At 46.5% G+C, this 121,896-nt stretch overlaps 2 protein-coding genes across 3 annotated transcripts in view; both read left to right on the forward strand.

The window, feature by feature from the left end:
• SIAE (sialic acid acetylesterase) overlaps positions 1–26,207 on the forward strand; it is a 177,596-nt gene extending 151,389 nt beyond the window's left edge. For both annotated transcript variants that reach the window (XM_068240293.1, XM_068240292.1), the window contains exons 6-10: positions 3,700–3,809; positions 6,410–6,543; positions 11,122–11,276; positions 22,302–22,497; positions 23,579–26,207. In XM_068240293.1, coding sequence (XP_068096394.1) covers positions 3,700–3,809; positions 6,410–6,543; positions 11,122–11,276; positions 22,302–22,497; positions 23,579–23,860 — 877 coding nt within the window. In that variant the 3' untranslated portion in view covers positions 23,861–26,207. The remainder of the gene's footprint in view (positions 1–3,699; positions 3,810–6,409; positions 6,544–11,121; positions 11,277–22,301; positions 22,498–23,578) is intronic.
• An 11,349-nt stretch (positions 26,208–37,556) lies between these two features.
• Positions 37,557–121,394, forward strand: PANX3 (pannexin 3). Its single transcript, XM_068242703.1, has 5 exons — positions 37,557–37,789; positions 56,518–56,660; positions 74,954–75,168; positions 107,016–107,689; positions 120,396–121,394. The coding sequence occupies exons 1-5, from the start codon at positions 37,612–37,614 to the stop codon at positions 120,446–120,448; spliced, it is 1,263 nt and encodes a 420-aa protein (XP_068098804.1). The 5' UTR covers positions 37,557–37,611; the 3' UTR covers positions 120,449–121,394.
• The last annotated feature ends 502 nt before the right edge of the window (positions 121,395–121,896 follow it).

The following is a 121,896-nucleotide window of genomic DNA, read 5'->3' on the forward strand; positions in this document are numbered from 1 at the left end:
GAAAGCGTGAACTAGGGTTCGAAGATCCTCTGGAGGAATGAGATGTTTACGTTTTGCAATGTTCTTCAGATGAAAGTAGGAACATTTGAGTACAGCTGAGATTTGGTTTCTGAAGCTCATTTCCCCATCGATTAGCACACCAAGGCTGTGCACAAGGTCTGTGTGGCTTGTCTGAATTCCCAATCCTGATTGGTGTAGATTTAGGATAGAGCGGTTTTGATAGGCAAGTTATAGACAATATAATAAAGCCTGGTACACACATCTAATTTTTATTGGCCAATTTTACCACTTCCATGTAGTATGAGAGATCTGCACAATATGTTCATCATTTTCAAACTTTTTTTTTTTTTGCTCCTCATACTAAAAGAGTGGTAACATTGGCCAGTGATTGGCCAGTGATTGGCCAATCAACAGTGGGTGTGTGTATGCACCTTACAGTGAGAATTGTATGGTGATTAATAAAATGTTGTGTGTTTTGTTAATCACCATACAAGACACAAAACTGGCTTCAGTCCTCACCCTCTTATCAGCTTTCTCTGAACCCAGAGGGGGAAGAAGCAAGCTAATATCTGTTCTGAAATGACTCCTCCTGCATTAAACTACGCCCTGAATTGGGAAAAAAAGTACTGACTAAATCCCACAGTGGGCTAGATTAGTGTGTCTAGATGCGGCTTCCTGTCATCAATATCACTTTTGTTCCTCTGAGCAGTGCAGAATGATTCTGAACTGCGTAGGCATGAGTTCTGAACTGTATAAGCGCAGTGAAAAAGAGCACTTGTGGATGTGGGCTTACTTTCTCTGTGCATGCATGGTTCAGAACTCTCACCTGTGTAGTTTTGAATTGAATGGTGCCTGTCACAGACCGCAAGGTCGGTCTGCGGGCGGGTCAATCGATTAGAGTTAGAAATCCTCTCACACTGTCATTTTGTCCATCACGAAGCGTAAACCTGACTTCACAGTTTGATGAACTGACTAATGGAGGGAATGTTCGGACGCCAAAGGATTCACCACACACCTACAATTCAAAAATCTGCCACCAAGCGGGTTACACAGCCCGCTACTGTAATTATGCTAATACTTGGAGAACTCTGTTAACCCTTTGCAGTATGCAGGAATCTGGGTCAGATCTGAACAGCTGAACTGGATTCACGCATACGGGTTATAAATGTACACTTAAACACAGGGTAGCGGTTTCAGGAGAATGAGTACGATTGTGTATGTTCAGCAACAGGTCATAACCGCTAAATGTTTTTTAAACCGTTTAATAGCAAAATGCATTACATACAATTATATACACCAATTAACATATACACACAGAGTTTAAAAATAAAAAAGGAATAAAATCGGAAAGTTCTTATTTAGTTATGGCTGAGCAGTCCATTTTAAATGAGCTTTAAGAGTCCTTGGGAAACTGCATGCGTCGCTCCTTCTGTGGAACGCATGCTCCAGGCTTTTCTTTAGCAGATGAAATGAGGAAAGACAAGGGCGGGCTCTGCTGGCCCCATATTTATAGTCTTAGAATTGGGGCTGGGTTACCTCCAAACTAGGTGGAGGGAAGGCGGGGTTATCTCCTGGCAGCAAGGTTGCCACCCCCAGACTCAGAGCAAGAAAATGTACCAATTATTAATAATCTGTGTGACTCTGCCCCAGATTGGCGCATCGCAAATCCGAGGCTATATTCGTAAGCGGCCTGTGACCCTGTATCAATTGAGGCACATGCCTATTCTATCACATTCGTTCTACACAGGCCGGATAAAGCAGTTTCCCTACTGATTCCTGACAGTTAGAAAATTCAGGTGAATGATATAACTGCTTTATGGGTATCAGAAAATGTATATTTTGACTTTCTGTGGCAAGCCTATTTTGAATTACAAATACATTAAAGTTTCCTTTTGAGTGTAAGGTTTTGGAGGGAGCTCTTATCTGGCCAGTTCGATATCTGGCTTTTGGGAGAGGGGGCTGTGGCAGGAAGTAGTCCTCGGCAGGAGGTCGGACTACGTGTGAAATTCCTTGCTAACCTGACACAGGATATGGGGAAATGGGTGAGGGGTTTTTGCTTTCAGTGAGAAGAGAGCAAAAGGAAAGGTATTTGTTTTAATCTACACAGGACAAGTCGTTGACGATTGCGCACGACTTTCCGTAATGTTCGTCAGTGCCACTTGGGGGAACATCCAGAAAAGTATACAACTAAAGGATCCCATTGTATTCACAAAGGGATTGGGAATGGCAGGGACTCTAAGGACAATGAGCAGATTCTCGACAGAGCGGATATAATGTAGCCCAACATGGGCTTCATTTCTTCCCCCCGATTAAGAGATACTTTAAAGTGTCATGACTAGGAGACAACCCCCTACAGTTTGTCACCTTCCCACCACTAAGGTGAGATGTGATGACATTTACCCTTTTTTTTTTTTTTTTTTTTCTCTCTCTCTTTTCATATTGAGAAAAGAAGAAAGTTCTTCCGGCTACCGGGCTGTGTCGTTTTTTACCTGATTCAATAAAATTGGAACTACTTTTTGCTACAGACATTATGTGAAACTTTCTTCTTAACTTGCTATCCTGGGTTCACCTGGTTCTAGCACTGTCCTAGTGGCAGAGGTTGAGCGAAAAGTCCCCTAACTCTTACGTTTTTGTAATGGGTAGATTTTCCATAGTTTTGTGTCTCAATCACAATTGTGAGATTTTCCTTGAACCGGAGCGTCTTTATCATATTTCCTACAGTAACACAGTGGTGAGATACTTCCTCGGTAGTTTGTGTCTCCATCTCTCATACAAGCAACATTTACCTGCAGTTGTTTGTTTCATGAGGTGAAATACAAAGGCTTATAGCAGTTCTGTAGTGCTGCAGAATGATTGATTACTAGTGATATCTTTTGGCACAATCTTCCATCTATGGTTACTGCATTATGCTCTTTTGTGTAAAGGTACGTACACACGTCTGATTTTATGCCCGATTGTTGTTCACGCCAGACGTTTGAACGACTTGTCATTCAAACAAAAAGTCGTTCAGACTCCTTGTATACTCAGACGACAAAATGTTTGAAATGCTAATTTAAATGTCATTTGACTGGTCGATGGACTGAATAGAACAATGGACCAGATCAAAAGGCTGATCAAACATGTTGTTTGAATGCCTTTTAGTGTCAAAGTAATAGACTTTCAAGCAACAAGTCATTTGTACACATGTACGGACCTAACTGTCGTTTGAACGACAGTTAAGGTCCGTACACACACCTGACTGCAGGCAACGACTGGTCCGTCGTCGCCTCCCGCTGGGCGGGCGTTCCAGCGACAGTCCGGCGTGTGTACAGTCTGTCTGCAGACTGATACGGCTGTTTCTGAGCGATCCGTGTGGCGGATCGCTCAGAAACAGCCTCATCAGTCCGCCGACAGACTGTACACATGCTGGACTGTCTGCTGAAAACCCGCCCAGCGGGAAGTGACGACAGTCAGGCGTGTGTACAGACCTTTAGTCCACGCATCCGCCTAGCGGATCATTCAAAACTGCTATCAATCTAACGAACGAACATACACACGTCCAACTGTTGTTTATACGACCGGTTTGAACTAGACATTCAGAAATATCAGACGTGTGTACGTACCTTAACATTCACATTGTGTAAATCTGACATTACATGAAATGTAACTTTTTTTTTTTTCCTCCCCCCCCCCCCCCCCCCCCCCCCCCCAAAAAAAAAGAAGTGAATACTACATCATTCTTGCCGGCCCATGTGACTACTCTGTCCTGTGGAATGCCATGGTCCATCCCCTCCTGAACATGACCATTAAAGGAGCAATATGGTATCAAGGTAAACCTGTTGCTTTTCATAATATTTTTTTTCTTTTTATTACTTCTACAGTGCAACACTTTTTTTTTTTTTTTTCAAGTGTACGGAAAGGGTGATTGAGCTACATGCATAGCGTCTGAATGTAAATTGAGGCATTACTGTTCTCATTGTGATTGCACTGTCGTCAAGGGTTCTATAAATACACAACAAATATACATGGTACAGGGATTTTGATTGTGGAAGATCAAACTAAAGGGGAGATATTAAATTCAGGCTTTTCTCTCACTAGCTTAATCCAGCAACATGTGCAGGCATGTCTAAATAAGATACATCATTCACCTGGCACACACAGAATCCATCCCCAAGTATTAGTTATTATTTATAGGCCTTTTAATCGTATTTTCTGTTACTGTTTCAAGTGGTTTAGTTCCATATGACTGATGTGTATCTGAATTATTGCCCCCCCCCCCCCCCCCACACCCTGCCCCTCCCCAATAATTTAAGAAGTAAAAAAAGGGAGGATGGGAAACTACATACCTGTAAACAATAGACATCAGTTTTGAGTAAACCATTTGATGGTATCCTAAGGGATGCTATACCAAATTAAATGGCACATAATACTCTTATTTCAGAACATCAACATACAGTAGTAGTAGCAGCTGCAGCAGCAGCAGCAGCCAGAACATTTGTATAGCGCTTTTCTCCTGTTGGACTCAAAGCTCACAGCTATACAGCCACTGGGACGTGCTCAAATGGCCACCCTGCAGTGTTAGGGAGTCTTGCCTTGAACTCCTTACTGAATAGGTACTGACCCTACCCAGGATTCGACACTACTCTAGGTTCACTAAAGATAAATATTGTCTAATCAACATGATCAGCTTTTATGAAGTTGTAACTGCACATCTTAGGAAAGGACAAGACCTAATGTGCTTCAATTTAGTAAATGATTTAACACTGTTTCATACAAGCTTTTAATACAGGAACTAAGGATACATGGACCAAGGCAAAATGTGTACATGGATAGAGAATGATGGAAGGACAAAAAAAGAGTAGTACTCAGAATACAAAAGTGTTAGCAACAGGGTCAGTACTGTACTTGGTCTACTCAGTTTTTTTCAGTTTATTAATGATCAAGGTAGATGGAATACAAAGGAATGGGGCAATCTTCACAGATAAAATAAATTATGTACAAATATCAGCATTCTGCTGGCTAGTAACAACAAGTTACAAATGGATCTTGGTGTTATGAGCTGTCTGTTGCGGTGCTGAGGAGGACAGAGGCAGTGTGGAGAGAATGCAGCCTGACAGCAGACACTGATACATGCAAACCCATAATTGCAATCAGTTCCAGCATCAGCCACACAACACACATAAGAACAAGCACTGACTACTCAGAATGCACAGAAACATACTCCTCCTTCTGCACTGTTGCAAAAGCATTCCCTCCTGAAACGGGGCACCCACCTGACATTATAGGTAGCTGTGTCCCCTGGCATATGCAGAGCAGTGAACAGCGAAGCATGTTCTCACTGGTTCTCGCCACCTTCAGCTTGTCTATTCTCGTCTCATCTCTATGACCCCCCTGCAGTCAAGCACACATAGGGCTTGATTCACTAAACCGTGATAACTCATATCACGGCCGTTTTCGTGCGCATTTTTGCGTTTGCGCACGATCACAAAATTACACGCAATCCTTAATTTCCATGTGAAAACGATGTCGATATCTGAAAATTCGTGATGGCGCATGATAATTTGTGATCGCGCACAAACATGAAAATGCACGCGAAAACGGCAGTGATATGAGTTATTACGGTTTAGTGAATCAAGCCCATAATGTGAAGCGCCACTAAGGGGGCATTATAGAAATGAGACTGACTGACAAGCTGAAGGTGAATGGTGGCAGGAACCAGTGAGTAAAGGCTCTTCAAGACTGCATATTCCGGGGAATACAGCTACATACTGTAGCTTTAATGGGAACAACTTTCACTGGCAACATAACTTCAAAACACTGACTTCTGAAATGCTAAGATATTCAGCACTACATTGCTAAATATAAGCAACATTGAAGCCTTATTTAAAATAACCAATAAAATGGCTGCTGTTAAAGGATACCGGAAGTGACATGTAACATGAGATAGACATGGGTATGTACAGTGCCTAGCACACAAATAACTATGCTGTGTTGCTTTTTTTCTTTCTCTGCCTGAAAGCGTTAAATATCAGGTATGTAAGTGGCTGACTCAGTCCTGACTCAGACAGGAAGTGACTACAGGGTGACACTCACTGATAAGAAATTCCAACTATAAAGCACTTTCCTAGTACAATATGGCTTCTGAGAGCAGGAAAGAGATAAAAAGGGGAATTTCTTATCAGTGAGGGTCATACTGTAGTCACTTCCTGTCTGAGTCAGGACTGAGTCAGCCACTTACATACCTTATATTTAACTCTTTCAGACAGAGGAAGAAAAAAAAGGAACACAGCATATGTATTTGTGTGCTAGGCACTGTGCATACCCATGTCTATCTCATCATGTCACATGTCACTTCGGGTATCCTTTAATCACTGCAAAATAGCGAACATCAAGTTGTATTGCAACTTATATAATTATGTACTTTTTACAGGGGAGCAGAATACAGGAATGAACCCAAATCTGTATAATTGCACCTTTCCCGCCCTCATTCAGGACTGGAGACGAGCCTTTCATGAGGGCTCCCTTGGCCAGACAGACCCAAGCTTTCCTTTTGGCTTTGTTCAGGTAGGAAGGTCCTTTTTCAGGAGTAAAGACAAATTATAATTTTTTTTATTATGATTATTTTAGTATTTATATAGCAGATATTTACAGAGTATATAGTCTTGCCACACTTTTTTATAGAATATTCCTGCATGCAAATTCTCCACACTCCTGTGATAATAGGGCTTAACCACTTAACGACCACGGTCAGCCAACCAGCGGACCTAGGTGTTAAGTGGGTTTCCCTGTCGATTTCAGTTCACGGAGGGTGTCCCCGTGAACGGTCTGCGAGCCGCCGATCGCGGCTCGCAGGCGAAGTGTAAACATGCGGGGAAGAAATCCCCGCTGTTTACATCGTACGGCGCTGCAGCAGCGGTGTAAAGCAGATTGGCGATCCCCGGCCTCTAATTGACCGGGGATCGCCGGCATCTGATAGGCTGAAGCCTATCCTAGGCGGTGCAGGACGGCCCTCTGTCCTGCGCCGCCCATAGCGAGAGGGAGGGAAGGGCAGAGAGGGCGGAAATCGCTGTGGAGGGGGGCTTTGATGAGCCCCCCCGCAGCACGCAGATAGCTGGCGGTGATCAGACCCCCCCAGCAGGACATCCCCCTAGTGGGGAAAAAAGGGGGGGGGGGAAGTCTGATCGCCCTGCAGCAATCCTGATCTGTGCTGCGGGCTGGAGAGCCCACGCAGCACAGATCAGCCAAAACGAGCCTGGTCCTGAAAGGAACACGATTTTAAAACCATCTTTTTTTTTTTATGCTGTATGTTAGGGAACACATTACTATGAGTTCTAGGAGTAATCTCTTTTTCTTCACACAGCCCTGCCTCTCATCTGAAATTGAGGGATGATTTTACAGCAAAGTGTCTGGCACTGCAGGACTGGGAACATTCAAAAATGGCAGGGCAAAAAAAAAAGTATATTGCTGATAATGGCATCTTGCTACTAAGGGTATTTAATGTTTCAGAATTACCCTCAAATGTTAAATAATCATAGTAATAAGATGTCATTATCAGCATCGCTAATACACTACCTGGTCCTCCTCTACTTCCTGTTTAGCGTGCAGGAGTCCTGCAGCCAGCCAATCACCATGTGTAGACTGAAGCCAAATGGTGATTGGCTGGCTGCAGAACAGCTGCAAACTAAAAAGGAAGTGAAGGAGACATGATCACCCGGGACCAGGTAATGTACTGTATACTAATGCCCCTGCCTACTCTCACACTGAACCCTCCCTCTGCCTAAACCTTATCACTCCACCTACCCCCCTCCCCCTCCTAAACCTCACTACTGTACACCCAGTGAGCTGCACAACACTAAAGCTGGCCATACACTGGCCCGATTTGCCGCCGTTTCGACAGCAGATTCGATCACTGGGATCGAATCTGCTGCCAATCGTCCACGCTACACGACGAATTTCACGGAAAATAACAGTCGATCGCCCGCGGGTAAAGAACGCATCGCTAGCGGCGTTCGAGTGCCCGACGACCGACGCAATAGAGCCGCATACATTACCTGCTCCGCCGGCGCGACTCCGGGGTCTCCGCTCTTCTTCTCCGTCTCCGCTCTGGTCTGGTCTCCGGCATGCTTCCCTTCTTCCTGTCCCGACAGGAAGTTTAAACAGTAGAGGGCGCTCTACTGTTTAAACTTCCCCCAGACAGGAAGAAGGGAAGCATGCCGGAGACCAGACCAGAGCGGAGACTGAGAAGAAGAGCGGAGACTCGGGAGTCGTGCCGGCGGAGCAGGTAATGTATGCGGGATGGGGGGAGTGGCGGCAGCACCACCACCACCACAACAGATTGTGAACGGTTTCAGGCTGAAATCGGTTCACAATCTGTTTGCAGTAAAGGTAGCCATACAATCCCTCTCTGATCAAATTCGATCAGATAGGGATCTGTCTGTTAGTCGAATCTGATGGCAAATCGGCCAGTGTATGACTACCTTAACCCCTCTGCCTGTACCTGACTCCCTGCCGCCATAGACTGCAATAGTACAAGCCCCAATTAGTGGCAAGAAGTTTAAGCTATGCTGCCCGAAAAATAGCGGGCGCTAGGCACTCTCTTTTTATCAAGTGCCATAATTTAACCTTCTTGTTGCTAATCGCGGCTTGTACTATTGCCGCCATTTTTATAGTATATCGTCCTGCACCATTTCTGTCTGCTGCCCTGCAGGACTAGACAATGTTCCTGCACAGGGTGTTGCTATCAACTTCTCAGTGTATTGTTTATTAATCCCCTTGTTGAAAGAGTCTTAAGGGGCCCATACACTGGCTGATTTCAGCCATCAATCGATTCTATAGAATCGATCGATCAGAAATCGATTCTTTCAAATCAGCCAATTGATCGATTTGCGATCGATTTCGATTGATTTGATCTATCTGACAGGATGGAAAATCTAGGTCGATCTGCTGCCAGCCCATGGCCCATAGAGTTGCATTGGATCTAATGGTGCAATAATGCATTTAGATCAATTTTCAATAGATTTCCAATATATTGGAAATCTGTTCCTAGTGTGTTGCATACATCAGATAGATTCTTGTCAGATTCAACTTGACAGGCATCTGACAGAAATCTATCTAATGGTCGAATCTGCTGCAAATCTATAAGTGTATGGCCACCTTTTATTCAGATGGTGGTAAGTGGTTAAGATTCCAGCAATGTGTGTTTGTCTTAATTTCTCTGTTTACAAAGGCATTATTATCGTCTTTATCAGTATGTCTCTCCCTTCCAGCATGGACCTCACACAGCAGTCTCGGAAGTAGATGCAGCCAGGAGTGTAACATCACAAGCTGTCAGTCAAGAGTGGTGTATACAAATCTTCCTGAATGCTAGTTATATTAAAGCGGGAGTGTCACCATAAAAATCAAATTTCAACAGCAACTGGTCTGAGTGTATTAATTAATGCTGCCCCAAAAATAGCGGGCGCTAGGCACTCGCATAAGGATACTAATTCTGCATTCAAAACTTTTTGCTGTTATGATTTTTTTCCCTAGCATAGTATGGCTAATCCTACTGCTTTAAAGCAACAGACTACCTATTGCCTCCTCCTCAGACTCCCCTGCATGCTGTGACACAGTAAAATATATTTGTGAGCTGTGTGAGGAATGAAGGCTGATTTTTAAAGCCGGTGGAGAGGGAGAGAGAACTGGGTGAATAACTAAAGTGCCCCTAGCACTAGTGGTAATGTGTACCCTAATATAGAGTATTAAAAAAAGTCACTTTAATTGTGTTTTTTAACTCTTTAAAACTGCAAACTACCATCCAAAGTGTCAGATGGAAGTATACAGGATAAAAGGAACATTAGCGCTAACTGTAGTCCTATTTAACTTTTGGCTTTGGTAGCATCTTAGGCCGGTTTCACATCTGCAACCATTGTTTTCATTGCGGTGTGATCGTATGATTGCATCACACTACAAAAGAAGAATCTTTGTAGGTACCTGCAGGGCCGGCCCTAGACTTTTTGCCGCCTGAGGCAAATTTATAAAAAAAAATCTGCAGCACCATTGACTAACATGACTTCCGGTCAACGTGCGCTACCGCACATGCTGTGCCATAATGCCCTGATGACCTAGCGTCAGATCGGATGCTTCAGCTGCATTGTTTCAGGTATGAAATGTCCCATAGACTTTCATTTCTTTAGCCTGCCTTATAAAAATGGGTAACGCAATGCAATGAAAACATGCTAGTGTGAAAGGGGCCTCAAACACATCTGGAACAAGCATGCTAAAGTGGATTCAGGATAGCTGACCAGCATTACCGCCAAGCAAGTATGTGCCACTACTGTCAGTTAAGAACAGGAAACTTGGCCTACAGTTTGCACAGGCTCACCAAAATTGGACAATGCAAGACTGGAAAAATGTTGCCAAGTCTGAATGATCTTGTCGATTTCAGCTGTGACATTCAGATCATTTAGTCAGGGTTTGGTGTAAACCGCATGTAAGTATGGATCCATTCAACCTTACAGTGACAATTGAGGCTGGTAGTAGTGGTGTAAATGTTTGGGGACATTTTTTCTTGGCACATTTTGGGCTTCTTAGGTAGGCTGCAGTGTTTAAAAAAAATTCTCAGTTGGTATGGTTATTGTTACAGACCATGTCTATCCCTTTATTGTGTACCCATCTTCCAGTGGCTACTTCCAGGAGCATAATGCACCATATCACAATGCTTATATCTTCTCAAACTGGTTTCTTGAACATGACAATGAGTTTGCTGTACTCCAAAGGCCTCCACAGTCATAAGATCTCAATTGAATAGAGAACCTTTGGGATGTGGTGACATGGGAGATTAACATGGATTTGCAGCAACTGCATGCCGCTATCTTGTCAATATGGATCAAAGTCTCTGAGGAATGTTTCCATCACTTTGCTTAATCTACGCTATGAAAAATTAAGGTGGTTCTGAAAGCAAAAAGAGGTCCAACCTGGTACTGGCAAGGTGTAATTAATGCCCCTTGAGTGAATATGCATGAATGAGAAAACAATTTTATTAAGCTGATCTTTTTTCATATATACAGAAAATAAGAAAATAGACCCGAGCTCTGTGTTAAGACATAGTGGATTAGCAGTAGGAGAATTTGGTGTTTATAACTGCTGTTTATCATTCCACAGCTGTCTACTTACCTGAAATCCCAACCACATGACAATTATCCAGTGATCAGGTGGCACCAAACTGCTGATTATGGCTTTGTTCCCAACCCAAAGATGCCCAACACCTTTATGGCTGTGGCGATGGACCTTGGAGATGAAACCTCACCATATGGCAGGTCAGAGTGACAAATCAATCACATTTATGAAAGGTCTCATGCTATAATTTCTGTTAATATCATAGCCAAGCTATTTGTACATCCTCTGTCATCACCCATTGCTGCAGGGAACAGGTAAGACAGAGTCTCTGACCTGTTGCAGCAGAAAGCACAGTCATACTGTATAATTGTGATAGGGCTTTACAGCCTGTGAGGGCTTAGACACACTAGATAACTGCTTTTCTGAGTGCTTTTTAGCCATCAGTGCTTTCTGAGCGCTTTTTAAAAAATGCTCCCATTTTAATGTAAGTCAATGGGAGCATTTTTGTTTTACAAGGCTCTCAAAGTGCTGATTGCTAAAAAGCGCTCAGAAAAGCGCTTACAGTGTGTCTGAGCCCTCACAGTGTCTGGTTTTCTTGAGCTTAGAGAACCTTGGACGAAATAACTTATTCTGTAAACCCTGCCTGGAATTATTTGTCATACCTGTGTCATATTGAAAGATGGCAACAGTTGCTGAAAGTTGAGCAAAATGATTGTAAAGCTGTGGTGGGATTGTAACAAACCCATGCCAGGTAAGCAGGAACACACACACACACACACACACACACACACACACACACACACACCTACACACACCTACACACACCTACACACACACACACACCTACCTTCAATGTCTTCCCATTAGACAGCTTTGAATTTGGCTAATAAAGTTCATTTCCTGTTGACTTTGACTGGCTTAAATCCATAGTGCACACAGTTTACCTTAAATTTGCATTTAAGCCATAATTATTTGCATTTTATTGATCATCTTTAATGTTTATCTTTAATCTGTAAAACAGGTAAACCTATTATTATTAATTGGCCGAGTTGATGCACTTAAAATGATGCTGTTGCCTTAACTTAATTGTCTTCCGCAATACCCCAGTCTGGATTCCTCGTAAACACTTTACTGATATGAATAAAGTCTTAAATCCATTCCTTTTGTCCCATAAATCCCCCCGCATTTCGGTCCAAACACTGGAATTGGCCCCTACAGATGGTGGACTGGCCTTACCTAATCTCTTCTATTAATTCATTGCAGCAATTTTTGTTACCATTAGATGGTGGTTCTCCAGAAACGAAAAGAACCCAGCAGTAGTTATAGAAGCAGCCACTATAGGCTCCTATGAAGCTCTTCTTCACTTACCCTTCAGAGGTCCTAAATCCTCCCCTGCGATTACAGAAGTTATGAAAACCTGGTCACCATATACACCCTTATGGGGTAACCCTTCTCTGCCTCACTTTAGTACAATTCCGGACCAATTATATGGGCCAATCATGAAATCAAAAAGCTACAAGATATTGCCCCTGATGGTAATCTATTACCCTTTCACCAACTTAAGTCATATAACCTCCCAAACCACATGTTATTCCGATTTCTTCAATTAAGGCATGCTGCACAATCACAATTCGGTCACAATAGGATTCAGCTAGACTCCAACCCCATTGAAACACTTCTTATGATAGAACGTCTTGATAAAACTTTATCGAATATCTATTCCGAACTACTCTTATATCTGGGACATAATACAGACAGACTTAAGACTCAATGGAGGGTGGATTTGGGTGACATAGATAGACGATGAGGACTGGGAAGAGGTGATAGATAGAGGGGCAGAATTCCTAATATCTTCCAGAGATAGACTGGTTCACCTTAAATACATCCACAGAACCTACTTCACACCCAGTAGACTTCACAAGATGAATATCTCGCACTCTAATCTTTGCACAATATGTCATACAGCTGAAGGAACATGCATTCACATGTTTTGGACCTGTCCAGCATTAGCAGGCTTCTGGGGTCAGGTGGAGAAAGTTATTGGACAAATTCTCGATTGTCCATTTAAACTAGAACCTCAATTAGCTTCTCTTGGGCTATTTGGCCATGGTCAATTCTCTAAACATAAGAAAAATATGATTTTTACACTCTGCCACATTGCAAGAAAAATTATTCTTACCCATTGGCATCAGCTAGCCATTCCAACCAAATTCGAATGGATTAATACAGTCAATAAAGCTTTACCGCTATATAAACTTACCTATAAAAGTAGGAATTGCCCCAATAAGTTTGATGGAGTTTGGGCAGCATGGTGTGATAAATATCTTAGAAATATAGTCACGGATGTATAAAAACCCTCTATTCTCTATATTATAGATGGTAATACTTCATATTGCAACATGGTGAATCCGGCACTGCTGGGAGGCAGGTGCAGCCACAATGGGTAGACGCAGGGGCGTAACAATAGACCCTGCAAGGGATGCCTCCGCAGGGGGGCCCAGAAGCCACAGGGAGCCCGTGGGGGGAAAAGTTTGAGAGACTGACAGCTAAGGGCATGGAGTGAAAAAACGTATTCTGCTCTCGCACCATTGTTATATTGACTTCATGTGTCCACCACACAGATAAGGACTCATACACACTTTGGAATTTGTACACTGTCCCTGCTCCCTAGGGTTCGTAAAAAAAAAAACATCTGTCTCACACTGCAGCTAAGTTCTGATGTGTCTATGTACAACCTAAAAAACAAAAGTCACATTTTCAAAAAAAAGTTGTAGACTTTCCCTTTTGCAATTATTTCAAAAGGATTCCTAGATTCTTATCACGCACAGGGCTAATGACCTTATGGCCTCTAATTACTTTTACAACACAATGGAGTGGAGATTGATGTCTTATGGCTCATACACACAGGCTACGGCTGTCGCCGCAACCACGTGGCATGTGCGTGTTGCGGCGACAGGTCGCCCGTGTGTATGACGCACGCACCCCGAACCGTCGCCCGTCAGAGCTATCGCCAGGCGATTGGCGTGGCCTCCTTTTTGTGTCGCTTGCCTCCTTTTGTGCCTCGTGTGTATGAGGCTTTACTGTTGCTGCTTCATTGAGAGCTTGTTGTCTCGATGAATTCCAAGATCCCGTAATAACAGTATCAATCAGTGACATTCTGAATGTTTTGTCAAAGTTACAGTGAATGAATATTATATCTTATGTGCAGCATGTCATTGTTGTTCCTTCATATAGCATGTGCTCTCATGTAGTAAAATAATACGGCTGTGTGTGTATGTATGTACTGGGAGCAGAGCTGCAATGAGGGACTTGTCAGCTGCAAGGGGCTGGAGGAAGCCCCATGTAAGTAGATCTGGGGGTAGCATAGATTGCCTGACGTTTCCTTTAAGTCTAGGTGTTTTCATCTGCATGGAGAAAACACACTGGTCCTCAGTTTTCCTGTGTAGAAAGCGAGGGGGGTGGGGGGCCCCAGCCAAAGTTTCGCAGGGGGGCTCAGTGATGTCTAGTTACGCCCCTGGGTAGACGTGTATGGTCTTTTATCCTACTCATCTGAATGCTATGGTTATGCTGCAATAATATCTTGCCTCAAATGGAAACTGTGTGTTAGTGTTATTGACATTTGCTATGATATGATGGCATAATGTTGTAAATATTACTTTCTTCCTCTTTCTTCTTTCTCTCTATGAATACTCAGACAATACTCTGGAACATAGTGAACTCTCTCTCTACGCTCTCTCTACTTTTCTCTTTCTCATTTCCACTCTCCTTGAGTGGTTTACTGTTAACCACTTCGCATCCAGACCTTGTTTTCCCCTTATTGACCAGAGCAGTTTTGACACTTTAGCGGTGTCCCTTTTTAATCAGCAATAACTTCATCTGTACTCGTGCCACTTAAATTATCTATATATCATTTTTTTCAAGACAAACTAAGCTTTCATTGGGGGTATTTGGTACAAAGTAAAATGTTCCTCTCTATGCATTTTAATGGGAAAAAGTGGGAAAATTTTTAAAAAATGCATTGTTTCTCAATTTTGACCAATTCCTGTTTGGAAATAAAAAGTGCGATTGACATAAAAACTGTGCCGCCAGTTAGTCGCCCCAGTATAGATATCCAGATGTGTCCCCAGTATCACCGCCTCCCCCAGTATAGTCAGATGTGTCCCCAATATCAGCCCCCCTAGCATAGCCACATGTGTTCCCTGCGTTTGACAGCCCCAGAATAGATTGACAGACGCACCCCCAGGAATAGTGCCCCTCTTTATAGCCATATGTGTCCCCGGATCAGGATTAACCCCATTATGGCCAGATGTATCCCCAGGATTAGTGCTGCCCCCCCCCCCATTATAGCCAAATGTGCCCCCAGTATATGATTACTGCCCCCCCCCCAGTTGCCCAGATGCACCAAATTAGTAACCCCCCCCCTTAGTCAATTAGATGCCCCCCAACAAATATCTAAACCCCCCCTTTTATTTATGCTACCCCCACCCCCCAGGATCGATAGCCAGATGCCCCCCCCCCCCCCCCCCATGAGGCAGCCCCCTCCGTGCAGAAATCCTAAAAAAATCATCCAGCAAGCAGCCTCACTCACCTACCTCAGTCCTGCGACTGTCCTGAAGCCCGATCCTCTGTTCTCCGCTCTGCAGTCAGCCGCATATTGCCGGTAACCCGGGTCCCGACTTGATGACGTCATGCGGCTGAATGCAGAGCGGTGATCGGAGGATCAGGCTTCAGGATCGTCGCAGGAACGAGGTAGGTGAGTGAGGCTCCTTGCTGGATGATTTTTTTAACTCTTTGTGCGCCGAGGGGGACAGATGAAGGATCGCTGCAGTTCACTACTGCAGCGATCATTCATGGGAGGGGGGTGGACTAATTGGCCAAAAGGGAACATGTTCCCTTCCACCAATTAGTATTGCAGCTGACAGTGCCGGAGGGTGCGCTCTGAAGCGCACCCGACCATGCACAGCAGGGCTGCAGCCAGGTCAGTATATCTACGTCGCTGTGGCTTGGAGGATGCCACAGCTGACGTAGATATACTGTAGCGGTGGGGAAAGTGGTTAAGGTCATGTTGACCTGGGGACACCTTGTTTGTTTAATTGTTTTGTTATCACAACAAAAACTTCAATAAAACTTAAACTGTTAAAAAAACATATTATTATTGATTTATAAACATATAAGTCATACATGCAAACATATTCCGTGGCACTGTACAGGGTGAGAAACAAACATGGGGTACATAATAATGCAGACAACAGTATACACCAAATATAGACATTGGTACATAATACAGAATAGAGAGTCCTGCCTTGCAAGCTTACAATCTAAAGGAATAGGGAGGAATCAAGGTGTGGGTAGTATACAATATGTATGCCTAGAGACAGTAGGTTTTTAAGTTAAATTTTGTAAGGAGCACAACTAGGCCAGAGGTTGAAGGAAAATGGTCTAAATTAGAGCGTATGCTTGTTGTAAAAATACGTTTTTTGAGTGAGTGCTTAAAGTTTTGAAAGGTTGTAAAGTGACTATTGTGTTTTTGAAGGGGATTCCATAGGAGGGGTAAGAATAGTGGGTAATCTTGCATACATGAATTCTAGGAAAGTGATTCTAGAGGATGATAGAAGGAGGTTGTGTGTAGAGTGGAGATTGCGGTTGGGGTTGTATCTGGAAACTAGTGAGGAGATTTACAAGGGAGAGCGAGAGAGATTGTGGAGAGCTTTGTATGTTAGCATTTAAGAGTTTTTGAAATGAATCCTCTGGCTAATTGGTGGCAAATGAAGAGCTTGACACAGGAGCAGCAGAGGAGGATCGAGAAGAAAGATGGAGTTAAGCAGCCCAGTTCAGTACAGATTGGAGGGTTACTTACCAGTCTGTTAGTTGGCAATCCACAAAGTAATATACTACAGTAGTCCAGACACGATATTATAAGAGCATGTACAATAGTCCAGACAAGATATTATACAGTGGGTTGCAAAAGTATTCGGCCCTCTTGAAGTTTTCCACATTTTGTCACATTACTGCCACAAACCTGAATAAATTTTATCGGAATTCCACATGAAAGACCAACACAAAGTGATGTACAAATGGGAAGTGGTTGAAAATCATACATGATTCCAAACATTTTTTACAAATAAATAACTGCAAAGTGGTGTGTGCATAATTATTCAGCCCCCTTTGATCTGAATGCAGTCAGTTGCCTATAGACATTGACTGATGAGTGTTAATGACTAGAGTGCACCCTGTGTGTAATCTAATGTCAGTACAAATACAGCTGCTCTGTGAGGGCCTCAGAGGTTGTCTAAGAGAATATTGGGAGCAACAACACCGTGAAGTCAAAGAACCCACAAGACAGGTCAGGGATCAAGTTATTGAGAAATTAAAAGCAGGCTTAAGGTGGCCATACACTGGCCCGATTTGCGGCAGTTTCGACAGCAGATTCGATCACTGGGATCGAATCTGCTGCCAATCGTTCGCGCAACACGCACCCGCCGATCCGATTTCCTCCCGAAATCGGATCGGTCCGTCGATCGCGCCGTGCGGGAAATTACCCTCGATCGCCCGCGGGTAGGGAGCGCGTCGCTAGCGGCGGCCGATCCGATCAGGTATACATTACCTGAGGCTGGCTCCCGGGCATCCCGTCCGTCACTGCTCCCGTCATGGCGCCTCCGGCATCCTCGTATAACTTCCGCTGTCATGCCAGTGACAGCGGAAGTACAACTAGAGGGCGCTCTATTTGAACTTCCGCTGTCACTGGTGTGATAGCGTAAGTTCTATGCGGATGCCGGAGCCGGAGGTGCCACATGACGGGGACATCACGCCCGGGAGCCAGCCTCAGGTAATGTATACCGGCGGGGGGAGCGGCGGCAGCACCACCACAACAGATTGTGATCGGTTTCAGGCTGAAATCGATTCACAATCTGTTTGCAGGAAAGGCAGCCATACGATCCCTCTCTGATCAGATTCGATCAGATAGGGATCTGTCAGCTGGTCGATCTGATGGCACATCGACCAGTGTATGGCTGCCTTTAGGCTACAAAAAGATTTCCAAAGCCTTGAACATCCCACGGAGCACTGTTCAAGCGATCATTCAGAAATGGAAGGAGTATGGCACAACTGTAAACCTACCAAGACAAGGCCATCCACCTAAACTCACAGGCCGAACAAGGAGAGCGCTAATCAGAAATGCAGTCAAGAGGCCCATGGTGACTCTGGACGAGCTGCAGAGATCTACAGCTCAGGTGGGAGACTCTGTCCATAGGACAACTATTAGTCATGCACTGTACAAAGTTGGCCTTTATGGAAGAGTGGCAAGAAGAAAGGCATTGTTAACAGAAAGCATAAGAAGTCACGTTTGCAGTTTGCCACAAGCCATGTGGGGGACACAGCAACCATGTGGAAGAAGGTGCTCTGGTCAGATGAGACCAAAATGGAACTCTTTGGCCAAAATGCAAAACGCTATGTGTGGTGGAAAACTAACACTGCACATCACTCTGAACACACCATCCCCACTGTCAAATATGGTGTTGGCAGCATCATGCTCAGGGGGTGCATCTATTCAGCAGGGACAGGGAAGCTGGTCAGAGTTGATGGGAAGATGGATGGAGACAAATATAGGGCAAACTTGGAAGAAAACCTCTTGGAGTCTGCAAAAGACTTGAGACTGGGGCGGAGGTTCAACCTTTCAGCAGGACAATGACCCTAAACATAAAGCCAGGGCAACAATGGAATGGTTTAAAACAAAACCTATCTATGTGTTAGAATGGCCCAGTCAAAGTCCAGATCTAAATCCAATCGAGAATCTGTGGCAAGATCTGAAAACTGCTGTTCACAAACGCTGTCCATCTAATCTGACTGAGCTGGAGCTGTTTTGCAAAGAAGAATGGGCAAGGATTTCAGTCTCTAGATGTGCAAAGCTGGTAGAGACATACCCTAAAAGACTGGCAGCTGTAATTACAGCAAAAGGTGGTTCTACATAATATTGATTCGGTGCTCAGAGAGACGCAGGCTGGGCAGGAGTGCATGGATTCTGGCGTGGCAGAATATCAGGCCTCCTTAGCTCATCCATCTCTCTCCCGGGTGGGCTCAGGGGCGTAGCAATAGGGGGTGCAGCGGTAGCGACCGCATCGGGGCCCTTGGGCCAGAGGGGCCCCGAAGGGCCCTCCCTCAACTACAGTATTAGCTCTCTATTGGTCCTGTGCTCATAATAATCACTTCTATATATACATTGAGTAGTGGTAAACATTAACAAGCTGTTCTCCATCCCCTTCTTGCACCGCTCTGACACTGTAGTTGCCATTGGCAGGTTTTGGTGCGCCGTATCATTTGTTATGTATAGAGTGCCTGGGGGGCCCCATTGTAAAACTTGCATCGGGGCCCACAGCTCCTTAGCTACGCCACTGGGTGGGCTTTCTATCTCTTTAACTCACCCTGCTTAGATTTTGATTATTTTCTCTATATTTTTTATGTGCGGCCGCAGACATAACTGAAGTCATCCCTCCAGCTTACTTGGGGGCTTTTGTTTTGTCTTGTTACAGTTTTTGATTTTTTCTTGTCTCGTGTGTGTTACCCTTCCTGGTGTGAGTGGGTTGCCGCATGCTATGTGTTGTTGTACATGTCTGGTGTGTGGTCACCAGTAGGTTGGTGTATGGTGGTAGTTCATGTTGTCTAGTCTGGCGTTGTATGGATGTAGTCAGTGGCGTAGCTACGAATCTCGGGGCCCCGGTGCGAGTTTTACATTGGGGCCCCCCAAGAACTCTATACGTAGCAATTGATACGGCGCAACAAAACCTGCCAAGGTCATCTACAGTGTCAGAGGTGCCAGAAGGGGATGGGGAACAGCTTGTTAATGATTACTACCATTCAAAGCATCTATAGAAGTGATCATTACCAACACAGGACCAATAAACAGCTTATACTTTGGTTTAGGAAGGGCCCCATGGGGCCCCTCTGGCCCAAGGGCCCCGATGCGGTCGCTACCTCTGCAACCCCTATTGCTACGCCCCTGGATGTAGTATGTATGATTCTCCTGTTCAGGATAAGCCCTAGTTATGATCATCCCTAGGGACGCGGGAAGTTTCCTTAAAAATGAGTTTCTTTTGTGAAGATGATTTATTTGCTTTATTGTTTTGGGCGTAAAAGTCCCTTTGTATATGATTTTTGCAAAAATAGCATTACGGCCTATATTGACTTTGTTTTGTTGTACATGTTTGTACAGAATGTTTATGCAGAAGTATGCGATTTTTCTTTGATGTTGTGTGACCAAGGTCACTGCATTTTATTATTATTTATTGTATTGTAAATTTTGTATATATTTTTACAATAAAAATCCTCTAGATGTGCAAAGCTGGTAGAGGCATACCCTAAAAGACTGGCAGCTGTAACTGCAGCAAAAGGTGGTTTTACAAAGTATTGACTCAGGGGGCCGAATAATTGCGCACACCCCACTTTGTAGTTATTGATTTGTAAAAAATGTTTGGATCCGTGTACGGTTTTCGTTCCACTTCTCCTGTGTACACCACTTTGTATTGGTCTTTCACGTGGAATTCCAATAAAATTGATGCACGTTTGTGGCAGTAATGTGACAAAATGTGGAAAACTTCAAGGGGGCCGAATACTTTTGCAACCCACTGTATGTGTTTTTTTTCCCTGGCATAGTATGGCTAATCCTCCTGCTTTAAATGAGCTTTAAAGGGAACTGAAGTGAGAGGTATACGGAGGCTGCCATATTTCTTTTTAATAAATACCAGTTGCCTGGCAGCCCTGCTGATCCTCCGCCTCTAATACTATTAGCCATAGCCCCTGAACAAGCATGCAGCAGATCAGGTGTTTCAGACTTTAAAGAGAATCTGTATTGTTAAAATCGCACAAATGTAAACATACCAGTGCGTTAGGGGACATCTCCTATTACCCTCTGACACAATTTTGCCGCTCCTCGCCGCATTAAAAGTGGTTAAAAACAGTTTTAAAAAGTTTGTTTATAAACAAACAAAATGGCCACCAAAACAGGAAGTAGGTTGATGTACAGCATGTCCACACATAGAAAATACATCCATACACAAGCAGGCTGTATACAGCCTTCCTTTTGAATCTCAAGAGATCATTTGTGTGTTTCTTTCCCCCTGTTCTCATGCACTGAAGTTTCATGCTGCTTGTTTCTTCCTGCAAACAGCTTTGCCCTTGTCTGTAATTCTTCACTATGTGAAAGCCCAGCCAGCTCAGAGGACGATTTATCCAGCTTGTAAAAGATAAGAGAAGAGAGAAGCTGCTCTAATCCTAAATAACACACAGGCAGTGTGCATAGAGGGACCTGGAAGGGGGAGTTCAGAACCACAACACTGAAGAACTTGGCAGCCTTCCAGACACAGGCCGACAAGTCTGACAGGGGAAAGATACATTGATTTATTACAGAGACCGTGATAGTATAAAGTGCTGCAGTAAGCCAGAACACATTAGAATAGCTTTTTGAACTTGTAGGATGATAAAAAACAGGATGCAATTTTTGTTACGGAGTCTCTTTAAAGTCAGATCTTACAAGACTAGCTGCATGCTCGTTTCTGGTGTTATTCGGATACTACTGCAGAGAAATAGACCAGCAGGGCTGCCAGGCAACTGGTATTGATTAAAAGGAAATAAATATGGCAGCCTCCATATACCTCTTCAGTTCCCCTTTAAGTGAGCAGGTAAAGCAGAGCACCATGTCTTCTGCTTTGTCTGTTAGTTTAGGAATAGAAGTACTTCACTGATCTTACTTAGGGCTTATCTCACACTACCATTAAACAGGCATTTCTGGCATTTGGCATAGATTTAGAACAGACCCTTTCTAGAGATGGAACAAATGTGATTTGAAGTTAGACTGAGAACTCAGATGGATATGGAGGCTGCCATATTTATTTCATTTTAAGCAATACTAGTTTTTTGGCTATCCTGCTGATCCTCTGCCTCTATAAAACTTTTCGCCATTGACTCCGAATAAGCATATGCAGATCAAGTGTTTTTGGCATTCTCTGATCTGACCAGATTAGTTATGTGCTTGTTTCTGACGTGATTCAGACACTACTGCAGCCAAATAGATCAGAAGGGCTACCAGGCAAATGGTATAATTATTTAAAAAAAAACATAAATATGGCAACCTCCATATTCTTCACCCTTCGGTTGTCCTTCAAATGAAGTTATCAGTCTGTTATATTGCTTTAACCTGAACAATATTGCAAAAAGGTGTGCTTTTTTCTTTGCAGTGTTCACCCACGGGATAAGCAGACTGTGGCATACAGACTATATCTGGGAGCACGTGCCATCGCCTATGGCAAAAAAAGTGTTCCGTTTAAAGGTCCATTTCCAGTCTCTGTTGATGTTTATTATGCATACTCATACATGAATATTACATATGACCAGGATCTCCTGATCACTCATACACAGGATGACATATTTGAGGTAAGGAGGTGAAAACTGGGATCATATAAAGTATTTTATATATAAGGTACCATAACTTAAGACCACATAACTACACTACTTACCTATCTCTGATTCGAACTAGCATTGCGGCTGAGAGGGGCCAAGCCATACAAATGTGAAACATGGCTGCCCCTACCTTTCTACCAATGTTAACCCTCCTGGCGGTAACCCCGACCTACACTCTGGGTAGCCACCGCAGAGGATTACATGGCCCCAGGAGGAATGTTTTTGAATAAAACTTGTTGTAAACCTTGTGGCTAGCTACCTGTGTCCCCCAAGTCCTTCAACTCTGCTCCGATCCCCCCCAACCGCCGCTGTTATACGTACCACCCCCCGGATCCCGTCTATGGGGAGGTTCGGGACTGGGCATGACGTCAGACGTCATGTCTGATCGTCGCCATAGCGATGACTGAAGCTGATTGGGGAGGCTGTGGCTCTCGCGGGATCGCGGCTGGGTAAATATAAGCGCCGGCGATCGAGGGGGATCAGAGAGGTGCGGGGGGACTTGGGGGACACAGGTAGCTAGTCTAGTGCTAGCTGCAAGGTTTACAACAAGTTTTATTCAAAAAATTACTCCCGCGGATGCAACCACTGAAACTGCGTACTGTTGAGATTTTTCTTTGTAAGGAAATAAAAATAAGTTTCTCGGATTTATTTTTTTGTTGTTTGTTTCAATGTATTTAGGAAAGGGTTATTTACAGTAAAGATTAAAATGTAGAATGTGTTACTACAGGAAGTAGTTATGGCATTCTATATCTGTGTTGAAGGGGTGGCTTAGATGCTTTCCTCGCATTGAAAGACCTCTGTGGCTATAATTACTGGGCAGTGTTGATCCAGGGATTTTATCTGATTGTCATCTGGAGTATGGATGGAAGGAATTTTTCTTCCTTTTAGGACTAATTGGTCCAAGCCTTGTAAGGGTTTTCACCTTCTTCTGTATTAACTGAGATATGTGAGGGGGCAGGCTAGTATTGTACCATATTTTGAACTTTATTAACAAATTTAAACCCAAATAAATCTATGTAACGTTGCTTACATCCACTTTCAAACTGTCTTACAGATATTCTGCAATACTGGTATGAATGCAGATGGCCAAGAAGGACTAACATGGCTTCCTGTTCGAGACCCTTGGCAATCTGTATCTTCCAGAGTTATCACACTCTCCTTCAAAAGCTGCCCTCACATTGCAGGTATCCGTTATGCCTGGTCTGATTGGCCTTGTGACTACAAGCAATGTCCAATTTACAGTGTTCGAAAGAGTCTCCCCGCTCCACTCTTTGTGAAATATTTTACCAAAATGAACTTTGAGACTTTTCATAAAAATAGAAGACCCTTTTTGTGATGCTGTATAGTAACTTTTGAGTTAAAGCATAATGTGATCAGGTTGGGATCTCCCAGCTGGGTTATACATTATTTTTCTTTTCCTTTTTTTTTTTTTTTTTTTTTTTTTATTCTCCCACTTTCAAGCTTTATTGAATGGTGAAAGTAGCAAGGTAAACATGCATATCACATAATGAGGCTGAACCTGTTATAGCCAAGAATGCAAAAAGTGTTGAATAATTACACACAGTAAAGCACTTACAAATTATATTGATCAGGAAACACATAAAATCGTAAGCCTATTCAATGAAATGCAGACTGTAGTTTTACATCAACTGATTCTTTATAGTAAGATGGGTTATACATTCTTAATTTACAGATACGCAAATTATTTCTGATCATCACTTGATTGTTGCATCTCAGAACATGACATTTTTGGTTAGCTGATCTGGTGTGTTTTAGTCAATTATCTGCTGCCCAGATGATCTTTTTATATACTTCATGAACAATCTTCTGACTGAAAACCTAGACTTTGAAATGTGGGCGCCGGGTGAAGCAGCTAGTAGAATATTGGCAATACTGCCGATATTCTCTTTACCTAACCTATCTCTCACATTAACCCTCACCTAACCCTAACACTAACCTTCTGCCTACCTACCTACCTACTCTTCACACTAACCCTTTCCCTAACCTACACCAAATACTAACCCTCCCCACCTGCACATTACTTTTGGCTTTGGCTGTGTCCGGTGTCCAAATTATACACCAGGTGCCGCTATAGCTGTATTCAACATTGCAATCTATGGCGGCTCTCACATTTTCAGGTGGCCAAGGGTGCCTATATTACCTGCCTTGGTCTGTAGCTACTCACATAGCAGTGACTAGAAAAACTTAATTCCCCACTTCACCAATACGCTTTCAGCTGATGGTTGTCCGCTGGAGCATTTCCCTGAAATATCTCTGGGCTAGCCTGCAGGTGGCTCTAGGCCCAGGAACTGAAATCTGCTGTGACTTAGGTCTGTATCGTGGAGTTTTTTTTTACTACTTTGTGTTAGAGATAGGGCCCGTTTCCACTATAGCGTTGCGAAATCGCCGGCGAATCACCGCAGGCAAATCGCATGCGGGTGCGATTCCGCATGCGTTTTTTGCCGCGATTTCGCATGCGATTTCGCATAGGTAAGGCTGTATGCGATTTTAACCATGTCACTGCCTGTGTGAATTAACATGGGTACCTATGCGAAATCGCATGCGAAATCGCGGCAAAAACGCATGGGGAAAACGCATGCGATTTCCCTATTAAATACATTGCGTGTGATTCGCCTGCATTCCACACGCAGGCGAATTCTGAGGGCCCTACCCTGCAGATTTTTTCTGCACAGAAAAACGTGCGGGGAAACGCACAAGTGGAAACAGTCCCATCCACTTGTACTGACTGTGCGAATCCGCATGCGGGCAACGCATGCGGATTCGCGATAGTGGAAACGGGCCCATAGACTTTATTTGAAAACCGGAGACCTCACATGTCTAATAGAGGCTCATTTACCACAGCAGTAATACAACAGTGACACAGTATCACACTTGCCCTATTCATGAGTGTTTGACCGCAGAGGGAAAACTCATTAGAATGGACAGCCCATGTGAATCAATGTAAATCATTAAGCATGCTCTCACCTAAAGCGATTTTCCGCCTGCAGAAAGAACACTTGCAGCCGTCCGCTTTTTTTTTTCCATAGATAGGTTTGCGATTTTGTATTAAAAGCCTGCAGGTTGAATTGTGAGACCTGCCTAACAAATTTTTCCAATCTAGCCAGCAGGTGGAGCTAAAAAACAGCTATAGAATTCCTAATAAGTCTTATTTTGGGGCTAAACTTAAAAAAAGAAAACACTAAACATCCTTTTTACACTGGCATTATGTGTGTATGTGGGTGGGGGGGGGGGTTCTTAAATGTAATTTGCATGTAGCATGAAACTCCACCAATCAAATTCAGTTCATGTTGAATGTGATTAGCCCAATTCCAAGCTGCAAATTTACTTTAAAAGTCGGAATTAACATGCTACAAACTTTTTTTCTAGATAGGGTTTCATTGCCATCTATGCCCCCTGTTGCAAAGCTTCCTTTACTTTCTTATATCACTGTGGTGACTTCTAGTGGGCCACAGATGGTGATACAGGATGGACAAAGGTTTTGTTTTTATTCTTTAACCTGGAATTTGTTGACCTGATCTGGTGTACAGCCAGCCATATACAGAGCAATGCATTTTTCATATTCAGTCCCTTTTTGGCTCTCTTTTGATCTGTTTACATATGGCTAGACTGGGTATCTGGTTTCCTTCTCTGAATTGTGAAGTGAATTCAAAATAAGTTAAACATTTTGATGAAAAGTGTGATTTAAATTATGATTTGATGTTTGAAATTACATGAAGAATCCAATTATATATTACTGCTGTATTTTAGGGAATTAAAAAGGTTTCATAAAAATAGTTGTTTATTCAACCCAGATCACAAGCCAAGCTGCTGTTGACTACACCCTAGGTTCTCAACGTGTGGTACGCGTACCTGATGTTCCAGGGGGTACTCGGGCTTGATATACTTAACCAAGAATAACAAATTTAGAGTTTTAGAAAATGATAGATCTCATTTATACAACACCAAATTAGTATTGTAGCTAATTAAAAGCAATCGTAAATGCTTGGAAATTGTTTAGAACCAATTATCATGTACTATAATTAAATATATATTTGTTAAAGGGAACCTAAACTGAGAAGGATGTGGATTTTTTCTTTTTAAAAAATAGCAGTTGCCTGACTCTCCTGCTGCTCCTGTGTCTCTAAAGGCCCGTTTCCACTGTCGTGGAAACGGGTGCGAATCCGCAGAGTTTCCCCGCAGGCAAATCGCGCAGGGAAACTCTGCCATAGGGGATAACGGCGCCACCGGCCGAATCGCTTGCAGCAGCGATTCGGCCGGAACCACCTACAGAATTTGCGGCTGAGGCTGCGATTCCCATAGCTGTGCATGGCACGGCTCATGGGATTCGGCTGCGATCCCGCTCAGTGCCGGCGTGCGTCTACGAGACGCACGCCGCACTAGTGGAAACGAGCCCTAATACTTTTAGCCACAGCCCCTCAACAAGCATGCAGATCAGGTGCTCTGACTGAAGTCAGACTGGATTAGCTGCATGCTTGTTTCAGGTGTGTGATTCAGCCACTACTACAACCATAGAGATCAGCAGGACTGCCAAGCAACTGGTATTGTTTAAAAGGAAACATCCATATCCCTCTCAGTTTAAGTTCCCTTTAAGGGGTACTTGAGATAATGTTTGCTATGCTAGGGGGTACATGGTGAGTACAGGGGCTTAAAAGGGGTACATACCAATAAAATGTTGTGAAACACTGGACTACACAATTCATGAGAGCTGAGGGCTATTTCACAGTGCTCTGCATGTCAGCTCACTGCCCATACAATGCTATAGGCCTGTTCACAGTGCTGCGTTGTGACGGATCATGTTATTGCAGTCTTTGTATTAAAGTCTATGTCTTTTCTCCACTGCAGTTCACACTCCTTATAATGCGTGCACACTGTGAACCAAGTCTAAATCTCTGCCAAGAAAGGACATACTCAGCCAAGTATTTTGTGTTTTTTCATTTCATCTGAAATTTCTTGAATAGCTGTTATCAAATCACATTTCAAGTATCCAAAAGCAATTTGCTGCAGCAGACTGTCAGAGCTGTAGCTGGATTATCTTGGAAACTTCTGCTTAACTGCACCCCAAACCCAGAGAGAACAAACCGGTATACATAAATGTATACATTTTCCAGCAGAAAAAGGCACTATACAAATGTTAATACAGTTTATAACCCCCCGCAACCCCTCCCAACCATCACCCTCAGCCCCGGTGGTCTACTTTTAGTTCAGTCTGATTATTCCACTAGAAAGCAAATGAAAGGATGAAATTGTAATTCTTTTCACTGTAAACGAAACACACTGAGCCTCCACATACATGTCACAAAGTGTGAAGATGGTAGCTACATTATAAGTAATTTATGCTTTGTGGATTTTAAATTGTAAATGTTATAACTGGGACACAGCACAGCTAGTCCTGGTTATTCTGGGCGGCTGTATCATTTTGCTGCTTCTGCAAATGTTTCCAAATTACACATGGCAACTCCCTACTATAGCTATTTCAGTATGAATGTGTGCTTTGTACTGGGCTCACAGCGTGTGGCAGACAGTGCCCATCTGGGTATGCTATGTGCCTGTACAAGGGGCACTGGAGTGATGGATACATAGGGAAAGTAAATGCTTTGAGCTGTGATCACATATACTACTGTCAGTTTGCTCACATGGCAAGGGAGCTGCAACAAAAATAAAATGCCCCAGGAGGAATAAAGCGGGACCACTATTAAGGACTGCAAGGAGATCTGTGGCAATCAATCAATCTGATCAATATCCCAGGAGGTTCAATGACTCTGGCATCCAATCTTTGGTCCTCTTAAACAGTAGAAAGGGTCCACGTGACAAGCAGCAGCCACATTCTTCTCTCATCTACGCAGACATCGACTGGTCCTTCACAATACACACAGGGATCTGTTCAGAACTGATTAATATTATCCAACGATTGATATCTGCAGTCACGATCAAGGCCGGCCTTTGATATGAGCGACCGGAGCGTTCACTCAGGGAGCCAGCTCTCAAGGATGCATGCGCCCTGTCGTCCCTTGCTGCTCCGCTGTCTCTCCCTGCGTCCTCTCCGTCTGTAATTAGAGCAGGACTACAAGAACATGGTCGCCGATGTCCACAAATGCGGACAATCGGCCATTTTCTTGTAGCCCTGCACTAACTACAGATGGAGCGGAGACTGGGAGAGAAGAGTGACGTTGGCGCTGGAGGGTGGAAGTCAGATGAGTCAGTCTCTGCCTGGCCCGCTGCCGCAGAAGGGGGAGGGGATTGACTGGGGGCATACTACCTACACCGGGGGCATACCACCTACATTGGGGGGCATACCACCTACACTGGGGGCATACCACCTACACTGGGGGCATACCACCTACACTGGGGGCATACCACCTACACTGGAGCATACCACCTACACTGGGGAAGCTATGCTACTACACTGGGGGCAGCTATGCTACTACACTGGGGGCATACTACATACACTGGGGGCAGCTATGCTACTACACTGGGGGTATACTACCTACACTGGGGGCAGCTATGCTACTACACTGGGGGCAGCTATGCTTCTACACTGGCGATTACTACCTACGCTGGGGGCAACTATGCTACTACACTGAGGGCAACTATACTACCTACACTGGGGGCAGCTATGCTACTTACACTGGGGACAACTATACTAAGTACCTATACTGGGGCAACTATACTACCTATACTGAGGGCTACTATACTAGCTACCTTTTACTGTCAACTATACTACCTATGCATGGCTACCTACACTGAGGGCACTTACACATAAGATCTAATACTGAGGGCACCTACCTACCTATACTGAGTCTGAGGGCATGTTTTGGGGAGAGACGCACCACAGCTATAACGAGCATTGGTGCTATATATGGGCCTGTGTGTGTGCGTGCGTATGTGTGTACGCACGCAAAGAGGATAGGGGGGAGGAACCAAAATCCGGTTTCACTCAGGGTGCAGTGAAACCTAAGGCCGGCCCTGGTCACGATATGTCATAGCATCAGCCGGCATTTAAAAGAGCAAGTTTTGCTATGTAAGCAGCGTATGTAACTAAGGAAGGCATGCTACGTAGCATGACCGCGCGTAGCGTGCAGCCTGGATTTAGCTCATGCTGCTATAGCAGCACAGCTTCATGAATCAGGGCCATTGAGTGTACCAGCCCTTAGAGACTCTGAAGCCTTATAAAATTGCTCTTTTTATTGAACATTCATCTTCTACACTATCACCCAAGCTAAAACGCTGCATCCCCGTGACAGAACACTGTAATTAACCGCAGCCGCAGCATCCCAGTGACAGAACACTGTAACCGCAGCCTGCCCCCCCCCCCCCCCCCCCCCCCAAAGCCTGGGGCAAAGACCTACGACTTTCAAAGTCCAGGGAGGCAGGACTTACCGCTGTAGCTCTTCCTCCATTTGCATCAATCTGCGCAGATCTCTGCCGCTCCCCTGCCTCTCTGTGAAAGAAGACTAAGAGGGGTGGGGAGAGGTAGGGATTGATGCTAGTAGAGGCAGAGCTACAGCCCTAAGCTCTGCCTCTACCCGGAAGTGCTCCCCACATTTTGCCCAGGGGATTGGGGGGTTTAATTACAGCATTCTGCCATAGGGATTCAGTGTTTTAGCTTGAGTGATAGTTGTAAGGCTTGGTGGTGTATTCTCCACAGTCAGCATGCAACGCATGAGCTGACGTGGAGGAGGTACACACACTAGCACAAGGAAACAGGCTATCCCTAGTATAGTGGAGGGGAGGACTGACTCCAAAAGGAGATTGTGGCGCACAGAGCCGGTGCAGATCCGACAGCCACAAACAATGCTTTCGCTATAACGTCTCAGCGCAAAGTAGCGCTGAGCGTATAAACCAGAACTGAGGAGATCAGGACAGGTAGACAGAATGAACGCTTGCTAGCTAGCCGCTACTTAGTGGCAGCAAGCGTCCACAACAAGACAGACTGGAATGAGGCAGCCAATGCGTAGCGGCGATGGCGTGCCTCACAAAGACAGGACAGGATAGTCAGGAAATAGCAGGATCAAGATAGATGAACGTAACACAGATAAATATACAATAAGTATGATTTCCTAGCGTATTACAATTACAGCTATCAATTAAACTATTTGTAACGTCTGACTAACATATGTATATATCGGCAATGAACCGATATATGACATAAGCAGGAACACTGACTTAGGACTGGAACGATACAGGGAACAGGACTCAGAAGGATTCGCTATCTCTTCGCAGAGATGAACGCAATCCACAAACGGTAACAGGACAGGATTCAGAAGGATTCGTTATCTCCTCGCAGAGATGAACGCAATCCACAAACAGGACCAGGAACAGGATAACTAGCTCAGCACGGGTGATCAACGTGCTAGAACTGACTAGCTGAACACAGGATATTAACAGTTCGTGTACGTATATATCAGCGTCACTGATGTATCAACGTAACACGAATACAAGGAAAATAATAAACGTGCTGGTATGCATATATATGGGCAATGAACCAATATATGATGCAAAACCAGCAAAGTATCTTTAGAACAAGAAACACGATCGGGGGCTGAAGCGACAGCAAGACAGGCTTAAACTGAAGCTATGAAAACCCGAGGAGTCCTGCAGGAAGCAGATCTTTATACTGAGGTCATCCAATGGGAGCAGACATGCAGATTCCCACACAGGTGAATGATAATCAGTCACAAGCTGACAGCAGGGAAAGGCAGACAAAGCTATGCAGCTTGCATGGAAAGAGATCAGAACTACCTGAGCTGCAGCACTACTACTTCCAGCAATACCTGCTGCAGCAGCGATCATGACAATAGTGTAGAAGATAAGTGTTAAATAAAAAGAGCAATTTTATAAGGCTTCAGACTCTTTAAAGGACACCTGAGGCGAAAATAAACTAATGAAATAAACAATTGTATCTATCTTCCTTCTCTTAAAAATGACTTTTTAAAATATTCCACAGTTTAATGTTTTTCCTCAATGACACGTTCATTGAAGTATGGCAGAGCTAAAATCCTATGTACTATTGATCCTTTTTATCTCTTTCCTGCTCTCAGAAGCCATTTTCTGCTTGGAAAGTGTTTTATAGTGTTTTATAGAGTCAGGACTGAGTCAGACACTTACTTACCTGATATGTAACTCTTTCAGGCAGAGAAAGAAAAAAAGGTACACAGCATAGTTATTTGTGTGCTAGGCACTGTACATACCCATGTCTGCAGTGGGATGCAAAAGTTTGGGCAAGGTTGTTAATCGTCATGATAAATGTCTCTGAAGAGTAGCAACATGGGAGTCTCAAAACAACTCTCAAATTACCTCAAGACAAAGATTGTTCACCATCATGGTTTAGGGGAAGGATACAGAAAGCTGTCTCAGAGATTTCAGCTGCCTGTTTCCACAGTTTGGAACATATTGAGGAAATGGAAGACCACAGGCTCAGTTTAAATTAAGGTTTGAAGTGGCAGACCAAGAAAAATCTCGGATCAACAGAAGCGACGAATGGTGAAAACAGTCAGTCAACCCACAGACCAGCACAAAAGGCCTACATCATCTTACTACAGATGGAGTCACTGTGCATCGTTCAACCATTCAGCGCAATTTACACAAGGAGATGCTGTATGCAGAGGAAGCCTTTTCTCAGCCCACAGCACAAATGGAGCCGCTTGAGGTATGCTAAAGCACATTTGGACAAGCCAGCTTAATTTTGGAATAAGGTGCTGTGGGCTGCTGAAATTAAAATTGAGTTATTTGGGCATAACAAGGGGCGTTATGCATGGTGAAAAACTCCTTCTACCTACAGTAAAATATGGTGGTGCTTCCATCATGCTGTGGGGCTGTGTGGCCAGTGCAGGGACTGGGAATCTTGTCAAAGTTGAGGGACGCATGGATTCCACTCAGTATCAGCAGATTCTGGTGACTAATGTACAGGAATCAGTGACAAAGCTAAAGCTGCGCCGGGGCTGGATCTTTCAGCCAGACAACAATCCAAAACACTGCTCAAAATCCACGAAGGCATTCATGCAGAGGAACAAGTACAACGTTCTGGAATGATCATATCAGTCCCCAGACCTGAATATAATTGAAAATCTGTGTTGTGAGTTAGAGAGTTTGTCCATGCTCGGAAGCCATCAAACCTGAATGAACTAGAGATGTTTTGTAAAGAGGAATGGTCCAAAATACCTTTAACCAGAATCCAGACTCTCAGACTCTCTAACAAAAGAAAGGTTGACTGTATTGACTGTATTGGACTCCAAAAGGATGAGGGTGGGAACTCAATGGTGGATGACCAAGGTAAGGCAGAGTTATTAAATGCTTTTTTTTCTTCTGTCTTCACAAGGGAAACATCACTGTTGCAAATTACAGATGCAGAAGAGTCTCAATCTTCCAACTGTAATATTAAATATTTAACGCAGGAAGAAGTGAAGGCAAGACTAAATAAATGAAAAATAGACAAGGCACCTGGCCCGGATGGCATGCATTCTCGAGTCCTTAGGGAATTAAAGGGACTCCGAGCTCAGCGAAAAAAGTAAAGTTGTACTCACCAGGGTCTTTCTCCAGCCCAGTGCTGGTCGGGAGGTCCCACGCCGGCGTCCTGGCTCCTCTCCTTCACCCCGCTCCGGTATGGCTGACAGGCCGCAGCCCGGGCGACACTCGGTGGAGTGTCGGGCTGCAGCTTCCGCGTATGACGCGGATTACGTCACACGCCGGCCGCCTCGCGTCATCACGGCGGCCGGCGTGAAAGTACTGCGCATGCGCGCTTTAATCGCGCATGCGCAGTACTTTCACGCCGGCCGCCGTGATGACGCGAGGCGGCCGGCGTGTGACGTAATCGGCGTCATACGCGGAAGCTGCAGCCCGACACTCCACCGAGTGTCGCCCGGGCTGCGGCCTGTCAGCCATACCGGAGCGGGGTGAAGGAGAGGAGCCAGGACGCCGGCGTGGGACCTCCCGACCAGCACTGGACTGGAGAAAGACCCTGGTGAGTACAACTTTACTTTTTTCGCTGAGCTCGGAGTCCCTTTAAGTTCAGTTATAGATAAACCCCTTTATCTTATCTTTCGTGACTCTTTCAACTGGCAGAGTCCCAGTGGATTGGTGTACAGCCAATTTAAGAAGGGCAAAAAATCAGATCCAGGAAATTATAGACCTGTAAGCTTCACATCAGTTGTATGCAAACTATTTGAGAGGTTACTAAGAGATACTATGCATGACTTCATAGTTGAAAATAATCTTATTTCTCAGCATCAACATGGGTTTACTAAAGACAGGTTCTGTTTGACTAACCTGCTCAGCTTTTATGAGGTAGTGAATGCTAATGTGGATATTGGGAATGCTGTAGATGTGATATACTTGGGCTTTGCAAAGGCCTTCGACACTGTTCCACACAAAAGTCTGGTGCAAAAGTTAAGCATGCAAGGACTGGGGAAGAGTCTGTGTGCATGGACAGGGACCTGGCTAATGGACAGAAAGAGTTGTGGTCAATGGATCATACTTAAAATGGGTGACTTTTAGAAGTGGGGTCCCACAGGGGTCTGTACTGGGTCCAGTACTCTTCAATTTATTTATTAATGACCTAGTAGATGCAGTAGTAAGCAATGTTGCTATTTTTGCAGATGATACAAAATGGTGCAGAGTCATCAACTCAGGAATATAGGGACATATTGCAACAGGATCTGGATAGGATGGCTATATGGGCACATAAATGGCGGCAGATGAATTTCAATGTTGAAAAATGTAAAGTCATGCATTTTGGTCGTACTAATGGTCTAGCACCATACAAAATAAATGGGATACAGTTGTGACATCAAACTTGGAGAAGGACTTAGGAGTACTCATCGACAACAAGTTAAATAATCGTACTCAATGCCAAGCCGCTGCAGCTAAAGCTAACAACATTTTGGAATGCATTAAAAGGGAAATAAAAACTTGAGATGCTAGCTTAATATTGCCCCTGTTTAACTCTCTAGTAAGGCCACGCCCCTGTTTAACTCTCTAGTAAGGCCACATCTGGAATATGGAATTCAGTTCTGGGCACCACATTACAGGAAAGATATTGCAGTTTTAGAGCAGGTCCAGAGACGAGCAACAAAATTGATATGTGGGATGGAAGGTCTCACTTACTAAGAAAGGTTCGATAAACTGGGTTTATTTAGTCAAGAGAAAAGACGCCTTAGAGGGGATCTAATTAACATGTATAAATACATCAGAGCGCAATATAAAAGCTTGGCAGAAGCTTTTTGTCCCTTCTCAAAGGACTAGAAGACATGATCTGCTCCTGGAGGAAAAAAAGAACATTTATTTAGGAAAGGGTTCTTTAAAGGGGGCTTAGATGCTTTCCTTGCGTTGAAAGACATCCATGGCTACAATTACTAGGTAATGCCGAATGATGTTGATCCAGGGATTTTATCTGATCGCCATCTGGAGTCGGGAAGAATTTTTTTCCCTTTTGGGGCTAATTGGACCATGCCTTGTAAGGGTTTTTCGCCTTCCTCTGGATCGACCGGGATATGTGAGGGAGCAGGCTGGTGTTGTACTATATATATTGGGATGCGAAAGTTTGGGCAACCTTGTTAATCATCATGATTTTCCTGCATAAATCGTTAGTTGTTACGATAAAAATGTCAGTTGAATATATCATATAGGAGACACACACAGTGATATTTAAGAAGTGAAATGAAGTTTCTTGGATTTACAGAAAGTGTGCAATAATTGTTTAAACAAAATCAGACAAGTGCATACATTTAGGCACTAAAAAAAAAAGAAAATAAATCAATATTTAGTAGAGCCTCCTTTTGCAGAAATTACAGACTCTGAACGCTTCCTGTAGGTTCTAATGAGAGTCTGGATTCTGGTTGAAGATATTTTGGACCATTCCTCGTTACAAAACGTCTATAGTTTATTCAGGTGTGATGGCTTCTGAGCATGGACAGCTCTCTTTAACTCACACCCCAGATTTTCAATTATATTAAGGTCTGGGGACTGAGATGGCCATTCCAGAACGTTGTACTTGTTCCTGTGCATGAATGCCTTAGTGAATTTTGAGCAGTGTTTAGGGTCGTTGTCTTGTTGAAAGATCCAGCCCCGGCGCAACTTTATCTTTGTCACTGATTCCTGGACATTGGTCTCCAGAATCTGCTGATACTGAGTGGAATCCATGCATCCCTCAACATTTACAAGATTCCCAGTCCCTGCACTGGCCGCACAGCCCCACAGCATGATGGAACCACCACCATATTTTACTGTAGGTAGCAGGTGTTTTTCTTGGAATGCTGTGTTCTTTTTCCTCCATGCATACCATGGAAGGAGGAGAGGAAGGACCACCTCAGCTTTCTGAGATGCAAAACACTACCTGCTGTATGTGTATATGTAATTGTATAAACTTTTTGGGCACCGATATACACACAATACACAAACAAAGATACAAGATATCCACCGTACATTACCCCTAGGGGTTTATCAAAAGCTTGTCTCACATTAAAGGACTTCCGATGCGAGGGTGATTAAACAAATTTTACTCACCTGGGGCTTCTTCCAGCCCCTAGCAACCATCTCAGTTCCTCGCCACAGCACCTGACCTCCATAATGATCGCGACCTCAACAGCGGGTCGGCTCTTTTGCTGATATCTTTGTTTGTGTAGTGTGTGTATATCATTCAGTGCTCAAAGCATCTGGGAGAGATGTGGCATAACCTAAGATCACCTAAGCCCTGCCCATCTCTTGTTCACCCACTCCATCGTGGGCCATGCATCATCCCTCTTCATAGAAACAGACCTGCATGCAGTGCGTTGGGATGATGCACGCTGATAACCGTACCAGCCATACTGTGAATGTCGCATAGGTGGCACATTGCAGTGCAGAAACCTGCATTACAATACATCCACTAAACCACACCATAACGTCCCACTGTGAACGTAGCCTTGTAAGTTCCTGTAAGGACAGTCCCTATCATGACTGTGGTCTGTAAAAAGCAATGTGGAATATCAGTGCTAAATAGATGCATAATAATAATGGTATGGTACTTTTAACATTTCATTTTTTTACTTAGGAACATGTGTGACACTGATGCATGATGAACAGTGATAATAGCTTGTGGCCCAGCCATATAGGAGACATAATGAATAGGCAGATATTATGTGCTACATTAATACAGGACCTGCAGGATGGAACCTAGGTTCACATACTTTGATGATGGAATTGACAATTTTTGGATCCATCCATGATCTGTTATGACCACACCCACTCACATGGGGCCCCCTATATTTATTCTGCCATGGGGGCCCACTGTTGGCTTTGTCCAGCACTGCATCTTTCTAGGGGGAGGGACTTTGAGGGCTATTAAATAAGTTAACTTCTGGAGGACTATAGTAAAAACTTTTAAAAGTGAAAAGATAAAAATGTTATTCTTCAAAGCCTAATCCAAAGAGGCCTTATGGGTGGTGGTCTCATTTAAAAAAAAAAAAAAAGGCCCTGAGCATATTTGCACCCCCTGTGCGTTTTTCAGCAATGTGTGTCAGTCTGTAACATTGATATAATACCCTAAAATCAGTTTTAAAACAAAGTTGTTACCCTTTAATAACACACAGTATGTGTTCAATAACAGTTATTTTTGGCCGCAGTTCTGCAGTTATAGTAAAAAGGAGCCTGACAGGCATTACAGCATGGAATAGCACTGTGCTGGCCCTTTGTGCACAGGGATAATTAAAAAGGACAGTGACCACATAGGTCTTTATATAGACCCAGCTGAATAACTCTGCTGTGTAATTGTAGTGTTCTCTGTGAAATTCTCAGTGTACACCAAGGCTCACCACAAATATTCTGTACTCCCGGCTTGCCAAAGTACAGCTTTGCAGCCTTGAGGGCAGCTGATTACAGCCTGTCAGTAATTATAAACCTTTGCTTCTATTTACATCCGTTGTGTATGCAGATCTGCTCTTTTATAATGCAAAAAGGGTTTCATTTGGGGGAGGAAAAGCAGAGTATTTAAACTGGAGGAGCTGCAGCTGGGCGGCCTCCCTCAGACTGGGTCTTATGAGTTAGCAGAAGACAGTTTTCATTTTCTTGACTTGTGAATTAATATTTTGAGGAAACATGTCAATCGCACACAGAGCAGCAGAGTATATGCTATCGGATGCACTTTTGCCCGACCTGCCGCCAAACAAGAAAGCCCTTCGCATGGAGCTGCCTTTGGATCGCATTATAATGCTGGTTACAGTTGGCCTGCCACTGATGCTCGTCTCCCTGACGTTTGCACGAGAAATGTCTTCAGGTAAGTGACCAATGTAGCACTGAACAAGGCTCAGCCAGTGTAAGGGTGCATATAAACTTCCAATGTTGGCCAATTTTACTACCTCCATGTAGTATGAGAGCTTAACTACTCAATCTGTTCCTTGTATTCAAAATATTTTGGCCCTCATTCTACACATTAAAGTGGCTAAATTGGCTAGTCATTGGCCAATAAAATTTGGATGTACCTAAGGATTTGTACACACTTTCAATAACTGTTGCCCATTCCTATGTCTAGTGACCGTTTAGGAATGATTGCTGTACAGTCATACTGCTCAGCAATGCTAAGCTGCTTGTTCTATGGAGACTAAATCAGGGAGAGCAAGCAAGCAGCACCACAATGGAAAAACAATGTAAGAATTGTGCAGAATTGTCAATACACGGCAAGATAGTGACACATTGCAGAGTGATCTGGATAGGATGGCTATATGGGCAAGTGAATGGGAGATATAATTAAGGGTTGAAAAATGTAAAGTCATGCATCTTGGTCATACTAGTGGTCTATAGAGATGGCCCAAACCTCCGATTTTCGGTTCGCGAACTTCCGCAAACTTTTGCGAACCGCAATAGACTTCAATGGGGAGGTGAACTTTGAAAACTAGAAACATTTATGCTGGCCACAAAAGTGATGGAAAAGATGTTTAAAGGGGTCTAACACCCAGGGCTGTGGAGTCAGTCCAAAAATCCACCGACTCCGACTCCTCAGTTTAGGATTCCACCGACTCCGACTCCACGACTCCGACTCCTCTAATTTGCATATTACAATTTTGTTGATTAAAAGTATGTAACATGAAATTCGTCTCTTAACTGCCAACGCTTAGGAATTTTACAAGACAACTGAAGTGAGAAGGATATGTAGACTACTATATTTATTCCCTTTAGACTAAAACTAGTCCTTGGTAAGAGTACTTGTAAAAGGTACAAACCGGAACAAAAAACATCTATCAGGCCCTAGGCAATGTAAGTGTGGGTACATGTAAGAATGATGTGCAGGTTCTCTGCAGGGGAATGAGGAGATTGTAAACAGACAACACCTCTGTGTTCAATGTGCACAACATTCTCAGTGGATTCCCTGCAGCTCTGTGGGGAGTGCATATGTAGAGTATAGTACTACTGTGTAACAAAGTAAACCTGAGACAGATGAAATTAAAGTTTTATACATACCTAGGGCTTCCTCCAGCCGCCTTCAGGATAATCAGTCCCTCGTTGTCCTCCTCCACCACCTGGATCTTCTGCTATGAGTCCAGGTACTTGAGCCAGTCAGGCGTAGTGCGCATGCACACACTCTGCCGTCAGGAGCATACTACACCTGTGCAGCACTATTGCGCAGGTGCAGAATGTTCCTGGCTGTGGGAGCGGCATGCGGCCGGACAGCGCTGACTGGCTGAATTACCAGGACTCATAGCAGAAGATCCGGGTGGTGGAGGACAGTAAGGGACTGATTAGCCTGAAGGGGGCTGGAGGAAGCCCCAGGTATGTATAAAACTTTACTTTTCATCCGTCTCCGTTACCCTTTAATTTGTAGTCACCAAACCAAATTATTTGATTTTATCAGCAAAGGGAGTGCATACATTTGCATAAATTAGCATCAATGCAGAATTATTTCCATCTCGTTGACCATCTCTATTAGTGACATGGCTACACATCAGGCTTTATACTTACAGCATGGATGTTATTTAGTATATATAAGAGATTCCTGTGTACACATCATATATACAGTCACAATCAGATATGTATATCTGACTTTAAAAATACGGGGACTGCTTTATTGAAGCAGCACAAGTAACTCATTTTGATTGGTTTATTTCATTTTTGTGGACTAAGCACAGCTATTACTGTATATATACTGTATATATACATTATTTTTTAATGACTATTATCTGAGAAATAGAACATTTTATCATATTTTCTATTTTAATTACAGTTACAAATTCATTAGGAGTCGGAGTCGGTGCATTTTTTCCCGACTCCGACTCCAGGCACCCAAAATTGCCCGACTCCACGACTCCGACTCCACAGCCCTGCTAACACCTGGAGGGGGGCATGGCGGAGTGGGATACACGCCAAAAGATCCCGGGAAAAATCAGGATTTGACGCACAGCAGCGTTTTAAGGGCAGAAATCACATTGCATACTAAATTGGAGGCCTAAAGTGCTTTAAAACATCTTGCATGTGTATACATTAATCAGGGAGTGTAATTAGTGTACTGCTTCACACTGACAGACCAAACTCACTGTGTAACGCACCGCAAATAGCTGTTTGTGTAGTGACGGCCGTGCTGGACTGGTGTGCACCATGGCCAGAGTGCAGGCCGTGGCGGTTTTCAAGCCTATATGGTCGGGCTGAGGTAGCTGAATGACAGAACAGCAGTGACTTTCTGCCTTCAGGTGAGTTGGTAACATGTCCGCCACTTTGTGCCTATACTGAGGATCTAGTAGCGTAGCCACCCAGTACAGCTCATACCCCTTGAGTTTTTTTATACGGGGGTCCCTCAACAGGCTGGACAGCATGAAAGATGCCATCTGCACAAAGTTGATCCAGACATACTATCCAACTCCCCTTGCTCTACCTCAGGGATGTCAGATAAGTCCTCCTCCTCCCCCCCACCCACAAACAATACCACGGGAGTGTTGAGCAGCACAAGCCCCCTGCGACGCCTGCTGCGGTTGTTCTTCTACTGCCTCATCCTCAAAAAAGAACACCTTCCTCATCATCTGACTCCTCTTCCCCACACAACTCTACCTTCTCCCGCCCCTGTGTTGCCGCAGGTGTTGAGGAAACATCTGGTTTTGATGAGAATTTATCCCACAACGCTCCCTCCTGTAACTGTTCCTGTTCACGCTCGTCCAGAGCATGATCCACCACTCTATGCACGGCAGTGTTGCCAACTCATCCCTTTAAATACGGACGCTTATGAATTATACATGTCTTGTGGACAGTTAGATGCAGTTTAGGCACTGATTATCTGTGAGAAGCCCCAGAACCTGTATAACTTAGATGTGTCAGTATTTAAAGGGATGAGCTGGCAACCCTGATGCACGGCACGCTCCAGGAATATAGGCATACGGGATCAAGTCGCTGATGGCGCCTTCACTGCGACTCACCATGTTTGTCACCTCCTCAAACGGCCGTATGAGCCTGCAGGCATTTCGCATGAGTGTCCAGTACTTCGGCCAGAACATCCCCATCTCCCCAAACTGTGTCCTTTGACTGTAGTTGTAGAGATACTGTTTGATGGCTCTCTTCTGTTGTAGCAGGCGGTTGAACATCAGGAGGGTCGGATTTTAGCGAGTCGGGCTATCGCAAATTGAGCACCTCACCGGCAAGTTGTTTCTCCGCTGATTATCGGCCAAGTGTGCCATGGCCGTGTAAGACCGCCTGAAATGCCCACACAACTTCCTGGCCTGCTTTAGGATGTCCTGTAAGCCTAGGTACTTAGACACAAATCTCTGGATTACGAGATTGAGCACTTGTGCCATGCAGGGTACATGTGTCAACTTTCCCCAAATTCAAAGCCAAAATGAGATTGCCGATCTCCAGTTGGTGAGGGGTCAGCCATTGATCCACCTGTTTGTTCAGAGCAGCCAGGAGAGCTGCTCCAGTGTGACTCTCCTCTTTGAGGCAAGACATGTCTAAGATGGCGTGACACTGTCGTACCTGGCATGCAGCATAGGCCCTGGGGAGCTGGGGCTGTGTAGCTGGAGAGGAGATCGCAGCACCAGTAGAGTTGCGCTGCCACTCAGCCAAGGAGGAGGAGGACCACTTGCCTTTCTACTTCCCTGTACAGTTTGGGTAAATTGGGTATCGCCTTTTTGAGAAATAATTGCGGCCTGGAATCTTCCACTGCGGTGTCCCAATGGCCACAAATTTACGGAAGGTCTCAGAGTCCACCAGCTGGTATGGTAACAGTTCCGCCAAGCCAGCTGTTAGACGCTGGGCAAATGGGTGACTGGCAGACATTGGCTTCTGCCGCTCAAGGATTTCCCTCATGGACACCTGGCTACTGCTGTGGGCAGAGGAGCAGGAGCCACTCAAGGTAAGAGGTGGAGTGGAGGAAGTTGGCTGTGATTGTGAAGGTGCAAGGGAGAAAGCGGCTGAAGAAGATGATGCACCTGAAGGAGGAAGAGTAGAAGGAGGGTGGCTTTGCTTTTGTCTGCTGCTTTTGCTCAGGTGGTCTTCCTATTGCAGTTTGTGCCTTCATAAGGCAGTTGTCTCGACGTGGGTGTTGGCCTTTCCACGGCTCAATTTTTGGTGGCAGAGAGTACAGATGGCATTGCTCTGATCTTTGGCATACACACTAAAAAATTTCCACACCGCTGAGCCACGCTGGGGTGTGGGCACTATTGTGGCGTCAGCAGCTGATGTTGAAGGGCATGTTGGCTGGCTGTCCATAGGTGGCGATACATAGCGCCGGACACTGCCACCAGCTGTTTTTGACGACAAGCTCCCCCTGCTTCTTTCAGCAACTCGTCTCCTCCTACTACTCTCTGACTCCCCCTCTGAACTGTCCCCCTGTCCATCTCCTCTATTGGGAACCCACGTGACATCCATATCATCATAATCATGATAATCATCCTCCCCAGCTTCGCTTATATCAAACACCTCCAAAACTGCAGGTACTTCATCATCCTCCTCCTCACACGTTACGTCCATAGTGTCGCCTAACTCAGCCATGTGAGGTTGTGTAACTTGCTTAGCGCCTTCATCTTTTTGTAACAATAATTGCTGTGAATCAGTGATTTTCCCCACCAAATAACTCCTGCGAAGTGTCATACAGTGTTGCCAACTCATCCCTTTAATTACTGACACATATGAATTATACAGGTTTTGTGGCTAGGTAGATGCAGTTAAGGCACTGATTATGTGCAAATAGCCCCAGAACCTGTATAACTTAGATGTGTCAGTAATTAAAGGGATGCGTTGGCAACACTGGTGTCATATGTAGCGGATGTGGTACTTGGAGTAGCGCTGCTGGCTGCGGAAGATAAGGAGTACATGTGCAGTTAACAGATATGCATGGACTGTTATACTAAACAGCATGCGTTCACACAGGTGGTGGTGCAGTGAACAGGTATGCAGGAATTGGTATTACAAATGTGCAGCTGTCACACACAGGTACCGTGACCAGGTGCAGTGACTGGTGGTATATTATTATATTATTGTGCTCACGTATGTGCAACACACACACACACACACACACACACACACACACACACAGTGCAATGACTTGTGGTATTAACAATGCGTGCGCTCACGTAGGTAGGCAGGTAGGTGCACTGAACAGTGAACAGGTGCAGTGATTGAGATTACAAATGTGCAGCTGCCTCACACACACACACACACACACACACACACACACACACACACACACACACACACACACACACACACACACACACACACACACACACACACACACGTAACGTGAACAGGTGCAATGATTGAGATTACAAATGTGCAGCTGCCTGTCACACACACACGCACACACAGGTACCGTGAACAGGAGCAATGACTGGTGGTATTAACAATGCGTGCACTCACATAGGTAGGTAGGTGCACTGAACAGTGAACAGGTGCAGTGATTGGGATTACAAATGTGCAGCTGCCTGTCACACATAAACAAACATATATACACACACACACACACACACACATACACACAGGTACCGTGAACAGGTGCAGTGACTGGTGGTATGAACAATGCATGCGCTCACGTAGGTATAGGTAGGTAGGTGCACTGAACAGTGAACAGGTGCAGTGATTGGGATTACAAATGTGCAGCTGCCTGTCACACAGGTAGTCACTCACTGAATGTGCTGGGCCCGGCAGTGGCACAGTAGGAATTACCCCCAAGGGGCCAAAGGCCAGCTGTGACTGACTGACAGGGCTGTATATAATGCAAGTGGGCCACACAAAAAGAAAAAAAAATAGATCACAAGAACAAGATTAGCTCTCAAAAGAGCTGTTGAGGGGTGCTTTTTTAGCAATAAGAGTCAGCAAGGAGCACGCTAACAAGCCTACAAGAGCCTAACTAAGCTTTCCCTATTGCTCTCTCTGCAGCAGCAGCAGCAGCAGCTCTCCCTTCTCTAATTACTGCAGGTACACAAGTGAGTCCAATGCCTGACGCTGCCTGCCTTTTATAAGGTGGGGGGTGGGACTCCAGGAGGGAGTGTAGCCTTATTGGCTACAATGTGCCTGCTGACTGTGATGTAGAGGGTCAAAGTTGACCCTAATTATGCACTATGGGGGCGAATGGAACTTCCGGAAAAGTTTGCGGTTCTCCGCAATCGCGAACCCCCGGAAGTTCGCCGGCGAACGGTTCGGGCCATCTCTATTGGTCTAGCACCATACAAAATGGGATAGAGATGGGGACATAAAACTTGGAAAGGGTTTTGAGAGTATTGTTAACAATTTAAATGACTATATTCAATGTCAAGCAGCTGCAGCTAAAACAAATACAATTTTGGGATGGATTAGAGAAATAAAGACTTGAGATGCTAGCAGACTACTGCCTGCTTTCCTCTCTAGTAAGGCCACAACTTGAATATGTAATGCAGTTCTGAGCACCGCATTACAGGAGGGACACTTGAGTTTTAATCACTTAACCTCTTGAGGACCATGGTGTTAAACCCCCCTAGTGACCAGGACATTTTTCGACAAATTGGCCACTGCAGCTTTAAGGCCAAGCTGCAGGGCCACAGGACACAGCACACTAGTGATCCCCCCCCCCTTTCTCCCCACCAACAGAGCTCTCTGTTGGTGGGGACTGATCACCCCCCAGATGTTTGTTTATTTATTTATTTTTGTTTATATGTTTGTTTTTAATAAAAAAGGTGTTTTTTTTTTAATATTTCTCATACTCCCCCCCCTCCCTCCTACCGCCAGCCAATCCACGTGATCAGCTGTCATAGGCTTCAGCCTATGACAGCCGATCACCCCTGTGCCTAAGGAGGGGACAGCCGTGCCACACGGCTGTCCCCAGTACAGCGCTGCTGCAGATCGCAGTGCTGTACAGGTACTTAGATGGCGGTTTCGCCGTCTAATAGTCTCTCGAGCGGCGATTGCCGCTAGGAGACTGAAGGCGGAGCTCCGTTCCGCCCACTAAGCAGGAGATGCGCCCACAGTCTGCACGCGATCTCCTGCAAACCAGAGCCCCAGGACTTTACGCCGATCGATGTTAGGCGGTCCTGGGGCTGCCGCCGCGGCCACGCCCATCGGCGTGATGCGGCAGGCTACTGGTTAAAGTATAAGATAATGAATTGGTTGTGTAGTATGGATAATTACTAGAACATACGTAGCAAATAAAAAAAGTTCTCATAGTTTTATTTTCAGTTATACAGCTTTTTTTTTATAATATTGCATCATTCTCTAATATTTGCAGTTTACACACTACCCCGCATTCTAAATGTTTTTTACAGAACAGACAGTGAACTTTTGACCTGTCCTGAACTGTTCTCTGCAAAAGAAAAAAACGTGTTGATAACCTTCAGAACACAGAGCTCTCTGCAACTTTGAAAGTCATGGAGCTCAATTGCAATTTGCATAGATAACAACTGGAGTTTCTTAACCCTTCCTGTACTGGAAACAACATTAGACTTACCACATGTCTCTGCTCCTAATTCTTTATTTCTTAGCTGTACTACACATACAAATCATATCATAAAAAAAAATGTGCTTAAGTGTCTCTTTAAGAACCACAGGTTTAAACCATCTATGGAAGAAGGGAGCGCTCTAAGTGCATTACCAAGAGTTGGACTTTATTGCACATAAATAAAATTAAATACTCACAAGATGTCTGAATAAAATTCACCTGTCAATGGCAAGCCAACCATTACACCCCTCTGCGGCTATGTGGCATGCGCTGTGGCCAGCAGCGCAATGTCCGATCTCTCTAGGAGGCTCGTCTTCCGAGGTGGTGGGCGGGGCTTAGTGACGGAGTGCGTGTGACGTCATTACGCGTTTTGGCGCGCTGCGCCTTCATCAGATGACGTCACAACCATGATGTCCTTCATACAATCCGGCAAAAATTCTAGTTGGCTGTTGGCTGGCTGACTCCTGCAGCTTCTCTTCCTGATGAGATCCAAAATGACTGGACAGAAAACTGTCCTCCCTAGTCCCTCTCTCCCATTATGACACATATGAGGAAGTCAGAGAGCGGGTTGGGAGGGGTCAGCAGCCAATCTTTACCTGTGAGACCAACAATGGTTGTGAGCTCCTGCTTGCTCTATCCCTCACAAGAGAACTGATGCCGGTGCACTCCTCCAAGCAGGTACAGCACTCCAGACCACACTGTGTAGATCCAATTCAGCTGAAGGAGACACCCCTCAGGCTTGAGCCTTCGTTCAGTTTAATGCAAAGTCGGCACACACAGATGAGAGGCACAATTTTCTGTCCAGTCATTTTGGATCTCATCAGGAAGTTAAACAGCCAACTAGAATTTTTGCCGGATTGGATGAAGGACATTATTGTCATGACGTCATCTGACGAAGGCGCAGCGTGCCGAAACGCGTAATGACGTCACACGCACTCCGTCACTAAGCCCTGCCCACCGCCTCGGAAGACGAGCCTCCTGGAGAGAGCGGACATTGCGATGCTGCCCACAGCGCATGCCACATAGCTGCAGAGGGGTGTAACGGTTGGCTTACCGTTGACAGGCGAATTTTATTCAGACATCTTTGAGTATTTAATTTTATTTATGCGCAATAAAGTCCAACTCTTGGTAATGCACTTAGAGCGCTCCCTTCTTCCATAGATGTTCTTTGCACCTCCCTACACTGGAGCAGCACGGTGTACAATTGCCAAGATAGGACAAGCAGTGTGATTGGATTTGACTGGTTCCTCGCCCTCTGGAGTGGAAGTGCAAGGAGTACTTTTTTTTCACAGGTTTAAACCACCCTAGTGACCAGGCCATTTTTTACAATTCGGCACTTCACAACTTTAACTGTTTATTGCTTGTCATACAATTTAGCACCCAAATGAGTTTTACCTCCTTTTCTTGTCACGAATAGAGCTTTCTTTTGGGGCTATTTTATTGCTGCTGCGATTTTTAGTTTTTATTATATTCATCAAAAAATATTTTCTAATTTTGTGGTAACATTTTTCAAATAAAATAAAATTTCTATTTAAGATTTTGTTCAAATGTATTGTGCTACATGTCTTTGACAAAAAAAAAGACAAAAAAAACCCAACAAGTGTATATGTATTGATTTGGGTAAAAGTTATAGCGTTTATAAACTATGCTACAAAAATGTGAACTTACGCAGTTAGAACCAGCTCTGACTTTTTTGAGCACCTGTCATGTTTCTTGAGGTGCTAGAATGTCAAGATAGTATAAATACCCCCAAATGACCTCATTGTGGAAAAAAGACACCCCAAGGCGTTTGCTGAGGGGCATGGAAAGTTCATGCAAGATTTTTGTGGAAAAGAAAAAAAATCAATTTCTGCTAACTTGTGACAAAAAAATTAAAAACTGCCACAGACTCACCATGTCCCGCAGTGAATACCTTGGGGTGTCTACTTTAAAAAATGGGGCACTTGTGGGGTGTGTACTGTCCTGGCATTTTGGGGGGGGGCTAAATTGTGAGCACTCCTAAAGTCTAAAGGTGCTCATTGGACTTTGGGCCCCTTTGCGCAGTTAGGCAGCAAAAATGTGTCACACACATGGTATCGCCATACTTGGGAGAAGTAATATGTGTTTCGGGGGGTCATTTCACACATACCCATCCTGTGTGTGAGAAATATCTCTGGAAATTACAATTTATTTATTTTTTAACACAAAGTTGTTCATTTACAGAGCTATTTCTCTCACTCAGCATGTGTATGTGTAAAAATACACCCCAAAACACATTATACTACTCTTGAGTACAGCGATCACATGTGTGACACTTTTTTTGCAGCCTAGCTGTGCAAAGGGGCCTAAAGTCCAATGAGTACCTTTAGGATTTCACAGAGCATTTTTTAGGCATTTGGTTTTTCAGCGTACTTCGCACGGTTTAAGGCCCCTAAAATGCCAGGGCAGTACAAGTACCCCACAAGTGACCCCACCTTGGAAAGAAGACACCCCAAGGTACCCCGTGAGGGGTATGGTTAGTTCATAGAAGATTTAATTTTTTTGTCACAAGTTAGTGGAAAATGACACTTTGTGAGGAAAAAAATTAATTTCCACTAACGTGTGACAAAAAAGGAACACACTAGGCAGGATTGCATATGCATTTTCCATAGCACAGAGTGGAAAATGCATATGCGATTCTGCCTAGTGTGTTCCTACTCTGAGTAACTATAATAGCAATCCATGCAAACTGGACTACTACATGGCGGCCTTTAACATTGATGTATCTGTGTATAGCATGCCCTCACAGATTTCCTCCATATACACACCGAGGAGTGGAGCTCAGGAGACAAGGTAGAAATGGAAAGGAGCTGTAGCTCTAAGTAGCTCCTATAAGCAGCAGAGTGCTGCATGCAGACTGCAACCAGCCCACATCAACAGCTGTATCCTACATCCCACCAGCACATATACCGTCTTTCCCCTAAAATAAGACCCCCCCCCCCCCCCAAAAAAAAAAAATAAGACCTATCTTATATTTTAAGCATGCTTGAAATATAAGACATCCTCCGAAAATAAGATCTATCTGCACACCCCCCTCCCCCCCCTGCTGTGATGCCGCACCGCCGCTGCTGCCAATTTACCTCCCCACTGCTTGCCCCCTCCTCCAGCAAATCAGATCCCCCTCCATAAACAGAGATCACTTCCTGTATACGGCAGTGTTAATACTGTACAAGCTTAGCTGCCTTTCCCCACTGATCTGAGGTTTGAATTATGCACTGCGTATTGCAGAGGGGAGTCCGACTTTCTAGAGGAGGGGGGCCAGCAGCAAAGGAGGTAAATTGGCGGCGGCAGTAGCAGCCATGGGGGGGGGTGGGGGGGTAATGTGCCTATTTACACTGGCTGCATACTAGGGGGTTCTGGCTATATACTGGGCGGTGGGAGGGTGTCTGGGTATACACTAGGGCCCCTAGTGTATACCCAGACACCCTCCCACCCCCCAGTATATAGCCAGAAACCCCTAGTCTGTGCATTACAGTCTGGATGACGTCAGTGTGACTCAGTGAGCCGCATGCTGGAGCGCAGGAGGATCTGACCCGAAAGTCGACTTGGCGAGGTTGGCATCTCCACCGGAGGCGACCGAAGCGGCTGTCAGGGGCTGTAGGAAGCCCCAGGCAGGGGAGGACTGGCCCAGGGGGACGGGGGGCAATTGCCCCCCGGGCCGCTTGAATCTTAAGTAATTAGGGCCAGCCACTGCTATATGCAGCGGCCGCAGACATACCACAGGTGACAGGTTCGCAGTGGGGATCGCAACCTCGCGCGATATTTCCCGGCAAGTTGAAGTATCCAATCAGAGAAGGGGCTGAGGCGGCCGGCTGTGGTGTGCCCTTGTGCGTGGCTGAGCCTGCGGTGGATGTGAGCGGCCCAAGGACACAAATAGCTTAGGTCCTCTCCGGCCTGGTGGGTTGACCCTGCTTGACTCCGCCCCCCGCCTGGAGCCATTGCCGCCCGCAACGTGTTGCTGTGCCTGAGGTGTCATCAGAGTGAGCTGTCTCACTCTTCAGCTTTCTGTGCTGGGGGGGCTGAGGGCCTGGAGCTGCGGCTACGAGTGGCTGGCTGGCCTGGCTGGAGGAGTCGGACACAGTCCTCCCCTGTGCTGCTGTGCCTTCGGTGTCATCAGAGTGAGCTGTCTCACTCTTCAGCTTTCTGTGCTGGGGGGGGGGGGGGGCGGGGGGCTGGGGGCATGGAGCTGCGGCTGCAAGTGGCTGGCTGGCTGGCCTGGCTGGAAGAGTCGGACACAGTCCTCCCCTGTGCTGCTGTGCCTGAGGTGTCATCGGAGTGAGCTGTCTCACTCTTCAGCTTTCTGTGCTGGGGGGGCTGAGGGCCTGGAGCTGCGGCTACGAGTGGCTGGCTGGCCTGGCTGGAGGAGTCGGACACAGTCCTCCCCTGTGCTGCTGTGCCTTCGGTGTCATCAGAGTGAGCTGTCTCACTCTTCAGCTTTCTGTGCTGGGCGGGGGGGGGGGGGCTGGGGGCATGGAGCTGCGGCTGCAAGTGGCTGGCTGGCTGGCCTGGCTGGAAGAGTCGGACACAGTCCTCCCCTGTGCTGCTGTGCCTGAGGTGTCATCGGAGTGAGCTGTCTCACTCTTCAGCTTTCTGTGCTGGGGGGGGGGGGGGCTGGGGGCCTGGAGCTGCGGCTACGAGTGGCTGGCTGGCCTGGCTGGAGGCAGGGCCGGTTCAAGTGACAGTTGGGCCCTAGGGCAAAATTAGCCTGGGGGCCCCCAACAGACACCCCCGACCAAAAAGCATCCTTAGAGGCCCTTTGTTGCAGCCAAACTTCCCTCCTGGGCCCCTGAGCTGGCTGCTGACCCTCCCCCAATCACCTCACAACCTTACAGACTCAGCAGAGACCCTGGGGAGCAACAGTTAACATGGGGGAGGGACAACTTTGGGGCCCCTACAGGCTCTGGGGCCCTGGGGCAGTTACCTATTTTTTCCTATGGTATCTCCGGCCCTGGCTGGAGGAGTCGGACACAGTCCTCCCCTGTGCTGCTGTGCCTGAGGTGTCAGCGGAGTGAGCTGTCTCACTCTTCAGCTTTCTGTGCTGGGGCGGCTGGGGGCCTGGAGCTGCGGCTACGAGTGGCTGGCTGTCCTGGCTGGAGGAGTCGGACACTCGGGGGGCTGGGAGTCGGAGATGCCACCTATAGCTGCTTGCTGCTGTGGAGGAGGAGGTGGTGTAGGACTGAGGAGACAGGAGGATAGAGGAGGTCGGGTCCAGGTCGCCAGAGGAGAAGGTGTTTTTTTTTATAAATTTTGTTTCTGTACTTCTTCTCCCTTCTTGTCACTGAGTTACTCACACTTTGCTGCCTGCCTGCTACTGCTGTTAAATTCAATTCTCTGCCCAGGCCAGTGCCCTCTGAGTTTTTTTTGTGTGTGATAATCATCCCCATTCTGACCCTGGCCTGAGGGGGAACGTTTTTTCTTCTTGTGGTGTGATTGGCGGCAGGGGAGGGGGGAGGCAGGCAGTTAGGCACTGTCAAACAGGTAGTTGGAGGGGGGGGGGTAGGCATCACCAGGTAGGCATCACCAGGTAGGTAGGTTTGTGTGTGTGTGTGTGTGTGTGTGGGGGGGGGGGGGGGGGTTAAAAGGAGTTATCAGGCATTTTTAATGACATAAGTGCTACTTACCCGGGGCTTCCTCCAGCCCCACGCTCCCAGCATGTCCCTCGCCGCAGCTCTGCAGTCAGCCATTCGCTGCCATTGCCTCCCAGTCCCCGGCGATGGCACCAGTCCGACCTGGATGTCGGCCTGTACTGCGCCTGTGCGAGCAGCACTGTCAATCACCGCAACGTGGACCGGAGTGTACTGCGCAGGCGCAGTAGTTCTGCGTCTGCACAGTACGCTCTGGTCCATGTGGCGGTGATTGACAGCGCCACTCGCACAGGCGCAGTCGGCCTGACGTCATTGCCGGGGGCTGGGAGGCAGCGGCAGAGAACAGCTGACTGCAGAGCTGTGGCGAGGGACATGCTGGGAGCTTGGGGCATGGACAAGCCCTGGGTAAGTAGCACTTATTTTCATAAAAAAAAAGCCTGATAACTCCTTTAAGGTTAGGCATCAGACAGGTAGATTGTGCAGAGAAATGGGGTTAGGCATCAGGTACAGAGTGTGTGTGTGTGTGTGTGTGTGTGTGTGTGTGTGTCTGGGGCTGTTATCACAATTTGAAGATTTGCACACAAGAAAGATATGGCTTTGGGCTGGGGATGCCGTGAAATGGGCCTCTAGTTTGTGTTGTCCCCCCAGGCCAAAAGGTCCCAGTCCTCCCCTGGCCCCAGGTAAGTGGATTTTTTATTTTTATACTCCTCGGACCTTCCCTTTAAGGTGCGTACACACATATTATTTTACGCCATTGGATTTGTTCAAACCAGACGTTTGGATATAAGGACTTTGGATATAAGGACTTTACTTGCTACCAAGGTCCAGCACCAAGCAGGGTCATGCTTACGGTGTGAAAACCTCTGGAGTCGATTAGAACCTAGTACCAGCCCACACCAAGCAGGGTCTTGCTTACGGTGTGAAATCCTCTGGAGTCGATTAGAACCTAGTACCAGCCCACACCCCAGTGACAAGCCACAGTGGAAGGTTCCATATGAAGAGCAGGGGCAAACCCAGGATTTTCAAGGGGGGATTTATTAGCATATCAGCCGTTTTGTTGGTCTGTGTGTACAAGACGTTTGAACGACTTGTTGTTTGAATGACAAGTCATTCAAACGTCCGGTTTGAACAACAATTGGGCGTAAAATCATATGTGTGTACGCACCTTAAAGGGAAGGTCCGAGGAGTATAAAAATAAAAAAATCCACTTACCTGGGGCTTCCTACAGCCCCTGACAGCCGCTTCGGTCCCCTCCGGTGGAGATGCCAACCTCGCCAGGTCAACTTCCGGGTCAGATCCTCCTGCGCTCCAGCATGCGGCTCACTGAGTCACACTGACGTCATCCAGACTGTAATGCACAGAGCTACTGCGCCTGCACAGTACAGACGGACTGTAATGCGCAGGCGCATTATGGTGCTGGTGTAAGGGGGTATGGGAGCATGAAAGGTGAGTCTTGAGGGCGTTTGAAGGTATTAAAGGTGGGAGCGAGTCTGATGGCTGGTGGGAGCGAGTTCCAGAGAGTGGGGGCAGCCCTAGTGAAGTCCTGCAATCGTGCATGGGAGTGAGATATGCATGGTGTGACAAAGGCATGGATGAGGAATTTAGTGGTGTCAGGGGACAGTCACAGGTAGGAGCAAATCCTGGAGATGTTGCAGAGGTGGAAGTTGCAGGATCAGGCAATACTTTGGATGTGGGGTGTAAAAGAGAGTGCAGAGTCCAGGGTAACACCTAGACAGCGGGCTTGGGAGGTAGGGCAGATGGTAGTATTTTTGATAGTGATGTGTAAATCTGGAAGGGGTGTAGTTGTGCGGGTGGGAATATCAGAAGCTCAGTCTTGTCCAAATTAAGCTTCCAGAACCTGGCGGCCATCCAGGAGGAAAAGGATGTGAGGCAGGTGAAGACTTTGTCCATGGTAGAAGAGGAGAGATCTGGGGTGTGGAGGTATATCTGGGTGTCATCAGCATACAGGTGGTAATTGAACCCCACGGAGGAGATGATTTTGCCAATTGAGGCAGTGTAGAGTGAGAACAGTAGTGGTCCTAGGATGGAATCTTGAGGAACACCAGCTGAGAGGGGTGTAGGAGTGGGTGAGGAGCCCTTGAATTCGTCATTTGTTGTGAAGGAGCAGTTGGAGAGATAGGGATGTTAAATGGGGTCAAGGTTGCGCAGATCTCTCTGCCACCATCCAGGTTGGGGAGGGGGGCAGGGGGTGCTGGGCGGAGTGAAGGTGATGAGGTGGTGGTCTGAGATGGGGAATGGTGCAATGTCCAGGTTTGTAAATATTATGTCTTTGGAGAAAATTAGGTCCAGGGTATTAACAGCACAGTGGGTGGGGGTGTTAGTGTGCTGAGTGAGGCCAAGGGAGTTGGTGAGAGAGAAGCTGAGTGGCGGCAGAGGTGGTGGGCCCATCTGAGGATGATGGTTGGGAGGTCAAAGGACAGGAAGTGTGGGAGCCAGGAGGCAAGGTTGTCTAGGAGGTGCAATATAGTACTGGAGAGGGGGGGGGGGGAGACACAGGACTGCGATAATAGCTGGGAAGGGATGGTAGAGGCGGATCGTATGGGCCTCAAAGGAGGAAAAGTGAAGAGAAAGAGGAGGGGTAAGGAACCGGAAAGTGCAGGATGGGGAGAGGAGCAGGCCCACCCCTTCCCCAGGCCTGTTATCTGGTCTTGGGGTATGTTTGAGATGTAGTCTCCCGTAGGATAGGGCTGCAGCCACAGGCAGGTCAGAGAGGGTGAGCCAGGTTTCATTAAGGGCAAGAAATGTGAGGGTTTTCGAGAGGAAGAGGTCATGGATGGTTGTAAGCTTGTTGCGGATAGATCTGGCATTCCAGAGATTATTAAATGGCAGCTGAACTGAGGCTACTCCATGTTTATTTCCTTTAGGGCCTGTTTCCACTACACGCAGATTGGATGCAGAATGGATGCAGAAAAACTGACTCCAATGAATGCCTATGGGCCTGTTTCCACTAAACGCGATTTTTCTGATGCCGATATTCATTGGAGTCTATAAGGGCCTGTTTCCACTACACGCAGATTTGATGCAGATTGGATGCAGAATGGATGCAGAAAAACTGACTCCAATGAATGCCTATGGGAAAATCTGCATCAGAATAATCGCGTTTAGTGGAAACAGGCCCATAGGAATTCATTGGAGTCAGTTTTTCTGCATCCATTCTGCATCCAATCTGCATCAAATCTGCGTGTAGTGGAAACAGGCCCTTAAACAATGCAAACTGCCTGGCTGTCCTGCTGATCTTCTTCCTCTAATACGTTTAGCTATAGGCCCTGAACAAGCATGCAGATCAGGTGCTCTGATTGAAGTCAGACTGGATTGCCGCATGCTGTTTCAGAGGACACAAAGGAAATAACAATGGCAGCCTCCATATACCTTGCACTTCAAGTGTCCTTCACAGACCTGAACCCCAGTAACAGATCTGACCCCTTTGTGACAGATCCCAGTAACAAACCAAACCGCATATCCAACTCAAGTAAAGGCCCATACACACGTCGGATTTTCCCGTCGTTTGAACGTCCCGTCGTTCAGTCGTCTGCACGCTAAATTGGGCGTGTGTACAGTCCGTCGTTCGGGTGATAAGACTGATTTTGAGCGATCAAGACCAGTCTTATCACCCGAACGACGGACTGTACACACGCCCGATTTGGCATGCGGACGACTGAACGACAGGACGTTCAAACGACCCGTCGTTCGGGAAAATCCGACGTGTGTATGGGCCTTAACAGACCAGAATTCCCATTAACCTATAAAGCCCAGTAAGTGGTCATTACTGGACTGTTTGTCAGAAAGTACCAGACTGTCAGCCACAAAACTTCCGTAACAATGAACTATCCTCCTCCCTAGACTTCTCACTTTGGGAAGGTCAGTCTTCATCCACTGTACACCAGAGTGTGGACTGCCAGCTGCTGAATGCTATGTGACAAGACTTAGGCCACATACACACATCAGACCATAGTCTTTTGAAAATTAAAGATCACAGACCAATCTTACCACCCTTCCTGTAGTATAAGAGCCATACTCTACACAGTCTTTTCTATGGAGCTGAACTCCCCATCAGAAAAAAATCTTTGCAAGATGCTGCACACACAGATGCTGTACAGACACAAAAGATCAGTATCTGCAAAAGATCTGTTCCTGCCAGAAATCCATTCCTGCAAATTGCAATGATAGTCTATGAGATCTGCAGATCATCATACACACATGATTTAACTGACATTCATCTGCAGATCAGATCCACCAGGATGGATTTTCAGATCTGCGGATCTGCAGATGAATGTCAGTTAAATCATGTGTGTATGATGATCTGCAGATCTCATAGACTATCATTGCAATTTGCAGGAATGGATTTCTGGCAGGAACAGATCTTTTGCAGATACTGATCTTTTGTGTCTGTACAGCATCTGTGTGTTCAGCATCTTGCAAAGATTTTTTTCTGATGGGGAGTTCAGCTCCATAGAAAAGACTGTGTAGAGTATGGCTCTTATACTACAGGAAGGGTGGTAAGATTGGTCTGTGATCTTTCATTTTCCAAAGACTATGGTCTGATGTGTGTATGTGGCCTAAGGGCTGATGCACACCATAGTAGTTCTGGAACATTTTCAAAAACGCTAGATGTTTGAAAACTGCTTGGGTAATGTATTTCAATGGGCTGGTGCACATCAGAGCAGTTTGTTTTTTCCACAAACGCAAACTTGGGGGCTGCAGCATTTTTTAGATTTCTGAGCCGTTTCTGCCTCAATGTTAAAGTATAGGAAACTGGAAAAACGCTCTGAAAAACGCTAGATCAGAGCAGTTTTCCAGGCGTTTTTGTTACAGTAGCTGTTCAGTAACAGCTTTTACTGTAACAATATTTGTAATCTGCTACACAAAAACGCTCCAAAAAACGGTATGTTAAGAAACCTCTCTAAAAATGCCTAGAATCGCTCTGAAAAAACTCTAGCATTTTGGGGATCTGCTAGAGGTTTTTAGTGTGCACTGGCCCTAAGTCAGTATGTGTCTATATGAATGTTGATTGGCCACATGTAGCCATTGATGAATTACGTACAATCACTACCTGGATGAAGCATCCTGCAGCTGGCCAAAGCTTGCTGATTGGAACAAATGACCACTGTGACATTCTGAAGGGTGGCAACATTTGGTACAGTGTTAAGATTGGTACACATAATAAATGTCAATACTGATTTAATCAGTACAGGTGTACTTGACAGGCAGCACAGCTTTTCTCTCGGCTTCATTTTGCTGCTCTGAATGCAGTGAAGCAGGACACAGACTTTGTAAGAAATTTGCAACCTATAACTCTGGATGTCTGACTTGCATGAAGTGGCTGCTAAAGGGGCTCCTGAACAGGTAAGTCTTTGACAATAGCTAATTAAGTTGTTTATGAATAGACAAAAACAAGTTCTGCCTATGAGTACTTGCATATGAGTAGGAAGATTTTTGTGTCATCAAATGTAAATGATAGATGTCATATTTTATTATGAAATCTTTTGTTTCTGCCAGGGGCACAGATCATCTGTTTTCCTCCAAGTAATTTCACAGAGAAACAAGTGAAATACATTGACAGACACTGCTGGCAGTCTCTGACACACCACGAATTCACTGATGGCGGGGGTCATCTTGTCACCTCCTTGTGGATCCACAAGGTAAATGCACCGTACAAAATTGTATATGTACATGAGAATTTACCAATATGTTTCTGGTAATACACAACACAAGAACAAACTTAAACAGAAATGCCTAAACAGCTACCAGTCTGTATGCAGGTTGGTATAGCCAGAATTCAGTGCCCGGATCACATGAGGCTCCATGCCCTGAGTTATTCCAGCCCAAATGGTATATCAGCCGTGCTACCAGGGGCGGGCCAAGCACGTGACCGCTCTGAACGCTGGTGCAGTGATGGAGGGCAGAGCTGCGGCCACACTGGAAATCAGCTGCGGGAGGTCGACCCGACTTCTCCCTACCTTCCTCTCCCCGGGGCCGCCCTCTGTGCTCCCCCCTCCGCTGCAGAGTAAGTGCAGGAAAGCCTGGTATATGCCTGGTATATTGAGCAACTCAGCTCCCTGCTTATACCGATCAGTTGCCGCTGGTCTCCTCTGCATAGCCGCTGATACACGCTCTACTTCCTGATTAACAGCAAGAAGAGCATGTATACGCGGCTATGCAGAGGAGACCAGCGGCAAGTGAGCAGCGATTGGAACGGCAGGGAGGGTAGTTGCTCAATATACCAAGATTCCCTGCGCTTACTCTGCAGTGGAGAAGGGCAGCCCCGGGGAGAGGGAGGAAGAAGTCGGGTGGCCCTCCCCGTGGCTGAGTCCAAGTTCCCCTCCATCACCCATGGGGGGCACCTACCTTTCTAACCTATACTGGGGCCTACTACCTATCTAGCCTATACTGTGGTGCAAATTCCTATCTAACATGTAATGCGGGCACCTACCTATCTAACCTATACTGGGGGCAATTACCTATCTAACCTATCTATCTAATATTGGAGGCACCTACCTAGCTTACCTATACTGAGGGCAACTATACTGGCTACCTAATGCTGGAGGCACCTACCTGGCCAGGGCCGGTTTAAGCAACAATGGGGCCCCAGGGCAAAATAAACCTGTGGGGCCCCCCCAACATATACCCTGGAACAAAAATCGGCATTAGGGGACCTTTTTTGCAGCTGGTATAGTCAGGGTGTGAAGCCCCAATCAGTCGGAGCTCCACATTCTGGCTATCCCAGCCTGCATGGGGACAAGGGGTTAAAAAGTTTCAGGAGGGGGAACCCCACATAATTTTTTTTTTTTTTTAATTCCCACACTCTAAACAAAAAAAAATTGGGAAAATAGGAAAAAATGGCAGGGATCTTCATACAGCCATATTGCGGCTGTATAGCGATCCCTGGCCAAAGCGCTGCGGCTGCGTATAGACCCCCTGGAAACCCTGTCAGGAAATTTATTGCGCTTTCGTTTGATGCATGTAAAATTACACTACCGTTAGGTTTGCTACTAAAAGTTACATTTACCGCATTTAAAACTATACTTTTTCCTTCTAAACTTTAAAATCGATTTTCTCAAAAACTATAAGGTCTTTTTGAAAAATTGTTTTTTCCTCTTATTCCTAATGATCTCCTTAACATATCCTGCAAATTTAGGGTTTCTAGCATTTAAGGTGGATTTGCTATTAACCATTAAAGTCGGCAGGTTTTTAAATGTGTTTTTTTTTTTCCTTTGAAACTTTAAAATCGATTTTCTCAAAAACTATAAGGCCGATTTGAAAAATTTTTTTTTCCTCTTGTAGCCACTGGGGGCCCCTACAAGCTCTGGGGCCCTGGGGCAGCTGCCTCCTTTGCCTTAATGGTAGCGCCGGCCCTGTACCTGGCTAACCTATACTGGGGACTAGAGGCCTGTGTGGGTCTAATTTTTCAGACCGCACCCGACCCACTTTCTGGTAAGTCTGGTACCCGCAGACCCGCTACCCGCACCCGACCTGCAACCCGATTAAACCAGAGGCAGATGATCAGCAGGATAGACAGGCAACTGGTATTGTTTAACCTTCCTGGCAGTAACCCCGTAGTAGAACGTAGTTCGGGGTAAGCCGCGCAGGAGGTTTTCTCAGGCCCTACTGGGCCGATTTACTTAATTTTTTTTTGCTGGTCGCAGCTAGCACTTTGCTAGCTGCGTCAGCACACCGATCACCGCCGCCCCGCGCTCTATCACCACTATCTGTCGCGCCCCCCCCCCCCCCAGACCCCGTGCGCTGCCTGGCCAATCAGTGCCAGGCAGTGCCGAGGGGTGGACCGGGACTCCCAATTAGAGTTGGGCCGAACCTCCGATTTTAGGTTCGCGAACCTGGTTCGCGAACTTCCGCGGAAGGTTCGGTTCGCGTTAAAGTTCGCGAACCGCAAAAGACTTCAATGGGGATGCGAACTTTGAAAAAAAAAAATAAATTATGCTGGCCACAAAAGTGATGGAAAAGATGTTTCAAGGGGTCTAACACCTGGAGGGGGGCATGGCGGAGTGGGATACATGCCAAAAGTCCCCGGGAAAAATCTGGATTTGACGCAAAGCAGCGTTTTAAGGGCAGAAATCACATTGAATGCTAAATGACAGGCCTAAAGTGCTTTCAAACATCTTGCATGTGTATACATCAATCAGGTAGTGTAATTAAGGTACTGCTTCACACTGACACACCAAACTCACCGTGTAACGCAGCGCAAACAGCTGTTTGTGTAGTGACGGCCGTGCTGGACTGGTGCGCACCATGGCGAGAGTGCAGGTTTTGGTGGCTTTACAGCCCATATGGTCGCCTGGCTGATGTAGCTGAATGACAGAACAGTGACTGTCCAGCTGATCAAATTTGGTCTGACCACAATGAGGCAACGACCGTATTATCGTGGGTGTGCCCCCCAAGACACTCATCTAGGCGCCGGTCATTGCTTCATTGTGATACGCAAGCCCCTTCACCACGGCAAGGTAATGATCACGAAGGGGAATGGGCGCATGTACATGCCTTTTCTTTTGTTGTTGCAGCTGCCCGCAGTGCAGCCAGAAAAATTAGGCAGTCATGTACACGCACCAGAAAAATTATTACAGCGGCCGCTGCTAGCAGCGGCCTAAAAAATTCAGCAATCCGCCTGGAGTCCCGGACCCTGTTGGTGGTGGCGGAGAAGGTAGTCAAGCGGCCTGCAGGCAGACATGCTGTGTGGAGGGACTGGGAGCGACTTAGTCTTCTTGGGGCAGGCCAGGCAGCCAGTCACACAGCGTGCAGGCAGAGATGCTGTGTGTGCGGGGACTGACTTAGTCTTGGGGCGGGCAGCAGCCCTCCGGGATCCATGCCTCATTCATTTTGATAAAGGTGAGGTACTTAACACTTTTGTGACTTAGGCGACTTCTCTTCTCTGTGACAATGCCTCCAGCTGCGCTGAAGGTCCTTTCTGACAGGACGCTTGCGGCAGGGCAGGAGAGAAGTTGGATGGCAAATTGGGACAGCTCTGGCCACAGGTCAAGCCTGCGCACCCAGTAGTTCAAGGGTTCCTCATCGCTGTTCACAGCAGTGTCTACATCCACACTTAAGGCCAGGTAGTCGGCTACCTGCCGTTCCAGGCGTTGGTGGAGGGTGGATCCGGAAGGGCTACGGCGAGGCGTTGGACTAAAGAACGTCCGCATGTCCGACATCACCATGAGATCGCTGGAGCGTCCTGTCTTTGACTGCGTGGACACGGGAGGAGGATTAGTGGCAGTGGTACCTTGCTGGCGTTGTGCCGTCACATCACCCTTAAAGGCATTGTAAAGCATAGTTGACAGCTGGTTCTGCATGTGCTGCATCCTTTCCACCTTCCGGTGAGTTGGTAACAGGTCCGCCACTTTGTGCCTGTACCGAGGGTCTAGTAGTGTGGCCACCCAGTACAGCTCATTCCCCTTGAGGTTTTTTATACGGGGGTCCCTCAACAGGCAGGACAGCATAAAAGACGACATCTGCACAAAGTCGGATCCAGTACCCTCCATCTCCTCTTGCTCTTCCTCAGTGACGTCAGGTAAGTCAACCTCCTCCCCCCAGCCGCGAACAATACCACGGGAAGGTTGAGCAGCACAAGCCCCTTGCGATGCCTGCTGAGGTTGTTCTCCTGCCGCTGTCCCCTCCTCCTCCTCCCCCAAAGAAACACCTTGCTCATCATCCTCTGAGTCTGAGTCTGACTCGTCTTCTGCACACGACTTCTCTTCTTCCTCCTCCTCCCCCCTCTGTGCTGCCGCAGGTGTTGAGGAAACAGCTGGGTCTGATGAAAATTGGTCCCATGCCTGTTCCTGCCGTAACGGTTCCTGGTCACGCTCATTCACAGCTTCATCCGCCACTCTACGCACAGCACGCTCCAAGAAGTAAGCGTAGGGAATTAAGTCGCTGATGGTGCCCTCACTGCGGCTCACCAGGTTGGTCACCTCCTCAAACGGCCGCATGAGCCTGCATGCATTTTCCATCAGTGTCCAGTTGTCGGGCCAGAACATCCCCATCTTCCCAGACTGTTTCATTCTACTGTAGTTGTAGAGGTAGTGGGTCACGGCTTTCTTCTGTTCTAGCAGGCGGGAGAACATGAGCAGGGTCGAGTTCCAGCGAGTCGGGCTATCGCAAATGAGGCGTCTCACCGGCATGTTGTTTTTGCGCTGAATTTCCGCAAAGCGTGCCATGGCTGTGTAAGACTGCCTCAAATTCCCACAGAACTTCCTGGCCTGCTTCAGGACATTCGCTAAGCCAGGGTACTTTGCCACAAATCTTTGAACCACTAGATTCATGACATGTGCCATGCAGGGTATGTGTGTCAGCTTCCCCATATGCAAAGCGGCAAGCAGATTGCTGCCGTTGTCGCACACCACGTTGCCTATCTCCAGGTGGTGCGGGGTCAGCCACTCATCCACCTGTTTCTTAAGAGCAGCCAGGAGAGCTGCTCCAGTGTGACTCTCCGCTTTGAGACAAGACATGTCTAAGATGGCGTGACAGCGTCGTACCTGGCATGCAGCATAGGCCCTGCGGAGCTGGGGCTGTGTAGCTGGAGAGGAGAACTGCCACTCAGCCAAGGAGGAGGACAGCGAAGAGCATGTAGCAGGAGGAGAGGAGGTGGCAGGAGGCCTGCCTGCAAGCCGTGGAGGTGTCACAATTTGGTCCGCTGCGCCCTGCTTGCCATCGTTCACCACCAGGTTCACCCAATGGGCTGTGTAGGTAATGTAGCGGCCCTGCCCGTGCTTGGCAGACCAGGCATCCGTGGTCAGGTGTACCCTTGACCCAACGCTCTTCGCAAGAGATGACACCACTTGCCTCTCAACTTCACGGTGCAGTTGGGGTATGGCCTTTCTTGAAAAATAAGTGCGGCCTGGCATCTTCCACTGCGGTGTTCCGATGGCCACAAATTTACGGAAGGCCTCAGAGTCCACCAGCCGGTATGGTAACAGCTGCCGAGCTAACAGTTCCGCCACGCCAGCTGTCAGACGCCGGGCAAGGGGGTGACTGGCCGAAATTGGCTTCTTCCGCTCAAACATTTCCTTCACGGACACCTGACTGCTGCTGTGGGCAGAGGAGCAGGAACCGCTCAAGGGCAGAGGCGGAGTGGAGGAGGGTGCCTGTGAAGGTGGAAGGGAGAAAGCGGCAGAAGCAGATAATTCACCTGATGGAGGAGGAAGAGGAGAAGGAGGGTGGCTTTGCTTTTGTGTGCTGCTGCTGCTTTTGCTCAGGTGGCCATCCCATTGCTGTTTGTGCCTTTTCTCCAGGTGCCTTCGTAAGGCACTTGTCCCTACGTGAGTGTTGGCCTTTCCACGGCTCAATTTTTGTTGGCAGAGCGAACAGATGGCTTTGGTCCGATCTGAGGCACACACATTAAAACATTTCCACACCGCTGAGCCACCCTGGGATGTGGGCACTATGGGGACCTCAGCAGCTGATGCTGAAGGGCAAGTTGGCTGGCTGTACATAGGTGGCGATACATGGTGCCGGACTCTGCCACCAGCTGTTTCTGACGAAGAGCTGCCCCAGCTTCTTTCAGCAACTTCTCTCCTCCTACTACTCTCTGACTCCCCCTCTGAACTGTCCACCTCTTCATCTCCTCTATTGGGAACATACAGAGGATCCCTATTACCGTCATCATCGTAGTCATCCTGCCCAGCTTCGCTTGCCTCAGACAAATCCAAACTTGCACCATCAGTAGGTCCTTCATCCTCCTGACACGTTACATCCATAGTGTTGCCGCGTAACGCAGACATATGAGCTGGTGAAAATTCATCTGGCTGTAACAACAATGGCTGTGCATCAGTGATTTCAACACTAAATAATTCTTGCGAAGTGTCAAATGCAGCGGAAGTGGTGCAAGTAGTAGCGCTGGTGGCTGAGCAAGATGAGGTGTTCTGTGTCGCTAAATACTCAACCACGTCCTGACAATCTTGGGAGGTGATGGGACGTGCCTTCTTCCGAGCACTGTACTGTGGGCCAGGTCCACACGAAATTACATTTACACGACCTCGCGCAGACCTGCCGGGTGGCCTTCCTCTGGCTCTGGCACTACCTCTTCCTCTACCTGTTTTGTCCATATCGGGTATGCACGGAGTGGTATATCACACTGCGTGCACTCACGTAGGTAGGTGGGTTCACTTAACTGCACAGGTATGCGCACTGATGCGGTGGGTTCACTGAACAGAACAGGTATACAGTGGCGGGTTCACAGAGCAGGTATGCAGTGGCGGGTCCACTGAACAGAACAGGTATGCAGTGGCGGGTTCACTAAACAGAACAGGTATACAGTGGCAGGTTCACTAAACAGAACAGGTATGCAGTGGCGGGTTCACAGAACAGGTATGCAGTGGCAGGTTCACTGAACACAACAGGTATGCAGTGGCGGGTTCACTGAACAGGTATACAGTGGCGGGTTCACTTAACAGGTATACAGTGGCGGGTCCACTGAACAGAACAGGTATGCAGTGGCGGGTTCACTGAACAGGTATACAGTGGCGGGTCCACTGAACAGAACAGGTATGCAGTGGCGGGTTCACTAAACAGAACAGGTATACAGTGGCGGGTTCACTAAACAGAACAGGTATACAGTGGCGGGTTCACAGAACAGGTATGCAGTGGCAAGTTCACTGAACACAACACGTATGCAGTGGCGGGTTCACTGAACAGGTATACAGTGGCGGGTCCACTGAACAGAACAGGTATGCAGTGGCGGGTTCACTGAACAGGTATACAGTGGCGGGTCCACTGAACAGAACAGGTATGCAGTGGCGGGTTCACTAAACAGAACAGGTATACAGTGGCGGGTTCACTAAACAGAACAGGTATACAGTGGCGGGTTCACAGAACAGGTATGCAGTGGCAGGTTCACTGAACACAACAGGTATGCAGTGGCGGGTTCACTGAACAGGTATACAGTGGCGGGTCCACTGAACAGAACAGGTATGCAGTGGCGGGTTCACTGAACAGGTATACAGTGGCGGGTCCACTGAACAGAACAGGTATGCAGTGGCGGGTTCACTAAACAGAACAGGTATACAGTGGCGGGTTCACTAAACAGAACAGGTATACAGTGGCGGGTTCACAGAACAGGTATGCAGTGGCAGGTTCACTGAACACAACAGGTATACAGTGGCGGGTTCACAGAACAGGTATGCAGTGGCAGGTTCACTGAACACAACAGGTATGCAGTGGCGGGTTCACTGAACAGGTATACAGTGGCGGGTCCACTGAACAGAACAGGTATGCAGTGGCGGGTTCACTAAACAGAACAGGTATACAGTGGCGGGTTCACTGAACAGGTATACAGTGGCGGGTCCACTGAACAGAACAGGTATGCAGTGGCGGGTTCACTAAACAGAACAGGTATACAGTGGCGGGTCCACTGAACAGAACAGGTATACAGTGGCGGGTCCACTGAACAGAACAGGTATGCAGTGGCGGGTCCACTGAACAGAACAGGTATGCAGTGGCGGGTTCACTAAACAGAACAGGTATACAGTGGCGGGTTCACTAAACAGAACAGGTATACAGTGGCGGGTTCACAGAACAGGTATGCAGTGGCAGGTTCACTGAACACAACAGGTATGCAGTGGCGGGTTCACTGAACAGGTATACAGTGGCGGGTCCACTGAACAGAACAGGTATGCAGTGGCGGGTTCACTAAACAGAACAGGTATACAGTGGCGGGTTCACAGAACAGGTATGCAGTGGCAGGTTCACTGAACACAACAGGTATGCAGTGGCGGGTTCACTGAACAGGTATACAGTGGCGGGTCCACTGAACAGAACAGGTATGCAGTGGCGGGTTCACTAAACAGAACAGGTATACAGTGGCGGGTTCACTGAACAGGTATACAATGGCGGGGTCCACTGAACAGAACAGGTATGCAGTGGCGGGTTCACTAAACAGAACAGGTATACAGTGGCAGGTTCACTAAACAGAACAGGTATACAGTGGCGGGTCCACTGAACAGAACAGGTATGCAGTGGCGGGTCCACTGAACAGAACAGGTATGCAGTGGCGGGTTCACTAAACAGAACAGGTATACAGTGGCGGGTTCACTAAACAGAACAGGTATACAGTGGCGGGTTCACAGAACAGGTATGCAGTGGCAGGTTCACTGAACACAACAGGTATGCAGTGGCGGGTTCACTGAACAGGTATACAGTGGCGGGTCCACTGAACAGAACAGGTATGCAGTGGCGGGTTCACTAAACAGAACAGGTATACAGTGGCGGGTTCACTAAACAGAACAGGTATACAGTGGCGGGTTCACTAAACAGAACAGGTATACAGTGGCGGGTTCACTAAACAGAACAGGTATACAGTGGCGGGTTCACAGAACAGGTATGCAGTGGCAGGTTCACTGAACACAACAGGTATGCAGTGGCGGGTTCACTGAACAGGTATACAGTGGCGGGTCCACTGAACAGAACAGGTATACAGTGGCGGGTTCACAGAACAGGTATGCAGTGGCAGGTTCACTGAACACAACAGGTATGCAGTGGCGGGTTCACTGAACAGGTATGCAGTGGCGGGTCCACTGAACAGAACAGGTATGCAGTGGCGGGTTCACTAAACACAACAGGTATACAGTGGCGGGTTCACTGAACAGGTATACAGTGGCGGGTCCACTGAACAGAACAGGTATGCAGTGGCGGGTTCACTAAACAGAACAGGTATACAGTGGCAGGTTCACTAAACAGAACAGGTATGCAGTGGCGGGTCCACTGAACAGAACAGGTATGCAGTGGCGGGTCCACTGAACAGAACAGGTATGCAGTGGCGGGTTCACTAAACAGAACAGGTATACAGTGGCGGGTTCACTAAACAGAACAGGTATACAGTGGCGGGTTCACAGAACAGGTATGCAGTGGCAGGTTCTCTGAACACAACAGGTATGCAGTGGCGGGTTCACTGAACAGGTATACAGTGGCGGGTCCACTGAACAGAACAGGTATGCAGTGGCGGGTTCACTAAACAGAACAGGTATACAGTGGCGGGTTCACTAAACAGAACAGGTATACAGTGGCGGGTTCACAGAACAGGTATACAGTGGCAGGTTCACTGAACACAACAGGTATGCAGTGGCGGGTTCACTGAACAGGTATACAGTGGCGGGTCCACTGAACAGAACAGGTATGCAGTGGCGGGTTCACTAAACAGAACAGGTATACAGTGGCGGGTTCACTAAACAGAACAGGTATACAGTGGCGGGATCACAGAACAGGTATGCAGTGGCAGGTTCACTGAACACAACAGGTATGCAGTGGCGGGTTCACTGAACAGGTATACAGTGGCGGGTCCACTGAACAGAACAGGTATGCAGTGGCGGGTTCACTAAACAGGTATACAGTGGCGGGTCCACTGAACAGAACAGGTATGCAGTGGCGGGTTCACTGAACAGGTATGCAGTGGTGGGTTCACAGAACAGGTATGCAGTGGTGGGTTCACAGAACAGGTATGCAGTGGTGGGTTCACAGCACAGGTATGCAGTGGTGGGTTCAATGAACAGGTATACAGTGGCGGGTCCACTGAACAGAACAGGTATGCAGTGGCAGGTTCACTGAACAGGTATGCAGTGGTGGGTTCACAGCACAGGTATGCAGTGGTGGGTTCACAGCACAGGTATGCAGTGGTGGGTTCACAGAACAGGTATGCAGCCAGACAGGAACAAGTTAAGCCTAACTAATCTTTCCCTGAGAGACAGTCTGCAGCAGCTCGCCCTACTCTCACTAACGCAGGCAGCACACGAGTGACCGTAATGGCTGCCGCTGCCTGCCTTATATAAGGGGGGGTGGGGCTCCAGGGGCTAGTGTAGCCTAATTGGCTACACTGGGCCTGCTGACTGTGATGTAGAGGGTCAAAGTTTACCCTCCATGTGCATTATGGGGCGAACCGAACTTCCGCAAAGGTTCGCCTGCGGGACGCGAACGCGAACCACTGAAGTTCGCATGGAACCGTTCGCAGGCGAACCGTTCGGCCCAACTCTACTCCCAATGACGTGACGACGTCGGTGACGTCATCCCGCCCCACCGAAGGCGATCAAAGCGGGCGGGGGGGACTAGGCTCGCTACATGATTTAAAAAACAAAACAAAAAAAAACTGCTGCGCCTCCTCCTGGCGGAAATAATTAAACCGCCAGGAGGGTTAAGGTTAAATACATTTGGCAGCCTCCACATCCCTCTTGGTTTAGGTTTCCTTTAAAAATAAATAATAAGATAAAAACACAATGATGAAAAAAGTCCTTTATTAGTCTTAATTAACAATAAATACTTAATGTAAAATATAATAGAAAGCGCTACAATATAGAATGGTCATCAAATCTTTTAAAATTAATAAAAAATCTCATAAAAAGTTCATTGAGCTATCAAAGATGATATCCAATGTCCAGCAACTTCTTTTGCGTCTGTGCTTTAAGATAAGGTTCAGCGGTTTCCCCTTAAAAGATTCTCTATAGCATCAATAGATAGCTCTCCGCTTGTTCATCACATCAAACAGCATACCCCATAAGAATTGCACTCACCCGTCTCGTGTGACCACTGTGAGATTGGTCATAAATCGCTCTAAGTCCAGCCCCCAGTCCACGGGTCTGCTGATCAGTAGATGAGTTCTCCTGTTCTCAGGTGGTGACTTCTCCCAATTGTTGTGATAGATCTCAGTACCTCTTGTGCAATGCCCAACAGGCATACATTTGCTAGAATATACGAAGCCTCGTATATTCTATCAAATGTATGCCTGTTGGGCATTGCACAAGAGGTACTGAGATCTATCACAACAATCAGGAGAAGCCGCCCACCACCTGAGAACAGGAGAACTCATCTACTGATCAGCAGACCCGTGGACTGGACATAGAGCGATTTATGACCAATCTCACAGTGGTCACACTAGACGGGTGAGTGCAATTCTTATGGAGTATGCTGTTTGATGTGGTGAACAAGCAGAGCCGTATCTATTGATGCTATAGTAACAATAAATACTTACCTTTGATAAATTATACCTTGCCAATATCCTCTAGATCAGGGTTTTTCAACACTGTCCTCAAGTACCACCAACAGTGCATGTTTTGTGAAAATCCACAGAGGTAGATAATCAGCTCTGCTGAGACACTAATTACCTCACCTGTGCATGTTTGTGGTTTTCTGCAAAACATGCACTGTTGGTACTTGAGGACAGGGTTGAAAAGCCCTACTCTAGATCCCTCCCCCCCCCCCCCCAACAAGCATCTACACATGTCTTAACTCCCACCATGACATGCCAAAATTCTTCTTTCACAGGTCCCCTGGACACCCATTCACATTGAAAAAGGCTAGTTTAGTGAACCCTAGTCCTAGCGTGGCTGCCAGGGATCCCTCCATGGTGATGACGTGACTATGCATAAATGGGCATCTAACATACTTAGGTGAAGATAGCTTGTGTGGGTGCTTTGCAATTAACCACTAAAGTTGGTGCTAATGACTTTAATATACATTTTAGAATTCCGCAGAAATCTCCAAAGTTTCAGCAGAATTCCGTTTGGAATTCGAAATTAATAGACAGAATTTGCATTTTTGGGGGATTCGGAATTCAGCTATTTGATTATACCCACCATTCGATTGTAACAATTGACTGAACAGAAATCAGGTCTGTGGACTCTTCCCATATAATGGGATATTTTCAAAAACGAGAAAAAATAAATAAATAAAACCACATGGAATTACTTAAAGTGCAATGTATTACAAATGCCTGAGTCTTTACAAATTGTAATGAGAAAAGGCAATTATCACGGGTACACACGTCGGAGGATTTATTAGAAAGCAAAATGAGATGGGCTGCAGCCAGTGGCGTAGCTAGGAGCTCTGGAACCCGTTGCAAGTTTTACATTGGGGGTCCCAACAATTGATACGGTGCAGGAAAACCAGCCAAAGACAACCACAGTGTCAGAGGTGCAATAAGGATATGGGGAACAGTTTTTTAATGATTTCTACTATTTAAAATATCTATAGAAGTGATTATTATCAGCACAGGACCAATAGAGAGCTAATACTGCAGTTGAGGGAGGGACCCTTTGGCCCAAAGGCCCTTAAAGGGAACCTAAACTGAGAAGGATGTGGATTTTACCTTTTAAAATAATACCAGTTGCCTGACTCTCCTGCTGTTCATGTGTCTCTAATACTTTTAGCCCCAGCCCCTCAACAAGCATGCAAATCAGGTGCTCTGACTGAAGTCAGACTGGATTAGCTGCATGCTTGTTTCAGGTGTGTGACTCAGCCACTAATGCAGCAAAAGAGATCAGCAGGACTGCCAAGCAACTGGTATTGCTTAAAAGGAAATATCCATATACTTCTCAGTTTAGGTTCCCTTTAATGCAATATCTGCACCCCCTATTGTTACGCCACTGGCTGCAGCTCTGTCCACCATGTGACCTCTGCGCTTCTATAGCTATAGACCCACAGATGAGCACAGCGGCAGTGTTGGGGCACACCTCTTTCAGCTTTGAGTCCCTGATGCGCTCCCGCTGCAGCCACTAGGTCTCCACTGCCACCATATTGGTCTTTCTAGAGTTGGCTGGCCATCTAAATCAAGCGATCTGAGAAGGGCCTTTAGTCAGGGAGGTGACCAAGAACACTCTGTCACTCTGTAAGAGCTGCAGAGGTCCTCTGTGGAGAAAAGATAAACTTCCAGAAGGACAATCATCTCTGCAGAAATCTACCAATCAGGCATGTATGGTAGAGTGGCCAGACGGAAGACACTCTTTAGTAAAGTGCACATGGCAGCCCGCCAACAGGCACCTGAAGGACTGAACCATGAGAAACAAAATTCTCTGGTCTGATGAGACAAAGTTTGAACTCTTTTACATGAATGCCAGGCGTCACATTTGGAGGAAACCAGGCACCGGTCATCTCCAGGCCAATACCATCCCTACAGTGAAACATGGTGGTTGCAACAGCATGCTGTGGAGATGTTTTTCAGCGACAGGAACTGGGAAACTAGTCAGGATAAAGGGAAAGATGACTGCAACAATGTACAGAGGCATCCTGGATAAAAACCTGATCCAGAGCACTTTTGAACTCAGACTGGGAGGACAATCCTAAGCACACAGCCAGGATATCAAAGGAGTGGCTTTGGGACAACACTGTGAATGTCCTTGAGTGGCCCAGCCAGCGCCCAGACTTGAATCCCATTGAACATCTTAAAAAGACTGTGCACCGATGCTTACCATCCAACCCGATATAGCTTGAGAGGTGCTGCAAAGGGGAACGGGCAAAACTGGCCAAGCATAGGTGTGCCAAGCTTGTGGCATCATAATCAAAAAGACTTGAGACTGTAATTGCTGCAAAAGTGTTAAGCAAATGCTGTGAATACTCATGTTCATGTGAATGATGAGGTTTTCTTTATTTTTAACAAGTTTGACGAAACCTCAAGTACATTTTTCCACATTGTCGTTATGGGGTGTTGTGTGTAGAATTCAGAGGAATAAAATGAATTTAATTCATTTTGGAACAAGGCTGTAACATAACAAAATGTGGAAAAAGTGATTCACTGTAAATACTTTCCGGATGCACTGCATGTCTAAAAGGTATAGGTTTTAAATAAATATCAATATTAACCACTTGAGGACCCACCCTTTACCCCCCCCCCCCCCCCCTTAAGGACCAGCGTTGTTATTTGTGATCTGTGCTGGGTGGGCTCTACAGCCCCCAGCACAGATCAGGGTGCATCCAGAGCGATCAGATCGCCCCCCTTTTTCCCCCACTATGGGGATGATGTGCTGGGGGGGTCTGATCGCTCCTGCCTGCCGGTGTTGCGGGGGGGGGGGGCACCTCAAAGCCCCCCTCCGCGGCGAAATCCCCCCCCCCTCCCTCTCCTACCTGGCCCCCCTGGTGTTCCGGGCTGCACAGGACGCTATCCGTCCTGTGCAGCCAGTGACAGGACGTCCCCTGTCACATGGCGGCGATCCCCGGCCGCTGATTGGCCGGGGATCGCCGATCTGCCTTACGGCGCTGCTGCGCAGCAGCGCCGTACAATGTAAACAAAGCGGATTATTTCCGCTTGTGTTTACATTTAGCCTGCGAGCCGCCATCGGCGGCCCGCAGGCTATTCACGGAGCCCCCCGCCGTGAATTGACAGGAAGCAGCCACTCACACGAGCGGCTGCTTCCTGATTAATCAGCCTGCAGCTGGCGACGCAATACTGCGTCGCTGGTCCTGCAGCTGCCACTTTGCCGACGCGCGGTATGAGTGCGCGATCGGCAAGTGGTTAAAGTATGCCCAACCAGGATTTGGTTTAGTTTTGAAGCCTGTTATTTGAAAAATGTATGAGAAACATTGATACCATACTTTTTTTTTTTTTTTTTTTTTTTAAATAGCAGAGCTCCACCATGTATGGAAATTGAACCTTTCTTTAGACAATTCCTCCAAAATCTATCCGAGCTTTTGTAAGAAGGTCAACCGTTTGAGCATCTTTAATGGGCACTTTTAATTGCAATTTTTTTTGAAAAACCACAATGTTTTTGGAACTTTTTCTCCCATGTTGCCAATGTTTTCCTACACATACCTAGCAAATCTGGTGGTTTTACCATGTATAGGGACTTTGCTATTAACCTGTAAAGTAAGCCCAATGACTTTAACCCTCCTGGCTGTATAATTCTATCCAGATTTTAGGGTCTAAAAGTGGTGCAATTTTGTTTGCCGGCTTTTAGACCCTAAAGCCAGGGAAAAAAATCATACCGCAGAGAGATCTGCGGCCGTCCCTGCACATACTCACCTCCCTTCGATCCACTCCAGGCCTGACTCGTGATAACTGCCAAAGAGGTTAATAACCGCGAGAAAGAAAATAATATAAAAAAAAGAGGTGGTTTACCTCAAAGATGACTTAGAACAATGTGAAATCTGTAAATTTAAATTTGCAATACGGCAATGCGTTTCGTGAGTACATCAGAATCAGAAATGTTTTAATCACCAAAGCACAACTGGGTTGTGCCTGAAATTGGGTTTGGCACAAACATTGTTTCGAGTAGAGATATAAAATAAATAAATACAAGAATAAAGATAATACAGCAAGCACAAAACAGGAGTGAACGCAGGGTACAATTATTTCCAAGCACAGTGTTGAACTAGAGAGTCTGTCTTCAGCAGCAACTTTAGGGGGGGGGGGGGGGGATAAAAAGTGATGGGTGTGAACACTGGAGGTGGGAGGGCATGGATGGAGTTCAAGTGATTGACAGCAGAGGGGAAGAAGGAGTTCCTGTGCCTCGAAGTCCTGGTGAATATGGCTTGGAACCTGCAGCCTGATGGGAGCAGACTGAAGAAGAGTTGGCCTGGGTGAGAAAGTTCAATGGCAATCCTTAGAGCTCTGGAATGCAGTCTGGAGTTGTAGAGGAGGTCAAGGGAAGGGGGGGGGGGGTCTTCCGATGATCCTCTCCGCCAATCTGATGAGTGATGACTCCTGGACCAGGCCAAACTTCTTCAGTTGGCAGAGGAAGAGTAGTCTCTGCTGAGCCTTCCTCTGGGTCAAGGGGGTATTTTCCTTCCAGCTCAGGTCACTGGAGATTGTTGTGCCCAGAAGGTGGATGCTAGCTAATCTACTCCACCTCTGTGCTGTCAATGTAAATTGGTGGTGGGGTGGGGGCATGCTTTCTAAAGTCATCTATCATGTCAATGGTTTTGGCTGTGTTGAGGACCAGCCTTTACTCACTGTCACTGTACCACTGACCTATTCTGTCAACCTCCCGACAGTAGTCCTGCTCGTCATTATTGGTTACAAGGCCGACGATGGTGGTGTTGTTGGCAAATTTGATGACCTTGACAGTTTGCTGTGGATCTGCAGTTGTTCGTGCAGAGAGAGAACAGGATTGGTGACAGGACACAGCCTTGTGGGGCCCCTGTGTTTGTGACCCTTGGTTGACAAGATATATCAATCAGTTTGACGAATTGGTACCTGTTGGTCAGGAAGTCTGTGATCCATAGGCAAAGGGTGGGATGGACATTCCGTGCTTCGAGATTGTTATGCTGTGTGAGGGGGCAAATGGACTAACTTCCTCAGATCAAAAATCAGTGCCAGCTGTATCTCTAAGCTGAACCAAGTAATGAAGAGGCACTGATTTTTGGCCTGAGGAAGTTAATAGCATGTGTTTATGAAACACGTCACCATAGTGCAAATGAAAATTTCCAGATTTCACATTGTTCTGTGTGTCATCTTTGAGGTAAGCCACGGGTCATTTATTTTATTGGTTTTGATACATTTATTTGGGCACCTTTTTCTCCACGTCATCTTTTCACCTCCATCGGAGGACGGTAACCCTGCTTGCACTCTTGTATGCTGTGTATAGAGACACCCCCCCCCCCCTTTTCTCATCAAGAGTACGACCACACGTCGAGAGACCCAGATACTCGAGTGGAGACAGTTGTACTCTGCTCCTGCCTTATTAGTTGGTTGCCCCTTTTGCAACCTTATTTTGTGAGTACCAATTCTCAATCTGCATACCTTTTACTACACTCTAAAGTACTACACCATCTGTGCTACCGTTGTCTTTGTGTTTTTTTATTTTTCTTCTGAAGGTACAGTTCTGCTGTATCACACCTACAACATTGACTTTAATGAAATGTGCAAAATAGCTTCAGTAAAAATACATACTACAATCGAAACTTTGAAGACATTTTTGGTAGACTGCTAAAGGTGTTCTCTCTCATCCCTATTAAACTAATGATTTCCTAGCTTTCAATTTTCTATTTACTATCACTTTTCCTGAGGCCCACCGCTCCCCTCATTCTCCTCTCTAGCCCCCATCATTCCTAAAAGACCCCCGGGCTCCTCTTCCAAGTCACCAGAATCGGGTTTACTGTGCAGGTATTGTGGGACTGCGCGCGTCTTACAGCGCGCGTCCATGGCTGGGTGCGGGCTGTGCATGCATATGATGTCGCTACATCATTCGCATGACATCATACGGATGTGCAGTGTATTCACGGGCGCCTGCTTTAGGACGCGCGCAACCCTGTCAATGCCTGCGCAGTAAGCCCGACTCCGGCGACTTGGAAGTGGAGCCCGAGGGGGGGGGTTACTTATGAAGAAGGGCTACAGAGGAGAACAAGGGGCGCAGTGGGTATCCAGAAAGTTGATAGTATATGCCTGCTCTCCTGTTTCTCTTTTTCTATTCGCATCTGGTATCCTTTACCAGTCCCAAATCTCTGTTGAATCATCTACGTTCATTATTAGAGCCTTGTCTGTTAAGACCCAACAAAACAATGAAGTTGTCTTGTTTTTTCTTAGGCAAATAGGTCTTAGTCTTCCATTAGCTGATGAAATGGAAAATCACCCTTTGTTCAAGAATAATTCCCTTAATAAGAAATCTGCTAAAATGTTCTGGGATAGTAAAAACAAACAAACAAGGGAAATAGAGGTAAAAATTAAATACAGGGAAGAAAAAAAGGACCAAGAACATTGCCACAAAAGCAAAATTGCCTTATCTCTATGAGAAAGGTTTTACAATTTAACCTCCTTAACCCCGAGTCAGGCTCGGGACGGAAATCCAAAGTTCAGAGCAGTAATCCCGAGATGGATCCATCGGAGGTGTGGAATGTGCAGAGTGACCACTATCTATCAAGCGGTATGATTCTTAGGGTCTGAAAGCTTGTGAAAAAATTGCACCGCTTTTGGAAAAAAAAATCTCTCAATCATACCGCCAGGGAGGTTAAGGGAGTTATACTGTAGGTGACTAATGCTGGGAATACACGAGTTTTTTCGGCAGACCTGTCATAAATTATCTACCAAGCCATCTTTCTGCCCCCCCCCCCCCTCCAAAAAAAAAGAACCTTATTGTGTATTCCCGGCATGAGGGCAGAAAACAACCTGGAAGTATTCTTCCGGGGACTCCCAATTTTGCCCATGAATGCAGTTTATTAAGATTTTCCACTTACAATATTATTTTGATGAAAACTGTGGATAAAGACACTCTATGACAACAGATACTTCACTTTGCAGGTGTACCCATTCATGCTCATGATCATCGCCGTTGCCATGTATGTTCCAGTCCTGCTTTGGAAGAATATCTCCAAGCCTGCTCTGTATACTGATCTACTTTTCATTATCGATGAGCTGGACAAGTCTTACAACCGATCCATCAGGCTGGTGCAGCACCTGGTGAGGACACACAGGACCTGTCCAGATCTGCAGCTTTTCTGGGAGGAGCTGAAAAGGTACCCAATGCTTTAATGACATAGATAGATAAAAATTAAAGGCTAACCAGGTCTTTAATGATGAGTCAGGTCATCCCAGCGCCTGCATGGCACTGTGTAGCGCCTTACTCAGGCGCCACCATAAGCCATAATGTTAATTATGGCTATAGCAGCGCAGGGGGGAATCAGCGTAATTCAGGTTCCAGCAATAGCAGGACCCTGAATTTTGCCACTAAAGGAGTAGGTTAGGATAATTAATAAGGGAATATATGTATTTGTTATATTCCCCTACTTTGCCGTGCGCAGGGAGAGCCGTCTCTCGACTGAACACTGTGGGAACCACACATACGCCTGTAACTACGATCGCTTCACGCCAATTGGCATGGATGCGGTGGCAGTCCTAGGACCGCCTAACGGCGATTGGCGTAAGGTCCTTGGGGCGGAGTTTGCAAGGGATCGTGCGTGCCGATGCGCTCGCGCTGATTGGCTGGCGGGGGGAGGGAGGGCTGGGGAAATAATTATTTTTTTAAAAAGAAGACATTTATAAAAAAATAAAATAAAATAAATATTTATAAAAAATAAATAAAGAACGCTGAGAGCAATCAGACCCCACCAACAGAAAGCTCTGTTGGTGGTGAGAAAAGGGGGGGGGGGGGGGAATCACTTGTGTGCTGAGTTGTGCGGCCCTGCAGTGAGGTCTTAAAGCTGCAGTGGCCCATTTGTTGAAAAATGGCCTGGTTTATCACTGCGGTCTTCAAGTGTTCTCACCATCTCTAATAAGTGGTGAAGAATTTGACTCAGATGATCTGACAAAAGGCGTATTTCCTGAAAGCTACTCATAAAACAAACTTTGTTAAAAGATTATCACATTCACCATGCAAATTCAAACACTGTAATATACAAACAGAAGTGTGGTTATTGTAAGACACATCAAGATACATTAAAGGGAACCTTAACTGTAAAAAAAAAAAAAAAAAAGTTGTACTTACCTGGGGCATCTACCAGCCCCCTGCAGCCATCCTGTGCCCTCGCAGTCACTCATGGCTCCTCTGGTCCCCCGCTGCCAGCTAGTTTCGTTTTTGCTGACTGGGAGTTGGCCGGCCGCAATGCGTACGTTTTTACGTATCCCTGCTAGTGCAGGAAGCTATTGCAGACATCCGTAACGCATAACAATGTACTTGTTGCTGTCTGCAATAGCTTCCTGCACTAGCAGGAATGCGTAAAAACGTACGCATGGCGGCCGGCCAACTGCCAGTCGGCAAAAACAAAACTAGCTGGCAGTGGGGGACCAGAGGAGAGATGAGTGACTGCGAGGGCACAGGATGGCTGCAGGGGGCTGGTAGATGCCCCAGGTAAGTAAAACTCTTTTTTTTCCAGTTAAGGTTCCCTTTAAGTGAAAAAGTGCTAAACAAATAGTGTGTATGCATTTGTACTGTTCAAAAATCAAATGAGAATTTATTTAATTTGTTGTAGCTAGAATTGGAGGCTCCTCATCCACTAACCCCTTTGTCTCCTCCCCAGTGTCTCCACCTCACTACTCTCTAGACCAGTGGTCCTCAAACTAAGGCCCGCGGGCCGAATGCAGCCCCCTGAGGCTTTTTTTCACCGGCCCTCCACATACAAAATGTATTACTTATAGATGCGGCAGCAGTGCTGGCACCACGTTTCCACATGTAAGCCAGCAAGAAGTCATTCACTGGCTTCCAATCCAATTCTGCATTAGGTGACACTGCTGTCCAATTGTATGGCAGGTTGTCACCTGGGTATGCTTCACTGTCTGATGCGCAAAAACATTGTGGTAGCGGTTGGGTGGTTAGAGGTAATATAAAAGCCGTGTGTGCACGTGCGCGTGTGTAGGGGTGGATAATTTGAAGTTCTTGCAATTACTGGGGAAAGGGGGACTTTTGAAAATATGTATTTTGAACACTGATTGCTTTGGGTGTGGGGGATGGTGTTTCAGGCGCTGTTTGCACTACCTAAGTTCAATGTAATGTCTAAAGTATGTTGACCTGGCCCTTGACTAAAAACGTTTGGGAACCCCTGCTCTAGACCCTAAGCTCACAAGGGTAATTTCCTCCCCATAATATTTCCTGTTTGTTATACTTTATCAAATGAACCTGTACCTCCAGTAGTGATAATGTTTCAAACCACACATCAGCTATTTATGTATGTATTGTGTCCTTTTGCTGGATGTCCTAAATGTGCTGTATGTTAAACTATTCATGTATTTATGCTCCCCACTGCTGTCTGTTTTGTACTCTGTGCAGCCATAGAGAAGATGTTGGCACTGTATAATGAATAAGTGCAATTATATGTAATGAGTTAAAATATACGGACGTCTTTTTTTCCAAATGAACGAACAATGTAACTGATTAAATACATGGTCAAATACATCAGTTAATAAAATATGTAATAATTATATGATCATTACAAATTACAATTGCCTACATCATAGTTAAGACAAACCTGACCATAATGTTGCCATACCTGTGGCTTCTTCTACCCTCCCATAACCTTCATGGCTCCTCAGTTCTGGGAGCGGTCTGTGCATATAGGTGGTTACAATTCATCCTGAACCACACATGCACTTAACACTCCCAGCCTTCATGCACAGTCACTTGGAAGCAAAATGGAAGAGGCACACGGACAGGACAAAGCATGCACCATAGCTGAGCCCAGTTGCAGATGTCAAAGACAGGACACAGCTGCACTATGAAGGTTATGCCACTGAAACTGAAGGGCCACCACAATTACAGGGTGAGGAGGGGGGGGGGGGGGGGGGTTGGGGGGAAGGGGAGTGAGTTGGAGGAAGAAGCCACAGTGTAATTTATTTTGTTATTGTGATGATTTGCTCAGCTGCCTGTGCAGGCAGCCAGCCTTTTGACCATTGTGTAGGTTTGCATGCTGCAGAACTCTGGAAAGAACAGCTTCTGTCAGTTTTGCAGCTTGTGCTTGCAGAGGAATTTGCATACGTTGTCATGCAAATTGCCTGGCCACATTCATTGGAGGCATGTACTATAAGTACTATGTCTTTCACACAATGCTTGGCTGTTCATAAGGATTTCGTCCTATGTAACACTCCTGGTGGGGTGTCAGCCTTGCTCTCTGTTTGAACATCAGCTTAGAGTAATTCCGGAATCTGCGCTAGGCAGATTTCCCTAGTGCAGTTAGGATTGTATTATCTGTATTGCCTGTTCTGTCTTGTCTTGCCTGTTGCCATTGTCCTGTCCCTATGGTGGTTGACAGGAAATGGTTCTGATCTCTGTTCTTGGAGTATAGCTGGTGCAGCGGTTGCTACCAGGTATCTCTTCTGTTCTGTCTCCTGGGATCGCACTAGCTACTTTTTGCTAGCGCTGGGGATCCTTCTGTTCTGTCTCCTGGGATCGCGCTAGCTACTTTTCGCTAGCGCTGGGGATCCTTCTGTTCTGTCTCCTGGGATCGCGCTAGCTACTTTTCGCTAGCGCTGGGGATCCTTCTGTTCTGCTACTCTGTACCTGGATCGCGCTAGCCACTTTTCGCTAGTGCTGTGGATCCTATCTCTCGCTTGTCCCTGTTTTCGTGTGTCTGTCTTATCTGCTACGACCGCTTGCTGGAGGCTCGGTGAGGTAACCGTTAAGCAAGCGTTCGCGTCCTCTGTTTCATGTTTGTCTGTCGATGGTTAGTTAGGCGTGCTTGTCTCTATTGTGCTTATCACGTGGAGACCGCGCATAACCGCGTGCACTGTTGCGAATGAGTGCGGTGTTCGCGGTTAGCTAGCATTTGTTGTTTTCCGCATCTTCTCATTGTATTATTTACTGTGCCTTTGCTACCCTCGTATTCTGTCCTGATCTGCCTTGTGTCACGTCTGGCGATCGCACCTCTCGCGATCGCGTTCCTATTTCATACCTGCTGTTGTGTGTGTGCGCGGTCGTGGGGTGGCGACTGGATTGGCGCACACACATACAACCTGTCCCTTTGCTCGTTCTCATTCGCAATCGCCTCTCTTGCGATTGCGTTCTGCGCTTCGTACAATTCCTGTCTGGCATTTGTGGAGGTACAGAGGATTGGTTCCTCTGCACTCCCCAGCGCCATCTGCCGACAGGAATTTCCCTCTACAGGTGCGTAGCACCTTTTGCTGGGTGCCTGCAATTACACGCTTGTGGAGGATTTCCGCCGTGTCAGCGCACGCGTTGTGCGCTGATCACGGAGAAAGTTCCACAATCGTTACAGTATGAACAGCCCAACCCAAAACCCCAGTGTAGACGGAATTTCTGATTTGTACGATTTTGTCGAGTTTGGGTCCTGTGTCTTTAAGAGCTTTAAAAGGCTTAATTCAGAGACCAAGGCGGAATTTCTTTCTGAATGTATGAGGTTTTGCCTGAATCCCACCTTTCAGATTTCTGATCCGTCCACGTCGGCTCTTCTGTTTGCATATGTGCTCTTAAAAGACGATTTGTTCACCTGGGCATATAATCTGTTAAAAATCAATTCTTGGAATAGTAATCTGTATCAGTTGCTTGCAGAGATATTCTCTCACCGGTTTAAACTGCCTGGCTTACCACCTGCTCTGATTGAGTGTGTAGCTGCTGATAAGTCAGCTGATCTTTCCCTTCCATGCAAAACTTTTCAGTATGACAATCAGTTCAATGTGTCTGTTGCCACTTCAGGTTTTAAACAGCAGACATGCAAAGTGGCGAAAAAGAGAAAAACTAAAAGACGCAAGCATCGGAATAAAACACTTCCTATTGATGTTTGTAATGATGATGTTCCGTCTCCGGCTTTTTTGCCCCAATCCAAAGCTTATGTGGATCCTGCTATAGGTAGGATCGCACACTACATTAAAGCAGTTAAAAAATCTGTTCTTTTTCCTGAACTCCAACCCTATGGAGATTATCTGGATACTGGCCTGTTTGAACCCCCATTTGCTTCCTGGGATGTTGGGGCCTTGCTGGAGGAATTCGATTTTGATTGGAAAGCCTTTTGCGATTTTTACATCGCAAAAAGCGAAGATGTCTTGAATGCTTGTCTTGACTCTATGTACCTTCTGATTGATTCCGATGAATGTGACAAGGATGATGTGGATCTGGTGATCTATGTATGGCAAACGATTTTGGATGAGTTGCACACACACCAACCAATTGATTCCAATAAAGAGACATCGTTGTCGGATGATTGTTCCTGCCTTTCTGGGGTAAAGCATGTAAGTCTTGACTTTGTGCAATCTGAAATGAATGAGTGTGCCGCTGTGGTTGATTCCTGTGCGAATCCTGAAGGATTCGCTCCTGACAGTGTGCAGTTTGAATCTGTGCGATCTGATGCCTGTTTCTCGGATGTTCCTGCAGATTGTGATCGGCATGAGTCTGCCGGTTTCCTCAAGGATGTGTGGGATCCTTTGTCATTTAGAAACATATTTTTGAGATCTTCCGTCTGTGACCCTGCTATGGGGAAAAGTTCTCGACTATGCAGCGTCAAAAGTAAATTTAATATGCCTAATAAAGTTTGTCCTGTTGATGTCACTCTTTCTTCTGCAGATGAGTCTCTGTCTCACCCTGTTCACACCTGTAAGGGCCCGTTGCCTGGGGACAGTTGCTCCAGCGTTTCGGTCCTAGATGCCTGGCAGTCTGCTCCGCAGATCGCGGAGGTTTGCGCTATAGAAGCGTCAGTTTCACAACCTAAAGTGAATTTTGATTCGCAGGTTTTGCGTTCTGATTCCTCGGATTCGACATTGTTAGCCGAATCTAAGAGTGAGACAGCGCTTCGGTTTTGCGAATCTGATGCTGAACCCTCTTTGCCTTATTCAGAGACGCTTTCTCTGAACCTGCCCTGTACCATGAATAACAATATGATGTCCAATCACACTGACATTTGTGAGTCCCTTTCTTGCTCTGAGGGAAGTTTTGACTCTCCACCCTGTACTCTGGATGAGTCAACATTGCCTTGTACAATATCTCCTGCCCTGCCCCTAGAGGCTCGTCTAGGTATTGCTGCTATTTTTACTTGTTTTTCTGCAGTTTTGGAGTTACAAGCTAGTTTGACTGCCACACAGAATTCTGGGTACAGTGAGAATGAAGTTAGGGAGTCAGTGTGTGTTCCAGTAAATATACCTGTACATTCCCCTCATGATGATGAGATCCAGTCTCAGGTTATGGTGGAACCATTCCTGGGACATCTGCCCTGTCCACAAAATAAAGTTCCAGTTTTGCCCTGTAACATGGATAGTTCAGAATCCTTCCTAGAAAACTTGAAAAATGATGTTCCTGAGGTCTTGTTTGATGTTCTGGAGGTCTCCGAGTTCCTCCCAAAGGGTGCAGAACTTGTAGGAGATGTCTCCTGTCCCCCAAGTCTTTCTGAGGTGTTGCCCTCTTCCGTAGGCATTGCTGCCTTGCTGGCTACTTTTTCAGCTCTGGTGGAAATTCAGTCATGTGTAGTCAATGATGATATTACAGTCACAGAAATTTCCGAATTTGAATCCGAGTCTTCTTTTGAAAGTCCAGTGCTTGAGACCATTGCTCGTGATGATTCTCTGCCCAGTTCTGGTTTTGGTTTCCTCGTGCCGGACTCTGAGGTTGGCAGTTCCCCGACATGTCCTCAGGTTTCTCCTGTGCTGGTGTACCTCAGTGTGCTCTGTGACCCAGAAAGCCCAAGTGTGCCTCGGTTACCAGCGTACTCCGATGCTTCCTCGGTGGAGACATGCTCTGATTTAGCCTGCCTGCTTGCATGCCCAGAAGTGGTCCCTGAAAGTCTTGATCTTGATGGGTGTCCTCGTAATTCTGAATCCGGAATTGTCATTGGTTCCATGGGGGTTCTTGGTAATTCTCCATGTGAGCCTGGTGATTGTTCTGCCCTCTTGGGATCTCTGTGGAGCTTCAAAAGGTTCTGGGAGATTCCGGGAGAAATTTTGCTTGGTCCCCTGGATAAGATCAACGGTGGCTTTTGTGTTGTAAGGGACACTTCGAACAGGTATTGTGGCAGGTTTGGTATTTTCGGACGCTCCTTGGAAGGTAGTGGGTATTGTCTGGAGGGTGTCGATGGCTTCTTCTCTGGCGTTCACAGTCCTGATGGGTGTTATACTGAGACTGGTGGTACTGATAGGCATGTTTCGGTGGCTTCTGTTTCCGATGAGGTCGGTTTCGTGTGGACTGACTCTGGAATTGGACCTTGTCGGGCTGTCCTGACCTTCATGAGTCTTCAGTTTGAGTCTGTTGCTAATAGCAGTTTTGGGGGTCGTCTGGAATTCGACCCTGGAGGGGGGGGGGGGGGGGTACTGTGATGATTTGCTCAGCTGCCTGTGCAGGCAGCCAGCCTTTTGACCATTGTGTAGGTTTGCATGCTGCAGGACTCTGGAAAGAACAGCTTCTGTCAGTTTTGCAGCTTGTGCTTGCAGAGGAATTTGCATACGTTGTCATGCAAATTGCCTGGCCACATTCATTGGAGGCGTGTACTATAAGTACTATGTCTTTCCCACAATGCTTGGCTGTTCATAAGGATTTCGTCCTATGTAACACTCCTGGTGGGGTGTTAGCCTTGCTCTCTGTTTGAACATCAGCTTAGAGTAATTCCGGAATCTGCGCTAGGCAGATTTCCCTAGTGCAGTTAGGATTGTATTATCTGTATTGCCTGTTCTGTCTTGTCTTGCCTGTTGCCATTGTCCTGTCCCTATGGTGGTTGACAGGAAATGGTTCTGATCTCTGTTCTTGGAGTATAGCTGGTGCAGCGGTTGCTACCAGGTATCGCTTCTGTTCTGTCTCCTGGGATCGCACTAGCTACTTTTCGCTAGCGCTGGGGATCCTTCTGTTCTGTCTCCTGGGATCGCGCTAGCTACTTTTCGCTAGCGCTGGGGATCCTTCTGTTCTGTCTCCTGGGATCGCGCTAGCTACTTTTCGCTAGCGCTGGGGATCCTTCTGTTCTGCTACTCTGTACCTGGATCGCGCTAGCCACTTTTCGCTAGTGCTGTGGATCCTATCTCTCGCTTGTCCCTGTTTTCGTGTGTCTGTCTTATCTGCTACGACCGCTTGCTGGAGGCTCGGTGAGGTAACCGTTAAGCAAGCGTTCGCGTCCTCTGTTTCATGTTTGTCTGTCGATGGTTAGTTAGGCGTGCTTGTCTCTATTGTGCTTATCACGTGGAGACCGCGCATAACCGCGTGCACTGTTGCGAATGAGTGCGGTGTTCGCGGTTAGCTAGCATTTGTTGTTTTCCGCAACTTCTCATTGTATTATTTACTGTGCCTTTGCTACCCTCGTATTCTGTCCTGATCTGCCTTGTGTCACGTCTGGCGATCGCACCTCTCGCGATCGCGTTCCTATTTCATACCTGCTGTTGTGTGTGCGCGGTCGTGGGGTGGCGACTGGATTGGCGCACACACATACAACCTGTCCCTTTGCTCGTTCTCATTCGCAATCGCCTCTCTTGCGATTGCGTTCTGCGCTTCGTACAATTCCTGTCTGGCATTTGTGGAGGTACAGAGGATTGGTTCCTCTGCACTCCCCAGCGCCATCTGCCGACAGGAATTTCCCTCTACAGGTGCGTAGCACCTTTTGCTGGGTGCCTGCAATTACACGCTTGTGGAGGATTTCCGCCGTGTCAGCGCAGGCGTTGTGCGCTGATCACGGAGAAAGTTCCACAATCGTTACAGTTATTCTGTAATTTCCATGGTCATTTCTATCTACTGTACTTATTTTTAATAACTATGCCTCACACCTGACTTGTCAATTTAGCCACATACAGATGTGAAGAAGCAGATTTCTGAATCATGAAATGTATTGTCTAGTGTATTCTGTTGAATAAAGGTTTGTGGCCTAAGCAGTCAATGTTATCTTGTGAGGTAGGTCAATACTAAGGGCCGGTTTCCACTGTGTCAGACTTCCAGACTCTGAACGTATGCAAAATTCACATTAGGATACATAGTTTGGTTGAGAAAAAAAACAAAACATCTGTCCATCAAGTCCAACCAGAATAATAATAAGAATTAACTAATAAATAAATAAGTACACCTTAGGTACCTTTCTGTTCTGCACCCTCACATATCCCAGTTAATGCAGGGGAAGCCAAAAAAAAAAAAGCAAACAAATACCTTACAAGGCTTGGCCAATTAAACTTTTGGGCCAGTTTACACTAGAAGCCATGGCCGAATCGGAAACCTGCTGCGTAGCCGCTATAGCCGGCTATGTGGATTCTGCTGCAAAAAAACTGCAGTGCAGTTCTGGACAGCAAGCCACTAGTTAGATAGGCAGCATTTCCCTGCCTTCATACGCTGCAGATTCTGCCCCGATTTGGGCATAGTGGAAATAGGCCCTAAAGGGGGAAAAAATTCCTTCCCAAATCCAGGTGTCAGTCAGATGAAAAAAAAAAAAACCTGGATCAACTCTGCTGGGAATAACCTAATAATTATAGCCGTGGATGTTCTTCAATGCTAGAAAAACAGCCAAATCTCATTTAAAAGCAGATACAGAATTTGTGGTAAATAATTATACAGTATTTATTTATGCTAAAATATTCCACATTTTAACAACTGTTACTGTAAAGTACGCCTTCCTAAACCTTTTTGTCTCCAAACACAGCTCATTCCCCTTGTCCTTTGTACAAACCAAGGGACAAAATGCTCATCTGCCAAGCTTGAATTGCCCTCTGATGTATTTATCAGGTCGCCCCTTAGCCATCTTTTTTCCAAGCTAAATAAATCCAGTCTAGTCTGTCCAACCTTTCTTGGTAAGTGAAACCTTCCACCCCCTGATTTAGTTGCCCGTCTTTGTACCTTCTAGTATGCCCATGTTTTTCCTATAGTGTGGTTCCCAAAACTGTATGCAATACAGGGTGAGACTGGGACACTAAGGGCCCACTAGATAAGTTTCAGCTTGGGGCTCACACGCTCCCCGATTTGGAGCTCACACATCCATATATTTTGTAAGTTTTGCGCAGATGTCAGTGCTATATAAATACATAATAATTTGGTAGGACTTTAGATTACGGTAGGGAATAGATTGTAAGCGCTTCTGAGGACAGTCCATGACATGACTATGCAGGGGCTGCTTCAAAAATGTTTTTTATGAGGGTGACAGGAGGGCTATGCAGGTGTTGGATTCACTGGCAGGGGAGGCTGACGCGCCGCCGCAAAAAAGGGTGTGGCCATGCACTGGAACATGGGCGTGGTCATGATGGGTCATGGGCAGACCCAAATGTACATGAAATAAGTAGCGGGCGGTGTTATTCACAGGGAGTAGGTCTGCCTAGAAAAACTTAAGATACATTTTAGATAAAATAATCAAGTAATTACATGCCTCATGATAAGAGCTGTGAAGTTGGTAAAAAATAATCCGACTCCAACTCCGACCCTCAGATTATTGAAACCACCGACTCCAACTCCAGGTACCCCAAATTGCTCTGACTCTTTGACTCCTCCTCCACAGCCCTGCTGATTATGATTCATCAAGTAGTCACATGCCGCTAACTAAAAATATACCTCCAGATAAGATAATTAAGCAGACGGTGACTTACAATGAACAAATTAAATAGCCAGGCGCGACAAGATAAATTAATTAAATAGCCAATTGGGCCCTGTATGCATAAACTAAGTAGCCATGTTCCGCAGAAACATAATGCTATACTATCCACTGATTTTATTGTTTTTCTGAATGTATTTATGCACCTTATCACTATGATTAGCACTTTGCACTTTTAATATTTCCCTTGAAAAAGTCTGCAAAAAAAATGACTTTTACTCACCTGGGGCTCCCCTCAGCCCCCTGCAGCTGAACGGTGCCCTCGCCATGTCCCTCCGATGTGCCTGGACTCGCCGGCGGCCACTTCCGGTTTGGCCGTCACCGGCCGATAGGCTGGGAACGCGGCTGATTACCCGCGTTCCCGCCCGCAATAGCATTATAGAGGGCACTATTGCGGCCGGGAACGCGGCTAATCAGCCGCGTTCTCAGCCTGTCGGCCGGTGACGGCCAAACCGGAAGTGGCCGCAGGCGAGTCCTGGTGCATCGTAGGGACACGGCGAGGGCACCGTTCAGCTGCAGGGGGCTGAGGGGAGCCGCAGGTGAGTAAAAGTCATTTTTCTTAGGAGACTTAAGTATCCCTTTAAGGAAGTGAAACATGTCGGGTTATTTGGTGGGGGTTGTGTATTAATTTATTCAGTGACAATGTTAGGAGGCTGCTGAGGGTTTATCCTCATATACATTACCACAGCCCCACATTGTTTTTCTTTTCAGCCACATTGATGGGGCAATACTGAGATCGTTTTCTCATACTTACCAGGTCTTTATATAGCCCCTTATGTCGCTGTATCAGTCTTGAAACTATAGCAGCCAAGATCCATTTTAATATGTATTATTAAAAGTTAATTTTTAGTTCTTAGTATAGGATCATATATGTGTTATTTATCCTAAATCAGGCTTCTGTGTTGTTTATGTGCCCATATATATCAGTATTAGGTAGTCAGTGCTGGCTGGCTGCTTTGCTGGGTGCTGGGCTGGGCGCTGCATGCTTTGCTGGCAATTTGCTAAGTGCTGGGCTGAGGGCATTGCTGGGTCCTGGGACTGGAGCTTTGATGGGTGCTTTGCTAGGCTGTGGCTCTTTGCTGGGTGATTTGTTGGGTGCTGTGCCTTTGATGGGTGTTTACTAGCCTGGGGCTCTTTGCTGGGGGCTTTGCTGGGTTATTTGCTGGGGGCTTTGCTAGGCTGGGGGATTTGCTGGGTGATTTTCTGTGCTGGGGCTTTGCTGGACAATTTTCTGGGGGCTTTGCTGGGCGATTTGCTAGGCTAGGGGCTTTCTGGGACAATTTGCTAGGCTGGGGGCTTTCTGGGGCAATTTGCTAGGCTGGGGGCTTTGTGGGGCCATTTGCTAGGCTGGGGGGCTTGCTAGGCTGGGGGCTTTGTGGGGCGACTTGCTAGGTTGGGGTCTTTGTGAGGTGATTTGCTAGGTTGGGGTCTTTGTGAGGTGATTTGCTAGGCTGGGGGCTTTCTGGGGCAATTTGCTAGGCTGGGGGCTTTGTGGGGCAATTTGCTAGGCTGAGGGCTTTGTGAGGCGATTTGGTAGGCTGGGGGCTTTGTGGGGCAATTTGCAGGGGGCTTTGCTGGGCCCTTTGCTAGGCTGGAGACTTTGTGGGGTGATTTGCTGGGGGCTTTGCAGGGCAATTTGCTAGGCTGGGTGCTTTGTGGGGCGATTTGCTAGGTGGGGTCTTTGTGGGGCAATTTGCTATGCTGGGGGCTTTGCAAGGCTGGGGGCTTTGTGGGGCAATTTGCTATGCTGGGAGCTTTGTGGTGCAATTTGCTGGGGGCTTTGCTGGGCTGGGGGCTTTGTGGGGCGATTTGCTATGCTGGGGGCTTTGTGGGGCGATTTGCTGGGCGATTTGGTAGGCTGGGGGCTTTGTGGGGCAATTTGCAGGGGGCTTTGCTGGGCCCTTTGCTAGGCTGGAGACTTTCTGGGGTGATTTGCTGGGGGCTTTGCAGGGCAATTTGCTAGGCTGGGTGCTTTGTGGGGCGATTTGCTAGGTGGGGTCTTTGTGGGGCAATTTGCTATGCTGGGGGCTTTGCAAGGCTGGGGGCTTTGTGGGGCAATTTGCTATGCTGGGAGCTTTGTGGTGCAATTTGCTGGGGGTTTTGCTGGGCTGGGGGCTTTGTGGGGCGATTTTCTATGCTGGGGGCTTTGTGGGGCGATTTGCTGGGCGATTTGCTAGGCTGGGAGCTTTGTGGGGCGATTTGCAGGGGGCTTTGCTGGGCCCTTTGCTAGGCTGGGGGCTTTGTGGGGCGATTTGCTGGGGGCTTTGCTGGGCGATTTGCTTGGCTGGGGGATTTGTGGGGATATTTTCTAGGCTTGGGCCTTTCCAGGGAGATTTGGTGGGGGCTTTGCTGGGTAATGGTTTTGCTGGGTGGGAGGGCTGGTTGCAGAACTATCTTACCTCAGATTAACAGGGACAGTAGAAGCAGAGCAGAGCCAGGGTGCACACTAACTGCTGCTGGGACCAGTACACTTCACATGCAGGAAGAGACTAATGATGTTAGTTCCACATTTGTTGTGTACCCATCCACGGGTAATGTGCACCCTGGCCCTGCTCTGCCTCTACTGTTCCTGCTGATCTGAGGTCTGGATGATAGGCAGCGGGGACCGGGAGGCAAGCTGCGGGGAGGCCCAGTAAGAGAGCGTCTTTGATTCCATGGCAGCTGGCTCTGGCACCATATTTAAAGCACAAAAAGGCCCACTGGGGATTCTCCCAGTAATCCGCTGACCCAGTCCGAGCCTGAACCCATACTTCAGATGTGGCTGCACAAGTGATCTATACAGAGCAGTATACTAGCATCTTGTGATTTTATTTCCCGTTTTATGCATCCCAGAATTTTATTTGCTTTAGCTGCTACTTGGCATGGAATATAGTTGTTTAACTTGTTATTAACCAGTATTTCCAAGTCTTTCTCTAAGTCTGAGGTTCCCAGCCATTTACAGTGGGATGCGAAAGTTTGGGCAGCCTTGTTAATCGTCATAATTTTCCTGTATAAATCGTTGGTTGTTACAATAAAAAGTGTCAGTTAAATATATCATATAGGAGACACACACAGTGATATTTGAGAAGTGAAATTAAGTTTATTGGATTTACAGAAAGTGTGCAATAATTGTTTAATTAAAATTAGGCAGGTGCATACATTTAGGCACCACAAAAAAAAAAATGAAATCAATATTTAGTAGATCCTCCTTATGCAGAAATTACAGCCTCTAAACGCTTCCCGTAGGTTCCAATAAGAGTCTGGATTCTGGTTGAAGGTATTTATGACCATTCCACTTTACAAAATATTTCTAGTTCATTCAGGTTTGATGGCTTCCAAGCATGGACAGCTCTCTTTAATTCACAACACAAATTTTCAATTATATTCAGTTCTGGGGACTGAGATGGCCATTCCAGAATGTTGTACTTGTTCCTCTGCATGAATTCCTTAGTGGATTTTGAGCAGTGTTTAGGGTTATTGTCTTGTTGAAAGATCCAGCCCTGGATCCAGCCCTCAGCTTTGTCACTGATTCCTGGACATTGGTCTCCAGAATCTGCTGATAATGAGTGGAATCCATGCATCCCTAAACTTTGACAAGATTCCCAGTCCCTGCACTGGCCCCACAGCATGATGGAACCACCACCATATTTGACTGTAGGTAGCAAGTGTTCCTTCATGCATAACGCCCCTTATTCCCAAATAACTCAATTTTAGTTTCATCAGTCCGCAGCACCTTATTCCAAAATTAAGTTGGCTTGTCCAAATGTGCTTTAGCATACCTCAAGCGGCTCTGTTGTGCAGTGGGCGGAGAAAAGGCTTTCTCTGCATTCAGCATCTCCTTGTGTAAAGTGCACCAAATGGTTGAACAATGCACAGTGATTCCATCTGCAGCAAGATGATGTTGTAGGCCTTTGGTGCTGGTCTGTGGGTTGACTCTGACTGTTCTCACCATTCACCGCTTCTGTCTATCCGAGATATTTCTTGGTCTGCCACTTCGTACCTTAACTTGAACTGAGCCTGTGGTCTTCCATTTTCTCAATATGTATCTAACTGTGGAAACAGACAGCTTAAATCTCTGAGACAGCTTTCTGTATCCTTCCCCTAACCATGATAGTGAAAAATCTTTGTCTTTTTGAGAGTTGTTTTGAGACCCCTATATTGCTACTCTTCAGAAAAAAGCAGGAAACGAGCAGGGAAACTTACAATTGACCCCCTTAAATACTCATTCACCTGTGATTCACTTGTGTATGTAGGTCGGGGTCACTGAGCCTACAAAGCCTATTTGAGTTCCAATAATTAGTTCTATAGGTTTTGGAATCAATAAAATGACAAATGCCCAAATTTATGCACCTGACTAATTTTATTCAAACAATTATTGTGCACTTTCTGTAAATCCAATAAACTTAATTTCACTTCTCAAATATCACTGTGTGTGTCTCCTATATGCAGGGGCGTAGCTTGGGGTGGGCGGGGTAGGACACGTGCCCCCGGGCGCTGGGTCCCTAGGGGCACCCTGCCGTGACCTGTGTTTTTTTATTTATTTATTTTCCCCCCAGCGCGCGGGAGCGCACAGAAGAGGGAGAGCTGTGGACACAGCGATGGGAAAGGGGGGAAGTCTTCCCCCCCCCCTTCCCTCACCTTAAGGCTCACCCTCTCTCCCTCTCTCTCCCCCTGCAGATATGAGCAGCGGGCGGCAGAACACTTACTCCATTCGCGCGGAGTAGACAGATCTGTGCTCTGCTAATCTGGTCTAGTCTAGACCAGATCAGTGGAGCACAGATCTGTCTTCTCCGTGCGAATGGAGTAAGTGTTCTGCCGCCTGCAGCTCATATCTGCAGGGGGAGCGAGAGAGAAGGTAAGTCCTAAGGTGAGGGAAGGGGGGGAGACTTCCCCCCTTCCCCATCGCTGTGTCCACAGCTCTCCCTCTTCTCTGCGCTCCCGCTGGGGAAGGGGGGGCACCTGGCTACATATACTGGGCACATATACCCCTGGCTACTTATACTTGGGACATATATACACCTGGCTACTTATACTGGGGTCATATATTCACCTTGCTACTTATACTACTACTTATACAGGGGACACATATACACCTGGCTACTTATACAGGGGACACATATACACATGGCTACTTATACAGGGGACACATATACACATGGCTACTTATACAGTGGACATATATACACCTGGCTACTTATACTGGGCACATATACCCCTGGCTACTTATATTGGGGACATGTATACACCTGGCTACTTATACTGGGCACATATACCCCTGGCTACTTATACTGGGCACATATACCTCTGGCTACTTATACTGGGGACATCTATACACCTGGCTACTTATACTGGGGACATCTATACACCTGGCTACTTATACTGGGGACACATATACACCTAGCTACTTATACTGGGGACATATATACACCTGGCTACTTATACTGGGCACATAGACCCCTGGCTACTTATACTGGGGACATATATACACCTGGCTACCTATAGTGGGCACACATATACACCTGGCTACCTATTCTGGGGACACCTATAGACCTGGTTACCTATACTGGGGGCACCGATTACCTGTATTTTTGGGGAACCGCTGCTGCCAGATTAAGTGTATTTTGGGGAACAGCTGCCAGATTATATGTATGTTGGGGGAACCACTGCTGCCAGATTATGTCTATTTTGGGGGAATCATTGCCAAATTATCTGTATTTTGGAGGAACCTCTGCCAAATGACATGTAGTTTTGGTGAAATGCTGTCAGATTAAATGTATTTTGGGGGAAACACTATGGCAGAGCTCAAACTTCCCTGGCAGACCTTTTACACCACTGCTAAGGTCATGTATATTTGTCCACACCCATTACCACACCCACATTCTGTTGCATGGCCATGCCCCTTTTTAGGAGCGGCAGGTCCCTCCTTACAGGGCGCATTAATAGTCTTTGTCCCCGGGCGCTGAAAGCCCTAGCTACGCCTCTGCCTATATGATATAATTAGCTGACATTTTTTATCATAACAACCAACGATTTATACAGGAAAATCATGACGATTAACAAGGTTGCCCACATTTTTGCAACCCACTGTATCTAATATGTTACTCTACTATTGGCATGTGCAGGCCTGGATTTACATCACAGGAGCCTATAGGCCTAAATGTCCTGGCACCCTAGACTTTGCCCTCCATAAACCTACAAACACCCGCCGAACTGCGCCGCAAGTGTGCTGGATGGCCCAGCTGTCACTTCTCTCTTTGTTCACTTGCTCGTCATAGCTAGCTACATGTGCCCCTTAGTATTAGGCAGCCAGAGCTATCATCAGTATTAACCACTTGAGGACCTAGGGCTTTCTACCCCTTAAGGACCGGCCACTTTTTTTCCATTCAGACCACTGCAGCTTTCACGGTTTATTGCTCGCTCATACAACCTACCACCTAAATGAATTTTGGCTCCTTTTCTTGTCACTAATAAAGCTTTCTTTTAGTGCTATTTGATTGCTCCTGCGATTTTTACTTTTTATTATATTCAGCAAAAAAGACATGAATTTTGGCAAAAAAATTATTTTTTTAACTTTCTGTGCTGACAGTTTTCAAATAAAGTAAAATTTCTGTATACATGCAGCGCGAAAAATGTGGACAAACATGTTTTTGATAAAAAAAAAACCCATTCAGTGTATATTTATTGGTTTGGGTAAAAGTTATAGCGTTTACAAACTATGGTGCAAAAAGTGAATTTTCCCATTTTCAAGCATCTCTGACTTTTCTGACCCTCTGTCATGTCTCATGAGGGGCTAGAATTCCAGGATAGTATAAATACCCCCCAAATGACCCCATTTTGGAAAGAAGACATCCCAAAGTATTCACTGAGAGGCATAGTGAGTTCATAGAAGATATTATTTTTTGTCACAAGTAAGCGGAAAATGACACTTTGTGAAAAAAAAAATAGTTTCCATTTCTTCTAACTTGCGACAAAAAAAAATGAAATCTGCCACGGACTCACCATGCCCCTCTCTGAATACCTTGAAGGGTCTACTTTCCAAAATGGGGTCATTTGTGGGGTGTGTTTACTGTCCTGACATTTTGGGGGGTGCTAAATTGTAAGCACCCCTGTAAAGCCTAAAGGTGCTCATTGGACTTTGGACCCCTTAGCGCAGTTAGGCTGCAAAAAAGTGCCACACATGTGGTATCACCGTACTCAGGAGAAGTAGTATAATGTGTTTTGGGGTGTATTTTTACACATACCCATGCTGGATGGGAGAAATATCTCTGTAAATGACAATTTGTTAATTTTTTTTACACACAATTGTCCATTTACAGAGATCTTTCTCCCACTCAGCATGGGTATGTGTAAAAATACACCACAAAACACATTATACTACTTCTCCTGAGTACGGCGATACCACATGTGTGGCACTTTTTTGCACCCTAACTGCGCTAAAGGGCCCAAAGTCCAATGAGTACCTTTAGAATTTCACAGGTCATTTTGAGAAATTTCGTTTCAAGACTACTCCTCACGGTTTAGGGCCCCTAAAATGCCAGGGCAGTATAGGAACCCCACAAATGACCCCATTTTAGAAAGAAGACACCCCAAGGTATTCCGTTAGGAGTATGGTGAGTTCATAGAAGATTTTTTTTTTGTCAAAAGTTAGCGGAAAATTGATTTTTATTGTTTTTTTTCACAAAGTGTCATTTTCCACTAACTTGTGACAAAAAATAAAATCTTCTATGAACTCACCATACTCCTAACGGAATACCTTGGGGTGTCTTCTTTCTAAAATGGGGTCATTTGTGGGGTTCCTATACTGCCCTGGCATTTTAGGGGCCCTAAACCGTGAGGAGTAGTCTTGAAACGAAATTTCTCAAAATGACCTGTGAAATCCTAAAGGTACTCATTGGACTTTGGGCCCTTTAGCGCAGTTAGGGTGCAAAAAAGTGCCACACATGTGGTATCGCCATACTTGGGAGAAGTAGTACAATGTGTTTTGGGGTGTATTTTTACACATACCCATGCTGGGTGGGAGAAATACCTCTGTAAATGGACAATTGTGTGTAAAAAAATCAAAAGATTGCCATTTACAGAGGTATTTCTCCCACCCAGCATGGGTATGTGTAAAAATACACCCCAAAACACATTATACTACTTCTCCCGAGTACGGCGATACCACATGTGTGGCACTTTTGTGCACCCTAACTGCACTAAGGGGCCCAAAGTCCAATGAGTACCTTTAGGATTTCACAGGTCATTTTTGTTTCAAGACTACTCCTCACGGTTTAGGGCCCCTAAAATGCCAGGGCAGTATAGGAACCCCACTAATGACCCCATTTTAGAAAGAAGACACCCCAAGGTATTCCGTTAGGAGTATGGTGAGTTCATAGAAGTTTTTATTTTTTTGTCACAAGTTAGCGGAAATTGATTTTAATAGTTTTTTTTCACAAAGTGTCATTTTCCGCTAACTTGTGACAAAAAATAAAATCTTCTATGAACTCACCATACTCCGTACGGAATACCTTTGGGTGTCTTCTTTCTAGAATGGGGTCATTTGTGGGGTTCCTATACTGCCCTGGCATTTTAGGGGCCCTAAACCGTGAGGAGTAGTCTTGAAATCAAATGTCGCAAAATGACCTGTGAAATCCTAAAGGTACTCATTGGACTTTGAGCCCCTTAGCGTACTTAGGGTGTAAAAAAGTGCCACACATGTGGTACCGCCGTACTCAGGAGAAGTAGTATAATGCGTTTTGGGGTGTATTTTTACACATACCCATGCTAAGTGGGAGAAATATCTCTGTAAATGACAATTGTTTGATTTTTTTACACACAATTGTCCATTTACATAGAAATTTCTCCCACCCAGCATGGGTATGTGTAAAAATACACCCCAAAACACATTATACTACTTTTCCTGAGTACGGCGGTACCACATGTGTGACACTTTTTTGCAGCCTAGGTGCGCTAAGGGGCCCAACGTCCTATTCACAGATCATTTTGAAGCATTTGTTTTCTAGACTACTCCTTGCGGTTTAGGGCCCCTAAAATGCCAGGGCAGTATAGGAACCCCACAAGTGACCCCATTTTAGAAAGAAGACACCCCAAGGTATTCCGTTAGGTGTATGGCGAGTTCATAGAAGATTTTATTTTTTTGTCACAAGTTAGTGAAAAATGACACTTTGTGAAAAAAACCCAATAAAAATTAATTTCCGCTAACTTTTGACAAAAAATAAAATCTTCTATGAACTCGTCATACACCTAACAGAATACCTTGGTGTGTCTTTTTTTCTAAAATGGGGTCACTTGTGGGGTTCCTATACCGCCCTGGCATTTTACAGGCCCAAAACCGTGAGTAGTCTGGAAACCAAATGTCTCAAAATGACTGTTCAGGGGTATAAGCATCTGCAAATTTTGATGACAGGTGGTCTATGAGGGGGCGAATTTTGTGGAACCGGTCATAAGCAGGGTGGCCTTTTAGATGACAGGTTGTATTGGGCCTGATCTGATGGATAGGAGTGCTAGGGGGGTGACAGGAGGTGATTGATGGGTGTCTCGGGGTGGTTAGAGGGGAAAATAGATGCAATCAATGCACTGGGGAGGTGATCGGAAGGGGGTCTGAGGGGGATCTGAGGGTTTGGCCGAGTGATCAGGAGCCCACACGAGGCAAATTGGGGCCTGATCTGATGGGTAGGTGTGCTAGGGGGTGACAGGAGGTGATTGATGGGTGTCTCAAGGTGTGATTAGAGGGGGGAATAGATGCAAGCAATGCACTGGCGAGGTGATCAGGGCTGGGGTCTGAGGGCATTCTGAGGGTGTGGGCGGGTGATTGAGTGCCCTAGGGGCAGATAGGGGTCTAATCTGATAGGTAGCAGTGACAGGGGGTGATTGATGGGTAATTAGTGGGTGTTTAGGGTAGAGAATAGATGGAAACACTGCGCTTGGGTGGTGATCTGATGTCGGATCTGCGGGCGATCTATTGGTGTGGGTGGGTGATCAGTTTGCCCACAAGGGGCAGGTTAGGGGCTGATTGATGGGTGGCAGTGACAGCGGGTGATTGATGGGTGGCAGTGACAGGGGGTGATTGATGGGTGGCAGTGACAGGGGGTGATTGATGGGTGATTGATAGGTGATTGACAGGTAATCAGTGGGTTATTACAGGGGAGAACAGATGTAAATATTGCACTGGCGAATTGATAAGGGGGGGTCTGAGGGCAATCTGAGCGTGTAGGCGGGCGATTGGGTGCCCGCAAGGAGCAGATTAGGGTCTGATCTGATAGGTAAAAGTGACAGGTGGTGATAGGGGGTGATTGATGGGTAATTAGTGGGTGTTTAGAGGAGAGAATAGATGTAAATAATGGATTTGGGAGGTGATCTGATGTCGGATCTGCGGGCGATCTATTGGTGTGGGTGGGTGATCAGATTGCCCGCAAGGGGCAGGTTAGGGGCTGATTGTTGGGTGGCAGTGACAGGGGGTGATTGATGGGTGATAGGTGATTGGCAGGTGATTGACAGGTGATCAGTGGGTTATTACAGGGAAGAACAGATGTAATTAATGCACTGGTGAATTGATAAGGGGGGGTCAGAGGGCAATCTGAGCGTGTAGGCGGGTGATTGGGTGCCCGCAAGGGGCAGATTAGGGTCTGATCTGATAGGTAAAAGTGACAGGTGGTGATAGGGGGTGATTGATGGGTGATTGATGGGTAATTAGTGGGTGTTTAAAGGAGAGAATAGATGTAAACAATGGATTTGGGAGGTGATCTGATGTCGGATCTGCGGGCGATCTATTGGTGTGGGGGGGTGATCAGATTGCCCGCAAGGGGCAGGTTAGGGGCTGGCTGATGGGTGGCAGTGACAGGGGGTGATTGATTGGGTGATTGACAGGTGATTGACAGGTGATTGACAGGTGATCAGAGGGATAGATGCATACAGTAAACAGGGGGGGGGTCTGGGGAGAATCTGAAGGGTGGGGGGTGATCAGGAGGGGGCAGGGAGCAGGGTGGGGGATAAAAAAAAAATAGCGTTGACAGATAGTGACAGGGAGTGATTGATGGGTGATTAGGGGGGTGATTGGGTGCAAACAGGGGTCTGGGGGGTGGGCAGGGGGGGGGTCTGATGGGTGCTGTGGGCGATCTGGGGCAGGGGGGGGAGAAATCAGTGTGCTTTGGTGCAGACTAGGGTGGTTGCAGCCTGCCCTGGTGGTACCTCGGACACTGGGACCACCAGGGCAGGAGGCAGCCTGTATAATACACTTTGTAAACATTACAAAGTGTATTATACACTTTGTATGCGGCGATCGCGGGGTTAACATCCCGCCGGCGCTTCCGTATAGCCGGCGGGATGTTGCGGCGGGTGAGCGGCGCCAGGCGGAGGCGGAGGATCGCGTCACGGATGACGCGATCGCTCCGCCCATGCCCATACAAGGACCGCCGCCAATTGTCAATACGGCGGTCCTTGCGGCGTCCACTTCCCGGCCGCCAATTGTATATACGGCGGTCGGGAAGTGGTTAAGTAGCTAGAGGTGCCCCCAAGTATTATGTAGAGGTGCCCCAACTAAAGGGAAATAAGATCAGTGGAATGCCGAGACCCCAGTGAGTAACCTCTCATTTACACTCCACTTGGGACTCTGCATAGGTAAGGTGAAGGCAGTGGGGAGGTGCTCAGGGAGGGGAGTGAACTGCCTTTACATTATCAGTCACCTGTAGGCACCATTCAGTGCCTTATGGTAAATCCAGCCCTGGGCATGTGCAAGGTGCATGGTCTTACATTTACTTACTTATTGTATAATCATCTAAAAGCAGGAGAGAACAGGAAGAGGAAGTGGAAGAATACAGTGGTCTCAGTTTCTGCACCCATCTTTAATCTCTGCCCTTTCCCATTCAACACACTCAGTCTTAGACACACACACACACTCCCACAAGAGTAGACCTATTTAGTTGGCGATACACGGTGGTTGTAGGGACTGCAACCCACCTTTGTGAATATAAATACTCTTATACTTCAATTTAACATTTAATACCCCACAATACTGCACCATTTGGCTCCTGGTCTCTCCTTGTCATACAGGTCACCGTGGTATCCCCTCAGTGACTGTCTTTTCTGTTTTAAGAAGGCAAACCACACTAAACATTCTGCCATCACCCTGATCTGTAGCTCCCTCCATATATTCAATTGGATTCAAGTCAGGACTTGAATCTTGTTGTTGTCTGCTAACCATTTCGTCACCACGTTTGCTGTGTGTTTTGGGTCATTGTCATGCTGAAATGTCCACTGGTGCTCAAGGCCAAGTTTCTCTGCAAACTGCCTGATGTTGTCGTTGAGCATCCTCATTAGGGGTGCTCGGAAAATTCCGCGGAATTATTAATTCCGTGATTCCGGCCGGAGTTGGGTTAATTCTGATTCCGGTAGTCAAAACGGAATTCCTATACCTCTCAAACGGAATTCCGCGGAAATGTTATAATTCCGACGGAATTTTCCGCAAAAATCTCTCTCTCTCTTTCTCTCTCTCCCTGGTGAATCTGGGCTCTGCTGGTGGCAATGTCTCAAGGCAGACAATCCAACGGACACTGCACACTGCTGGGTTCCACAGATGCAGACCAAAGAGGACACCACTTCTCCAGATAAGGTACACAAAAGCTCGATTGGCCTTTTCAAATGCTCATGTGGACAAAGAAGAAGAAGTCTGGTCTTCTGTGTTATGGTCAGATGAAATAAAAAGTGAATTGTTTGGTCACAATGATGTTTCCTTCATTTGGCATAAAAAAGGAGAAGCCTTCAACCCAAAGAACACCATCCCCACTTTCAAACATGGTGGTGGGAACCTAACGCTTTGAGGGTGTTTTGTAGCCAATGGACCAAGAAACCTAATCACGTAAACGGCACAATGAAAAAAGAGCAATACATGAGGATCAGGCATGATCCGAATTGCAATTTTTAAAATCTCTCTCTCTCTCCATCCATCCAGTACAGAATTGCAGATTTTCAAAACAGCTTATATACCATAGCTGGGATTTGAACCCAGGATTCAGTGTGTAGTAGGTATCTGTCTTACCCTCTAGACCATGAACCACACTACATGGTAGTAGGTATCTGTCTTACCCCCTAGACCATCAACCACACTACATGCTACACAGTAGCATCAATTCAATAGAAAACGTTTCTATTGAATTGATCATAATGGTAGTATGGTACATGCTAGGCCAGCTTTAGCATGTAGTGTGGTCAGAGGTGGGACAAGGTCCTTCAGCACCCAAGGCTGAGACAGCAAAGTGCGCCCCCCCCATCCCTCCCACCCCAGCCGTCACACGATGATTGCTATTACACTAAGAGGTACCCCAGGGCCCCCAACACCTTAATCTCTACTTATCTGGCTTTCAGTCGCTGCCATGTATCACCTTTTCGTATTTCTTTCTGCTTCAAACACAATTGGGAATGACAGCTGAATGAATTGTGCACCCCCTCCTACACTGCGCCCTGAGGCTGGAGCCTCTCCAGCCTCTGCCCGGCCCTGAGTGTGGTTGATGGTCTAGTGGGTAAGACAGATACCTACTACCATGTAGTGTGGTTCATGGTCTAGAGGGTAAGACAGATACCTACTACACCCTGAGTCCTGGGTTCAAATCCCAGCTATGGTATATAAGCATGCTTTTCAAAAAGTACAAATCCTTAATCATGCTACTTTTTCTATCGAATTGATCATAATGGTAGTATGCTTTATGCTAGGCCAGCTTTAGCATGTAGTGTGGTTCATGGTCTAGAGGGTAAGAAAGATACCTACTACACACTGAGTCCTGGGTTCAAATCCCAGCATTGGTATATAAGCTGTTTTGAAAATCTGCAATTCTGTACTGGATGGATAGATGGATGGATGGAGAGAGAGAGATTTTAAAAATTGCAATTCGGATCATGCCTGATCCTCATGTATTGCTCTTTTTTCATGGTGCCGTTTACTGTGATTAGGTTTCTTGGTCCATTGGCTACAAAACACCCCCAAAGCGTTAGGTTCCCACCACCATGTTTGAAAGTGGGGATGGTGTTCTTTGGGTTGAAGGCTTCTCCTTTTTTATGCCAAATGAAGGAAACATCATTGTGACCAAACAATTCACTTTTTATTTCATCTGCATCTGTGGAACCCAGCAGTGTGCAGTTTCCGTTGGATTGTCTGCCTTGAGACATTGCCACCAGCAGAGCCCAGATTCACCAGGATGGACTTGGTGGTGATCCTTGGATTTTTTTTCACCTCTCTCACTATCCTCCTGGCCAGCACAGGTGTCACTTTTGGCTTCCAACCACGCCCTCTGAGATTTTCCACAGTGTGGGACATCTTGTATTTTTTAATAATACTTTGCAATGTAGCCACTGGAACTTAAAAACATTTAGAAATGGCCTTGTAGCCCTTTCCTGACTTGTGAGCAGCCACAATGCGCAGCTGCAGGCACTCATTAAGCTCCTTTGTCTTAGCCATGACTGTCCACAAACCAACTGCAGAGAGCTGCTGTTTTTCACTTGTTGAGTTGATTAAAACAGCTGTTCCCAATTAATCAGGGTAATTAGGATGCTTTAGAACAGCTTAGACTATTTGGAATGGTATAGAACTTTGGATTTCCCCACAGACTGTGACAGTTTGTGAAGGGTATGAATAATTTTGGACTGGACAATTTTTGCTCACATGTAAATAAAAGCTGAGAAATGGTTTTTCCACAATAATGCGTCTTGTACATTATCTTATTATCTTTTGGGGGAGACATATCATTTTCCGTCAAAAAATTACTTGCTGGTTGATTAAAAGTAACTTGAAGTCAAAATTTGCCAGGAGTATGAATAATTATGGGCAGCACTGTATACTGGGGCAACTATATTACCTATACTGGGGGCACCTATACTTGGCAATACCCGCTGTTGTGCACTTAGTATGCCATACTCGCTCCTTTCCTTTTCTTGGGGGGGGGGGGTGGGGTGGAGTGTCTTTTAATACCCAGCACTGGGTGTCAATGCCCTAGGTATGCCACTGCCACATACAGTTCAATTCTACTGCCAACATTTTCAGAATTAATCAAATACACACGTATGACATACATACATGAACAATTGGCAGAAGATTAGAACCCTCCAGGACTAGCACTATACTCCAGGTCTCAGGCTACTCTCACTACACAGCATTTTATTCATACACTGTAGCTTATCTACTAACACAAGATCCTTAACGCTTAGACTGGTAAACACTGTACAATTTTCACTTCATACCAACAGGAAATTGCCCACCGTTTGATAATTTCCAGCATGTCTCATCTGCTTCCGGTCAAGAAAGGGATCTATTTTGAGATCTGTACTGCACAAAATCAATCCCTTTGTTTAATGGAAGATGATTAGACAAGCTAGAAATGATCAAACAAGGGGAAAATTGCATGGTGTGTACTAGGCATTAAATTAACAGAAACGTAGTAACCTCTCTACCCACACATACAGTTAGAGATGGCCCGAACCTCCGATTTTTCCTCCGCAAACGTTCGCGAACTTGCAAACTTTTGCGAACCGCAATAGACTTCAAAGGGGAGGCGAACTTTGAAAACTGGAAACATTTATGCTGGCCACAAAAGTGATGGAAAAGATGTTTCAAGGGGTCTAACATCTGAGTTTTTGCATGGATGAGTGGGATAGACGCCAAAAGTCCCGGGGAAAAATCTGGATTTGACGCAAAGCAGCGTTTTAAGGGCAGAAATCACATTGCATGCTAAATTGGAGGCCTAAAGTGCTTTAAAACATCTTGCATGTGTATACATCAATCAGGGAGTGTAATTAGAGTACTGCTTCACACTGACACACCAAACTCACTGTGTAACGCACCGCAAACAGCTGTTTGTGTTGTGATGGTCGTGCTGGACTGGTGCGCACCATGGCGAGAGTGCAGGCGATAACGGTTTTCAAGCCCATATAGTCGCCAGGCTGAGGTATCTCAATGACAGAACAACAGTGACTGTCCAGCTGATCGAATTTGGTCTGTCCACAATGAAGCAACGACCTTATTATCTTTGGTGTGCCACCCCCCGAGACACTCATATAGCCGGCGGTCATTGCTTCATTGTGATACGCAAGCCCCTTTACCGCGGCAAGGTAACGATCACGAAGGGGAATTGACAAATGTACATGCCTTTTGTTTTGTTGTTGCAGCCGCAGTGCAGCCAGAAAAATTAGGCAGGCATGTACACGCACCAGAAAAATTATTATAGCGGCCTCTGCTAGCAGAGGAATCCGCCTGGAGTGGTAGTGGCAGAGAAGGCAAGCGGCTTGCAGGCAGAGATGCTGTGTGGGGAGCGACTTAGTCTTGGGGCAGGCAGTCACACGGCGTGCAGGCAGAGATGCTGTGTGCGGGGACTGACTTAGTCTTCGGGCGGGCAGTTGCCCTCCAGGATCCATGCCTCATTCATTTTGATAAAGATGAGGTACTGAACACTTTTTTGACTTAGGCAACTTCTCTTCTCAGTGACAATGCTTCCAGCTGCGCCGAAGGTCCTTTGTGACAGGACGCTTGAGGCAGGGCAAGACAGAAGTTGGGTGGCAAATTGTGACAGCTCTAGCCACAGGTCAAACCTGCGCACCCAGTAGTCCAAAGGCTCATCGCTGCTCACAGTGTCTACATCCACACTTAAGGCCAGGTAGGCGGCTGCCTGTCGGTCGAGGCATTGGTGGAGGGTAGATCCGGAAGCGCTAAGGTGAGACGTTGGACTAAAGAATGTCCGCATGTCCGACATCACCATTAGATCGCTGGAGTGTCCTGTCCTTGCCTGCGTGGACATGGGAGGAGGAGGATTACTGGCAGTGGCACCTTCATTGCATTGTGCTGTGACATTACCGTTAACCACTTGCCGACCGCGCGTCGGCAAAGTGGCAGCTGCAGGACTAGCGACGCAGTTCTGCGTCACCGGCTGCAGGCTAATTAATCAGGAAACAGCCGCTCGCGCGAGCGGCTGTTTCCTGTCATTTCACGGCGGGGGGCACCGTGATTAGCCTGCGGGCCGCCGATCGCGGCTCGCAGGCTAAATGTAAACACAAGCGGAAATAATCCGCTTTGTTTACATTTTTACAATGCTGCTACAGTAGCAGCGTTGTAGTAGATCAGCGATCCCCGGCCAATCAGCGGCCGGGGATCGCTGTCACATGACAGCGGGGAGCCTGTTAAAGGCTGCACAGGACAGATCCGTTCCTGTGCAGCCTCTGATCTCTCGGGGAAGGGAGGGAGGAGAGGGGGAATCCTGCGGTGGAGGGGGCTTTGAGGTGCCCCCCACCCCCACCACCCACAGCATGCAGGAGCGATCAGACCCCCCCAGCACATCATCCCCCTAGTGGGGAAAAAAGGGGGGCGGTCTGGTCGCTCTGCCTGTCATTAGATCTGTGCTGGGGGCTGTAGAGCCCACCCAGCACAGATCTGAAAAAGCAGCGCTGGTCCTTAAGGGTAGGGGGGGGGGGGGGTAAAGGCTAGGTCCTCAAGTGGTTAAACGCATTGTAAAGCATAGTTGCCAGCTTGTTTGAGTGTTCAAGTGCTGCATCCTTTCTGCCTTCTGGTGATTTGGAAACATCTCGGCCACTTTGTGCCTATACCGAGGGTTTAGTAGCGTGGCCACCTAGTACAGCTCATTCCCCTTGAGTTTTTTTTATATGGGGGTCCCTCAACAGGCTGGACAGCATGAAAGACTCCATCTGCACAAAGTTGGATGCAGACGTACTATCCGTCGCCTCTTGCTCTTCCTCAGTGATGTCGGCTAAGTTCTCCTCTTCCCCCCAGCCACGAACAATACCACGGGAAAGTTGAGCAGCACAAGCCCCCTGCGACACCTGCTGCGGTTGTTCTTTCACCTCATCCTCCTCCTCCAAAACAACACCTTACTCATCATCTGACTCATCTTCCCCAAACGACTCTTCCTCCTCCACCCCCCTCTGCGCTGCCGCAGGTGTTGAGGAATCCTCTGCTTCTGCTGAGAATTGATCCCACAACTCTTCCTCCCGTTCCTGTTCACGCTCCTCCACAGCTTGATCCACCACTCTACGCACGGCACGCTCCAGGAAGAAGGCATATGGTATCAAGTCGCTGATGGCACCTTCACTGCGACTCAGCAGGTTTGTCACCTCCTCAAACGGCCGCATGAGCCTGCAGGCATTTCGCATGAGTGACCAGTACTTAGGCCAGTACATCCCCATCTCCCCAGACTGTGTCCTTTGACTGTAGAGTTGTAGAGATACTGTTTGACGGCTTTCTCCTGTTGTAGCAGGCGGTCGAACATCAGGAGGGTCGAATTCCAGCGAGTCAGGCTATCGCAAATCAAGCGTCTCACCGGCAAGTTGTTTCTCCGCTGAATATCGGCAAAGCGTGCCATGCCGTGTAAGACCACCTGAAATGCCCACACACCTTCCTGGACTTCTTTAGGACGTTGTGTAAGCCTGGGTACTTAAGACACAAAACTCTGAATTACGAGATTGAGCACATGTGCCATGCAGGGTACATGTGTCAACTTTCCCAAATTCAAAGCCAAAATGAGATTGCTGCTGTTGTCACACACCACATTGCTGATCTTCAGTTGGTGCGGGGTCAGCCACTGATCCACCTGTTTGTTCAGAGCAACCAGGAGAGCTGACACCACTTGCCTCTCAACTTCATGGTAGTTTGGGTATCTCCTTTTTTGAGAAATAATTGCGGCCTGGTATCTTCCACTGCGGTGTCCCAATGGCCACAAATTTTCAGAAGGCCTCAGAGTCCACCAGCTGGTATGGTAACAGCTGGCGAGCTAACAGTTCCTACAAGCCAGCCAAGCCTACTATCAGACACGGGGCAAGGGGATGACTGGCAGACATTGGCTTCTTCCGCTCAAAGATTGCCCTCACGGACACCTAGCTGCTGCTGTGGCAGAGGAGCAGGAACCACTCAAGATGAGAGGTGGGGTGCAGGAGGTTGGCTGTGATTGTGAAGGTGCAAGGGAGAAAGTGGCTGAAGAAGATGATGCACCTGAAGGAGGAAGAGGAGAAGGAGGATGGCTTTGCTTTTGTGTGCTGCTTTTGATCAGGTGTCTTCCCATTGCAGTTTGTGCATTTTCAGCATGTGCCTTCGTAAGGCAGTTGTCCCTACATGGGTGTTGGCCTTTCCACGGCTCAATTTTTGGTGGCAGAGAGTACAGATGGCATTGCTCTGATCTTTGGCATACACACTAAAAAATTTCCACACCGCTGAGCCACCCTGGGGTGTGGGCACTATTGTGGCGTCAGCAGCTGACATTGAAGGGCATGTTGGCTGACTGTCCATAGGTGGCGAGGCGATACATGGCGCCGGACACTGCTACCACCTGTTTCTGACGACGAGCTCCTCCTGCTTCTTTCAGCAACTAGTTTCCTCCTACTCCTCTCTGACTCTCCCTCTCAACTGTCCCCTTGGTCATCGTGTCTCTTAGGATCCCACGTGGCATCTATGGCAGTATCATCATTGTAATCATCCTCCAAAGCTTCGCTTGTATCAGACACCTCCAAAACTGCACCAACAGCAGGTACTTCATCATCCTCCTCCTCACACCTTACGTCCATAGTGTCGCCTAACTCAGGCATATGAGGTGGTGTAACTTGCTTAGCTAATCCAATACTGCTGCGCTTGTACTTCTTAGAAATCCAGCAAGCTCACATGGGGAAAAACACATAGAGAGGGACATAGGGTGTAACGTAGGATCTGCTTCACCCTCAGTGTAACTCCACACACTACCAGAGTAAGTGAATAAGCCCCAAACGTACCAGAACTGCCACCACCTCTCCCTATGAAATGGCTGCTTACCCCCAGACTTCTTGCTAACATGCACAATCCCCGGCAGCCATTGCCATCAAATATAAGATCCTAGAGTCAGTGTAAAGGTAAACATAGAGTAATCCTGTTTATTAAAAAGTTTAAAACCTGCTAAAATTCTGCTTACAATGTAAATTCTTGGTATATAGTATATCATATTAAGATACTGCACCACAACATCAGCGCGTCCGCCGGCCGGGTGTAGTGAAACCCTCACTTCCTGAGCTTCTGTGCGTGCGTCCAAGCTCCGCCCTATATACCAAGAAGGGGGGGGGGGCTCCAGGAGGGAGTGTAGCCTGATTGGCTAGAATGTGCCTGCTGATTGTGATGTAGAGGGTCAAAGTTTACCCTAATGATGCACTATGGGGGCGAATCAAACTTCCGCAAAAGTTTGCGGCTCTCCGCGATTGCAAACCATGGAAGTTCGCCGGTTCCCTTTTGCCGGCAAACAGTTCGGGCCATCTCTACATACAGTATGTCACAGTAATAACCTAGCAGTCAACAGGAAAAAAGCAAGCATTTTCTTAACAATGAAAATACACTAAAATATAACCCCCCCCCCCCCCCCCCAAAAAAAAAAACCCCAAACAAACAAAAAAAATGTCCATACAAAATCCTCTAACAAATACCATGGATAAATCTATCGCTTTTGGTTGAATCGTGTATGGCCACCTTTATACAATACATGGCACAAATAACCATACACTATTATGTAGCCAGTAACAAAACATATTGCATAACTGCTATTTATTCAGGTAAGATAATTTTATGCTTTATAAATACAATAAATTAATTTTTCAGATCTTCACTATAACTTCAGTGTGGAAAGCATTTAGGGCCTATTCACAATAGGGCGATTAGCGGGTGATTCCCACTAATCGCCGAAGCGCTAGCGCAATATTAAGTATATGGCAGTGATCTCACTGCCGTGATTGCCGCTGATCGTGGGTGAATCGCCAAAATCATTACCTGCAGCATTTTGGGGCGATTCAGGAGCGATCACGATTAGCATGCTATAGAAGCACTAATTACGATCACTCAAAGAACAAACATTTGTCCAGTAATTTTTCCATGCTAAATCTCAAAAAAATCATCTGCCCAAAACGGTAACCCTAAGTGTGAATGGGCCCCATAAGTGTGCCCTGGCTGAGCTGTTTTTCTAAACTACTTCAGGACTTATCTTATCTGAATGGTGGGGATGGAAGACTACCCCAGTAGTGAGTGTGAGAGTGCCGGGTGTCAGGCAGAGCTGTAATTACCTAATGCTGCAGTCATTTGGTGAAAAGAATGATAGATTGCGCTCTCCATTTAAAGAAAAAACTTGTTGTAATAGCTTCTGGCAAGCAGCCGCTTGCGCGTGTGGCAGTGCAGCTTCCGGGGTCATCTGACTGGTGATGTGTGTGCTCCACTGATGACACTCTCGCAGGAAAAGATTGCCGGGCCATATTGTGGAGTGCACACGTCACCAGTCAATCTATAATCAAACAAACAATTAAAAAGTTGACTAAGTCCGCCAGGAGAAAAGTATGATATAAATATTATGTGTTTTGTCTTGCGTTATGTGCTCCAGCCCTGCAGTAAAAACATTAATTAATTAATTTTGCTTGGATTTTCACAGTGCTCGACATGTACGCTACTTTGAATTTCCTCTGCTGGAGCGATACCTGAGTGGCAAGCAGCGTTCCCACTTCATCGTGTTCACCTACCTCTTCCGCAATTTCCTCCTGCTCCTTCTCATCCTCGTCACCTGCTGCTATCTGGGCTTTTTCCACCTCAGTGTCTTCTACCAAGAAGAGTTTAACTGCCATATTAGACCAAGTTCGCTCTCCTCTGATGCCTCCATTAACTTTGTCAAATGCAAATTAATCTCACTGACCATCTTTCAAATCATTAGTGTGGTAAATGCTGTTGTCTACATCCTCCTGATACCTGTGATCTTGTACAATTTAAGTAAACTTTTCCACTGGGATAAGCAGTTCCTAAATGTCTACGAAATGCTCCCAGCCTTTGACCTCCTGAGCAAGAAGATGCTGGGTTGCCCCATAAATGATTTAAATGTTCTTATTATGTTCCTCCGTGCCAACATCTGTGAACTTAAGTCCTTCAGCCGCCTGAGTGTACTGTGTGCACTCAAGAATATGACCAGGCAGAGGGACAACATCGACACTGTAGTGGACTTTATGACACTGTTGGCAGGAATGGACGAAGACAGTGAAAATTTTATGTCAGCAGAATACGATGGACAAAATTATGGAAAGCAAATTCTGCCACTAGCAAATGGTGAAAATATTGGTAAGAGTGGTATTTCCTGATTCTGGCCAAGCAACAGTACATCTCACAATTATCTGCTCTTCAAATAGGCAAAAAAGTGACACAGGGAACCCAGTTAGGATATGGAAACCCCAAAACACAGTAACTTAAAAGCCCTCTACTGAAAGCATTGTAGAGTACATCGTTATTGTTTTAACCACTTAAGGCAGTGGTCCTCAAGCTAAGGCCTGCAGGCCGAATGTGGCCCCCTGAGGCTTTTTTTTACTGCCTGCCCCCACACACAAATTGTTTCACTTATAGATGCGGTCAGCTACATCCTTAAATATTGGTGGTCCGCATATAGAATAGCAGTGCTGGCACCACCCATCCACATGGAAGCCAGAAAGCAGTCATTTGCTAGTTTCCAATCAAATTCCACATCAGGTGACACTGCTGTCCAATTGTACTGAGTATGCTTCACTGTCTGGCCCGCAAAGTCTTCTACATCATTTTATGTATATTCCGGCCCCCCAGCAGTCTAAAGTATGTTGACCGGCCCTTGACCCAAAAAGTTTGGGGACCCCTGACTTAAGGAATGCAGTCATAAAACCCCTTAAGCACCAGACACTTTTTTCCATTCAGACCACTGCAGCTTTAACGGTTTATTGCTCGGTCATACAACCTACTATCTAAATTAATTTTACCTCCTTTTCTTGTCACTAATACAGATTTCTTTTGGTGCTATTTGATTGCTACTGTGACTTTTAGTTGTTATTATATTCATCAAAAAAGACATGATTTTTGGCAAAAGTGAATTTTCCCATTTTGAAGTATCTCTGACTTTTCTGAGCACCTGTCATGTTTCATGGGGGGCTAGAAGTCCAGGATAGTATAAATACCCCCAAATTGACCTCATTTTGGAAAGAAGACATCGCAAAGTATTTACTAAGAGGCATGGTGAGTTCATAGAAGATTTTATTTTTTGTCACAAGTTAGCGGAAAATGACATTTTGTGGCAAAAAAAAATAAAAAAATAAAAAAAAGTTTCCATTTCTGCTAACTTGTGACAAAAAAAAAAAAATGAAATCTGCCACGGACTCAACATGCCCCTCTCTGAATACTTTGGGGTGTCTACTTTCCAAAATGGGGTCATTTGTGGGGTGTGTTTACTGTCCTGGCATTTTGGGGGGTGCTAAATTGTAAGCACCCCTGTAAAGCCTAAAGGTGCTCATAGGACTTTGGGCCCCTTAGCGCACCTAGGCTGAAAAAAAAAAGTGTCACACATGGTATCGTGGAGAAATAGTATAATGTGATATTTCTCCTACCCAGCATGAGTATGTGTAAAAATACACCCCAAAACACATTATACTACTTCTCCTGTGTACAGCAATACCACGTGTGACACTTTTTTGCAGCCTAGGTGCGCTAAGGGGCTTAACAACCTATGAGTACCTTTAGGATTTCACAGGTCATTTTGAGGCATTTGGTTTCTAGACTACTCCTCACAGTTTAGGGCCCCTAAAATGCCAGGGCAGTATAGGAACCCCACAAGTGACCCCATTTTAGAAAGCAGACACCCCAAGGTATTCCGTTAGGAGTATGGTGACTTCATAGAAGGTTTTTTTTTTGTCACAAGTTAGCGGAAATTGATTTTTATTGTTTTTTTTTCACAAAGTGTCATGTTTCACTAACTTGTGACAAAAAATTAAATCTTCTATGAACTCATCATACACCTAACGGAATACCTTGGGGTGTCTTCTTTCTAAATGGGGTCACTTGTGGGGTTCCTATACTGCCCTGGCATTTTAGGGGCCCAAAACCATGTGGAGTAGTCTGGAAACCAAATGCCTCAAAATGACTGTTCAGGTGTATAAGCATCTGCAAATTTTGATGACAGGTGGTCCATGAGGGGCCAAATTTTGTGGAACCAGTCATAAGCAGGGTGGCGTCTTAGATGACAGGTTGTATTGGCACTGAAGTGCAGGAAGCACAGGATGTTCTCAAATTGTGACCTGGACATGGCAGCAGAGAACATGGGCATGTGATGTATTGGGTACGTAGACCAATAAGACCGCAATACATTCTTTTTGACTAGACCCATGTTAAGGATAAGGCCTGAAACAATGTTACGTTTGGAAACTTGGAGTGGTTTCCACCAAAAAGGCTGGGCATGGTAGCTTCTTGGATTGGCGGTTGCGTATTGTGTGGCATAACGTTTGGCCTCAGCCACAATTCGTAGAGACCAGCAGTGATCAGGGTTTGGCCGGGTGATCAGAAGCCCGCAGGGGGCAGATTAGGGCCTGATCTGATGGATAGGAGTGCTAGGGGGTGACAGGTGGTGACAGGAGGTGATTGATGGGTGTCTCAGGGGGTGATTAGAGGGGAGAATAGATGCAATCAATGCACTGGGGAGGTGATCGGAAGGAGGTCTGAGGGGGATCTGAGGGTTTGGCTGAGTGATCAGGAGCCCACACGGGGCAAATTAGGGCCTGATCTGATGGGTAGGTGTGCTAGGGGGTGACAGGAGGTGATTGATGGGTGCCTCAGGGTGTGATTACAGGGGGGAATAGATGCAAGCAATGCACTGGGGAGGTGATCAGGGGGGGTCTGAGGGTGCTGGCGGGTAATTGGGTGCCCGCAAGGGGCAGATTCGGGTCTGATCTGATGGGTAACAGTGACAGGTGGTGACGGGGTGATTGATAGGTGATCAGGGTGTGATTAGAGGGGGGAATAGATGCAAGAAATGCACTGGCGAGGTGATCAGGGGGGTCTGAGGGTGATCTGAGGGTGTGGGCGGGTAATTGGGTGCCCGCAAGGGGCAGATTAGGGTCTGATCTGATGGGTAGCAGTGACAGGGAGTGATTGATGGGTGTTCAGTGGGTGATTAGAGGGGAGAACAGATGTAAACAATGCACTTGGGAGGTGATCTGAGGGCGGATCTACAGGCGATCTGAGGGTGTGGGCGGGTGATCATGTGTCCGCAAGGGGCAGGTTAGGGTCTGATCTGATGGGTGGCAGCGAGAGGTGGTGACGGGGTGATTGACAGGTGATCAGTGGGTGATTACAGGGGATACTAGATGTATACAGAACACGGGGGCGGGGGTCGATTTGAGGGTGTGGGGGGGGGTGATCAGGAGCCCCCAGGGGGCAGTTTAGGGCCTAATCTAAAATATAGCGTTGACAGATAGTAACAGGGAGTGATTGATGGGTGATTAGGGGGGTGATTGGGTGCAAACAGGGGTCTGAGGGGGTGATCAGGGGGGGATCTGAGGGGTGCTGTGGGTGATTAGGGGGCAGGATCAGTGTGCTTGTGCAACTATCACAAGGGCTGCCTCCTGCCCTGGTGGTCCCTCGATCACTGGGACCACCAGGGCAGGAGGCAGCCTGTATAATACACTTTGTATACATTACAAAGTGTATTATACTGTTACTATGCGGCAGATCTGGGGTTAACAACCCGCCGGCGCTGCTAAATGGCCGGTGGGTTGACGTCGCGGGTGGGTGGAGCCTAATGCCGGTGGATGCGTGCACATCCCTGCCCGCGATCCCTGGCTATTCAGTCCCCCAGGAGCCGCCACTGATCGGCATTAGGGGGTCCTGGGGGTGCCACTTTGCCGCCGCCCATAGGTAGTGGGCGGTCAGCAAGTGGTTAATATCACTTATAGCATCCTAAATATAAATTTGCCTTTATAAAAACAGTCATTTTTACAGCAGGAGAGACTGGCAGTGCTTCCAGACAGACGCTGCACCCGAATTAACTACCTGCATAGATGTGCAGAGCATTTAAAACAGGTACAGTAAAGGAGGGCGTTAGCTTCAGCATAAATAATATGTGCACAAATGATTCCCTACTAGACCCTTCCACAGCGATGACGGGCTTTCACATAATTCTTACCTGGTGCTGCTAGTCATAAATAGTTTGCTGTCTCTTGAAAAGACACTTTTAAGTGAGCAAAAAAGATCTCCCCCATGATGCATCACTGCTGAATATGCAAATCATCTTTTTATGCCCCTTAAAGACAGATACGCATACAGAGCTGCTGGTGTATAGTGAATACATAATACATAAATCCAACATGCTTACAGTGGTTTGAGTTTCTCTTCTCATCAGTGCATGGCAAAGATTAATATGGCTCTATGCATGTGACCATAACACATCACTTCAGGAAAGTGGGCAGAGCCATACAAGTAATTATTTTCAGTGCTAATGCACTGATGGAGGGGAAACAGAAATAGCCATCTGCTAGTTGAAAGGAATACATAATGACTTGTATAATTACTGACAGTATATGGAACTGTATAACTGTACGTGTGTAACTGCATAACTGGATCACTGCTCACACAGGTTTAAGATTTGTGCAATGAAAAGCAGAAAACCTGAAGGCATTGTCCAGAGCAACAAATCAGCAGGGTGGTGCTGCCATTAAGGCAAAGGTGGCACTGATTGTGGCAAGAGGGCCTCTGTACCTTATCCAAGGGAGGTAGCAGATGATTTCCTTGATCCCCTTGTAGTGTCTGGGAAATTGCCACTGCACACAGGAGCGGTAGGGAGGTGGATTAGTTTCTTAGAGGGGCAGCAGCTGGTTCAGGGGCCCCGGGGGCTGACTTTGCCTGCCCCAAATTACCTCTGCCCAATTGTCCCCATGACATTTAAACATGCCCTGCAAATCAGAATCCTCCTTTCATTCAAAAGCTGGAAACTATGGATGGACAATGAAATGCAAATAATTCTTTGTTGATGTAGGATAATGCAAATTCTGTATGCAAATGTGAAAATGGACCAATTGAATGATGATAAGGTGGAATTAATTTTTTTAGCTGCATACATTTTCATACAGAATTGACATCCCGCATAAACTTATTTGCTCTGTTGTGTTCTTGTTATACAGTGAACACAACATCCCTCTGTGAATGGGGCCTAAGGGCCCATTCATAGTGGGGCATTACGGTGCAACGTAACAGATACACTCTAACGAAATGTCCCACTACAATGTAAAACATGTGTGGCATTCACAGTGTGCCCGTTATGGCACTATTAACCACTTAAGGACTGCGATGTTAAACCCCCCTAGAGACCAGGCCATTTTTATCAAAATAGGCCCCTGCAGCGTTAAAGGGAACCTGAAGCGAGTAAAATTATTTAAAATAAACTCATGATGTAGCTGCAAATGAATATTACATTCTAACCTCCCTGTCAGTTCCTCTCAGCAGCTCACCATTTTCTTCTTACAGTGATTCCTTCCAGTTCTGACAATATTTTGTCAGAACTGAAATATACCAGTTACTGTCAGTTATATATCAGCAGCTGTCAGTTACAACTGAATGTTCAAGGTAATGTCCATGTTTCCCTATGGCTCAAGTGGGTGATATTACAGTTTAACAGTGTGCTAACCAGGAAGCTGTTATGGGGTAGTGGCCATTTTCAAAATGGAGGACGGAGAATTATATTGATCACAGTGGACAAATGGGACACAGGAGAGGAGAAAGAGATTGAAGTTTAGACTACATGTGAGGTAAGTATGACCTGTGTATGGTTATTTTGACTTTTTATTTTCAGTTCAGGTTTTCTTTAAGGCCTCGCTGCAGGGCCGTCCAACTAAGCACACAAGTGATGCACCCCTACCAACAGAGCTCTCTGTTGGTGGGGTCTGATTGCTCCCCAGTTATTGTTTTTTTTTTTTTTTATAAATATGTATTTGATACATTATTGAATAAATATAAGCATTTTTTTTATTTATTTTATATTACACCCTCCCTCCCGCCAATGAGTGTGATCGCCTGCCATAGGCTTCAGCCTATGACAGCTGCGTCACACGGCTGTCTCCAGTACAGTGCTGCCTTAGATTGCAGCGCTGTACAGGGTTATTAAATGGCGATCGCCACTGGGAGACTGAAGGCGGAGCGGAGCTCTGTCACCAGAGTAGAGATGCGTGCACACTCTCCTGCAAGGAGCTTGCAGGAGAGCGTGCGTGCATCTCCGCTTTGATGACAGAGCACCGCTTCACCTTCAGTCTCCCAGTTAATAACCCTGTACATTCACGCCATCTAATAACCCAGCCATTCACGCCAATCGGCGTGGAGTGGTCTTGGGGCTGCCGCCCCGTTCACGCCAATTGGCGTGAAGCAGTCAGCAAGAGGTTAAAGGGTGTGCAGCATCTCAATGCACTGCAGGCAGTGCATTACTGCGAATTGTGCACATTGACCGTGAAGCATACTTTTTATTGACTTCACTGCATGCAATGCAAGTATAAAGTGCGGTGCAACTTTTCTGTTACATTCCTGCTTTAACAGGGAATGAAATACTCAATGTGAATGCAGCTGTAGGTAATGTTTACAGTGGGACATTGCATTGTGTTCCCTGTATAACAAGAATGGAACAAAAAATGTGTACCGTACTTTACCGTAGTTCCGTGTTGCATCGGATAAAGTGTAGCATACCGTCAAAGAAAAGAAAGCTTCCGTGTACCAGTTAACGCATGCTTTCGTGGTAATGCACTGCATTACCATACTGCAAGGCTACTGTCGCACTGCAAACATTGCGTAGGTGGTGCATTGCAGTGTTGTAAGCCGTGTTACAAAGTGGGCCTTACACTGATCCACAACGCACCTCTGAGAACGTGGCCAAAGACTCATTCGCTGCATACTTCCTCAGAGTTATTCATTGGATCGTGCCACCCTTCCAGTCTTCTGCTGGTTTTGAAACTAGATTTCAAGCTTAGTAAGGATTTGTTCACAGTATAAATAGAGATGGCTCGAACGGTTCGGCGGCGAACTGCTGGGGCTCGCGATCGCGGAGAACCGTGAACTTTTCCGGAAGTTCGATTCGCCCCCATAGTGCATCATTAGGGTCAACTTTGACCCTCTACATCACAGTCAGCAGGCACATTGTAGCCAATCGGGCTACACTCCCTCCTGGAGCACCCCCCCCCCCCTTATAAAAGGCAGGCAGCTGCAGGCATTGGACTCACTCGTGTGCCTGCAATAATTAGAGAAGGGAGAACTGGTGCTGCTGCAGAGAGAGCTATAGGGAAAGCTTAGTTAGACGCTTGTTAGCTTGCTCCTTGCTGATTCTTATTGCTAAAAAAGCACCCCTCAATAGCTCTTTTGAGAGCTAATCTTGTTCTTCTGATCTATTTTTTGTTTTTGTTTGTGTGTGTCCCACAGACACTTGTGTTGCATAGACAGCCTTGGGAATTCCTACTGTATCACTGCCACGCCCAGCACATTCAGTGACTACCTTTGTGTGTGACAGGCAGCTGCACATTTGTAATCCCAATCACTGCACCTGTTCACTGTTCAGTGCACCTACCTACCTATACCTACGTGAGCGCACGCATAGTTAATACCACCAGTCATTGCACCTGTTCACGGTACCTATGTGTGTGTGACAGGCAGCTGCACATTTGTAATACCAATCACTGCACCTGTTCACTGTTCAGTGCACCTACCTAACTATACCTACGTGAGCGCACACATAGTTAATACCACCAGTCATTGCACCTGTTCATGGTACCTGTGTGTGACAGGCAGCTGCACATTTGTAATCCCAATCACTGCACCTGTTCACTGTTCAGTGCACCTACCTACCTATAACTATGTGAGTGCATACATTAATACCACCAGTCATTGCACCTGTTCACGGTACGTACGTGTGCGCGTGTGTGTGTGTGTGTGTGTCAGCTGCACATTTGTAATCCCAATCACTGCACCTGTTCACTGTTCAGTGCACCTACCTACCTACCTATACCTACGTGAGCGCACACATTGTTAATACCACCAGTCAATGCACCTGTTCACGGTACGTGTGCGTGTGTGTCAGGCAGCTGCACTTTTGTAATACCAATCACTGCAGTTCATACCTGTAACCTGTTCAGTGCACTTACGTGAGCGCAAGCAGTGTAATGTACCACCAGTCATTGCACCTGTTCACGGTACCTGTGTGTGACAGCTGCACATTTGTAATACCAATCCCTGCATACCTTTCACTGCACCTGTGTGACTGCACATTGTATTAGTCAAGTAAATGCATACCTTTCACTTCATCCCCCCGATATGGACAAAACAAAAGGCAGAGCCAGAGGCCGGCCACCCGGCAGATCTGTTCGAGGTCATGCTGACGTGATATCGTGCGGCCCTTGCCCAAAGTATAGTGCTCAGAAGAAGGCACGTCCCATCAACTCCCAAGATTGTCAGGATGTGGTTGACTATTTAACACAGAACACCTCATCTTCTGCAGCCACCAGCGCTGCTCCAAGTACCACATCCACTACATTTGACACTTCACAGGAGTTATTTGTGGGGAAATCACTGATTCACAGCCATTATTGTTACAACAAGATGAAGGCACTAAGCAAGTTACGCCACCTCATATGTCTGAGTTAGGCGACACTATGGACGTAACGTGTGAGGGAGGATGATGATTAAGTACCTGCAGTTTTGGAGGTGTTTGATACAAGCGAAGCTGGGGAGGAGGATTATGAGGATTATGATGATACGGGTGCCACGTGGGTTGCCAATAGAGGAGATGAACAGGGGGACAGTTCAGAGGGAGAGTCAGAGAGGAGTAGGAGGAGACGGGTTGCTGAAAGAAGCAGGGGGAGCTCATCGTCAGAAACAGGTGGTGGCAGTGTCCGGCGCCATGTATCGCCACCTATGGACAGCCAGCCAACATGCCCTTCAACATCAGCTGCTGATGCCACCATAGTGCCCACACCCCAGGGTGGCTCAGCAGTGTGGACATTTTTTAGTGTGTATGCCAAAGATCAGAGCAATGCCCTCTGTACTCTCTGCCACCAGAAGATGAGCCGTGGAAAGGCCAACACCCACGTAGGGACAACTGCCTTACGAAGGCCCATGCAAAAAAATGCACAAACTGCAATGGGAAGACCACCTGAGCAAAAGCAGCACACAAAAGCAAAGCCACCCTCCTTCTCCTCTTCCTCCTTCAGGTGCATCATCTTCTTCAGCCGCTTTCTCCCTTGCACCTTCACAATCACAGCCAACCTCCTCCACTCCGCCTCTCACCTTGAGCGGCTCCTGTTTCTCTGCCCACAGCAGTAACCAGGTGTCCGTGAGGGAAATATTTGAGCGGAAGAAGCCAATGTCTGCCAGTCACCCCCTTGCCCGGTGTCTGACAGCTGGCTTGGCTGAACTGTTATCCCGCCAGCTGTTACCATACCAGCTGGTGGACTCTGAGGCCTTCCGAAAATGTGTGGCCATTGAGACACCGCAGTGGAAAATAGTAGGCCGCAATTATTTCTCAAAAAAGGCGATACCCAAACTGTTCCGGGAAGTAGAAAGGCAAGTGGTGTCATCTCTGGCACACAGTGTTGGGTCAAGGGTCCATCTGACCATGGATGCCTGGTCTGCCAAGCACGGTTAGGGCAGGTACATTACTTACACAGCCCATCGGGTCAACCTGGTGACCGATGTCAAGCATGGAGTATGTGGTTGTGCAGCGGACCAACTTGTGACACCTCCATGGCTTGCAGGCAGGCCTCCTGCCACCTCCTCTCCTTCTGCTCCAACGGCTTCGCTGTCGTCGTCCTCCTCAGCTGAGTGGCAGCGCAACTATACTGGTGCTGCGATCTCCTCTCCAGCTACACAGCCCCAGTTCCCCAGGGCCTATGCTGCATATGCCAGGTACGACGGTGTCACGCCATCTTAAACATGTCTTGCCTCAAAGCGGAGTCACACTGGAGCACCTCTCCTGGCTGCCCTTAACAAACAGGTGGATCAGTGGCTGACCCAGCACCAACTGGAGATCGGCAACGTGGTGTGTGACAACGGCAGCAATCTCATTTCGGCTTTGAATTTGGGAAAGTTGACACGTACCCTGCATGGCACATGTGCTCAATCTTGTAATCCAGAGATTTGTGTCTAAGTACCCAGGCTTACAGGACGCCCTAAAGCAGGCCAGGAAGTTGTGTGGGCATTTCAGGCGGTCTTACACGGCCATGGCACGCTTGGCCGATATTCAGCGAAAAAACAACTTGCCGTGGGAGGAGCTTGATATGCGATAGCCTGACTCGCTGGAATTCAACCCTCCTGATGTTCGACCACCTGCTACAACAGGAGAAAGCTGTCAAACAGTATCTCTACCAATACAGTGGGTAGATGGGGATGTTCTAGCCGAAGTACTGGACACTCATGCAAAATGTCTGCAGGCTCATACAGCTGTTTGAGGAGGTGACAAACATGGTGAGTCGCAGTGAAGGCGCCATCAGTGCCTTGATCCCATATGCCTTCTTCCTGGAGCGTGCCGTGCGTAGAGTGGTGGATCGAGCTGTGGATGAGCGTGAACAGGAACAGTTACAGGAGGAAGCGTTGTGGGATCAATTCTCATCAGAACCAGATGTGTTCTCAACACCTGCGGCAGCACAAAGGGGGAGGAGGAGGAGGAGGAGGAAGAGTTGTGTGGGGAAGAGGAGGAAGTCGTGTGGGGAAGAGGAGTCAGATGATGAGGAAGGTGTTTTTCTTTGAGGAGGAGGCAGCAGAACAACCACGGCAGCAGGTGTCGCAGGGGGCTTGTGCTGCTCAACACTCCCGTGGTATTGTTCGTGGCTGGGGGGAGGAGGAGAACTTACCTGACATCACTGAGGTAGAGCAAGAGGAGTTGGATAGTATGTCTGGATCCAACTTTGTGCAGATGGCGTGTTTCAAGCTATCCAGCCTGTTGAGGGAGCCCCGTATAAAAAAAACACAAGGGGAAAGAGCTGTACTGGATTGCAACGCTACTAGACCCTCGGTATAGGCGCAAAGTGGCAGACATGTTACCAACTCACCTGAAGGCAGAAAGGATGCTGCACATGCAGAACAAACTGGCAACTATACAGTGCGTTTAAGGGTGATGTCACAGCACAACGGAATAAAGGTACCACTGCCAGTAATCCTCCTCCTCCTATGTCCATGCAGGCAAGGACAGGACGCTCTAGCGATCTCATGGTGATGTCAGACTTGCGGACATTCTTTAGTCCAACGCCTCGCCTTAGCGCTTCCGGATCCACCCTCCACCACTGCCTCGACTGGCAGGTAGCCAACTACCTGGCCTTAAGTGTGAATGTAGACACCGTGAGCAGCGATGAACCCTTGGACTACTGGGTGCACAGGCTTGACCTGTGGCCAGAGCTGTCCCAATTTGCCATCCAACTTCTGTCTTGTCCTGCCTCAAGCGCCCTGTCAGAAAGGACCTTCAGCGCAGCTGGAGGCATTGTCACTGAGAAGAGAAGTCGCCTAGGTCAAACAAATTTTCAGTATCTCACCTTTATCAAAATGAATGAGGCATAGATCCCGGAGGGTTACTGCCCGCCCGAAGACTAAGTCAGTCCCCGCACACAGCAACTCTGCCTGCACGCCGTGTGACTGGCTGCCTGCCCCAAGACTAAGACGGTCCCCACACAGCATCTCTGCCTACAGGCCACTTGACTGCCACCACCAACAGGGTCCACCAGGAATCCAAGCAGATTCCTGAATTTTTAAGGCCGGTGCTAGCAGCGGCCGCTATAATAATTTTTCTGGTGCGTGTACATGCCTGCCTAATTTTTCTGGCTGCACTGCAGCTGCAACAACAAAACAAGAGGCATGTAGATGTGTCAATTCCCCTTCATGATCGTTACCTTGCCGTGGTGAAGGGGCTTGCGTATCACAATGAAGCAATGACCGACGGCTATATGAGTGTGTTGGGGGCACACCTGACTCAAGAAAATAGATAATATGGTTGTTGCTTCATTGTGGACATACCAAATTCGATCAGCTGGACACTCGGTCACTGTTGTTCTGTCATTCAGCTACCTCAGCCCGACCATATGGGCTTGAAAACTGCCATGGCCTGCACTCTGGCCATGGTGTGCACCAGTCCAGCACGGCCGTCACTACACAAACAGCTGTTTGCAGTGCGTTACACAGTGAGTTTGGTCTGTCAGTGTGAAGCAGTACACTAATTACTCTCCCTGATTGATGATGTATACACATGCAAGATGTTTTAAAGCACTTTAGGCCTCCAATGTAGCATGCAATGTGATTTCTGCCCTTGAAACGCTGCTGTGCGTCAAATCTTGATTTTTCCCGGGGCTTTTGGCATGTATCCCACTCCGCCATGCCCCCCTCCAGGTGTTAGACCCCTTGAAACATCTTTTCCATCACTTTTGTGGCCAGCATAAATGTTTCTAGTTTTCTACTGCGGTTCGCAAAATTTCGTGAACCAAAAATCAGAGGTTCAGGCCATCTCTATTATAAATTGCAAGCATGATCGCAAGCGCTGAGCTGAGCGTGATTTTTTTCAAGCAATTCCTGGTGTTTTCTGAACGTTGGGTGATTTTGTGTAAACTCTTTTCTAAGCGCTTTTGATGAGCGATTGAGATTTTCACTTCCTGACAATGTATTTATTCTTAAAAGTGCTCTGGAAATCACTCTACAAAGCGCTTTTTCAAGCGTTTAGTGATTTCCCTATACCTTCCATTGAGCCAAAGCGCTCAGAAAATGGTACAGGCATTGCTTTTGGAAGCGGATCGTAATCAAAGTGTTCATATGTGAACACTCTCATAGGGAATCATTGCACAAGCACTTTTAGGGCAATTTCTAAAATCGCCAGAGCTTAAAAAAAATACACGAACATTGTGTGAACAAGCCCTTACAGTATACATTCTTTATCCCGTCTTTCATTTCCCATACAGAAAAAATAGTATTCTAAGGTTTGAGAAGTGTATTGCATTACTAGGTCAGAAATCATTCCATTGTTTGTCTCTTGCAGAAATGACAAGACAGAAGTCAAAGTACCCAGCAGAAGAAAGATCACCAGCTTAATTTCAGAATTTTTGTACAGTATAAATGCTTGTCAGTTTAATCCACAAGAAAATGCAGATACTGGAAACTACAGATATCTCAGGACTGACAAGCAGGGCTAAGTGGAGGAGCAGCAGCTTGAAGGATGAATCCATCCAAAATGTGCTTTTGTATCTGGGGGATGATGTAACGTTAAAACATCTAACGCTTGACATCTCTCAGGGACTCTCAGTATGCCTTTCATCTGTGCCCATCAGACATACTGATATTTTTACTTTTAGTTTATATTATTGAGAGATGTGAGTAGGTAAGGACAGAACAGCAGTAGGAAGATATGACTGGTGTTCAAAAAGTGGGCGCACATATCCAATCTTTCCACTTTAATATAGTGTGAGGGCCAACAGATTTTGAAATACTTTGAACAAATTATGTAGGTAAGCTTTTAAGCTGCAAGGAAGTGGTAAAATTGACCTATTAAGATTGGATAAGTGTACTTGGCCTAAGACATAAGAATGCTGTGGGAGGCTAAGCCCACAAGATTCCACCTATAACTGAAAACTCACTTTTAGGTGGACTGACATTTTCATGTAATAGTGCAGTAATGCTTCAACCGTGCTTTGAAAATTTCAAATGTTAACATTTTCTACCTTAATCTACCTTATTAAAAAAAACAAAAAAAAACAACACCTTTTAAAACAAGTCTTGAGCAGCTGCTAGACCTTATGCATGAATTGGCCTGCAGAAAAAAAAATACAGATTCGCCCAATGGTTAAGTGACACTACATTGTTTCTAACTTTTCAGTCACTGGATATGGCTGGCCTAGAACTGCATTGCAGTAGGAAAATTGCCAGCGGAATCGTATGACCTGCTCAACACAACACTGATCCTTATACTCTCTCCATACAGATTTACAGGCAGTTGTAATAGCTGTACTGGGCCACATGTAACAAGGGCAACACATGGATATCCAGAATAAACAGTTGTGTTAATTTCTCATCTGACTCTGGGAACTTTTTATATGTTGTATGTCTTGCACTACCTGCTCTTCCTATACACGGAATGGCCAAATAATGAGTTGGTCCAGCTTTAGCTCTGATCCCAGCCAATATTCTTCTTGGCATGGACTCAACAAGATGCTGAAACTTTTGCTGAGGAATGTTGGCCCATGCTGACATAATCAATTAATAAACACTGCGCCACAGTTCAAAAATTATCATGTAATGACTTCACCAGTGTCCGGGCTCGCTACAGAAAGTCCAGTTCAGGATATTAAGCATACAAAATTATTGCTGCGCTCTCCAGACCTGTGCCATCTCCCAATAAATATATTAGCCTGGTCCTTCAACCTGTAATAAAAAGCTACACATAGGGTAATAACCTTCTAAAATTAAGTCTCTCCACTATCACACTCAAGGTCCACCAAGTGAAAGACTCTCCCTTCCGTGTTCAGTGATATCACTCTGTGCTC

Source organism: Hyperolius riggenbachi, chromosome 6 (genome assembly GCF_040937935.1).
Source record: "Hyperolius riggenbachi isolate aHypRig1 chromosome 6, aHypRig1.pri, whole genome shotgun sequence".
Taxonomy (NCBI): Eukaryota; Metazoa; Chordata; class Amphibia; order Anura; family Hyperoliidae; genus Hyperolius; species Hyperolius riggenbachi.

What these genes read in the sequence shown, in the direction of transcription:
- PANX3 (XM_068242703.1), top strand. Translation starts at nt 37,612, where the DNA reads ATGTCAATCGCACACAGAGCAGCAGAGTATATGCTATCGGATGCACTT. An exon ending in TGCACGAGAAATGTCTTCAG is followed by an intron (nt 37,790 to 56,517) that starts GTAAGTGACCAA and finishes TGTTTCTGCCAG; the next exon opens with GGGCACAGATCATCTGTTTT. An exon ending in CCTCCTTGTGGATCCACAAG is followed by an intron (nt 56,661 to 74,953) that starts GTAAATGCACCG and finishes TTCACTTTGCAG; the next exon opens with GTGTACCCATTCATGCTCAT.